The 120,642-nt window shown below is 39.5% G+C and overlaps 3 protein-coding genes across 8 annotated transcripts; 1 reads left to right on the top strand and 2 right to left on the bottom strand.

The window, feature by feature from the left end:
• Nucleotides 1-3,271: 3,271 nt before the first annotated feature.
• CMC4 (C-X9-C motif containing 4) lies at nt 3,272-13,524 on the bottom strand. Of its 2 annotated transcripts, none has more exons than XM_082864696.1 (3): nt 13,377-13,524; nt 6,004-6,071; nt 3,272-3,555 (listed from the first exon to the last, which is right to left on the bottom strand). In XM_082864696.1, the coding sequence occupies exons 2-3, from the start codon at nt 6,059-6,061 to the stop codon at nt 3,413-3,415; spliced, it is 201 nt and encodes a 66-aa protein (XP_082720822.1). In that variant the 5' UTR covers nt 6,062-6,071; nt 13,377-13,524; the 3' UTR covers nt 3,272-3,412. The 2 variants fall into 2 exon arrangements, with proteins under 2 accessions (XP_082720822.1, XP_082720821.1); XM_082864695.1 differs by having other exon boundaries at nt 13,127-13,524.
• Nucleotides 7,294-8,081, bottom strand: MTCP1 (mature T cell proliferation 1; the record flags this gene model as incomplete). Its single annotated transcript, XM_082864104.1, has 4 exons — nt 7,294-7,462; nt 7,554-7,605; nt 7,687-7,857; nt 7,977-8,081. 3 exons carry the CDS (start codon nt 8,079-8,081, stop codon nt 7,558-7,560), a joined length of 324 nt encoding a protein of 107 aa, XP_082720230.1. The 3' UTR covers nt 7,294-7,462; nt 7,554-7,557.
• A 324-nt stretch (nt 13,525-13,848) lies between the features above and the next one.
• On the top strand, nt 13,849-90,434 carry BRCC3 (BRCA1/BRCA2-containing complex subunit 3). Of its 5 annotated transcripts, none has more exons than XM_082864072.1 (12): nt 13,849-13,982; nt 14,666-14,682; nt 15,412-15,466; nt 21,346-21,465; nt 24,654-24,741; nt 29,175-29,263; nt 31,113-31,168; nt 63,626-63,700; nt 83,175-83,306; nt 83,805-83,848; nt 87,521-87,690; nt 88,790-90,434. In XM_082864072.1, the coding sequence occupies exons 1-11, from the start codon at nt 13,860-13,862 to the stop codon at nt 87,670-87,672; spliced, it is 951 nt and encodes a 316-aa protein (XP_082720198.1). In that variant the 5' UTR covers nt 13,849-13,859; the 3' UTR covers nt 87,673-87,690; nt 88,790-90,434. The 5 variants fall into 5 exon arrangements, with proteins under 5 accessions (XP_082720198.1, XP_082720199.1, XP_082720201.1 ...); XM_082864073.1 differs by having other exon boundaries at nt 88,794-90,434; XM_082864075.1 differs by lacking the exon at nt 63,626-63,700.
• The last annotated feature ends 30,208 nt before the right edge of the window (nt 90,435-120,642 follow it).

The raw sequence follows: 120,642 nt of genomic DNA on the forward strand, positions 1-120,642 counted from the left end.
GACATATGGATCAATGGAACAGAACAGAGACCCCATAAATGAACAAATATACCTACAGTCAATTAATCTTTGACGAAGGAGGCAAGAATATACAATGGGAAAAAGACAGTCTCTTCAGCAAGTGGTTTTGGGAAAGCTGGACAGCTGCATGTAAATGAATGAAGTTAGAACACACCTTCACACCACACACAAAAATAAACTCAAAATGGCTTAAAGACTTAAACATAAGACATGATACCATAAAACTCCTAGAAGAGATCATAGGCAAAACATTCTGACATAAATTGTACCAATGTTTTCTTAGGTTAGTCTCCCAAGGCAATAGAAATAAAAGCAAAAATAAACAAATGGGACCTAATCAAACTTATAAGCTTTTGTACAGCAAAGGAAACCATAAACAAAATGAAATACAACCTTTGGACTGAGAAAAATATTTGCAAATGATGCAACTGACAAGGGCTTAATTTCCAAAATATACAAACAGCTCATGCAACTCAATAACAAAAAAAACGAACCCAATCGAAAAATGGACAGAAGATCTAAATAGACATTTCTCCAAAGAAGACATAAATGGCCAATAGGCACATGAAAAGATGCTCAACACCGCTAATTATTAGAAAAATGCAAATCAAAACTACAATGAGGTACCAGCTCACACTGGTCAGAATGACCATCATTAAAAAGTCTACAAATAACAGGGAAATCCCCGGCGGTCCAGTGGTTAGGACTCCGAACTTTCACTGCCGAGGGCATAGATTTGATCCCTGGTTGGGGAACTAACACCCTGCAAGCCACAAAGTGCAGCCAAAAAAAAAAAAAAAAAGGCTACAAATAACAAATGCTGGAGAGGGTGTGGAGAAAAGGGAACCCTCCTACACTGTTGGTGGGAATGTAAATTGGTGCAGCCAGTATGGAGGTTCCTCAAAAAAACTAAAAGTAGAGCTACCATATGATCCAGCAATCCCACTCCTGGGCATATATCCGGAGAAAACTCTAATTCAAAAAGATACATGCACCCCTATGTTCCCAGCAGCACTGTTTACAATAGCCAAGACATGGAAGCAACCTAAATGTCCACTGACAGATGAATGGATAAAGAAGATGTGGTACATATATGTAACAGAATACTACTCAGCCATATAAAAGAAGGAAATTTTGTCATTTGCAGCAACATGGATGGACCTAGAGATTATCATACTAAGTGAAGTAAGTCAGAAAGAGAAAGACAAATACCATATGATATCACTTATATGTGGAATCTAAAATATGACACAAATGAACATATCTACGAAACAGAAACAGACTCACAGACATAGAGAACAGACTTGTGGTTGCCAAGGGGGAGAAGTGGGGGAAGGAAGGATTGGGAGTTTGGGATTAGTAGATGCAAACTATTATATATAGAATGGATAAACAACAAGGCCCTAATTACTGTATAGCACAGGGAACTATATTCAATAACCTGTGATAAACCATAATGAAAAGAATATGAAAAAGAATATATACATGTATAACTGAATCACTTTGCTGTACAGCAGTAATTAACATTGTAAATGAACTATACTCCAATAAAATTTTAAAAAATAAAAAATAAAAAACTGAGACCAGCCTTGAAAACTCCATGAACAGACAAAACCAGTTTAGTCACGCAAGCAAGGCTTAATTGAGCTTATTTTAGGAGACTAACCTGACCTGGGTCATTTCTCGCTTATGCTTCTGGAAAGCATAAGCTAAACTGCTTCCTAAGGCTGATATGACGTTAGCCACTGACCAATTCCCAACCATTTAAGAAAATTCTAATATTATAACCAATCACTGTGAAGAATAAGCAGTCACTGCCCTCATGCTGTGTAAGCTGCTTTATAACAGTCCCCCCCCCCACCGCCCTCATTCCACGTGTTGGTCTGAGTGCTCTGTGTTCACAAACTCTTTTTGGTGTGTGCACAATAAACTTTCACTAATTACTACTTTGATGATTCATTGGCTTTCTGTTATTTTTCTGTGATCGTTTGACAAGTCACAATTGATTAAATCACTGGCCGTTGGTGATTGAACTCCAATATTCTCCAGCCTCTCGCCCCTCTCCCCTCCCCTGGGGTCATGGTGGGGGTGGGAACTGAAAGTTCTAACCCTCTAACCCTGCAAGGCCGTTCCCCTGGCAACCAGCCCCCATCCTAAGGTTACCTAGGGACTTTCAAAAGTCTCATTAACATAACAGAAGCCACCTTTATTGCACTTATCACTTAGGAAATTCCAAGCGTTTTAGGACCACAGTGCCAGGAATGGAGACAAAAACCAAATATATATTTTGTTATAATGAAAGCAGCTCTTTTACCCCTTTCCTGTTTGCCCATTTCTGTTCCCCTGTAACCTTAAAAGAACCTAGTTATAGGAATGAGATCACCAGGCAGTTTAACCTAACTCTTGACTTATACTCTCCTGAATGCACACCATGCCTTGTCTAACCTGTTGATTCTTTTCCTAGATAGAAGTAGTTAGCTCTCTACCCCCAATAGCCCCCCTAAGCAATCCTGCACGCAGATCACATGGGCAAGAAAACATCTGAAGAAAGTCAGCCAGTCTGCATGCAAAGGAGAATGATGCAGAATCCAACCTCCTTCCTTGATTCACTGAGATTCTTACCCCCTTTTTCCCTTTAAAAACTGTCATGGTGGGGCTTCCCTGGTGGGGCAGTGGTTAAGAATCTGCCTGCCAATGCAGGGGACACAGGTTTGAGCCCTGGTCGGGGAAGATCCCACATGCCACGGAGCAACTAAGCCCATGTGCCACAACTGCTGAGCCTGTGCTATAGAGCCCGCAAGCCACAACTACTGAGCCCACATGCCGCAACTCCTGAGCCCCCGTGCCTAGAGCCCGTGCTCCGCAACAAGAGAAGCCACCGCAATGAGAAGCCCGCGCACCGCAACGAGGAGTAGCCCCTGCTTGCCACAACGCAGCCAAAAATAAATAAATTTTTTAATAAAACCAAAAAAACTGTCATGGCTGAGCAGAATCTTTGGGGTTGGTCTCTGGACACAAACCCACCTTCTCCCCAGAATGCCAGGTTTTCTGATTAAAGCACCTTTTCCACTGACACTTGCCTCTCCACTATTGGCTTTTGAGTGGCAAGCAGCCAAATCTGACTTCGGTAACAATAAGTCAACATATCACATATACCAAACCAAAAAGTTTCACTTAAAAGGTTTATTTTAGCAGCTCAGTTTTATCACATTCTACTTATTTGTTTAATATATTTATATTTGTTCTGCATAGATGGCATATTAACTTTTATAGTTGACTTTTTCATTTGATATTTGCTGCTACCTGGCCTGAAGAAAGAGTCAGGAGGATAGATAAAACCCGCGTGGTGGCAATGTGGGGCAGCAGTTTGCTTCTCAGCAGAACTTTACTGTCATGTGGGCTTCAGCGTCAGCTTCTCTTCCTCTTCTTTCTCAAATCCTGAACAGACGAGAGATCTTCCCTTGGGATATCGAGCACAACACTTACGCAGTTCTTGGATGACAGCCTGACACTTAGATTCCATGTAGTTGTTGGCTGAAAGACAGATAGACAGACCCTAGTCATGATCTCATAGGACTAGGGCACAGGGAGGTTTAGATCTGAGCTTCCCAGTCCTTTTCACTTTATTGTTATCTACAGACCTGGAGGAAAGAGGATGTACCCAAGTCCACTGAATTCTTTCTGATTTAGAGACCCATCAACAGGTTAATAAGGAAGTATGATGTACAAAGTGGTCGAAAGGTATTTTTACATATAATTTCCTTTTCTTTAACGCTGATTCCTTACACGCCTTTTTCCAGGGCAGTGGTTTTTAACCTTTTGTGTGTGTGTGTGTGTGTGTGTGTGTGTGTGTGTGTGTTTGGTCACTAACCCCTTTTGTTAATTTGGTGAATTAGAGAAATGTAGGAACCATGCACATTATTTTGCACTCAGTTTAAAGTGGTTGCTGGACCTTCCCTACCAAGTCTGTGCATTAGGGGTTGGCAAACTGCAGCCTCAGGGTTGAATTCCACTCTTTTTTTTACAGCTGAGCTAAGAATGGGTTTTGCAAAAGGTTGGAAACACACACACGTACACACCAAAGACCTCCTGACTTCCAAATCCTAAAATATTTCCTGTTTGGTCCTTTACATAAAACATTTGCAGATCCCTGCTATACATAGACCCTAAGTCAACGAGGACTTGACCTAAAGGTCCTAGGTCAACTGCAGGTGATGAGTCCCCCAGTACTAAAATGGGGTGCATGGGAGTTAGCCTGGGATAGGAAAGACAATTCTGATTAGAAAGAGAGTATGGTTGGGTGGCTAAGTCCAGGTTTGGACCCAGACCAAATGGGTTCAAACCATCACTGTGCCCCTTAATAGTTCTGTGACCCTAGACAAGTTACATAGCTTCTGTGTTGATTTCCCTATCTATAAAAATGGGTCACAGTAGTATCTACCTCATGGGTGAAAGGATTAAAGCTTAATATTATTTAAAGCCCTTACAACTGAGCTTGTCATCCAGGGAGTACTTAATGCTCACTCTTAGCCCTTCTAGCTCTCAATCCACCCACATTGTAGTGAGGGGGGTGTATCCAGTTCTAACTTGATTTGTGTTCTCCTTTAGCTGTATGTTGCTAATTCAAATCAGGTAAGAATCAGATAGAATCAGGTAAGAATTTATTTGGGAGAAGAAATTGGGAAGAACATTCTTTTCTTTTTGGCGGGGGTGCCACGCTTCGAGGCTTGCGGGATCTTAGTTCCCTGACCAGGGCTTGAACCCGGGCCCACGGCAGTGAAAGTGCTGAGTCCTAACCCCTGGACCTCCAGGGAATTCCCCTTCCTTTTTCTTAAATTTGGAGGAAGGGAAGAAAAGGATGAATAAAATGGCATTATTATTGTACATTAACATTTCAGATTAAAAGATTTTAAAAAGATTGCTTACACCATAAAATGAAAAGTCCAAGAATGAAAGTTAAAAGTCAAAGGAAATATACAAACAAGGGTTTTCTTTGGTGGTGAGTCTTTGGGTGAACTCTGAACATTTTTCCATCCTCCCTTTCTATATTTTCATGGGCATCCATCTCTATCAATTACTTTAGTAATGGGAAAAAATTATCCAAAAAGTCAGCTTTCAAATTCAGATAGCCCTGTAGCCTTTTCTGTTGGCTGATTTAAAAAAGTAAAATCCGGGCTTCCCTGGTGGCGCAGTGGTTGAGAGTCCGCCTGCCGAGGCAGGGGACACGGGTTCGTGCCCCGGTCCGGGAAGACCCCACATGCCGCAGAGCGGCTGGGCCCGTGAGCCATGGCCGCTGAGCCTGCGCGTCCGGAGCCTGTGCTCCGCAGCGGGAGAGGCCACAGCAGTGAGAGGCCCGCGTACCGCAAAAAAAAAAAAAAAAAAAAAGTAAAATCCCCTAGCATATGGTCAAATTTATCGGCTTATTTAAAACAAAATGGACAAATCACTTACATCAAATATGCTTTAGCTGATTTACTTTTGCCTTCAAGAGTTAGTTGCCTGACTTCCAAATGTATTTTCACCCCCATCCCTTCTAACCTGACTGCTTTTAAAAAGTGAGTTGTCAGCCACAGTGCAGTCTAACCAACCCACTTAAAACTAGTCTTTTTTAAAAAGGACTTTGCTCAGCCTAGTAATTCTCAACTCTGGCTGCACATTAAAATCACCTGGTTAGCTTTTTAGACTGATTCCTGCCCAGACCCCACCCCCAGAGTCTGATTTAACTGTGCTAGGCAAGTGTTTGAAGCCCTCCAGGTGATTCTAAATGTACAACCGGGATTGTAAACCCCAAGCTTAGGTCACACCACTTTTTATTTTCTGCCATCCTTGATGACACAGTGAGGAAAATCTTTAGGATAAGTTAATTACAGAAATATTACATTCTGAGAGGAGTTAATATAGTCTGCTGATAAAAAGAACAATTGTTCTCTGGTTAGTTCACAGATAAAGTTGAAAAATATAGAAAAGCATTTAACATACTACCTTGTAAACATTTCTGTATTTCACAGGCTTGTTTCTGGCACGGATCCTTCTGCGGCATATCCAGAAAACTAAAATAAGAAAAATGATTTTTATTTTGTCTTTTATACATAAAGACTTTAAAGCCCCTCGATGGAATTTTCTTCTGAGACAAGCAGTATGCTCTTACAATTGCTGGAAAACAGTTACACTAAAAAATATTCTTCCTGCTCATAGGATGAATTAACTGTATTTTTATAATATTCCATTTGGCTTGGAAGATATAAATAGCTTTACATAGGGAAAAAAACCCCTTGACTTCAACTCATCTTGACTATTGTAAACCAACGTTGGGCTAGAGGAGCCGGCGCTGCAGCCTGACAAGTCGGCCCACTGCCCGGCTCTGTCACTCAGAGAACCACTCTTGATAAATGATTTAACTCCTTGAGCCTTTTTCCTTATTACTTGTGTGTAAAATAGAGATCATACCTACCTGAAAGCATTGATGGAAGGATTAAACGTGATACAGTATATAAAGTGCATAGAACAGTGCCTGGAAGGCAGTAAGGACTCAACACGTGATAGCTATTATTCCCAAGATTTTTAAAAAAGTAAAACCCTTCTTTTAATGTATACAAACTGCCATGAGTATTTTAACTCAGGAAATAATCTTCATCAGGTAGTGAATCAGCAATATTTGGTGCTATTATTACTTCCTGAGAAAGGTGCTAGGTAAGCAGCTAAAACGTTTTTTGGAGTTCTTACAGAAACCAACTTATTTAAAATATTTGTAACCAGAGAATAAATTCAAGTGCCCACGATTCTGATCAGCAACTTCTAAAAATTTGAAGACACAATTTCAGAAAGGAAAAAGGCCCAGGAGCCTTTGTAGCTAATTTCATTAATGCAAATGATCTCCCCTGTTTTTTTTTTCCTCAGAGCCCCCTAAGTTCTTAGTAGATCCAAGTTAGGTCAGTACTGGGATGGGAAACACTGGAGCAAAACCTAGGATATTTACAGGATGGGAGAAGGAAAGGCAGGTGAATTGCTGCAGGGCAAATAAGCGACAAATAGATGTTGATGCTGCTAGGAGCTGCTCTCTTCTCTCTAAATCAGTACCAAGTCCTTGGTGATCAGGGCATCTGTTCTGTAGCAGGTGCTGACTTTTGTGGGATTCATCAGATCCCAGTTCCAGCTGATGATGTCCATTAACGGTTCTATGGCAATTTCCAAAGGAGTCAATTTCAAGTTACGTATCCTAACTAAGTGCTTTTGTTGACTTGCTTTCTGCCTGCATAACCCTTTCTCTGCAGTTCCACTTTCGGTGTTCTTCATGACCCTTCCTAAACTTCTGTGTTCTTGAGCAGTTTTTCAACCCACTCCCTCCCCACAGGCCCACAGGTGGGTGCACTGCAGTGGTGGATGACGTGATTGCCATATACTGAACAGAACAGAGGGGCATATCTTCCTAGAATCCCAGCACCTGGAAAAAAAAGATCATTAAAATCACCACAATCGAATAGGGTGAAAAAGAAGAAGGGGGGTGGGGACAGGGGAGAAAAAGAAATACATACCAGATTAATCATCAGGCAAAAGCTTAAGCAACAGCTCCTGTACTCCCCTGACCTGTCAGAAAAAGAAAAGTTTATAGAGTACTCTGTTATAAGAGTCCCAGTACAATGAAAAATTATTAAGCAACATGTGTACCATTAAATGATGCTGGATCTGCCACAAGCGAGAGTTGTTATCCATGTAGCGCTCCTCGGGGTAGAGTTGCCACATGAGAGGTAGCTGGGAGGTGAGAAGGTGACTTGGCCTGGCTGCGTCACCTAAAGGAACCTGAACTTGCTGAACTCGTGCCCTTAGGAAACTCGTCTCCTAATGGAAAGAAACGATCAAAAATAAAACCAAAGACTTCAGGATATTGAGACTGGTTAGAAACCAAGTTGCTTGAAAGCAAAAATCAAGAAAGAAATAAACAAAATGTAAACAGTTACCTCTTCCAGGACGGCCACCCACGTGCGCTGGTGTTCGTCGCGGTAGATACCCTCTTGGTGAACCCAGAGGTGATCGGGTGGAGCCCCCACATCCTCTCCTGCCATCCTGGGCTTTGGATTCCAATTCTAGCCCTGCTTTTCTCCACCTAAGCCTGCAGCACCCGCGCACAGGACACAGGTGTGACTTTTTGGGTTGGAATGAACTCACCAATGAGCAAGGTGACCTGGTACTAGCAACCACCAACTAGAAGCAAACCTCACCTATGTCTATCTGCACAGCCTAAACAGAACTGAGGATGTCTGAAGCTCCCTGGCAGACACTGAAGTGACACTCAGGCAGAACCCTGGGTGATGCTGCTGACTGCGAAGCACTCAAGAATTCTGCTAGGTGAGGGGTTCCGTGGAAATGTGGGCCTAGCGCTACAGGAAGCCGGGCAGTGGTCTCACAGTCTTTGCATTCAGCAAGCAGCATCTGACAAAATGCAGTGAGCAACGGAATATGCACAGGAGTGCGCATAAGGGCACACTTATTTGGGCAGGAAAGCAGTATAACAGACACATGCATGCCATATTCTCCAGGTAAAAGCCCCTTCCAAGCAGTTTCCATTTTAAAAGGTAAGACTGTGAAGGTCAAATCATGTAATGTGCATGGCTTTCTAAATTGAAATTAGAAGTTTGTTTTAAGGGCAAACGACCTATTTATCAGTTTGCTTAGAAAGGCTACTTATAATGGCTAGGCATTTCCAGAAGGGAGTTTTCATTTTAGGGAAAATACTTATGGTCGCATCGTTGCAACAGACCCTGGGGATCATGATGATTCAGAGCTGAGAGACAGCAAGTGATAGTCACCCATCTAGGTCCTTGTTTCACTTTAATAATGCTTCAGGATGTCACAGGAGCCCATTTTTCCATAGACGCGTGGGTTTAAATTCTGTTTTCCCAAGTCAGAAGGTCAGAAAAGCCCATCTGCCCTTTGGGAGGTGTAAAGGAAGCACACCTCTGGGCAAACTCTTTCCATAACGCAGACTCAGCTCCGACCCCATAAGGATCCTCTGCCCAGGTCTGGGTCTCATTCAGGGCCTCACAACAACTTGAGCTGCATTTTACAGGAATGAACCTTTTGGAGCCAGCTTACAGCGTCGCAGCGTGCTTTCACTGGGTGTCTATGTTGGACAGAGTGCAGACACGGCATTGGGGGATCTGCTCCGAAAAACAGAGGCCTCCTATTCCCGTTAGGCGGCCTTTAGGTAAGAGAGGGACTGCAGCACAACTTGGGAGGTTGTTAAACCCTCAAATGAGATTGTCAAGAGGAAACGAGATGCCAGAACACAGAATGGTGCCAGAAAGAAGAACTAATTGAGCTGAACCAAGCCTTCTTTTCAAGAACAACAATCTGAGTCTGATTTGTTGTTGTTGTTTTTCCTTAACATTGCTGGTTTACCTTCCCTAAAAGGTAAGTGGAAAACATCTTCTATAGACTTAGGAAATGGTCTGATTGTGGTGAATAATTGATGAGCAGCACACTTGCCTCGCCCATTGCACCCTGCGTGGACCTGACTCTGAGCCCATCGTAGCTTTTGTCTTACAGGGCGCTCTCATTTCAAACTCACGTAAGCGGAACACCTTCTCCTAAACCAAATCCTGATTCTCGCAGTGGCAACACAGCCTCTCCTGATCCTGCGGACTCAAAACTTGTGAGTTATCGTGGACTTCTTCCTCTTCTTCAGTTGGTGCATCCCACCTGTCACCATTTCCAGCAAGCACCACTACCACTGTACTTGAGACCAACTTTCCCCCAATACCAGGTTCATCATGTCTAGCGCCGTGTCCTTGCTCTCACTTTCCACTCACCTAATGTTCCTCCCCGGGCCTCTCTGCCTATCTCAGTACTATTACCACAGAGGGCAGGTGCCTGCCTTCTTGATGAAAACTTCCTGCCTCTTATGAATACTGTAGCATTTATGTCTAAACTAAAACTCAGATTTGGCCGCTAATTATAAATTGCTTCGCATTTTACTCTGCTTATTTCACAAGTCCTGTCCGCGCCCCCCCACCCCAGTACAGTGTTATAAGCACCTCAACAGAAGGAATAATACAGCACTGGACACCCTAAGCCTCAAATACTAGTCAAACAGTGTTCCTGTGAGTGGATGGATACGTATGCTGAGTAGAGAGGGGAGGCAAAGGCCACATGAGCATGGGTAGGGAGTGACCCTCTGGGTCTGTTATATAGCTATACATTATTTTGTTCAAAGCCATTTTTTTCCATTTAGCAGATACAATTGTTCTGCCTCTCTTTCTCCCCAAGATTTTGGAAAGGAGAGATAAAACAAAACCCAGTAAATACTAATGTCAAAATAAAATATACTAAAGTCTGAATTTTGAGTACAAAAGAAACACGTGCCCCCCCCCCAAAGTAGAAACCAAATGTTAAAGGTTTTAGGACCATCTCAACTTCACAGATAGGTCCTAGCAACAACTAACACGTTGACACATTGACATTTAAATCTGTTTTGAATGAAAAGCAAAATTTTACTGGTTACATCGACATTAAAAGGAAATAATTCCACTGGCATAGAGGGCAAACAAATTGGATGCTCTGAGTTAGTAAGAATCACTACAAAGAGGCCTATGAGTCACTACAAAATATTCTCAGAAGAAAGGCAGCGTGGTGTGCTGCTGTGACCTGAAGGACAACATGCTGGGCATCAGCAGGATGAACCTGGGACAAACGCCAGCACACAACCCTGGACTTGCATGCGCTACCAGAGACAGCGTGAAGGCCCAGCGAAAGGCAACTGCAGTGATCAAGGGACTGAGAAGCTGCCCTGTGAGCACGAATCAAGAGCCTCAGCAGAGAAAAGCCAAGGCTCAGTGAGAGGGATTAAGATCAAAGCCACAAAATCGCAGGTTGTATGAATGGAATACAGTTTCCCTAAAAGTGATCCTTGGAACACTTGCCCCTAACTTTTTCCTTGGTCAAATAAGTTTGGGAATCTTGTAGAATCATAAAGAACATAAGTACAGTAAAACCTCTGGCAAGTTATGCAGTAAAGAAACTTTATTTTAACATTCCCCAAATTTATTTGACTAGAGAACATTCTCCTCCATATGACAGTTGTGCACAAAATTCGGGACCCCTTGAACCAAGATGAATCTCTGAAAACCTCGAGATAAACTTAGGTACAATGTGCAATACAAAACACAGAACATAAACCTGTTCCACTCAACTCAAGTAATACTACCAGCTGCAAATTCAAATGGATTCAAAAAAGTGTTTATAGGGAATTCCCTGGTGGTCCAGTGGTTAAGACTCCGTGGTCCCAATGCAGGGGGCACAGGTTCGATCCCTGGTTGGGGAACTAAGATCCTGCATGCCGCACAGCGCGGCCAAAAAAAAGAGAAGTGTTTATATACCTTTATTACCCATGAATGCACTAAAAAAGATTGTCCCCGTGGGGGTTACCTTGATGCCACGGCCAGGGACCACACTGGCCTAGACAGAATATTTCTTAATAAGGCAGTTTGTGCACTATGTCTTAAGTAGGATAGACCACACAGAAGGGCTTGCTTAGGTAGGTAATGCAAGTAAAACCATTATTTTTCATTTACAGAATGAATCATTTTGTCTTTTAAAAGAAGTATAATTTGGTTTAATTTCCAGGTGTTTGAACAGTTTTTAAACATGAATCAGTTGAATACACTTACTTTATTTGAAGTCAATTAATAAACTCATCTACTTACAATGGGTGAAGTTACCAAGCCCTGGAGTCAGCCCGGCCTGTGTATGAATGCTGATTTTGCCACTTACTAGCTCTGTGACCTCGGATAAGTTACACTCTCTACACTCCAGTTTTCTACGATGTCAAATGAGAATTAAAGAACAAATTAATTGTAACTGTCAGCACTTACCTAGCACTTCCTACATGTTTATATATTGACTCTTTTAATCTTCACAGTCACCCATTAGATGGATACTATTATTACCCCCACTTAAAGATGAGGGAAGTAAGGCACAGAGAAGTTAGCTAACTTGCATGAGGTAACACAGCTAGGAAGTTGCAGAGGCTGATTCCAATTGGGGCAGTTTACACATACAAGGTATACAAATGCTTAGTAGAGTGTCTAGCACATGATAAGCTTGCCATAAATGTTAATAGTTTTTTTCTACTCCAATTAAACTTTAGAGCTGTAAAATGCAGCCATGAGCATTATAAAAGGTAGAGAATATCATTGTGGGATATGAGATTGACTAACACCAACCATAGACAAAAGGTGTTTTTCTTCTCGAAGCTGCCTAAAAGTGCTTATAAACGCAAGACGTCCCATCACAAAACATAAAAATAACAACAGCCATACTTGCACCATCAGCGCAGGGCATACTAGCCGCGAATAGCCATTGAAAACAATATATGCTGTAAAATTGAAGCTTAAGAGAAAAATTAGATGGGTCCAGTGTAATTGCACACATGAAATTTCGCCCCAGCTTCATCATTATCAAAATTAATCATGGAAGGATGTGCAATATGATTCTTAAACATTAGGTAAAAATGGAGGTTGCTGGCATGGATGTTCCAGATAGTTCCACTGGACGTGGGCCCTATTTGTGGGGAGATCGGGGTTGGAACTGACTTGGGAGAAAAGAGCAAAGCATCAACACCTCCTCCAGCAGCACCCTGGGCATGTTCCCTTTCCAGTACTGCCCTGTCCGCCTGTCTCCCAACTACACATGGAACAGAGAAGCAGATCAAACCCACAGAGGCACTGACTGGCTGTGGCGGCAGCACGGCATAGATTCTTCTTTGGTTCTGAATCGTTCCCAGAATCCGCGTGTAATTCCTAGCCTCGGGAGTGGGAGATGTGTACTGTCCCCTATTGCACGTTTATCACACCTCAAAAGAAAATTACTTTTACATATAACTTCACCAGGTCTGACATCACCGAGACAAGGCGAGCTGAGGAAACTTGTGCATATCTGCTGCGATCTGCGATACATCCGACCTCGAACAGAAACTTCAGTTCCCCTTTCCCCTTCCCTGTATCGAACAAATAAATACCTAAAGCCTTTGGAGAAAGTAGCAGCCGCCAAGCTTAGGAGTGATACTTTTTCAGACACAGTATAACACTGTTTCTGCCAAGAGGTTACTCACATGAATATAGTGTTTCTTGGGCTAATTATCCGCCTCGAGAGCAGCGAGGCTACAACTTCAGGTCACCCACCCCGGGCCACTCAAGCCGGGATCGGGACGTGAGCCCGGGGCGAGCCGAGGGGCATTCCGGGCCGAGGTCACCGAACCGAAGTTACGGGGCGCGGGCCGGCCACCGGAAGTGGTCCAGGGAAAGAGAGTGGTCCCAAATTCAGGGCCCCTAACTTGGAAACAAAACAAAATAAAAGAAAACCTTAACTCAGGACCGAATTTCAAAAGAGCGTCCCTTGGGCTCGAAAGGCCGGCGCGCGCGGCGATGCCGCCTGAGGGAGGTCCCCGGAGCGTGTAGGCCGCGCACGGCTCTTCTCGGCGGGCGGGCAAAATGGGCGCCGGCGCTCAGGAGGCGCCGGCCCAGCCGTCCGGGCGCTCCTCACAGACCACGTCCGCCCGCGGCCCGAGAGCGCCGCCTCCCTGCCGCCCCCCGCGCCCGGCCCGACGTCCAGACCGCGGCCGGCCACCGCCCTCTGCCCCGACGGCCACGCCTGCCCCAACCGGCGCGGGCGTTTCCCAGGTGCCGCCGGGCCGGCCCCGCCCCCGCGTCCCAAGCTCCGCCCCCGCGCGCCCGCCCGCCCCGCCCCGCGCCCCAGGCCCCGCCCCCACGGAACCCAAGCGCCGGAGCAGCCGGTTGGCCAGGCCCGAGTGGGCCCGAGGCGGACGTGAGCAGGGCCAGATCAAGATGGCGGTGCAGGTGGTGCAGGCGGTGCAGGCGGTTCATCTGGAGTCGGATGCTTTCCTAGTTTGTCTCAACCACGCTCTGAGCACAGAGAAGGAGGAGGTGATGGGGCTGTGCATAGGGGAGGTAAGTCATCCAGTAAGCCCGGCCGGAACCCTGCTGAGCAGTCCCACCGTGTCCCCTGGTTGGGTGTTGCCAGCGCCCAGGGCTGCGGAGGCCACAGGCACTCCTGACTCAGATCCTTGGACGTATCCTTTGGATGGTCCTGTCGCCTGGGCCCCGTTTCCTCGCGTCGCTTAGGGCTTCTTTACCCTTCCGCAAGCCACCAGCGATCCTCCTAAGCCTCGGGGAGTGGGGGGGAGGGATGGAAGGCTCACTTTTTCTTGTAGTCTGTGGCTTTTCTTTAGATCTGGAGTTATAACCCCATTGACCAAAACTGCAAGTCAGATCAGAAAGCCGATCTTTTATAATGAGGACATCAGTGTATCAGGAAGCAGCTGACCACGATTAGGGCCCCTAGCCTCGCCTCCGCTCTTCCCTCTAGGAATCATTTTGAGGGTTCGGTTCCAAATAACCCAAGACAGGTGAGGGTTTCCAAGAATCCCAAGTTTCCACTGCGTTAAATATTGCAGAGGGGTGAAAGAGGATGAGGAAATAGAGCTTACTTGTTGGCAATCCGAAGTAAGAATTCTCCAGTCTTTCATGCCGGTGTACAGGAACACATAACCTAATTTTCATATTATCTGCATCCATGTACATCTAATACACTTAATGTGATCAATAATGTTTTCTGCTCTTTCCCACTCTAGTTGAATGATGACCCAAGGTAAGACTATATTTCTTTACTCCTATCTTTTGATCTCTTTGTCATTGTTAACTCAGAATTATCACAACTTTCGCAATGTTTTGTACAGGTTGTATTTTAAGTTACCATTATGACTGTGGAGCTCCCTCAAGAACACAGTTTCAATTCCACCCCAACCCTGAAAGTTGCTTTCCACCTTACTTTCTAGTAGGAGGATTTTCAGTTGAGATATGTATGATCCTATGTGAAAAATATGTTTGGGGGAGCCAAGATCATAAGTGAACCTGGGAAAGCTCTCTGTGGCAGATGATGTGCATATGAGGAGACATTTCCCGCTATTAATCCATTTCTCTATCTAAATTGTCAATGGCTTTCTGCCTCCCCCTGGTGGACCCTACAGTGATCTCAGAGATCCACAGCGGCTTGAATGCTTGAGGCGGTGAAAGCTTTGGTCTACCTTTATTTAAACGTCAGAGCACAGCAGTTTCTCCTTGTCAAACTCACCTCCTTAATACCCAGGATTATAGGACTTTAGCTTTGCCCATGAAAACTATGCACTCACCACTTAAGCATATGTCTCAGAGTCCTTCTAACAGACATATGAGCACAGCTCTAGCCTCAGTTTACTTTCCCTCCTCTTCCTTTGTCTCTGCTGTTTCATTGCAAAAACTGCTATTCCTGTTACTTTGCTTTAATACCTTTTTATATTCCAAACCTCAGTTCCCTTTTTTTCTAATTTATCCCCAAAAGGAGTGACCCCAAATTTACATATACTGGAACTGATATGCGCACAGTTGCTGAAAAGGTACGTGTGCTATAGCTATAATTTTGCATGATGAAAACTTGCACTTGGGGAGGGATTTCTGTATTCTGTTTGATGATCTCAGCCAGGGTTAACCCAGTTCATGCAGACCCACGTTTGGCTGGGTGGGGTGTTCTGTCTAGGAAAAGCAGATGAAGAATCTACTCAGTAGGAATGGGACCTAATTTTCTATTCTTTCTAGCAAATTATTACTACTTGATCAGGATTGAGTAACCACTGTCAGCTCTCCTCCTTGCTGTCCTCTGCGGGATTTCTGGCCCTTCTCCCATCTTCCTTGAGACCTTGCTGGTTCACATCCTTGAGATCTGGTTCACATCATTGTTATCTTTTTATCCCAAGTCCCAATATCTACTCAGGCAACCCCTCTCTGCTTACAGGCAACCTGTCTGCACTCCCACCCTGCCTCTTCTTTCCTTTTTATTTCTTTAATATGTATTTATTTATTTGGCTGCACGGGTCTTAGTTGTGGCACGCATGATCTTCGTTGCTGCGTGTGGGATCTTTAGTTGCGGCATGTGGGACCTAGTTCCCTGACCAGGGATCGAACCCGGGCCCCCTGCATTGGGAGTGCGGAGTCTTAACCACTGGACCACCAGGGAAGTCCCCCTGCCCTGCCTTTTCTGGCATGCTCGAGCTTTTATGGTCGAGTATAATGCTTCTCAACCTAATTGTGGTGTAGGACCAGTTAATTTTTTCCCAACCTGTTGCAGACCAATGGTTTTGTAAAATACAATAAAAATAAATTATGTCCTCTTCTCCCACCAAGCAGACAATGGAGGTGATAAGAGCTATCAGGCAACAACTCCATCTAATTATTACCCCCATGTACAGTCTTCCCAAATCAAGGAAAGAAGTCCACTACCCATCCAGAGCTGCAGCTTCTTCAAAGACCTTGCTTATCAAATATCTTGTCTCTCTTCTGAGTCTTCAACCTATTCCTGTCATCTGGCTTTTTTCCCTTAGGATACAACTGTGCTTCAATTACTCTCATTTTCAGAAAGGAAAGACAAATAACTTCTCAATCCTGTATCTTCCTGTAGTTAAGTGCTCTTGTATCCTTCCTTTAATAGTCAGACCTCTTAAAAGAATAGGCTGCAATCATTCCTTATTTACCTTCTCCAGGGAAAGCAACCACCCTGTAGTTTGCAGTTCTACCTCTCCAGCCACCTCCTCATCGCTCCATCAGTGGATTATTCCTTGGTGCTTATCTTACTTAATCTTTGTCCTCAGAACTCTGAACTCTCACGGGGTGTTTTATTTGTTTTGTTTTTGCTGTGTCTAGCATTCCTCCCCTCTCTCTCTCATCCTTTATGGAATCTTCCTCCTCTGCCTATGCATCAAATATTGGGATTCTCCAAGTTTCTGCCTTCACCTCCTCCTCTTCCCAGAATGTCTTCCTGGCCAGCCTTACCTCCCCTATGGCTTTACCTGCAGCAGACATTGAGGTTAGACAGGTCTGTCTTCAAATACTTTCTCTGATACTTGTGTGACTTAGGACATGTTACTTAACATCTGTGAGCTTTGCTTTCTTTATCTGCAAAACAGGGATAATGACAGCCACCAGTTTCATAGAATTGTTGGGAGAGTTGGATCTGGGTAATGTGTGTAAAACACTCATCTGTAGAATGGGCATAACAATAGTACCAACCTCACTGGGTCATGGGGAGAGTTAATTAAATTAATACACGAAAAGCACTTTCCAAGTGCCTGACGCATGACATTGGCCATTCTGACTTGTTGTTAATGGCCAGTAGGTGATGGTTAGTATGAATTATCCCAAAGCTCCAGAACTTCATACTCCACTGCCTTCTGGACATCCACGTTTATCCAGACACAGGTATCTTAAACTAACGTGTTCAAGACTGAACCTTTCCTCTTCCTCAAAACCTCTCCTCCAGCATTCCTCCTGCCGTAGTAGTTCCCATACCTGGCTGCACCTTGGAATCACCCAGTAGTCTTTACAAAATCCTGATACTGACTCAGTTGGTCTTTGGTGAGACCTGTGTGGCAGGAGTTTACAAAGCTCCCCAGGTGATTCTAAAGTGCAGCCAAGTTTGGGAACCACTGCCTGCCATTCAGAACCATTAATGTAGATTGCTTTCCCATTTGTTTCCAATGCACCATCCCAACAATTGCTACCTTGGTTGAGGTCCTTATCACTTCCTTTATGGAATACTGCATCAGCCTCTCCACTGGTCTCCTTGCCGGGAGTCTGTCTCACCTCCAGTCTTTTCTTCTGACTGCTTAGGATGTGGCCTTTTGAGAACATAAGTCTGCTTGGCTAACTCCTTATTCCTTGCAGTTCAGCCCAGGTGCCGCCTGCCTCCTTGAAGGAACCTGTCCTGACCTGTAGGCTAGCTCCTTGAGCGTATCTATTGCAGTGCATATGTTGTCTTAGAGCTGTTTACCTGTCTGTCTTCCTGGATGTGACTACTGTATCCTGTTTATCTTTGTATACTCAGGCCCTCATGTAGTGCCTCACATACAGTACATACTTGATAAATACATGTTGTATGATTAACATACATTCCCTACAGGAGGAAATTAGTGTTACCTGCCTGTGATCCATGGAGGGCCATGCCAGGGGGCACAGGCTTTCTGTAAAGGGCAAGATGGTAAATGTTTAGCTTCACGGGCCATACAGTTTCTACTGCAGTTCCTCAGCTCTGCCAGTGTAGTGCAACAGCAGCTACTGGAACATAAATGAATGAACATGGCCAGATTTGACCTGAGGGAGGCCAAGCAGGCCATAGTTTGCTGACCTTTGATCTGTACCAAGGCAGAAGAGCCAAAGGAACTGGGCTTTAGTACCTTAATTCCAAGACTGGAAAAGCATAGGGACCAATCTAGCTCAGCTGTAATATCTTACTTCTAGTGTGACTATGACCATACCAGTCTGTTCCTCAAACCCTTCAGCTACCTGTGACTTTCAGGGACATCCATCAGTCCTTTGTGACTTTTATTTATGCTTGTTTCATTTTGTTTATGATCTGTTCCTGGGCTCGTCTCACCACCCTATCCTGAACTTCTTTTACGCATTCCTCTTAGGCACTGAAACTTTCTCTGAGAAAGAGAAAATTCATGCTGGGCATCAACGCCTACTAAAGTACATTCCCAGTCTTAATGATGTAATTTTATTTTTCAAGAGTCCATGTCCTCATCTTGAATTCTATGTCAATTTGTACCTGCAAATTTGATATTAAACTTCATGAGTTCAGCAACCATATCTTCTAGTTAATGCTGGTATGCCATATCTTTTTCCATCCTTTTATTTTTAGCCTTTCTGTGTACTAATATTTTCAAGTGTGTCTCTTATTAGCAGCATATAGTTTAAAAAATCCAATCTGATAACCTTTTTAATTGGGCTATTTAGTCCAATTACATTTAATGTAATTATATATGTATATACCCCCCACACATATACATATATATGTTATAGCTGTCATATTTTTGCTTTCTATTTGACCCACTTCTCTGTTTTGTTTTTTTCTCCTTTCTTGACTTCTTTTGGACTCATCAGTATATTTTATTATTCTCCTTTGATCCTCCATTAATCAGTTATAACATTCTTTACTCTCCTTTTAGTCGTTATCCTACATATTACAATATGCATTCTTAATTTGTTAGTCTAATACAGATTACTATTTTTACCATTTCACTGATAGTACTAGAACTTTAGAACATTTAAATTTCATTTGCATCCTCCCACCTTTTGGATTATTGTTTTCATGCATTTTAATTATTTGGATATTTTAAGCCCCACATGACATTGTTTTTTGGGGGTTTTTTTGGTTTTGTTTTCTTTTTTAAAGGGCAGAGTGACTTTTTATTTATTTATTTTTGGCTGCGTCAGGCCTTAGTTGTGGCACATGAGTTCTTCATTTCGGCATGCTGGCTGTCTAGTTGTGGTGCGCAGGGTCAGTAGTTGTGGTGCGCGGGCTTAGTTGCCCTGCGGCACGTGGGATCTTAGTTTCCCAACCAGAGGTCGAACCTGCTTCCCCTGCACTGGAAGGCAGATTCTTAACCACTGGACCACCAGGGAAGTCCCCCACATGACATTGTTATTACTGTTTTGTACAGTTAGCATTACATTTGTATTTACTCACATATTTTGCCCTTTACAGTGTTCTTCATTCCTTCTTTCATATCTGGGATTTTCCTTTCTCTGTTTAGTATTTTCTGTGCTGATAATGATCTCTCAATTTTTTGCATGTGAAAACGTCTTTATTTTACTTTCATTTTTGAGGGATGTGTTCTCATTCAAAGAACTCTTCATAGAGTTCTTGGTTGGCAGATCTTTTCTTTTTGCACTCTGACATGTCACCCATTCTCTTTATGCTTTGATTGTTTCTGTTCAAAAGTCAGCTCTTTGTCTTGTTGCTCCTTGGAAGGTCAAGTGTCTTTCTGTCTGCTTTTGATTTTCCTTATTGTATACTCTGTGCCTGCCAGACACGTGTGTGTATTATAAGAAAAGTTGTATGTGAGGGTAGAATGATTCATTCTTTATAGGATGAGCAAGGAATTTAAAGTCTATGAAAGAGTTCATGAGGTGAAAAAAGGCATGAAAGAGAACCACATTTGAAGCTCAGTAGCCACACGTGCCGCATGGCTGCTATGTTGCACAGTGTAGGTCTATAGGTTACTTCAAAATCTTGTCTCAGATTTCACCCTTGTCCGGGCAACGTCTGGCAATGCCATACCCACCTTTTCTCCTGAAACTCTTGAACGATTTCATTGTTCTGGTTTTGACTGCTGTCTTCCTTCCTGGCTCCTCTCATTGTACCCCATCCTATACCATGGGTATCCCCCTGGATTCACCCTGGACCTCTGCTCCCCCTCCCCACGCTATTCCTTGCCTTTATTTACATCCTCTCATCTCCGTTCAGCTCATCTGAAAACACACTCATCTTCCTTCCTTCTTGATCCTTTCTAAACTTAGATCTGCCTCCTCTGTTCTACCTAGTTTCAACCCTGAAACTTCAGAGTCCTCCTTGACAGCTTCCTGTCCTGTATCACCCATGGTCCATAAGCTACCAAATCTCGTGGATCCTTGCTTCTTAATGAATCTCAAGGCTGTTTCTTCCATCTCTGACGTACACTTAGTCCAGTGCTTCACAGTCAAGCTCTCTGAAATAGTGTCCTTCCTCCTAGGTCATCCTGCAGATCGTGGCTTGGCATTTGAGACCTTGCGTATTTTCACGCTAACCTTCTTTCTTAGCCTTGCTGTCTGCCGTTCCACCTCAAGTTCTGTACTACCTAAATGAGTTGGCCAGTTTGTCTCCCAAACATGTCATTCACATCTATTTGGCATCTACAGAAATTCTATCTATGTGTGCATGTGCGTGCACACACACACACACACACACACACACACACACACACACACACACACGACAATCAGGAAATAGATAACTCTCGTCTGCCTTTTCTGTAAAGATTTGTTTCCAATCTAAGAGACTCCTTTCCTCTGGGCTCCTGCAGCATTTATTTACTGCGTTATTTTAGTGTAGTTTCATGTATGATTCTTGCTGCGCAACCACATGTTAGCATTTTGAACACTTGGACTGTCAGCACTCTGACTTGTATTCCTGCACATAGTTGGAAATCAAATGATTGTTAGTTGATCATTGCAAAAGTCCTCCCTTGATCTAAACATTAGCCTTTATATTTTTGTTTTGAAATGTATATACTGAGGTTGGATGCCTTTTATTTGAAACGTTCTGTTATTCATGAGAAAAAATGCCTGTTTTCTAAGATGGAAACTTTAACCTGATAATGTAATACGATGCAGTCCCGTAATTGCAGGGAGAGATGTTATTCGAGAGAGACAGAAGTAAACGTTTCTGTGGATTTTCCTTTAGGTTGACACCGTCAGAATTGTTCACATTCATTCTGTCATCATCTTGCGGCGTTCTGATAAGAGGAAGGATCGAGTGGAAATTTCTCCAGAGCAGCTGTCTGCAGCCTCGACAGAGGCAGAGATATCCTTACTGGTCGATGAGAAGCTTTTATGTGCTTTGAGGCTTCCAGGTTTCTCTGTTTGCTGCTTAAGCAGATTTCACAGCTTTTCTTCCTAGTGATTCTTTCCCAGTTTTCATATTTACCCCTTAGATCCAATTGCTTGTTAATCAGCATTTCTCTCCATTTCTCTTTTTGAGTGGCTTTTATTGGAAGAACTGGACATTTCTAACATTTCTGCTCTTAAATGCCAAAAGATCCCAGGGTCCAATACTATGACAGTGAACTCTCTGGGAAGTCCCTGTCTCCTTCCTCTCCACTCCCCTCTGCCCCGTCTACCCCAACCCCCGCCCCCACAGTTTTTGTAATATCATTTAGCTTCTAGGCCTTTCACTATCTTGGTCTCTCTCCTTTGGAGATTCTCTTTTGAGGCTGCCTCTCAGAAAGAATGCAGTGCTGAGAACTGAATGCAATATTCCATGTTAAATGTAACCAAAGAGCGATCAGTTGGGACATTTGCTTCCTATGATCTGGACTCCATACCTCAACTGTAACAAATTAAACTTGCATCAGCGGTTTTAGTAATTTATCATTCTTTCAGATTAAGTTAATCTTGTAGTCAATTAAAAAGTAACTTTTAAAAGTAGAAAACATGCATGGTACAAACTTTAAAAGGTACAAAAAAGTATGCAAAGTAAGTATTTCTCTCTAGCCTCTGTGCCCCAATTCCCCCACCATCCTTCCCTGGACATAACCAGGGGTATCAGGTTTTCATGTGTCCTTATGGATGAATTCTGTGCATACGGAAACATATAAGAATATTTTCTTTTTTAAAAAGTATTTAATACATATGGTAGCTATGACATTACCTAACAGTGTATCTAGAGATTTGTCCACATTACTATATAGAGATGTCTCATTCTTATGACTACATAATACAGCCCTGGATGGCTGTGCTGTCCTCATGCAGATGTTTAGGTTATTTGCAGTCTTTTACTGACAGTGCTGCAGCAAATAACCTTGGACATTGCATTTCACAAATGTGTGCGTGTATCTGTAGAATCAATTCCTAGATGTGAAATTGCCGGGGCAAAGGTTATATGGACTTGCGCCTGTAGCAGTTTGACCAGTTTACCCTCTAGCCATGTGCAAGAGTATCTGTTTCCCCACACCCTTCCAAACATTGTATGTTATCAAAGTTTTGCTTTTGTGCTGCGAGGCCCTGGTAAATCAAAGTTTTTGGTTGTTGCCAACCTGATTGGCAAAAAATTGTATCTTGTTTCTTGCAATTTTAATTAGCATTTTTCTTGTGAGTAAATTTGATCAGCTTTTAATTTTTAGGAGTCATTTGTATTTTTCTCTGAATTATATGGTTATTTCCTTTGCCCGTTTTTCTATTGATTTGGAAATATTTTTCTTAATAATTTATAGTTTATGTTAAGAAAGCTAGCCTTTTGTGATAAGGATAGTGATTTTTGTCAGCTTTTTCACGGTATGTGTGTGTTTTTCCCGAATCAAATTGTTCTTGTTGCACTTTTATATAATCATATATATCAATCTCCTCTTATGATGTGTACCTTTTGCATCTTTTTTTAAACTCTTTAGTTTGAAATAATTATAGATTCATGGAAAGTTGCAAAAATAGTATGGGAAGGTCCCTGTACCTTTACGCAGTTTCCCCCAAAGGTTACATGTTGCATAACTTATGGTTCAATATGGAAACCAGGAAATTGACATTAATGTGTGTAGTTCTGTGCCATTTTGTCATATGTGTAGAGATGTATATATATAAAACCACCACAGCAGTCAAGGTGCAGAGCTGTTCCATTACCGTAAAGGTCTGCCTCAAGCTTCCCCCGGATAGCCACCCTCACCCCGCACACCTCAAACCATGGGAGCCGTGAATCTGCTCTCTGTCTCCTCACTATAGGTTGGATTTTCCCAATTCTCTGCACACCTGGTAATTTTAGATTGGATGCCAGGATTACGATTTTCCCCTGGGGGCTGGATATCTTTGTATTCCTAGACATATTTTTTTAGCTTTGTTCTGGATGCTGTTAGGTTACCGGGGACAGTGAGACCCTATTGTTACTTGTTTGAAGATTTGCTGCGTGGGACCGGAGGAGCTTTCAGTGTAGGAGTCATTTTTTCAGAGGCCTTCTGAGCCTCCTGCCCAAGGCCGCCTGAAATTGTTAGATTTGCATTCTGGCCAGTGGGGACAGCCCCCAGTCCCTGTCCTGCTTGAGTGCTGGGCAGAGTGACCTTCCATCCTTTCGGGTGGTCCTTTCCCTCGCCTTAGCTGAAGAAATGGGCTTAGGGAAGTTAAGTAACTTCTCTTGGCATTTGAAATTAAAAAAATATATATTTAAAAAGTTTTTGTTGTTGTTGGCTGTACCACGCAGCATATAGGGTCTTAGTTCCCCAACCAGGGATGGAACCTGTGCCTTCTGCTGTGGAAGTGTGGAGTCCTAACCACTGAACCGCCAGGGAAGTCCCTAAAAAGTATTCTTACACTTAGCTATACAGATAGGACTATTGGGTTTCAATGCAAGTAATTCACAGGAAAATGAACCAGCACTTTACAGTGAGTAGCAACAGAAGGGGACAGCTTCTTATCTCCAACCGAGTTCTTATCTCAAGTCAGAGCCTCAGACAGTTACGGTAAATTTTTATTTCCAGAACAAAGGAGAAAATGTTCTTTTGGGGGATATTTCTAGACAAATGGGGAGACTAAACTGGGGGTCTTTGTTCATTTGGTCTCTGAAACCACCCTACTTGCTATTGTTGACACTGGCAGCCTGCCAGAGAGAAATGAAATGAATTTTTAAAACTTTGTACTTTTTCAGGAATGAAGGTAGGTTGGGCTAGAGGACAGAAGATTACTCAAGTTAATAATGTGACATCCAAAGATTTAGAAGCTTCTTTTCAGATAGCACAGTGATAAGTATTTGAGTGATCAAATATTAGCTAAATTGGATTAAGAGCATATAACTATATACAATAATGGAAACCAAATGGATTCTATTTAAAAAAAAGAAATACTTTTGGCTTTAGAAGGGAAGTCTGGGAAATTCTGGGCATTGACCTTTTTTCATTCTTTTGTTGACATTAAATTGTGATAGGTTTATTTTAAACTTCAGGTTGCTTTCTGAGCCTTTATTAGCATCACAAATTGTGTTCCCACAAGTTGAAAATACCTTGACAGACACACAGGTTGGCTGAACTAACTGGTCGCCCCATGAGAGTTGTGGGCTGGTATCATTCCCATCCCCATATAACTGTTTGGCCTTCACATGTCGGTAAGTATTATGGGATTGCAATGTTTTTTGTTCTTAGAAATGAATATCATTTTTCCTTCTCCATTACATGGGCTGTGGTTATTTTAAATCAAAATTTAAGTATCCTTAAGCAAACGTCCTTATTTTTATTTTGCTGTTTTAAAAGTACTGATTTATGTCATATTGATTATTTTTAATAGAGATAAAATTTTAGCACTCCATTTTGACAGTATTCAGGAAATCAAGACTAAACCCTGACAATTGGCTGGTATCCAAAATAATGATAATAATAATAAATAAACTATAACTGAAAATTGCCGATTGTGACTATCACTGTCTAGTACACTACCATTTGGAAGAATCAAAGGTGTGAAGGGTGAAATTTATAAAACTGATGTTTACAATCTCTGTTTGACACATATATCATCCTAGCTCTTGGGGCTGTCAACCTACCTCCTCAGCCCTCTAATCAGTATAATGTAACAAGATTGTTTTTTCTCTCTCTCTTTTTTTGTTTTTTTTTGGCTGTGTTGGGTCTTCGTTGCTGCACGCGGGCTTTCTCTAGTTGCGGCGAGTGGGGGCTGCTCTTCATTGCAGTGCGCAGGCTTTTCATTGTGGTGGCTTCTCTCGTGGAGCACGGGCTCTAGGTGTGCGGGCTTCAGTAGTTGAGGCTTGTGGGCTCAGTACTTGTGGCTTATGGGCTCTAGAGCACAGGCTCAGTAGTTGTGGTGCACAGGCTTAGTTGCTCCACGGCATGTGGGATCTTCCCAGACAAAGGCTGGAACCCGTGTCCCCTGCAGTGGCAGGCAGATTCCTAACAATTGCGCCACCAGGGAAGCCCTGTTTTCTTTCTCTTTATCTTTACCCTTTTTCTCTAATCATGGTCACTTTTTGTCTCTATCTGACTCTTTTGAAAGAATTAGAATAACTTTACTTGCAGAAATGAATGTTTCCTCGTCTAACCCGTGACTTAGAGACCTTCCCCCTCATGGCAGTGAGGAGGAAACAGAGGCTCCCATGTGTTGAGTAAGTGGCAGTGCTGAGGTCTGAACCATATCTGTCTCCCAAGTCTGTAGCATTTGATACTGCAACCACTCTCTACTTCTTGAAACACTTCCCAAATAATCACGAGGAGTGTGTGGCTCCTAAGAAACTAAGCTGAGGTTCGAGCTGAAATACTTTGTGCAAAACCAGTCAGCTAATAAGTGGCAGAGTCAGTATCTCAGTGGAGGTTTCTGTGAATCAGGGGCCTTGGCATTCTCCAGCGTCTGCTTTGTCTGGTTAAGTGGGAATGCTATTTATGAAAACAGGAAATGGAGGAGGAAGCATAGGTTTGGTGGTGGGGAAAAAGATACATAGTTGAGTTATGTCATACCCATGCAACGAACTTACCCAAATTTTACCTATAGGACGTGGCTTGCAAAAGAAAAAGGGAAGCAATTTAAAAAGCACAGCCTATTTTGTAAATCGCATGTGACTTGGCACTGTTTTTCAGTTACTCTTACATTAACTTTCCTGTCTTTGTAAGTGCATAGTAAAAGGAGACATGCGCCTGTAGTTATGTTCCTAATTATAAGATCTGCTTGATCCTTTTATAAGAAGGGAAGCACTGCTACGGTGATGTCATGGTGTGTTAATTTATTACCAAAGTTGGTGGGTCAGATCAACCTCCCATGACAAATATAGGCTGTAGTTTTAATTAAGCAGTTTTCTATAACCAGTCATTTTTAAAAATTACATTTCCCCAAACATTCTCTTCTAGAAGTTACATGTCAGTACTCCTTAGAATCATTACAAACAAATTTTTTTTGATATTACAATACATTTCTATGCCCTTCTTTAGCAAACTGACATAGATGGAAGCTCTGTTAGGACCAGGGATAGAATAAGTGAAGGCTGAACCAAAATTTTATTGTTATGTGAGGGCTATCTCAGGGCTCATATTCTAAAAACACTTGTATGTATAGTCTCTCATTCTTTTAAAATCCTTTATTATGAACTGGGGTCTGTGGTTTCTGTTTCAGGAAAATTTTGAGTCAAGAGTAAATGAAAGAATATGGTGCTCAGACTGTTCTACTTTTACACCAGGAAACGGGAGGTGTGATTCTTTTGTCTCTTCAGACTGTCTGATGCTGAAAGAAAAATTGGCACAGTTGCAAGAAGGTCTCTTGGATGGTCCTCATTTAGACTAAAGTATATCTTTTGGATTTGGCATTTAGGAGGTAATTTGGAAGTAATTAAGTTACCTCAGGGAAAAATGTAAATCAGGGTAAGGGGCATAGGGTTTGTACTTTAAGTAACGTGATTAGGCCTCATGGAGAAGGTAACAGTTGAGCAAAAACCTGAAGGAAGTGAGAGTTGGCCGTGCAAATATCTTGCGGAAGAGCGTCCCAGGCAGAGAGGCATAGGCAGTGCAAAGGCCCTGAGGAGGAGCATGCCTGGAATATTTGAGGAAAAGCAGGAGAGCCAGTGTGGCTTTGGGAGTAGCAGATTTTGTGGAGGAAATCAAGTGTGTGCTTTTGGACATGTTGAGTTTCAAATGTCTGGTAGGCAAGTGATGCTCACCTAGCCTGGCTTTGGTCTGTGACCAATTCGATAAGGAGCCTACACCAAACATAAATCCTCTGTCGGGAGTCCCGTGGTGGCCTAGTGGTTAGGATTCTGGGCCTTCACTGCTGTGGCCCGGGTTCAATCCCTAGTCAGGGAACTGAGATCCTGCAAGCAGCTTGGCATGGCCAAAAAAAAAAAAAATCATCTATGTCAACTTAGCATATTGTTTAGTTCAGCTTACATTTTCCTTAAGACTTTGTCAATGAAGGAAGCAGAGCATTAATTTCCATTCCAGCTCAAGCTCTTGTCTCCTTGTGAACGGGTAACAAATAGTTCATGGACCTACTGCCCTGAGGAGCACAGTATTAAGACAACCAAGTCTCAGTGTCAGGTACACAATTGGATATATGATTCGGCAGTTTGGGTAGAAGGCTGGAACTAGAGTTTATTGAGTAGGAGTTGGGAGTGGCCAGTATAGAGATGAGATTTGAAGCCGTGGAACTAAATGAACTCCCCCAGGGAGTAAGTGTAGATGGAGAAGAGAAAGTGGCTGAAGACAGAGCCCTGGGCATGCCAATATTTCGAGGATGGAAAGATGGGAAGGATCCAGCAAGAGACTGGAAAAGAACAGCCAGGAAGTTAAGAGGACAGAGATGAGAAGAGTGGGAATGTGAGGCCAAGTGAAGATAGTGTTTCAAAGAGGGAGCAATCGGGTAAATTGAGAACCAAAAATGCATCATGGGTGATCTTGACAGAAGCACTTTGGGTGGCACAGTATGGATACTAATCCATTTCAGATTCAGCAGTTCATCAACAATGGTTGTGGATGGAACGAAATGTAATGAATTATTATGAAGTACCTCTGATGTGCTAGGCATTGTGCTAAAAACATCTGGCAACTTTTAAAATACAAAACCCTGAAAAAGTACGGATGATGTTTATCCTTATTTAACTGATGAGGAAATAGGCTTAGAGGTATTAAAAATTTTACCAAGGTCATATAGCAGGTACAGAGATCATTCAAACAGTGCTGTTCATTTTCACCAACTGTTTCAGCCAGTATTTTTCTCATACTCTTTGCTGGGTACTGCTGGGCCCTACTCTTTACTTAGGAATATATTGGGTAGAAGTCCCAATGCGAAGTATATTTAAGAACATATAGAACAAGCTAACTGGGCATAAGTCACCGGACCAAACCATGCTGTGCACTGTTTTGTTGTAATACCAGATCTTTTGTATCCATAAATAATGGTCTGAGTACTTCATATCTTTAAACTTTGCCTCTGTTCAGTTTTTGGTAATCTTTTAACTAATCCTTTCAAATGTTACTCGGTGTTTGTCTATGATTTCCTTTTCAAAAATTGTATAACCATTTAGTGAGATTTTGTTTCTGTTCCCTGGAATGTAGTATTTAATTCTATTGTAGTCACTTGTATACAATAGTTTCCTCTGTAATAGTTCTACACTGCCATCCTTTAGTATCAAGTCTAATGTATTCACTTCCCTAGAAGCTGTCCATCAAAAGGCTTATTCTAAGAAATCTTGCTGTCTCCTTCGAATGCCTTCCTCTCTTTTGGAGTCCTCCTGGAAGAAATTATCAGGCGTTTTGGGGATAATAGGCTTTCCATTTTTTTCTTTCTATGCTACATTTCATAGCAGGGCTAGTTGTGGGCTAGGCAGCCTAGAATTAGTAATAAATTTTATTATTTAATTGCCGACTCCTGTAGTATTTCACTAACCTAGTGAAATGTTTATACTTTGACAATAATATTGTCATTAGGATGTACCCCTGTTCTGCCTTTAGAATCTGAATCCCGCGAGGATTGTATGCTGCTGTTATCTTTATATTTTCATGTCTGGGAGATACAGTTTAACAGCAGATTTTTATTTTTGTTTATTTGCAGATGTTCGTACACAAGCCATGTACCAGATGATGGATCAAGGCTTTGTAGGACTTATATTTTCCTGTTTCATAGAAGATAAAAATACAAAGGTATTGTGTGTGTGTGTGTGTGTGTGTGTGTGTGTGTGTCTGTGTGTGTGTGTGTGTGCACATGCGCATGCGTGTGTGTATAAACACACAGACACAGAGAATAGAGAAAAATCTTTTTGCAATTTTAATAGGGTGGCCAGGGAAGGTTTCAATCAGGAGGGTCATTGAGTCAGGACCTGAAGAAAGTGAGGGAGCAAGTCTTGTGGATTTCTTGGGGGAAGAGCGTTCCAGGCAGAGGAAATAGCCAGTGAAAAGACCCTGAGGTGAGTGTGGCATGTTTAGGGGACATCGAGGAAGTCAGTGTGGCTGCAGCAGAGTGAGGCAGAACATGACTACATGTCCCAGCTTGCCTCTGTCAGTCCCAGTTCCACCCATTGTCCCAGTCTCCTATTCAGTTAGCACCTTTCCTTCTTGGAAGTGTCCTGGTAACATGGTAACCAGGACATGGTACCATGGTAACTCTTTGCATGGTAACTCATGTGGTCATCCTACAGTGAGGTCTGGAAGATAACTGGGGGTGGGGCTGGGGGGACAGGGAGGGAGGGGGTGCAGAGTCCATGGCGTCCGTGAAACCAGTTAGGAAGCAACTGTAGTAATCTAGGAAAGAGATGACGGATGTTTGACCACGGTGGTAGGAGTGGAGGCTAATAACAGTAACAAGTGCTACCATTTATCACGTATTGTATGGCACTTACTCTTTAGGTGTTTTACATAAATATACTCGAACCCTGACAACCACCTGTGAGGATTATTATTATCAATTTTTATGGATAAGCAAACCGAACCTCAGAGAAGTTAAGCAGCTCAATCAATGGCTAGTCTTGCTATTCTGTTTGAATTTTACGTTCAGATCAAGAGGTTTTACTATGTGTCACTTCAAACAAAAAGAAAATTTAACACTGCAAGTATGAATTTTGCCGATTTACCAAGTGTGTCCTCCTCTTGTTTAGTACATTAGTTATATTCTCAGAATCTATGTTAATAATGAATATTCTTCATAAAATCACTCTTTTCTGAAAACATTAAAGTTTACTATCTTGAACTTCATACTTCATTTGAAATGCTTCTGGCTTTGTCATCATAAATTTATTGTCATTATAAATAGTTGTTGCATGAGTTTGTCAGCTTCCAAAAAAGGAGTTTGAATGGTCTCATTCTTAGTTTCTTGGTTCTCATGTTTGTGAGCAATTCTCTGCTGTCACATGAGTGGATGTTTGATTGTGGCCATCTCATGTTGACTGAGTATTTTTTTTTTTTTTTGCGGTACGCGGGCCTCTCACTGTTGTGGCCTCTCCCGTTGCGGAGCACAGGCTCCAGACGCGCAGGCTCAGCGGCCATGGCTCACAGGCCCAGCCGCTCCACAGCATGTGGGATCCTCCTGGACCGGGGCACGAACCCGTGTCCTCTGCATCGGCAGGCGGACCCTCAACCACTGCGCCACCAGGGAAGCCCTCTATTTTTTTTTTTTTGCGGTACGCGGGCCTCTCACTGCTGTGGCCTCTCCCGTTGCGGAGCACAGGCTCTGGACGCGCAGGCCCAGCGGCCATGGCTCACGGGCCCAGCCGCTCTGTGGCATGTGGGATCTTCCCAGACCGGGTCATGAACCCGTGTCCCCTGCATCGGCAGGCGGACTCTCAACCACTGCGCCACCAGGGAAGCCCTTGACTGAGTATTTGCTCCTTCTTACAGAAACTGATTTATGCATAGTCCATCTTTGGAGTCTCTTCTAACCTTCCACTCCCAGAGGGGCCTTTGAGTTTTAGGTTAGAGTCCACTAAATTGCTGTACCTCTTTCAATATTAATCCTCTGTGTGACCTTTCTTTTTTTCTTTTTTCTTTCTTTTTTTAGACTGGACGGGTACTCTACACTTGCTTTCAGTCCATACAGGCCCAAAAGAGCTCAGAGTAAGTATGACAGAGATATATGTATGTATTGGTGGGTTAATCTCCATTCCAGGGAATTGATTGTTTTATTTCATTTTATTTTTCTCAGTAGTAAGACACTAAGAATTCTGTAGTCTTGCTTATACATGTGAACATCTCTGTGAGGAATTAGAATCTCTTTAGCATCTTGGATATCAGGGATCTAGAAAGCTAGGATCATATAAGCAAGGAGTCTGTTCATTGCAGTTACATCACCACAGCCCTGTCCCACATTTCCTTTCCTGCATTATTCTAAACTGAGTTGCACTGTTACTTTCCCTGTCTCTGATGGATTGTAAAACAAAGGCTGAGTGTGCAGAGTCTTATAGATTTGTATAAGCTCTTGTCTTTGTTGTGCCATAAACTTGATTTTAGAATTACAGTATCTCATTTAAATGTTTGCATAGCTTAGTTTCCTCATTTAAGTTCAATTCAACCTAAATTAGCAAATACAGTAACTACTATATGCCAGGCACCATGGTAGGCACCAAGGAGGCAGAGAGAAAGCCAAGTTCATTATCTAATTGGGAGACAGAAACAAAGAATGCCTTAAATTTTTTTCTTATAATATTTGTCAATTTATTATGATAGCATTGTTTGAAACAGCAAAGAATTGGGGAAAATAACAGATGTCTGTCAGTACAGAACTGATTAAATAAATTATGATACATCTAAATGATGGAATAATATTCAGCTATTAAAAATATGAGGGGAATTCTCTGGCGGTCCAGTGGTTAAGACTCTGTGCTTCCACTGCAACGGGCCCAGGTTCAATCCCTGGTCGGGGAACTAAGATCCCACATGCCGCATGGCGTGACCAAAAAAAATAAGGATGCTTAGTAGTGATACATAAATATCTCCAAGATACACTGTTAAGTAAAAAAGGCAAGGTACAAGAACAGTCTTTATAGAATGCTACCATTCATATAAGGATATGGAAGAGAAATCTACTCATGACATACCAGTGTACTTGCTTGGAAATACACAGAATATCTGGAAGGAAACATCAGTCACCTCAGCAGAGAGGAAGTAGGAAGGAGGTGTGGAGACTTAATTGTACCTTTACATAGCTTTGGAACGTTGAACCATACACAACTGTTAATTTTTAAATTTTTCATCAAAGTAATAGATGCACGTGCATAAAAATATCAGATGGCACAGAATTTATGAGAAATACGGTCACTCCTCAGGGGGAACCACTTCTTTCTCCCAATTTTGTTTTTAGTTCTTCTGTTGTTTACCTTGATATCTCTAAATAATATACTTTTGATACTCTTTCTTGATTTACTAATTTTAGATATTAATTATTCTTCTTATTATGTTATCTTGGTCTCACAAATGAGGATTTAGTTCACACCGCCCCATCTCCATTCTGCCCAATGTAGTTATATTACTACTTTTTGTTCTTCTGTTGTTACTTTTCTAATCTTACAGTTTGCCCCTTTATTTATTCTATCAACAACAGACAATAGACAACATCTCTTGGCTCCCTAGTGTTACTTGCAGTTTTACCATAAACCTTTATATTTTCACAGTTGCAAAAACCTGTGTTCTATGTTGTAATCACAGTTGTGTTTTCTGTGTTTTGTGTACTAGTTGATTCTAAGAATAGAAAACAAAATGTTTATATTGTTATGATTATATAAATATTATTCCATGTACAACCAAGCACTATAAAGTAGTATACTATTATTCCATTTCCTTTCCTGTATAGCTTTTTGCTTTTTCATGGGGTTTTGAATGGCTTTTTTCTCCCTTATTTCTCTGACTTTATCACCTCCCTGAGTTCCAGATTCCTAGGATCGCTCCCTAAAGCCTTCTATCTTCCTATGCTAATCAGGTCTCAGCTGATGTCTTGGGGCTTTCCTTCATTATTCTCCTGGGTTGGATCCATTGTTGTCTGGATTTCATGTCATTTTTCTTGGTTCACTCTGTCATTTTGCTGTTAAAGACCCTCTAGTAACTTCCTAAGAAAGGTGTGCATTTGAGCTAAACCTTCTGCATCTGTGCTTGCCTGAAAATGTTTTTATGCTTCATTAATAACCCTAATGGATAAAGAATTCTAAATTGACATTTTCCCCCTCAGAACATTAAAATTGAAAAAGTGACATCAAGAGAGAAAGTGGCAAAAGAGAGAGTGACATCAACAAAAATGGCAGAGTAGGAAACTTCAAAAGTCCTCCACAGGGCTTCCCTGGTGGTGCAGTGGTTGACAGTCCACCTGCCGATGCAGGGGACGCAGGTTCGTGCCCCGGTCCAGGAAGATCCCACATGCCGCGGAGCGGCTGGGCCCGTGAGCCATGGCCGCTGAGCCTGCGCGTCCGGAGCCTGTGCTCCGCAACGGGAGAGGCCGCAGCAGTGAGAGGCCTGCGTACCGCAAAAAAAAAAAGTCCACAAAAGCAGTGAATAATCTGGCAAAAACTGTCAGAATCAACTTTATTGGAACTCTAGAAACTAATCAATATTTTATAGCAACCTGGCAAATACTAAATCCAGAAAAAAACCACCAGAATCTAAGCATTTAAGTAAATCTCTGTCAAGTCACTAGATGGCTACTAAGGTAACAGGACAAAGATCTCAGTGGCCACATATAACAAAGAATATAGACTATAAAAAATTAGTTCAGGAAAGTCACTAAACACACAAACAAAATCAGATAAAACAAGCGGCAACAATAAACCCTGGGGAGGGGGTAGAATACGATTTCCATAGTTATAATATTCGAAATGTCCAGTTTTCAGCAACAACAGAAAAGGCATTCACAGAAACAAATTATGGGCTGAAAGCAGGAAAAATAAATTAATAAAAACATTCCTGGAGGAAGCCAAGATGTTGGGCTTACTAGACAAAGACTTTCAATCAACTATTTAAAATCTTTTCAAAAAGCTAAAGGAAATGATATACAAAGAACTAAAGAAAACCATGAGAATGATAGAGAATACCTAATAGAAAATATCAATAAAGAGAGAAATTATAAAAAGGAACCAAATAGGAATTCTAGAACTGAGAAGTACAATAAGGGAAGTGAAAAATTCACTAGGTAGGTTCAACAGCAGGTTTGAGAAGACGAAAGAAAGAATCACCAAACTTCAAGATAGGTGATTTGTATACATTTTCTGCCCCTTTCTCTATCTCATCCTCTACTGGGACTCCTATTATGAGTACACTTAGAGCATTTTAAGATGTCCCACAGGTCTCAGGCTCTTTATTTTTCTTCATTCTTTCTTTCTTTCTGCTCCTCAGACTGGGTAATGTCAATTCACCCAGTCTGAGGAGCTAATTTGAACTAAAGTGTTAATTGTAATTCCAGGGAAACCATTAAGAAAATAGAGATATATAGTAGAGAGAGAGAAAGGAAGGAAGCAGAACAGTGTACCAGAAAATGTCTTTCTAATACAAAAGGTGGTAAGGAAGAATTGAGGAACAAAAAATGATATAAGACATAACAATTATAAACATATATGCACCTAACAAAAGGACCCCAAAATATATCACACAAAAATTGACAGAACTGAAGGGAGAGGTAGGCAGTTCAACAGTACTAGTGGGAGACTTCAACACCCCACTTTCCTTAAAGGATAGAACAATTAGAAAAAAAATAATGAAACAGAAGACTTGAACAACACTATAAACAAACTATACCTAATAGACACATACAGAATTCTCCACCCAACAATAGCTGAATACACTTCTTTCCCAAGTGCACATAAAACATTCTCTAGGATAAACCACATATTAGTTCACAAAACAGGTCTCAATTTTTGAAGACTGGAATCATACAAAGCATCTTCTACAAAAATGGAATGGAATCTGAAATCAGTTACAGAAAGAAATCTGGAAAATTCACAAATATGTGGAAATTTAAAAACATGCTTTTAAACAGCCAGTGTTTAAGAGAAAGAAGAAATCACAAGATAAATTAGAAAATACTTTGAGACTAATGACAATGAAAACACAACATACCAAGATTTATGGGATGCAGCAAAAGCAGTGCTCAGAGGGGAATTTATAGCTATACATGCCTACTTTAAAAAAGAAATACCTCAAATCAGTATTTAAGGTATTTCTAACTCTACGCTTTAAGGAACTAGAAAAAGAAATGCAAACTAAATTCAAAGCAGTTAGAAGGAAGGAAATAATAGAGTGAAGACAAACAAAATAGGGAATACAGAAACAATAGAATCAAAGAAACCAAAAGTTAGTTCTTTGAAAAGATCAACAAAATTGACATGTCTAGCTAGACTGACAAAAAGATGAGAGAAGAACCAAATAACTAAAATCTGAATTAAAAGTAGGGACATTACTACCAACTTTACAGAAATAAAAATGATTATAAGGTAAAACCAAACAATTGTTAGATAACCTAAATGAAGTGGACAAATTCCTAGAAACACACAAATTGCCAAAACTGGCTCAAAAAGAAATAGAAAACCTGAACAGACCTATAAAAATTAAATAGATTGAATCAGTATGCAAAAACATCTCAACAAAGAAAACTCCAAGACCAGATGACTACACTGGTTAATTCTGCCACACATTTACAGAAGGATTAACACTAATCCTTCTCAAACTCTCCAAAAATAGAAGAGAATGGAGCACTTCTAACTCATCTTTGAGGCCAGTATTACCCTGATACCAAAGCCAGACAAAGATATCACCAAAAAAAAATATTACAAAGTGATATTCACTATGAATACAGATGCAAAAATCCTCAACAAAATCCTACCATACTGAATCCAATAGCACATTAAAAGGATTATACACTATGATCAAGTGGGATTTATCCCTGGCATAGAAGTGAGGTTCAACATAAGAAAATCAATTGATTAATATTCCACATTAATAGAATGAAGGAAAAAACCCACGACTGATGCACAAAAAGCAAAATTTCAACATCCTTCCATAATAAAAACACTCAGAAAACTAGGAATCTAGGGAACATTCCTCAACATTTTTGGGCTTTTATGAAAACCCACAGCTAACATTTTATGCAATGGTGAAAAGCTTTCTCCCATAAGATGAGGAACAAGACAAGGATGCCCACTTTCACCACTGTTATTCAATGTTACTGGTAGTTCTAGCCAAAACAATTAGGCAAAAAAAGAAATAAAAGGCATCCAAATTGGAAAGTAAGAAGTAAAACTATGTATTTGCAGATCATGTGTTCCTATATATAGACAATCTGAAAGAAAGCCCCCAAAGCTACTAGAGTTGATAAATGAGTTCAAGGTTGCAGTGTTCAAAATCAGTGCACAAAATCAGTGTGTATTTCTACACACCAGCAATGAACAATGTAAAAAATAAAACTAAAAAATCCAATTACGACAGCATACAAAATAATAAAATACCTAGGAAAAAATTTAACCAAGAATGGGAAAGACTTGTAAAGTTAAAACTGGAATACATTGGTGAAAGAAAAAACACCTAAATAAATCAAAAGATATCCCTTGCTCATGGATTGGAAGACCCAATATTGTTAAGATGACAGTACTTCCCAAAGATTCAATAAAATCTGTATTAAAATTCCAATGGCCCTTTTTACAAAAATGGAAAAGATGATCCTAAAATTCATAAGGAATTGCAAGGTGCCCTGAATAGTGAAAATAATATCGAGAAAGAAGAATAAAGTTGGAGGAATCACACTTCCAGATTTCAGAACTTACTACAAAGCTTCACTAACCAAAACTTTGTGGACCTGGCATAAGCAGAGACACAGAGACCAATGGAATAAAATTGAGAGTCCACAAATAAACCTGCATATCTGGCCAACTGATTTTCAACAAGGGTGCTGAGGTCATTCAATGAGGAAAGAAGAGTCTGTTCAACAAGTGGTGCTGGGACAACTGGTTATCCACGTACACTATATATAAAAATTAACTCAAAATAGATCAATGACCTAAATAGAAGGGCTAAAACTATAAAATGCTTATAAGAAAACATAGGGGTAAATCTTCATGATGTTGGATTTGGTAATGGAATCTTAGATATGACACCAAAAGCATGAATAACAAAAGAAAGCAGATAAATTGGATTTCATGAAAACTAAAATCTTTTGGGCTTCCCTGGGGGCTCAGTGGTTAAGAATCCACCTGCCAATGTGGGGACACAGGTTCAAGCACTGGTCCGGGAAGATCCCACATGCCGCAGGGCAACTAAGCCCATGAGCCACAACCACTGAGCCTGTGCTCTAGAGCCCGCGAGCCACAGCTCCTGAAGCCCATGCACCTAGAGCTCGTGCTCCACAACAAGAGAAGCCACCGCAATGAGAAGCCTGCACACCACAAGGAAGAGTAGCCCCCACTTGCTGCAGCTAGAGAAAGCCCGTGCGCAGCAACAAAGACCCAACACAGCCAAAAATAAATAAATAAATTTATTAAAAAAAAACCAGACACTAAAATCTTTTCTGCATCAAAAGACATTACCAAGAAAGTGCAAGGACAACCTACAGAATAGGAGAAAATATATGCAAATCTTAATATCTGAATGGGTCTAGTATCCAGAATATATAAGGATCTCTTGCAGCTCAGCAACTAAATGACAACTCAGTTTAAAAATGGGCACAGTACTTGAATAGACATTTCTCCAAAGAAGATGTACAAAAGGCCAACAAGCACACGAAAAGATGCTCAACATCATTAGTCATTTGGAAAATGCAAATCAAAACTGTTAACAAGATACCACCTTATATTCACTGAGCTGACCATAATTTTAAAAATGGAGAATAACAAGTGTTGACAAAGATGTGGAGAAATTGGAACCTACAGACATTGTTGGTGGGGAATGTAAAATGGTGTGACTGCTGTGGAAAACAGTTTTTTGGGGGGAGGTTTTTCATATGAGAATTCATATGACCTAGCAACTCTATTCCTAGGTATATACCAAAAAGAATTGAAAACAGGTACTCAAACACTTGTACATGAATATTCATAGCAGCACTGTTCACAGTAGCCAAGAGTTGGAAACAACCCAAATGTCCATCAACTGATGAATGGATAAATAAAATTTAGTATATCCATTGAATTGGAGTATCACTCATAAAAAAACGAATGAGGTACTGAAACATACTATGATGTGGAGGAATCTTGAAAACATTATGCTAAGTAAAAGAAGCCAAACAAAACAACAGGTCACATATTGTATGATTTCATTTATATGAAGTATCTAGACTAGAGACAGAAAGCAGATTGGTGGTTGGCATGGTTTGGCCAGAAATGGGGAGCAGGATGGGGAGCAGCTGCTTTAATTGATACGGGGTTTTACTTTGGGGTGATGAAAATGTTTTAGAACTAGATAGGGGTTGTGGTCCTACAACATTGTAAATGTACTGAATTCTACTGAATTGTTCCCTAGTTAAAATGGTTAATTTTATTTTATGTGAATTTCACCTCAATTTTTAAAAATGGGCAAAAGACTTGAGTAGACATTTCTCCAAGGAAGATATACAAATGGCCAATAAACACAAAAACAGCTGCCCAACATCAGTAGTCTTTAGGGAAATGCAAATAAAACCGTAATGAGATACTGTTTCTCACCAACTAGGATGGCTGTAATTTTTTTTTTAAAGGAAAATAACGTGTTGCTGAGGATGTGGAGAAAACGAACCTTGACCCATTGTAGGGGGAATCTAGAATGGTTCAGATGCTGTGAAAAAGTTTGGTGATTCCTCAGAAATGTATACATTGAATTACCATATGACCTAGCAATTCCACTCCTAGGTATGTAGCAGAGACAGTTGGAAACAGGTGTTCAAACAAAAACGTGTACTTGAATATTCATACCAGCATTGTCCATAAATAGACAAAGAGCAGAACTAACCCAAATGACCATCAGCTAATAAGTGAATAAACAAGATGTAGTGTATGTAGCCATACGATGGAATTTTCTGTCATAAAGGGAAATGAAGTACTGATAACTGCTGTAATCCTGAATACATGCTAAGTGAAAGAAGCCTGATGCAAAAGGCCACATGTGGTATGAAATGTCCAGGATAGACAAGTCTGTAGAGGCAAAAATTAGAGGAGAGAGGTAAACTGGGAGTATATTAGTTTGCTAAGGCTGCCATAAAAAATACCACCAAGTGGCTTAAACAACAGAAATTTATCTACTCACAGTTCTGGATGCAGTAAGTCTAAGATCAAGGTGCTGGCAGATTTGGTTTCTTCTGAGACCTCTTCCTGGCTTGCAGATGGCTGCCTTCTCACTGTGTCCTCACATGGACTTTCCTCTCTACATGTGCATCCCTGGGGTCATTTTGCATGTCCAAATTTCTCTTTCTTATAAGGGCACCAGTCGGATTGGATTTGCGTCCAACCTTAACAGCCTCATTTTACTTTAATCACCTCTTCAAAGGCCCTGTCTCCAAATACAGTCACATTCTGAGGTACTGGGGCTTAGGGTTTCAACATATGCATTTGGGGGGAGACACAATTCAGACCATAACAGGAAGCGACTGCTTAATAGGTATGGGCTTTCTTTTTGGGGTGATGAAAGTATTACAGTATTAGGTAACAGTAATGGTTGCACAACATTGTGAATGTACAAGTCCCTGAATCACACACTGTAAAATGGCTAAAGTGGTGAATTTTACGTTCTCTGAATTTTAGCTGAAAAAGAAGTCCTTAGAAGTAGAGCTTGGTGCTGAAAATTCCCCTCTCCCCACTTCTAACTTTGTGCTGGAAGTCTTAGTTCAATAAAGCAAGAAATAGAAGGCATATAGACTGGAAAAAAACTAATCCCCATTTGCATAAGACATGGTTATCTGCACAGAAAATCCCAAGGAATCTATAAAGAAATTCCTAGAACTAATAAGTGAGTTAAGTGATGTCACAGGATGCAATGTCAACACAAAAAAGCAATATTTCTTGCTTGTAGATTTTTTGATGATGGCCATTCTGACCCGTGTGAGATGATACCTGATTGTAGTTTTGATTTGCATTTCTCTAATGATAGTGATGTTGAGCATCCTTTCATGTGTTTGTTGGCAGTCTGTATATCTTCTTTGGAGAAATGTCTATTTAGGTCTTCTGCTCATTTTTGGATTGGGTTGTTTGTTTTTTTGATATTGAGCTGCATGAGCTGCTTGTAAATTTTGGAGATTAATCCTTTGTCAGTTGCTTCGCTTGCAAATATTTTCTCCCATTCTAAGTGTTGTCCTTTGGTCTTGTTTATGGTTTCCTTTGCTGTGCAAAAGCTTCGAAGTTTCATTAGGTCCCATTTGTTTATTTTTGTTTTTATTTCCATTTCTCTAGGAGGTGGGTCAAAAAGGATCTTGCTGAGATTTATGTCATAGAGTGTTCTGCCTATGTTTTTTCCTCTAAGAGTTTTATAGTGTCTAGCCGTACATTTAGGTCTTTAATCCATTTTGAGTTTATTTTTGTGTATGGTGTTAGGGAGTGTTCTAATTTCATTCTTTTACATGTAGCTGTCCAGTTTTCCCAGCACCACTTATGGAAGAGGCTGTCTTTTCTCCATTGTATATTCTTGCCTCCTTTATCAAAGATAAGGTGACCATATGTGTGTGGGTTTATCTCTGGGCTTTCTATCCTGTTCCATTGATCTATATTTCTGTTTTTGTGCCAGTACCATACTGTCTTGATGGAGAACAGTATGGAGGTTCCTTAAAAAACTGAAAATAGAACTACCATATGATCCAGCAATCCTATTAGTGGGCATATACCCCAAGAAAACCATAATTCAAAAAGAGTCATGTACCACAATGTTCATTGTAGGACTATTTACAATAGCCAGGACATGGAAGCAACCTAAGTGGCCATTGACAGATGAATGGATAAAAAAGATGTGGCACATATATACAATGAAATATTACTCAGCCATAAAAGAAACCAAACTGAGTTATTTGTAGCGAAGTGGATGGACCTAGAGTCTGTTATACAGAGTGAAGTAAGTCAGAAAGAGAAAACCAAATACCGTATGCTAACACATATATATGGAATCTAAAAAAAAAAAAGGTTCTGAAGAACCTAGGGGCAGGACAGGAATAAAGATGCAGATGTAGAGAATGGACTTGAGGACATGGGGAGGGGGAAGGGCAAGCTGGGACGAAGGGAGAGAGTAGTATGGACATATGTACACTACTAAATGTAAAATAGATAGCTAGTGGGAAGCAGCCGCATAGCACAGGGAGATCAGCTTGGTCCTTTGTGACCACGTAGAGGGGTGGGATAGGGAGGGTGGGAGGGAAACGCAACAGGGAGGGGATATGGGGATATATGTATAAATAAAGCTGATTCACTTTGTTATACAGCAGAAACTAACACAACATTGTAAAGCAATTATACTCCAATAAAGATGTTTTTTTTAAAAAAGCAATATTTCTAAATGCCAGCAATAGAAAGTTGGAAACAACATTTTAACACAGTACTACAAAAAGTGAAACAGGTGTAAATTTATCAAAATCTATCAAATCTATATGCTGAAAACCACAGAACATTGATGAAAGAAATCAAAGAAAACCTAATTAAATGGGAAGACATGCCATGTTTATGGATTGGAAGACTCAACATAGTAAAAATTTCAGTTCTCCTCAAATTAATCTATGGGTTTAGAGCAATAGCAATCAAAATTTCAGCAAGACTTTTTTTGTAGATACAGACAAACTGATTCTAAAATTTATATGAAAAGGCAAAGGAACTTGAATACCTTAAACAATTTTGAAAAGGAAGAATAAAATTTGGAGGAATAGTCTAACAGTTAGACTACCATATACAAAATAAACATCATTCTAAAGCTCATACCAAAAAAAACATTAAAAGGGATCATAGGTCCAAATAGAAATAAGAGTGTGAAAAGTCTTAGAGGAAAAGGTAGAAAATCTGTATGATATTGGGCTTGCCAACCAGTTCTTATTCTTGGAACCAAAAGCATTTTTCCAGTAACTTATTTACAACACAGAAATAGAGTCACAGACATAGAAAACAAACTTATGGTTACCGGTGGGGAAAGGGGGATGGGAGGGATAAATTGGGAGATTGGGATTGACATATACAGACTAATATATATATATGAAAAAATAGATAACTAATAAGGACCTACTGTATAGCACAGGGACTTCTACTCAATAGTCTGTAATGACCTATATGGGAAAAGAATCTAAAAAAGAATGGATATATGTATGTGTATAATTGACTCACTTTATTGTACAGCAGAAACTAATACAACATTGTAAATCAACTATACTCCAATACAAATTTTAAAAAGCATTTTCCATAAAAGACATTTGATAACAAGACTTCATCAAAATTAAACAATTTACTGAGTGAAAGAAACTTAAGAAAATGAAAAGACTAGCTACAGTGTGAGTGAAAATATTTCAAATCAAATGTCTGAAAATAGACTTGTATCTATAATATACAAACAACTCTCAAAACTCAACAATAAAAAAAGTATACAACCCAATTAAAAATGGGCAAAAGACATGAGCATATGCTTCACCAACAAGTATGTAAGAATGGCAAATAGATTTTTAATTAGGGGAAGATGGCAGAAGAGTAAGACGCGGGCATCACCTTCCTCCCCACAGATACATCAGAAATACATCTACACGTGGAACTGCTCCTAGAGAACACCCACTGATCACTGGAAGAAGACCTCAGACCTCCCAAAAGCCGTGTGGATGAAAGGCTCTTGGTGCTGCAGCCAGGAGTCAGTGCTGTGCCTCTGAGGTGGGAGAGCCAACTTCAGGACACTGGTCCACAAGAGACCTCCCAGCTCCACGTAATATCAAATGGCGAAAATCTCCCAGAGATCTCCATCTCAACACCAGCAAACAGCTTCACTCAACGACCAGCAAGCTACAGTGCTGGACACCCTATGCCAAACAACTAGCAAGACAGGAACACAACCCCATCCATTAGCAGAGAGGCTGCCTAAAATAATAATAAGGCCACAGACACCCCAGAACACACCACCAGACGTGGACCTGCCCACCAGAAAAACAAGATCCAGCCTCATCCACCAGAACACAGGCACTAGTCCCCTCCACCAGGAAGCCTACACAACCCACTAAACCAACCGTAGCCACTGGGAACAGACACCAAAAACAACGGGAACTACGAACCTGCAGCCTGCATAAAAGAGACCCCAAACACAGTAAGATAAGCAAAATGAGAAGACAGAAAAACACACAGCAGATGAAGGAGCAAGGTAAAAACCCACCAGACCTAACAAATGAAGAGAAAATAGGCAGTCTACCTGAAAAAGAATTCAGAATAATGATAGTAAAGATGATCCAAAATCTTGGAAATAGAATAGAGAAAATGCAAGAAACATTTAACAAGGACCTAGAAGAACTAAAGATGAAACAAGCAACGATGAACAACACAATAAATGAAATAAAAAATACTCTAGAAGGGCTCAATAGCAGAATAACTGAGGCAGAAGAACGGGTAAGTGACCTGGAAGATAAAATAGTGGAAATAACTACTGCAGAGCAGAATAAAGAAAAAAGAATGAAAAGAACTGAGGACAGTCTCAGAGACCTCTGGGACAACATTAAACGCACCAACATTCAAATTATAGGGGTTCCAGAAGAAGAATAGAAAAAGAAAGGGACTGAGAAAATATTTGAAGAGATTATAGTTGAAAACTTCCCTAATATGGGAAAGGAAACAGTTAATCAAGTCCAGGAAGCACAGAGAGCCCCATAGAGGATAAATCCAAGGAGTAACACGCCAAGACACATATTAATCAAACTGTCAAAAATTAAATACAAAGAAAAGATATTAAAAGCAGCAAGGAAAAAACAACAAATACCACACAAGGGAATCCCCATAAGGTTAACAGCTGATCTTTGAGCAGAAACTCTGCAAGCCAGAAGGGAGTGGCAGGACGTATTTAACGTGATGAAAGAGAAAAACTTAAAACCAAGATTACTCTACCCAGCAAGGATCTCATTCAGATTTGATGGAGAAATTAAAACCCTTACAGACAAGCAAAAGCTGAGAGAGTTCAGCACCACCAAACCAGCTTTACAACAAATGCTAAAGGAACTTCTCTAGGCAAGAAACACAAGAGAAGGAAAAGACCTGTAATAACGAACCCAAAACAATTTAGAAAATGGGAATAGGAACGTACATATCAATAATTACCTGAAATGTAAATGGATTAAATGCTCCCACCAAAAGACACAGACTGGCTGAATGGATACAAAAACAAGACCCATACATATGCTGTCTACAAGAGACCCACTTCAGACCTAGAGACACATACAGACTGAAAGTGAGGGGGTGGAAAAATATTCCATGCAAATGGAAATCGAAAGAAAGCTGGAGTAGCAATTCTCATATCAGACAAAATAGACTTTAAAATAAAGACTATTAGAAGAGACAAAGAAGGACACTACGTAATGATGAAGGGATCGATCCAAGAAGAAGATATAACAGTTGTAAATATGCACCCAACATAGGAGCACCTCAATACATAAGGCAAATACTAACAGCTATAAAAGGGGAGATCAACAGTAACACATTCATAGTAGGGGATTTTAACACCCCACTTTCACCAATGGAGAGATTATCCAAAATGAAAATAAATAAGGAAACACAAGCTTTAAATGATACACTAAACACGATAGACTTAGTTGATATTTATAGGACATTCCATCCAAAAACAACAGAATACACATTTTTCTCAAGTGCTCATGGAACATTCTGCAGGATAGATATCTTGGGTCACAAATCAAGCCTTGGTAAATTTAAGAAAATTGAAATTGTATCAAGTATCTTTTCCAACCACAACACTATGAGACTAGATATCAATTACAGGAAAAGATCTGTAAACAATACAAACACATGGAGGCTAAACAATACACTACTTAATAACGAAGTGATCACTGAAGAAATCAAAGAGGAAATCAAAAAATACCTAGAAACAAATGACAATGGAGACACGACAACCCAAAACCTATGGGATGCAGCAAAAGCAGTTCTAAGAGGGAAGTGTATAGCAATACAATCCTACCTTAAGAAACAGGAAACATCTCAAATAAACAACCGAACCTTGCACCTAAAGCAATTAGAGAAAGAAGAATAAGAAAACCCCCAAAGTTAGCAGAAGGAAAGAAATCATAAAGATCAGATCAGAAATAAATGAAAAAGAAATGAAGGAAACGATACCAAAGATCAAGAAAACTAAAAGCTGGTTCTTTTTTTTTTTTTTTGCGGTATGCGAGCCTCTCACTGTTGTGTCCTCTCCTGCCGTGGAGCACAGGCTCTGGACGCTCAGGCTCAGCGGCCATGGCTCACGGGCCCAGCTGCTCCGCAGCATGCGGGATCTTTCCGAACCGGGGCACGAATCCGTGTTCCCTGCATCGGCAGGTGGACTCTCAACCACTGCGCCCCCAGGGAAGCCCAAAGCTGGTTCTTTGAGAAGATAAACAAAATTAATAAACCATTAGCCTACTCATCAAGAAAAAAAGGCAGAAAAATCAATAGAATTAGAAATGAAAAAGGAGAAGTAACAACTGACACTGCAGAAATACAAAAGATCATGAGAGATTACTACAAGCAACTCTATGCCAATAAAATGGACAACATAGAAGAAATGGACAAATTCATAGAAATGCACAAGCTGCCAAGACTGAATCAGGAAGAAATAGAAAATATGAACAGACCAATCACAAGCACTGAAATTGAAACTGTGATTAAAAATCTTCCTACCAAAAAAAAGCCCAGGAACAGATGGCTTCACAGGTGAATTCTATCAAACATTTAGAGAAGAGCTAACACCTATCCTTCTCAAACTCTTCCAAAATATAGCAGGGGGAGGAACACTCCCAAACTCATTCTACGAGGCTACCATCACCCTGATACCAAAACCAGACAAAGATGTCACAAAGAAAGAAAACTTCAGGCCAATATCACTGATGAACATAGATGCAAAAATCCTCAACAAAATACTAGCAAACAGAATCCAACAGCACATTAAAAGGATCATACACCATGATCAAGTGGGGTTTGTTCCAGGAATACAAGGATTCTTCAATATACGCAAATCAATCAACGTGATACACCATATTAACAAACTGAAGGAGAAAAACCATATGATCATCTCAACAGATGCAGAGAAAGCTTTCGACAAAATTCAACACCCATTTATGATAAAAACCCTTCAGAAAGTAGGCATAGAGGGAACTTTCCTCAACATAATAAAGACCGTATATGACAAACCCACAGCCAACATCGTCCTCAGTGGTGAAAAACTGAAAGCATTTCCACTAAGATCAGGAACAAGACAAGGTTGCCCACTCTCACCACTCTTATTCAACATAGTTTTGGAAGTTTTAGCCACAGCAATCAGAGAAGAAAAGGAAATAAAAGGAATCCAAGTCAGAAAAGAAGAAGTAAAATTGTCAGTGTTTGCAGATGACATGATCCTATACATAGAGAATCCTAAAGATGCTACCAGAAAACTACTAGAGCTAATCAATGAATTTGGTAAAGTAGCAGGATACAAAATTAATGCACAGAAATCTCTGGCATTCCTATACACTGATGATGAAAAATCTGAAAGTGAAATTAAGAAAACACTCCCATTTACCATTGCAACATAAAGAATAAAATATCTAGGAATAAACCTACCTAAGGAGACAAAACACCTGTATGCAGAACATTATAAGACACTGATGAAAGAAATTAAGGATTATACAAATAGATGGAGAGATATACAATGTTCTTGGATTGGAAGAATCAACATTGCGGAAATGACTCTACTACCCAAAGCAATCTACAGATTCAATGCAATCCCTATCAAACTACCACTGGCATTTTTCACAGAACTAGAACAAAAAATTTCACAATTTGTATGGAAACACAGAAGACCCCGAATAGCCAAAGCGATCTTGAGAACAAAAAACAGAGCTGGAAGAATCAGGCTCGCTGACTTCAGACTATACTACAAAGCTACAGTAATCAAGACCGTATGGTACTGGCACAAAAACAGAAAGATAGATCAATTGAACAGGATAGAAAACCCAGAGATAAACCCACGCACATATGGTCACCTTATCTTTGATAACGGAGGCAAGAATATACAGTGGAGGAAAGACTGCCTCTTCAATAAGTGGTGCTGGAAAACCTGGCCAGGTACATGTAAAAGTATGAGATTAGAACACTCCCTAACACCATACACAAAAATAAGCTCAAAATGGATTAAAGACCTAAATGTAAGGCCAGAAACTATCAAACTCTTAGAGGAAAATCTAGGCAGAACACTCTATGACATAAATCACAGCAAGATCCTTTTTGACCTACCTCCTAGAGAAATGGAAATAAAAACAAAAATAAATAAATGGGACCTAATGAAACTTAAAAGCTTTTGCACAGCAAAGGAAACCATAAACAAGACCAAAGACAACCCTCAGAATGGGAGAAAATATTTGCAAGTGGAGCAACTGACAAAGGATTAATCTCCAAAATTCACAAGCAGCTCATGCAGCTCAATATCAAAACAACCAACAACCCAATCCAAAAACTGGGCAGAACACCTAAATAGACATTTCTCCAAAGAAGATATACAGATTGCCAACAAACATGAAAGAATGCTCAACATCATTAATCATTAGAGAAATGCAAATCAAAACTACAATGAGATGTCATCTCACAGTGGTTAGAATGGCCATCATCAATAAATCTAGAAACAATAAATGCTGGAGAGGGTGTGGAGAAAAGGGAACCCTCTTGCACTGTTGGTTTGAATGTAAATTGATACATCCAATATGGAGAACAGTATGGAGGTTCCTTAAAAAACTAAAAATAGAACTACCATATGACCCAGCAATCCCACTACTGGCCATATACCCTGAGAAAACCATAATTGAAAAAGAGTCATGTACCAAAATGTTCATTGCAGCTCTATTTACAATAGCCAGGAGATGGAACCAACCTAAGTGTCCATCATTGGATGAATGGATAAAGAAGATGTGGCACATATATACAATGGAATATTACTCAGCCATAAAAAGAAATGAAATTGAGTTATTTGTAGTGAGGTGGATGGACGTAGAGTCTGTCATACAGAGTGAAGTAAGTCAGAAAGAGGAAGACAAATACTGTATGCTAACACATATATATGGAATCTAAGAAAAAAAACTCACGAAGAACCTCGGAGTAAGACGGGAATGAAGATGCAGATCTTCTAGAGAATGGACTTGAGGATGTGGGGAGCGGGAAGTGTAGGCTGTTACAAAGTGAGAGAGTGGCATGGACATATATACACTAAGAAACATAGAATAGATAGCTAGTGGGAAGCAGCCGCATAGCACAGGGAGATCAGCTCGGTGCTTTGTGACTACCTAGTGGGGTGGGATAGGGAGGGCGGGAGGGAGGGAGGTGCAAGAGGGAAGAGATATGGGAACATATGTATATGTATAACTGATTCACTTTGTTATAAAGCAGAAACTAACACACCATTGTAAAGCAATTATACTCCAATAAAGATGTTAAAAAAAAGAATTTACTTAGACACATTCACAAAATTGTGTATACTGGGGTACTAATAGTTAAATTGATATAATAGCTTAAATTGGAAACAAGCTAAATTGTAGTGGCTACATAAATTATGGAATATCCATATAATGGAATATTAAGTAGTCAGTATTTTTACATTGATAAGTGCTCCCGATCTATTGTTAAGTTTTTAGAAAGCAGATTATAGAATAACATTAAAATAAATAAATATTTGTGTAAAGAAAAGAGAGCTTATATTGGCGTATAAAAATCTGGAAAAATAAGTGAGATGAGATTATGGGGGATTTTCACTTCACTGTATTATTTGTTACTTTTTCAATACTCGTGAATTCAGGAGAATCTATATCTCCTTAATATAATAAAAATAATTGTATATGAGGTAACAAAGAAAATAAATATCTTAAAATTTTTAAAATGAAATATGCATTAAGGCAAAGATTGTAATTCCAAATTAGTTAAGAACCTGTATTATGTCATGGATACTACATATTTTTTACCTTTATGGAGTAAGGGCAAAATGGTGAGTGGAATTAAACAGCAGACTGGAACTAATAGACAGCAATTACTATTATCTTTGATTTTCTGCATTTTCTGTAAGTATTATCTGCTTGGCAAAATTTACTTCTGTAGGATTTAAGGTCTCTAGCTCTTCTTTATCAGACTACTTCCTTGCACCTATTTTTTAAAAATAAATATGTATTTACTTATTTAAAAAAAAAGAATGGAAAATAAGCCCATAAAAAGATGCTGAATATCACTAGCTAATAGGGAAGTGAAAATTGAAACTGCAGTGAGATACCCCTACAGACCTATTAGAGTCACTAAAATAAAGCATACTAACAGTACCAAATGCTGACAGGGATGAAGACTGGAACTCTCATGATGCTGGTGGAAATGCACAATGGTACAGTCACTTTAGAAAACTATTTGACAGTTTTGTATAAAGTTAAACATACACTTAATATGTGATCCAGCAGTCTTACTCCAAAGAGAATTGAACACTAATTTCACACTAACCCTGTTTGTATATGTTTATACAGACACACACACACACACACACACACACACACACACACACACACACACACACACACAGAATTGCCACAAAGTGGAAACAACCCAGATTCCTTCAATAAGTGAATTGATTACCAAACTCTAAGACAGCCATACATTGGAGAACTACTCAGCAATAAAAAGGAATGAACTTTTGATTTCAGAGTCTGAGTGAAAGAAGTCAGTCTCAGAAGGCTATATGCTGTATGACTGCTTTTATATGATAGTCTCAGAAAGACAAAATTATAGGAATAGAGATCAGGTCAGTGGTTGCTAGGGCTTATGGATTAGGGGAAGGGTGTGAGTATAAAGGGACAGCATGAGGGAGTTTTTTAGGGTGGGTGATGGAAAATTATGTATCCTCATTAAAGTAGTTACAGGAATCTGTACATGTAAAATTCATTGAACTGTACTCCATAAGTCAGTTTGTATGACAAAAGTAAAAAAAAATTAAGTTATAAGTCATTAGTACATGACCTCTGTAACAAATAATTTGAGAATCTAAAGGAAATGGTTGATTTCTTAGGAAGATATGTCAGAATTAAGAATAGAAAACTTATTCAGTGCAGTTATCAAAGCAGAGACTGAAAACGGTGATTAAGGATCTATGATTTTAAAAGATAGCGAGTTTACATGGCTTTACAGCTGAATTCTAACCTTTGAAGGATGGGTGGCTCTAATTCAATTTATACATTTTTCCAGACTATACAAAAAGGTTATAAGCTCCTCAATTTTTTAAATAGCTAAAATAATTTTAACACCAAAACCTGGATAGAGATAGCAAAGAATAAGAAAACTATTGACCAATCTCAGCTATAGATACAAAAATTTGAAATATCAACAAATCAAATATAACTGTATTAGGGGATAATATACAATGAACAAATTCAGTTTAATCCAGAAATATAAAGTTCATTCAGCTTCAGGAAGTTTAAATGTAATTCAGAATGTAATATAATTCTTTACATCAACCAGTTGAAGGAGAAAAACCTGGGAAGACATCTGATAAAAGTCATGCTAGTGGAAACTGTCAGGTACTTGGTGTGCATCCTCTCATTTAATTTTCCTAACAACCCTTTTACTAATGTGGAAACTGGAGCTCAGAGGTTAAGAGGCTTGCTTGAAGTCACAGAGTTGGTGTAGAGGGCCATTTTCAATGTCAAACATTAATTTTTATCAATCTGACAGACGAACAACAGTATGCCAGCCAGTAAAGTGGTTTTAGTGAGGGTGCCCATCTCCTCATGTCTGTCAGTCCTGAATTGCCCATTCATATTCTTTGCTTTATTTTCTGTAGAGTTATTTGTCTTTTTTTCCTGCTGATTTGCATAATTTCTTTGTATGTTCTGGAAATTTCATCTTTTGTCTGGTATGTTGCAAATATTTAGTCCCAGGCTGACTTAGTTTATTGTGTCATATGTCAGACAAAAGCTTTAAAGCAATATATCAATGTTATCTTTCATTTTATGCCTTTGCCTTTCTTCTTTCAAAGACCTTTCATTTCCTCAAGACCATAAATAATAGTTTTATGTACTTTCTTCTTTTATAATTTTGGTTTTTGCATTTAGAAACTTAGGTCATCTGGAACTTATGGTGTTAACTCCTTGCAGTTGGAGTTTAACTTCATTTTATCCCAACTGGACCACTAGTTGTCCCTGCACCCCTTTTTGAGCAGTTGCCTGCACACCCATTGGTTTGAAAGGCCACTTTGATCATATATTAAGTTTCTTTATATATACATGAGCCCATTTCTGTTTTCTCCTTCATTCCCTTGATCTGTTTTTTCCTTTGCTAATACCATACTTTAGTTACTAGGGCTTTTTAGCATAGAAACAGAAAGGCAGTGTATACAGAGCCTGAGAGCATGGGGCTTTGAGCCAGGTAGCCTGGTTTGAGTCCTGAGACTACCTTTAACTAGGTATGTGACTTTGGGCAAATAACTCAAGCTCTCTCTACGTCAGTTTCCTTATGTGTAAAATGGAGATATTAATTCACTGCTCATCTCTTAGAGTTATTGTGAGGATAAGATGAATTAATGGAAATAAAGCACTTAGGATAATGTATGGCAAAGGGGAAGACTCAGTAAATGCAACCTATTCCAGAATTTGGACTTGGTAGGGCACTTACTCCCCACACAGGCCATTCTACTTCCTCAAAAGTATCTCGTAGTCAGCAATTATATATTAGGATTGCTTTGAATTTATAGACTAATTTAGGGAGGAACTTACACCTGTACAGCATTGGGTCTTTCCATCCATGAACTTGGTGTATGTCCCTCCCTACATTCATGTCGTTTTATCTTTTTCAGAAATATATTGACATTTTCTTCACAGTAAAAACTGGCATATTGCCACATCCACTCTGCTCAATCAGCAGGTTCAGCTAGATGGTTCACACTCACAAAACCCAAAAAGGCCATCCTGGCACCCATAAGTATTCAACTTTGCAGACTGCAGAACAAGAAACCCAGCCTGCCAGAAGGCTGACATCAGCAAGCATTCTCAGCTGTCTAGGGCTCGTCTCTGCCCCCATTAACAGCTCAGGTGTGAAGAAATGAGAGCATATGGGGGGGGATGGGGGAGAACAGGAGCCACTATGGCTTAGAAGCCCCATGTCCCAAATTAGGGACCACTCTGTCTTTGTTCCCTGTGTGTAGCCTCGGTCCCAGCCAGGGTCAGGGCCCAGGAACGATAGGCCCACTGCACTCAGGGACCCTGAGCTGTGACTCCCAGCAGGTGTTGATGTGCAGTCCCAGCCCTCCCAGACCAGGCTCAGGGTACCTCCTGGGACATTGTTTCGGAAGCAGGCCCGCCCATCCCACAGGTGACCATCCACCTTCATCAGGTTTCCAGGGCAACCAAACTAGAAAGTGAATCCAAGGTCAGTGCCTCACCTCGAGGGAGAAAGGGTTTTGGTAATCCTACTTTCAGAGGTACTATTTCCAGAAGGAGGACAGAATACATGGCAGCAAAACCAACAGATATTTACCATAGTATTTCTCATTAGATTCATAGTTTCTTCTGTTCATAGTGCTGAACACTCTAAATAGTAATAGTAGAGTCAGTGGGTTATGTTGCTTTTTCTAGGTAGATGATCATATCATCTGCAAATGACAGGTTTGACTCTTTCCAATATTTGTGTGTGTGTGTGTGTATCCTTTTTTTCAGGAGCATTCTTATTTCATTGGTATGGACCTATAAAAGTTGAATAGCAGAGTTGGGTGGCAAATACCGTTCTTTCTGACTCTAATGGGAATACTTCTGTCCATCATTAAGTATGAGTTTGTTATGATTTTGTGGTAGACACCCTCTATTCCTTTATTAAGTTAAGGAAGTTTCTTTCTAATTCTAGTTTACTGAGAGTTTTTAATCATGAGTGTCTCAAGTTTTATCAAATGCCTGTTTGTCATTTTCTGAGATGATAATGTGGTTGTTTCATTGTTTTAAAAGTTTCCAACATTGAAAGCTTTTAAAACAGTGAACTGATGTTTCATTCCTCGGATAAACCCTACTTTGCCATGATGTATTATTCTTCTTTTAATACAAAGTAGATTCTAGTTGCTAAAATTTGGCCTAAGATTGTTACATCTATGTTCATAAGTGAGATTAGTCTAAAGTGTTCTTCTTGTCTTGGGCTCCTCTTGTCTAGTTTTGGTATCAGGATTATTTTATTAAGTTATAAAATGAGTTGGATTTTTTTCTCTTTTTTGGAAAGAAAATATAGCATAATAATTAAGAACATGGCTCTGTAGCCAGATGCTTTGGTTGGAATCCTGATTTGCCACTATCTTGATGTCTAGCACTATCAGTTACTTTCACCTATTTTTGAACCATATATAAATGGAGCCATATAGTATGTACTCTTTTGGGTCTAGTTTCTTTCAATCAGTATTATGTTTGTGAGGTTCATCTGTGTGGTTACATGAAGCAATAGTTTAGAAATTCTCATTGCTGTATAGTATTCCATTGTCTGAATATACCACAGTTTGTTTATTCATTCTACTATTAAGAGATAATTTCAGTTTTTAAAAGGCTTTTACAAATTGTGCTGCTATGAATATTCTTGTTGTTGTGAACATATGTACATTTGTTGGATACATACCTGGGGGTGGAATACGTATGTATATATGTTCAGCTTTAATAGATAATGCCAACAATTTTCCTAAAGTGTCTTTACTGCCTCTCACTCCACATCCTTGCCAATACTTAATAATGTCTGCCTTGTTCATTTTTGCCATTCTGGTAAGTGTGTAGTAGTATTGCATTGTGACTTTAATTTCCATTTTGTTGACCACTAATAAAGTTGAAAACCTTTTCATATTTTTTTTTTAGTTCTAGCATGTTATTATTATATGAATAGCATCCGTATTATACATGGATATAGTCCGTGGATTAAACCCTATGTTCATAGCCCCAAAATTAAAGTCAAATAATCAGGATGTTTTTATTTAGGTCCATAACATGTGCATAACAATTTATTAGGTTGTATTAGTTAAAATTACACTTGGTTGAGAACCAAGCAAAAACTCTAAAAATAATGCCTTCAGCAAAGTTAAAGTTTAATTCTCCATCATGGAAAAATAGTAAATGGGTAGACAGTAAATGGCTGTTATTAGGGAAATAGGTATCTTATATCTTATTGCTCCATTTACAGGGTCTCCAAATAGTCCAAGATGGATGTTAAAATTTCAGACATACAATGATATTCTAAACAGAAAATGGAAGGAAGTTAAAAAAACCCAAAACCTTCCTTTTAAGGAATCTCCCTGGTTGTACATATAACCTTTTCATAAATGTCTTATTGGCTAGCAATTATATGGTAACAACTAGCTGCAAGAGATACTAAGAAATATTTTAGCTTACAGGCAACCTACCAGCTAAAAATTAGCTTCTGTTTACTAAGAAAGATACTTAAAGGATATTGAGAGCAGCATCTTTCATACAGGAAGTGGTAGAGAGAACTCAAAGAAGTAAAAGCCGCAGTCCCTATTCATAAGAGAATTTCAAATGTATTGAGTAGTAAAGACTGTAATGTAAGATTCAGCCAGAAAGTACAAAGAATAAACATTGTGATAGGAAATTTAAGGGACCTAGGAACTCATGAAAGGGGCAACCTGGACAGAAACAAAATATAACATAGGCACAGAATAAACATTAATTGAATGAACGAATAGGTAATTGAAAGAGTAAATGAGCATTTGGCTAATTTTTTTTTCAGTTGAGAACAACTGAAAATCACACAATACTGTGAGGGAGATACTTTAACATTTAATTGCTTATAATGACGGGTTATACTTTGGGGGATTAGTGCAATAACATATATAATCAATTATACACCTTGTATTAATAAACATTCTTTTTGAAGTTTGTACTCCTGTCTTTTTCAAAAGGGATAAAAGTAGAATGTTTCCAGTATCTTACGGATGTTGCGAGGCATTAGATAATTAAAAAATATTCCAATTGCGCAAAATCCCCCCTTCCCTAAATGCAACAACATTTCCAAAGCTTATAGGTATTGTGTATTTACAGATAAGGCCAACCTCCCACCATGCAGAAAGATAATAATGAAAAATAACTTTAAAAACAACACCCATTCATCTTTGTGATATATCCAGGAGGGAAGTAACTACTGGCATAAACTATAAATTATATGAAGGGCGACATATGCAAGATGGACTAGGAGGAAAAGTCCAGGACCACATGGCTGCATGGATGAATTCTATCACTCAGAGAAAAATTAATACCAATCCTTCTTAGGCGCTTCCAAAACACAGAAGAGGGAGCACTTCCAAACTCATTTTATGAGGCCAGCATCACTCTGATATGAAAGCCTGACAAGGATACCACAAGAAAAGAGTACTACAGGCCAATATCCCTAATGAACAGAAATGCAAAAATCTTTAATAAAATACTAGCAAACTGAATTCAACAGCACATTGAAAGGGTTATACACCATGAACAACTGGGATTTATCCCTGGGATATAAGGATATTTCAACATATGCAAATCAATCAATATGATACACCACATTAATAGAATGAAAGATAAAAACCACATGATCATCTCAATTGATGCAGAGAAAGCACTGTAAAAACTCTCAACAAAACAGGTATAGGAGGAACTTACCTCAATGCAATAAAGGCCATATATGAAAAGTCCACAGCTAACTTCATAATCAGTGGGGGGAGAAATGAAAGCTTTCCCTCCAAGATCCAGTACAAGGCAAAGATACCCACTCTTTCTACTTCTATTCAACATAATACTGCAAATCTTAGCCAGAGCAGTTAGTCAAGGAAAATAAATAAAAGGCATCCAAATCAGAAGTAAGATTTATCTCTGCTTGCAGATGACATGATAATATGTGCAGATAACCCTAAAGACTCAACAAAAAAGCTGTTAGAACTAATAAATTTGGTAAAGTTGAAGAATACAAAATCAACGTACAAAAATTAGTCTTGTTTCTATACACAAACAATGAACTATCCAAAAAGGAAATTAAGAAAGCAATCCTGTTCACAATAGCAACAAAAATAATAAAATGCTTATGAGTAAAGTCAAAGACATATATACCCACTGAAAATTATAAAAACATTCATGAATGAAATTAAAGAGGACACAGATAAATGGAAAGACATCTTGTGTTCATGGATTAAAAGAATTAATATTGTGAAAATGTTGTTAAAGTGATCTAAAGAGTCAATGCATTCCCTATCAAAATGTCAATGGCATTATTTTTTTACAGAAATAAGAAAAACTCCTAAAATTCATATGGGATCACAAAAGACCCCAAATAGCCAAAGCAATCCTGAGGAAGAAGAATGAAGATGGAGGCATCACATTTCCTGATTTCAAATGATATTACAAAGCTACAGTATTCAAAACATCATGGTATTGGCACAAGAAACAGACACATAGATCAATGGAACAGAATAGAGAACCCAGAAATGAACCCATACACCCATGGTCAGCTGATCTTTAACAAGAGTGCCAAGAATACACAATAAAACCAAGAAATGATTTTGGGGGGACTTTGTATCCACTTCAAGAAAAATGAAATTGGACCTTTTACTCACACCATATACAAAAAGTCAACTCAAAATGGATTAAAGACTTAAATGTAAGATCTAAACCCATAAAACTCCTAGAAGACAACATAGGGAAAAAGCTTTTTGGCACTGGTTTTGGCAATGAATTTTTATTTGATATGGCAAGAAAAGCAAACATAGACAAGTAGGATTGCATCAAACTAAAAAGCTCTGGGACTTCCCTCATGGCACAGTGGTTAAGAATCCGCCTGCCAATGCAGGAGACACGGGTTCAAGCCCTGGTCTGGGAAGATCCCACATGCCGCGGAGCAACTAGGCCCATGCACCACAACTACTGAGCCTGTGCTCTGGAGCCCATGTGCCACAACTACTGAAGCCCGCGCACCTAGAGCCTGTGCTCTGCAACAAGAGAAGCCACTGCAATGAGAAGCCCATGCACTGCAACGAAGAGTAGCCCCTGCTCACTGCAACTAGAGAAAGCCTGCACACAGCAAGGAAGACCCAACGCAGCCAAAAATAAATAAAAAGCTTCTGCACAGCGAAGGAAACATCAACAGAGTAAACAGGCAGCCTATGGAATGGGAGAAAATATTTGCAAACCGTGTATCTGATAAGGAGTGAATATCTAAAATATACAAGGAACTCAGTAACAAAAAACCCAAATAACTCTATTAAGAAGTGGGCAAAGGACCTGAATAGACATTTCTCAAAAAAAAACCCACATACAAATGGCCAACAGGTATATGAAAAGGTACTCAACATCATCAGTTATCAGGGATGTGTGCAAACACACACAAACAAACACACAGTGGAATATTCAGCCCCCAAAAGAAGGAAATCCTACCATTTGCGACAACATGGGTTAACCTGGAGTGAAATAAGCCAGTCACAGAAGGATAAATACTGCATGATTCCACTTATATGAGGAATCTAAAATAATCAAACACATAGAACCAGAAAGTAGAATGGTGGTTGCCAGGGGCTGAGGGGAGGGAGAAATGGGGAGATGATGGTTAAAGTTTCAGTTATTCAGGATGAGTAAGTTCTAGACATCTAATATACAACAGTGTGACTGTAGTTAACAATACTGTATTGTGTACTTGAAATTTGCTAAGAGGGTAAATTTTAAGTGTTCTCACCACCATGCCCCTCCCCACCAAAAATGGTAACTGTGTGAGGGGATGGATATATTAGTTTGATTGTGGTGATTATTTCACAATATATATCAAAACATTAAGTAGTACACCTTAATTATATACAATTTTCATTTGTCAATTATACCTCAGTAAATCTGAAAAAAAATTACATGCAAGATGAGAGCTCAAACATAAATAAAAGGTAACAGAAGCAGAATTAGGATGTGAAAGCCTCTTTGTTTTTTCAGTCTCCATTCTTTCAGGAAGAGAAAAAAACAGTAGCTGTTTCACTAGATGAAAAGCAAATACGGGAACTGCAAAAGTGGGATACTGCATCTCGTGTTCTCATTTTTGAAAGTGTCTACAACTGCTTATTAATTCCTCTAGGTAACTATCTGTTCTTGTTGATGATATTATTCATTATGGATGATTGGTGATTACTGTTAATTGAAGTACAGAGCACTGCTTTTCTCTGAACTCCAGAATGCTGTAGGGGAAACATTTTAAGTATGAAGAACAAATTTATTTTTGTAACATGGTGAAGATTAGAGACCTGAAAAATCTATTTTTAGCTGGAAACTTATTCTCCGTGTTCTACAAGTTTTAGACTGTGTTTCTCATTGCATTCTCAATAAATGGTGCTGATCTTGTAAAGGAAAAATGCTATCAGAATGCAAGAAAAGAGAATAATTGAATTCTCAGTCATTACAGCCTAAAGTACTTTAAAAGGTCATTGAGTGTCCTTCAGAAACTTGAGTCTGTAGAAATAAAGGGGCTCATCCAAGACCACGTGGCTGGGCAAGAGCAAGGCCAGTGCTCATTCTGTGTCCCCTTTTAAGAATGTCAAATCCCGAATCTATTTAACTTAAGAAGTCATGGACAAGATTACCAAAGTCCTCACTAGAAGCACTGTTTGAATTCCTGAGCCTTATCCTTGTTTTATCTGCACTCTGCTTTTGAATTTTTGCTTCTGCCTTTATTGGGTTACATAGGATCTAGAACCTACATATAAATCAGGCATAGGGCTGACATCACCACAATCAAGGTAATAGACATATCCAACACCTCCAAAGTTTCCTTGTGTTGTCTTTGTTTTGTTTCATATAATTTTGTTTTTGTGGTAAGAAGACAATGTGAGATCTACCCTCAGCAAATTTTGAAATGCACAATACTGTATGCCCATTGAATAACTACTCCTCTTTCCCCTACCCACATCCACTGGCAACCACTATCGTATGGTCTGCTTCTTTGAGTTTGACTATTTTAGATTCATCATATAAGTAGCATCATGTGTATATGTCAATCCCAATCTCCCAATTTATCCCTCCCCCCTTTCCCCCCTGGTAACCATAAGTTTGTTTCCTACATCTGTGACTCTATTTCTGTTTAGGAGTTCCCTATGTATTTTGGATATTAACTCTATTAGATATATGGTTTGCAAATATTTGATACCAGTTCTTAATTTTAATATGTATAATTTTTTCCCATTTTGGAGCTCTTTGTGTTCTGTTTAAGAAAATTTTTCCTACCTGAAGCTCATTCAGACGTTCTACTTTTTACCTAAAAGTTTCATTATTTTACCTTTCACATTTATATCTATAATACACCTGGATTTGATTTTTGTGTATGGTCTGAAGCAGGGGGTCAAGATTCATTTTCTTTTTCACATGGATGTCCATTGAGTCAGAATCGTTAATAGAAAAGACCATTTTTTGTCATCAATCAGGCATTTGTTTATGTGTTGATGTTTCTGGATTCTTTACTTGGTCTATCCTTGGTTTGTTGTCTATCCTTGTACCAGTACTACACTGTCTTGATATTGTAGCTTTACAACAGGTCTTGACATGTGGTAATATTGGGTTGGCCAAAACGTTCATTCGGTTTTTTTCCATAAGATGGCTCTAGTAGCGTTTAGTTGTCTTTAACTTCATTCGAAACAATTTTGTTAGATTGCATTGTGACAGCTGTCATATCAGCATGCATTAAAAAAATTTATCAAAATTGGTGATTTTTTGTGTAGCCATTTTAATATTGAAGATGGAAGAAAGAAGCAATATTTTCAGCATATTATGCTTTACTATTTCGAGAAAGGTAAAAACGCAATTGAAATGCAAAAAAAGATTTGTGCAGTGTATGGAGAAGGTGCTGTGACTGATCGAATGTGTCAAAAGTGGTTTGCGAAGTTTCCTGCTGGAGATTTCTCACTGGATGATGCTCCACGGTCGGGTAGACCAGTTGAAGTTGGTAGCGATCAAATCGAGACATTAACTGAGAACAGTCAATGTTACACCCATGCAGTAGACAGCCAACATACTCAAAATGTCCAAATCAAGTGTTGAAAATCATTTGCACCAGTTTGGTCATGTGAATCGCTTTGATGTTTGGGTTCCACATAAGTTAAGCAGAAAAAACCTTGACCATATTTCCACATGCGATTCTCTACTGAAACGTAATGAAAACGTTCTGTTTTTAAAACAAATTGTGATGGGTGATGAAAAGTGGATACTGTACAATAATGTGGAATGGAAAAGATCATGGGGCAAGCGAAATGAACCACCATCAACCACACCAAAGGCCGGTCTTCATCCAAAGAAGGTGATGTTGTGTATATGGTGGGATTGGAAGGGAGTCCTCTATTATGAGCTCCTTCTAGAAAACAAAACGATTAATTCCAACAAGTACTGCTCCCAATTAGACCACTGAAAGCAGCACTCGAGGAAAAGTGTCCAGAATTATTAAACAGAAAATGCATAATCTTCCATCAGGGTAATGCAAGACCACATGTTTCTCTGATGACCAGGCAAAAACTATTACAGCTTGGCTGGGAAGTTCTGATTCATCTGCCGTATTCACCAGACATTGCACCTTTGGATTTCCATTTGTTTCAGTCTTTACAAAAATTCTCTTAATGGAAAAAATTTCAGTTCCCTGGAAGACTGTAAAAGGCACCTGGAACAGTTCTTTGCTCAAAAAGATAAAAAGTTTTGGGAAGATGGAGTTATGAAGTTGCCTGAAAAATGGCAGAAGTTAGTGGAACAAAATGGTGAACACGTTGTTCAATAAAGTTCTTGGTGAAAATGAAAAATGTGTCTTTTATTTTTAACTTTAAAAATGGAAGGAACTTTTTGGCCAACCCAATACATGAGTCCTCCAGCTGTGTAATTCTCAAATGTTGCCTTAGCTATTCTTAGCCCTTTGCATTTCTACATAAATTGCAGAATTTGTCTTCTCAGTATCCACAGGAAAAAGACCTGCTGGGGTTTTGATTTGGATTGCTTTCAGTCTATAGCTCAATTCAGGGAAAAATGACATTTTTTAAGTGAGGTCTTCCACTCCATGAGCATGTTATATCCCTCCTTTTGTGTGGGTCTTTAATTTCTCTCAGTAATATGTTATAATTTTCAGTATAGAGGCCTTGTACCTCTTGTTGGATTTTTTCCTAGTTATTTCATCTTTATTTTAAAAATACTGTAAAGCTATTATAAATGGACTAATTTTTTAAAGTTCATTTCCTATTTTTTGCTAGTATATATGAATTAAATGGATTTGTTTATGTTGGTCTTATGCCCAGTGACCTTGCTAATTTACTTATTAATTCTAATAGTATGTGGGTTTTTATAATCTTCTACAAACACAGTCAGGTCATTTTTGAATAATCACAATTTTATTTCTTCCTTTTTAATCTGCATGCCTTTTCTTTTATTGCCTTACTAAATTTGCTAGGACTTTCAGGGATGATATTAGGCATCCTTTTTTATTCCCAAGTTCAGAGAGACAGTTTTTAATAATTCACCAATAAGTGATGTTTATTGTAGATTTTTGACAGATATTCTTTATCTGTTTAAGAAAATTCCTCTCTTAGCTATATTTTAGCTATGTTTTATTTTATTATTGTACTAGTTGTATGCTCTGGGACAGGCTATAGCAGACTGGAGTTTCTCTTCCTTAACCATCTTGGCCTCATGCCTTCTGAGGGTGTAGATCCTTCCTCAGTATTTAAATCTCTTCTTTGGTTTCTGTTTTTTTTCAGGTTTTCTACTTCTCCTTGAGTCAATTATGGTAATTTATATTTCCTAGAAAATTGTCGGTTTCATCTAAGTTTTCCATTTTTTTTTTGACTTGAGGAAATATGTAGTTTTATTTTTTAAATGTTTTATTTTCTTTGTAGCATTTATCACTAATGTAATTTAATTTTTCATTCATTATTTATGGTCTCTCCACTATATTGTTGTCTCTATGACTGTGGGGACTGTGTCATGGCCTGCCACATAGTAGCCATTCAGTAAATATTTCTTGAGTGGATGATTGTGTGATCTCTCTTTAAGTATGTCCCCTTTTCCATTGCTAATGCTGTTTACTTGTTTTTTCTCTTTTTTCTTGATTCTCTTTCCAGAGGCTTATCTATTTTGTTGGTCTTTTCAAAGGACCCACTTTAGGTTCTCTTGATCAACTCAATTTCTTTGCTTTCTTTTTTAAAAATAGTCTGCTTTTCCCTTTATTAATTTCTTCATTGTATTTTCTGTATGTTTTATTATTGCTGCATTGTTCTTCTTATTGTTATCCTTATTCTAAATTCTTGAGATGAAAACTAATTTACTTTCTGTCTCCCTTGCTTTCTAACAAATACATTTAAGCCCATATATTTTCTTCCTCACTTTGGCTCCATTACATAGGTTTTGTTGTATAGTAGTTCCAGTGGTTTTTTTTAAGTTCTAACTCATTTGTGTTTTCTGTTTTTATTTTCTCTTCAACTCAAGAGTTATTTAGAAATGCATTTAAAACGTCCAGGTGTGTAGATCTGGGCCAGGTTGGGGGGGATATTTTTTGCTATTATGTTCATTTTTAACACTACATTATGGTAATTGTGGCCTGTGTGATATCAGCTTTATGGAAATTTTTTGATACTTCCTCTGTTACCTAGAACGGGGATCCACAAACTACAGCTTGTAGGCTACATGGGCCTGGTGCCTATTTTGGAAATCAAGTTTTATTGGAACACAGCCACACCCATTTGTTTACATACTACCTATGACTGCTTTCCAGCTACAACTGCAAAGCTGAGTGGCTGTAATAGAGACTCTGTGGCCCATACAGCTTAAAACATATACTGTTTGGCCTTTCCATTAAAAAGGTTGCTGACCCCTGTCTTCAAACATGGTCAATTTTTGTAACTTTTTCATATGAATTGAAAAATATGTATATTGTCTCTTGAGTAAAAGTCCCTTATAGCCTTGTTAGAATAAGCTTGTTAAGTTGTGATATACTGATCCTTATATCCTTCCTCATTGAGAGAGATATGTATAAACCTCCCATCATAACTAAATTTGTCTATTTCCTACATTTTAGTCAGGGTTAGCCTTATATATTTTGAAGCTGTATTGTTAGTGCATAAAGAATGTATAAAGGTCCATAACTTTTATATTGTCCTGGTATATTTTTCCTTCATAAAATATGAAGTAGCCCTCTTTGTCCCATTTATTTATGCATATATTTATACATGCCTTGAATTCTTTCTTTGTAAAGCATGTTACTATTCCTGTTTGGATTAGGTTCAACTACATATATTAGGAAAAAATAATAAATAAAATTAGTTTAAAGAAGAAAGATTTTTTCTTGGGTAGAAGAAGTCTGGAGATAGGTATTCAAGGGCTCTGCGATACTATCAGGGACCCAGGCTCCTATCTTCTGCTTCACCATCTCGGTGTATGGTTTCCATCCTAAGGTCCCCTCATGGTCCACGAGACTTCTGGAGCTCCAGCCAGCACATCTCCATTGAGGGCCAGAAGGAAGAGGAAAGGTAGGAGGGCAAAAATGGGCTGGTCCCAGCTCTGCCAATTTCTAATAAGTGACCTTCCCAGAAAGCCCCAGAAAACAATTCAATTTTCATCTCATTGGCAGAATTTAGTCAAGTGGCCACACCTAAGCTTCCAGGGAGGCCTGTCAGATAGCTCTGTCTGCTAAAAATTGGCATTGTTACCAAGGACATTTGGATTAGGACAGCTAGCAACTTCTGCCACTCCCTGTTTGTTGCATGTTGTAGTTCTTGTTAATATCATTTTCCTGTTATAACTTTCTCCATCCCTTTATTCTCAACCTTCCTCAGTTATTTTGTTTCAGGTATGTCTCTTTTAAATAGAATATAGCAAGATCTTGAGTTACTTGGTTTTAAACAATCAGAACATCTGTCTATTAATAGGTGAGTGTAATGCATTCATTTTATTATCATTGCTGGTATATGTGGCAGTATTCCTGCCATTATTTTTTTCTGCTTTCTTTGTGCCATACTTTCTGTTTAATTCTTTTTACCTCTCCTTCCATTTGTTACTCTGATTGAGTTTTCCATTACCTGTTTTTTCAATTTCAGACATTGTCCTTACTGTTTTGATTCTTTTAGATAATACTCTTAATGTTTTACAACATTGTTTTGAAATAATTTCAGATTTACAGAAAAGTTGCAAGAATAGTACAAAGGATTCCTGTGTACCCTTCACCCAGATCCCCCAAATGTCAGAATTTTATCATATTTCTGAATAATTTTTCCTGAACCATTTGAGGATAAGTTACACAAATGATGTCCCTTCAGTGGATATTTCCTAAAGAACAAGGACATTCTCTTACATGCCAATAATAAAATAATATCAGGAAATTAAAATTCGTATAATACTGTATCTGATCCATAGATGGTATTCTAATTTCATCAGTTTTCCTAATAACATCCCTTACCGTATGAAAAAACAAAACAAAAAAACCCTTATCCTGGTCCAGGATGCAGACCAGGTTCACACATTGCACATAATTGTCATGACTTTTTAGTCTCCTTTGATTGGAAACAGTTCCTGTGTCTTTTGTGACCTTAATATTTTTGAAGACTGCAGGCCAGTTATTTTGGAAAAATGTCCCTCGTTTTGGATTTGTTTATGTTTTATCATAATTATATGGAGATTATATACTTTGGCAATAACACCACAAAAGTGATGTTGTGTTCTTCTCAGTGATTTGTTTTAGGAGGCACATGATATCAATTTGTCCCTTCATATGTGATTGCAACTTTGACCATGCCCTTAAGGAAGTGTCTATGAGGTTTTCCACTATAAATTTTTCCCTTTGAAATTAGTAAGTATCTTCTGGGGAGTTTTAGCATTCATCAATGATCCTTTCCTAATTATTTATTATTAAGATGGTTATCAAAGGCAATGGTCTAATTCCATCATTCCATCTACATTTACTAGTTAGCATTCTATTCCAGGGAAGGGCTTTTCCTTCTTCCCATTTGTTTATTTTTTCATTCATTTATTTATATTAGTGTGGACACCTGGATTCTTATTTTGCCCATATGTTCTAACCCATTATTGTCATTAGCTACTTTGAGACACATAGTAGGCACACACAGTGGAAGCCCCTCCCATGTTCTATTGACATGTTCCCATCATTTTTTGAGTACTACCTGATTTTCTGGCACAAGAATATGTTTCAGCTTCATCTCCTCCTTTCCTGCATTCAGCCCTGGATTCAGCATTTCTTCAAGGATCCCTGGTTCCCTTACTTTTTTAAACAGTTCTATTGAGGTATAATTGACATACAATAAACTACATGTTTAAAGTATACAATTTGATAAGTTTTGACAAATACACACCTATGTACACCATCACCACAATCAAGATAATGAACATATCCTTCACCCCTCAAGTTTTCTTTGTGCCCCTTTGTAATTCCTCCCCCTTGCCACTTCATATCCCTTCCTTAACCCCAGGAAACCCTGACCTGCTGTCAATATAGATTACTCTGCATTTTCTAGAAATATATATGTATATATACACACATATATATATATATAGAATATGTACTCTTTGTTACCATTCAAACAACAGAATTATTTTGAGATTCATCCAAATTATAGCATGTATCATTATTTTTATTACAGAGTAGTATTAAATGATATAATTATTATCACAATTTTTTTATCCATTCACCTGTTGATAGACATTTGAGTTACTTGCAGTTTTTGTCTACTACAAATAAAGCTGCTTTGAACATTTGTGTACAAGTCTTTGTATTGGATATATGCTCTCTCTTCCCTTGGAGAAATACCTAGGAGCAGACTGGCTGAATCATATGGTAGGTGTATATTTAAATTTTAAGAAATTACCAGGGGCTGTTTTCCAAAACAGCCTGCTGGGATTTTTTATTGGGATTATATTGACTCTATTGATCATTTTGGGGAGAATTGACATCTTAAAAATACTGAGTCTTCCAGTCCATGAACATGGTATATCTCTCCATTTATTTAGGTCTTTAATTCTCTCAACAATTTTTTGTAGTTTTCAGTATACGGGTCTTGCATATCTTTTGTCAGACTTATCCCTACACATTTCATATGTTTATCCTACTGTTCTATTGTTTTAATTTCATTTTCCTACTGTTCATTGCTGCTATATAAAAATACATTTGATTTTTATATATTGAGTTTGTATCCTACAACTTTGATAGATTCACTTGTTAATTTTAGTAGCTTTTTGAAGAGTCCATTGGATTACCTACATAGGTCATCATCTGTAAATAGAGGCAGTTTTACTTCTTTCTTTCCAATCTGGATGCTTATGTTTATTTTTGTCACCTTACCACATTCATTGGAACCTCTAATAAGCTGTTGAATACAGTTTAATGACAGTGAGAGCAGTCACGGTAGGCTTGTTCTTGATCTTTGGAGATATCATTCAATTTTTCACCATTAAGTATGATGTTACCTGAAGGTTTTTCATAGGTTCTCTCATCAGTTTGAGGAAGTTTCCTTCTATTCCTAGTTTGCTGAGAGTTTTCTATTTCATCAATCATAGATGTTGTATTTTATCAAATGCTTATTCTATAAAAATCTCTTTAGCTGATCATATAGTTTTTTTTTCTTTTTCAGTCTGTTAATATTGATGAATTACACTGATTTTTTGATTGCTAAACCAACCTTGCATTCCTGGAATAAACCCCATGAATAATGATGAATTATCCATTTTATGTATTGCTGGATTTGATTTGCTAAAAATTTATTAAGAATTTTTGCATCTGTATACACAAGGGATATTAGTTTGTGGTTTTCAATTTTGGAAAGTCTTTCTATGGCTTTGGTGTCAGAGAAATGCAGGCTTCGGAAAATGAGTTAGATAGTATAGCCTTCTTTTCAATTTAATGGGAGAGTTTGGGTAGAATTGATATTCTTTCTTCCTTAAGTATTTGGTAGAATTCACCATTCAAGCTTTCTGGGCCTGGAGGCTTCTTTGTGGGAACCTTTTTATTTATTTAATAGATATAGGGCTATTCATGTTATCTATTTCTTCTTGAGTGAGCTTTGGTAATTTGTGTCTTTTAAGGTACTTATTCATTTTATCTAAGTAGTTGAATATACTGGCATAAAGTTGTTCATAATATTTTATCCTTTATTATATGTAAAATCTATAGTAATGTCATCTCTGACTCCTATGTTGGTAATTTGCATCTTCTTTCTCATTTCTATATTGGTAATTTGTGTCTCTTCTGATAAGTCTGGCTAGAGGTGTAACAGTTTTACTGCATATCTCAAAGAATCATCTTTGGTTTCACTCATTTTCTCTCTTTTTCCATTTATGTCAACTCTGATCTGTGTTATTTCCTTCCTTTTGCTTACTTTGAACTTCCTTCAGTCTTCTTTTTCTAGTTTTTTAAAAGGTGGATGGAAGCTGAGATCCATTATTTGAGGCCTATCTTTTCATATAAATGTTGAGCGCTATAAATTTCCTTCTCTACGTACTGTTTTAGTTGTATCCCACAAATTTTGGTATGCTTTCATTTTTATTAAGTTCAAAATACTTTCTGATTTTTCTTTTGACTTCTTCATTGATCCACAAGTATTTAAAAGTATGTTATTTAGTTTCTAAATACTTGGGGTTTTCATGATATTTTTCTGTTATTGATGTTTAATTTAATTCCATTGTGGTCAGAAAAAATACTTTTTGTGACTTGAATCCTACTAAAATTATTTAAAACGTTTTGTTTAATTATATTTTGTTTATTTAATTTTTATATAAATTTCTTTACTTATTTTTGGCCACACTGGGTCTTCCTTGCTGCACACAGGCTTTCTCTAGTTGCAGTGAGTGGGGGCTACTCTTTGTTGCGGTGCGTGGGCTTCTCATTGCGGTGGCCTCTGTTGTTGCAGAGCATGGGCTCTAGGCATGCGGGCTTCAGTAGTTGTGGCACGTGGGCTCAGTAGTTGCAGCTCACGGGCTCTAGAGCACAGGCTCAGTAGTTGTGGCACCTGGGCTTAGTTGCTCTGCAGCATGTGGGGTCTTCCCGGACCAGGGCTCGAACCCGTGTCCCCTGCATTGGCAGGCGGGTTCTTAACCACTGTGCCACCAGGGAAGTCCTAATTTTTAAAATTGAAGTATAATTGACCTACAATACTATGTTAGTTCCAGGTGCACAACACAGTGATTCAATAATTCTATACCTTACAAAACAATCACCACGGTAAGTCAAATTACCATCTGTCACCATACAAAGTTATTATAATATTATTGATTGTGTTCCCCATGCCATACATTGAGAATGTTTTATGACCCAGAATGTGGTCTATATAGGTAACTTTTCTGTGTACACCTGAAAAGGATATGTATTTTGCTGTTGGGTAGAGTATGCTTAGAAATATCAATTAGGTTAAGTTTTTTTTAAGTTAATCAAAATCTCTTTATTGTTTCTCATTTAGAGATATAAAGGGCAAAACCAATAAAAATAAAGACATTTACTCAACTTAACAGCTGGTATGCAGTCTGAGATTGTATAGCACTAATTACTCAGAAGGCTGCCTAAGATAGTAATTGCCCTTTTCTCTTCAATACTGATTTTTTTCCCTTCCAATTCATCCCTTAAATATTTCCAGTACAGATTTTTCCCTCCCCAGCTCATTCTTTAAATATAATTTACTCTGTGGTAACAAGAAGACTTAGCAGACTGGAATACACATTTTGTGAAAAATAAAGGAAGAGAAAAGCTTTGCCCTTAAGACATTTTTGTTGTTGTTGTTAAAATACAACACATACACAGGTGACAGAATGCCAGCAAATATACAGGTGCAAATGTGAACATTGTGCTCATTTCTTAGGCACAAGGAAAAAGAAAAGAGTGGAAATTTTATTTTAAACCAAGCTAGAATGTTTCTTTTTTTAATCTCATGCTTTATATTTTTGTTTGTTTTTACTAATAATTTTTCTATAAGAATGAGTTTTTAAAACTTCATGTATACAACAAACCTAGGTACAACAATACCTATGTAGTATTCTTGCCAGACCTGGGTGTAATAATAAAATATTCAAATCCAAAATGTGGCACATTCTACAAGATGACTGGCCTGAACCTTGAAAAAAATCAATGACTAGGAATAAGGAGACTCATATAAATCAAGATGTTTTATAATGTAGTTCAAGTCTTTACTTTTACTGGCATTTGTGTGCACTGTTCTATCAGTTTTTGAAGGAAGGGTATTGACATCTCTATAATTGTAGATTTGTCTATTTTCCTCATGATTCTATCAGTTTTTTATTTATAGCTTCTGAAGCTCTGTTATTGTGTGCCTACATGTTTAGGACTGTTATGTATTTTTTATGGTTTTTTTTTTTTTTTTTTTTTGCGGTACGCGGGCCTCTCACTGTCGTGGCCTCTCCCGTTGCGGAGCACAGGCTCCAGACACGCAGGCTCAGCGGCCATGGCTCACGGGCCCAGCCGCTCCGTGGCATGTGGGATCTTCCCAGACCAGGGCACAAACCCTGGTGTCCCCTGCATCGGCAGGCGGACTCTCAACCACTGCGCCACCAGGGAAGCCCTATGTATTTTTTATGAATTAACCTTTTTATCATTAGGAAATTATCTTCATCTCTGTTAATATTCTTCTCTCTGAAATTAACTTTGATATTAGTATAACCACACTTACTCTCTTTTGAGTTTTGTTAGCATGTTGTATCTTTTAACTTATTTGTGTCTTTAAATGTAAAGTGTGATTTTTGTAGTTAGCATATAGTTGGGTCTAGGAATTATCCAATCTGACAATCTCTGCCATTTAATTGACATATTTGGATCCTTTACATTTAATGTGATTATTAATGAGGTTAGGTTTAAAATCTACCATCTTGCTTCTATTGTCTATTCGTTTTCTATATTTGTCTCATCTAATTTCTGTTCACTTTTTCCTCTTTCTTATGCCTTCTTTTGGATTGAGTGATTTTTATGATTTAATTTTACCTCCTTTGTAGGTTTATTAGTGATAATCTTTTGTTATATTACTTTAGTAGGGTTTCTCAACATTGTCACTATTGACATCATAGGCCAGACAACTGTAGTAGCAAGGAGAAGTCCTGTGCATTGTAGGATATTAAGCAGCATCTGTGGCCTCCACCCACTAGATGCCAGTAGCGCTTCCTTAGTTGTGACAGTCAAAAATGTCTCCAGACAGTGCCAAATGTTCCCTGAAGGGTGTAATCACAGCTGGTTGAAAAGCACTGGTGTGTGTGTGTGTGTGTGTATATATATATATGTATTTTTTTACTTATCACAGTTTGCCTTGAAGTAATATTATACTAGTTCACATGCAGTATTAAGAACCTTGCACCACAGTACTTCCATTTCTCTCCTCCTGGTTTTTGTGCTAATACTGTCATACATTTTACTTGTATGTATGCTATAAACCCATAGTATGTTGTTATTAGTTTTACTTTAAATAGTTGATTATCTTTCCAAGCAACTTAAATTAAGGAAAAAATGTCTGTATTTACCGTTTCCAGTGCTCTTCATTTCTTTGTTTCCATCTGGCATCATTTTCTTTCTTCTTGAAGAATGTCATTTAATATTTCTGATAATGCAAGTCTTCTGGCAATATATTCTTTCAACTTTTATATGTCTGAAAAACGTCTTTACTTCAACTCCAGTTTTAAAACATGTTTTCGATGGGTAAAGAACTGTAGGTTGACTTTTTTTTTCTTTCAGAACTATAAAGATTTCTCCACTGTCCAACAAGAAAGTGACTATCATCTTTACCTTTTTCCTGTCTACTTAATTTGTCTTCTTTTCCTGATTTCTTTTTTTAATTGGGGTATAGTTGTTTTACAATGTTGTGTTAGTTTCTACTGTACAATGGAGTTCCCTGTGCTATACAGCAGATTCTCATCTATTTTATACATATTAGTGTATATATGTTAATCCCAATCTCCCAATTCATCCCACACCCCCCTTTCCCCCTTTGGTGTCCATACTTTTGTTTTCTATATCTGTGTCTCTGTTTCTGCCTTGGAAACCGGTTCATCAGTACTATTTTTCTAGATTCCACAAATATTCATTAATATACAATATTTGTTCTCTCTTTCTGATTTCACTCTGTATGACAGTCTCCAGGTCCATCCACGTCCCTACAAGTGACCCAATTTCTTTCCTTTTTATGGCTGAGTAATATTCCATTGTATATATGTACCACCACATCTTCTTTATCCATTCGTCTGTGGATGGACATTTAGGTTGCTTCCATGACCTGGCTATTGTAAACAGTGCTGCAATGAACATTGGGGTGCATGTGTCTTTTTGAATTATGGTTTTCTCTGGGTATATACCCAGTAGTGGGATTGCTGGGTTGTAGGGTAGTTCTATTTTTAGTTTTTTAAGGAAGCTCCATACTGTTCTCCATAGTGGCTGTATCAATTTACATTCCCACCAACAGTGCAAGAAGGTTCCCTTTTCTCCACACCCTCTCCAGCATTTATTGTTTGTAGATTTTTTGATGATGCCCATTCTAACTGGTGTGAGGTGATACCTCATTGTAGTTTTGATTTGCATTTCTTTAATAATTCCTGATTTCTTTTAAGATTCTCTTTATCACTGGTTTAAAACTATTTGATTATAGTGTACCATGGTGTAATTGTTTTCATGTGTCCTGTGCTTGGGTTTCATTGAGCTTCTTAGACCTGTGGATTTACATTTTTCATCAAATTTAGGAAAATTTCATCAAAAATTTAGAAAAATTTAGAAAAATCTAAGCCATTATTTCTACAACATGTTTTCTGTTCTACTCCTCTTCTTTGGATAGTCCAATTACACATATATTTGGCTACTTGATATTGTCTCATGGTTCGTTGCTTTTAATCATTTTTTTGATAGAAAATAAATCTGTGATTTATTTTGTAGAGTCTCAACTGCTATGTCTTCAAGTTCACTGATCTTTTTTCTGTAATGTTTAATTTTCTGTTAACCCTATCCAGTGTACTTTTTATCTCATGTTTTGTAATTTTCATTTCCAGAAGTCTGACTTGGGTCTTTATTTCTTTCTGTCTCTACTTAACATGTTAATCTTTGCTCTAGCTTCTTGAAAATATAGAATAGTTATAATATCTGTTTTAATGTATGTGTCTGCTAATTACTGTTGCTAGATATGCATCATTTCTGGGTCAATTTCATTTGATTTTCTCTCCTCATTATGGGTTGGATTTTTCTGCTGCTTTGCGTGCCTGGCAACTTTTGATTGAATGCAGACATTTTGAATTTTACCTTATTGGGTGTTAGATATATTTATATTCCTAAAAATATTCTTGAGCTTTGCTTTGAGATACTGTTAATAGAAATAGTTTGATCCTTTTGGGTCTTGCTTTTAAGCTTTATTAGGCAAAAACAATGCAGTCTTTAACGTAAGGTTCATTTTCTCTAGTCCTGAGGCTAGACCCTTTTTAGTACTCTGTTGTCTTCTGAATTATGAGATTTCCCATTAAGGCTTTTGGGGACAGGCAGTATTACTGGCCCTGGATATACTTTGAGGATAGTTCCCTTTAATCCTTCTGGGTTATTGTTCCCCTGGCCTTATGTAGTTTCCTCACATATGTGCCCTGATCACTACTCAACTGAACACTTGAAGGTGACCCTCTAAAGATCTCTGGAATTCTCTGCTGCTTTCTCCTCCACAGTCCTTTTCCCTGCAAATTCAAGCCTCCTTGGCTCTCCCAGAGCCTCAGCTCTCTCTTCTCAACTCAAGGAGACTTTCAAGCTCTAGATGGGCTTCCCCTTCCTTTGCTGCAGCCTGGAAACTTTCTTCATGTAGTAAGCTGAGACTCATCTTGCTTCTCATCTCCCAGGTTTCACTGTCCTTCACTGCCTGTTTTCCAAGGTCTTGTGAGTCATTGTTTCACTTTTTTATTCTTCTTTTTACACTTTTTTAGTTGTTTCGAGAAGGGGGTAAGTCTGGTCCCCATCCCTCCATCTTAGCCTGTACTGTGGTTCTTTTAAGTTAACAATGCTATTTAGAAACCAAGGTCTGGGTGCTAGGTATACTCATTACTCTTAGAGTGTCATTGCTTCTAGACTCTCTCAGTAGATAGAGCTAGGAAGAAGTATGTATGTGTGCATATTCATGTACACACACACACACACACACACACACACACCCCATGAGTTCAAACCAATAACTCCAATCCTTTCCCACATCTTAGGGTTCATTCTAGTATTCTCCCTTCCCATACTTACAACTCTCTTCTCTGACCTAGAGAAACTGTTCCATAATATGTTAACTTATTGCTCAATCCTAGAATATATGGAAAGTAGTTTCAGAATTGCTAACCTATACAAACTGCTGTGGACTCGATGTCTGTGGCCCCCCACCTACCCCAAAATTCATATGTTGTATAGAAGCCCTAATCCCTAATGGGATGGTATTTGGAGGTGGAGCATTTGGAAGATAATTAGATCATGAGGGTGGAGCCCTCGTGAATGGGATTACTGCCCTTTTAAGAAGAGACACAAGAGAGGATCACTCTCTCCACCATGTGTGGACACAGCAAGAAGGTATCTGCAAACCAGAAGGAGTGCCTTTACCAAAAACCAAATCAGCTGGCACCTTGATCTTGCACTTCCTAGCCTCCAGGACTATGAGAAATAAGATCCTGTTGTTGAAGCCACCCAGTCTCTGGTATTTTTGTTGTAGCAGCCTGAACTGAGTACTAACCTACTAACTGAAGATCGAAATTTGTTTGAAGTTCTTTATGTCTTCTTCCCGAGAGTACATACTCAGATGTGTTCAAAAGTTACTTGAGTTTTGTCTTTTTGCCCTCCACCGCTTCCCTGTGGTTATTATTATTCTTTTGAAAGAGAGGGCTTTTTCCTGGTTATTTTCCATTTTAGAATTTTTTTAACCCATACATTTTTTCCCCTTTGGGGTATGTGAAATATCAACATGGTTCTAAAAGTCAAAAGTCAGAACTATATAGTTTAGAGTTTATTTTGTGTATCATGAGATGTGGATCTGATTTTATGTCTTTCTAAATGGCTACCCACCTGTCCCAAAACCACTTACTAAAAAGCTATTCTTTACCCCAGTTATTTTAGATGCTTCCTTTTACACATTCAATAATTCCCTATTTGTTTAGATCAATTTCTAGACTTTCTATTCTGTCTGGCTGTCTATTTGTGTACCGGCACATAATTATTGTATGTTTTACTGTCTGCTACAGCCAGTCCTCATTAAGTTTTCGTTCTCTGTGTTTCCCTATTCTTACATGTTTAGTTTTCCATGTGAACTTTACTGTCAACTTGGCTAGCTCCAGCAAAAACTTTTTGGTATTGTTATTGTGATTGTGTTAAATTTATAAATTAATTTATAATTAATCTTTATGATGTTTGCATCATCCCTTTTAAGAACACTGGATGTCTTTCCATTTGCTGTAGTCTACTTTTGTGTCTTTCAAGAAAGTGCTAAGTTTTTCTCATATAGATTTTGTGCATGTTTTGTTTAGGTTTATTCCTATTTTACCTTCCTTTTTTAAAATTCAAAATCACTTCATTTCTTAAAATTCTGTACAAATGGGAAGAGAATAATGTGATTGGTCCTTTAACATCATATTCACAATGAGAGAATTTTATAAATTTGAATAAAAATTATCTTGCAGAAAGCAGAGCAAGCTCATTATCAAATCATTTATATAACTAATACAATGTTTGAATCAACTGAATGTTTACAATAGCCATCTTTTTATGACATAATTTCTCTAAAACCTATCTCACAATTTTGAAAGAATAAGCCATATAAATGAGTGTCACAGGAAAGTAAACAAACTAGCTTGTTAGAGCTAGCAGAGTTCTCACCTTCTCCCCCTTGAAAGTCTGTGACTTAGGGAGTAATGGAACTACAAGTCTCTTTGATGTTTCACATGTAGCCAGAAAGCACTTTGCTAATCAGAAGCTTTCTTTTACTGTTAGAAAACTCATGTACCTGACCTTATTTTTTCTTTCCAAAGAATGGCTAATAAGCTTTACTTCTGCAACTCTAGGGAATATTTTGTCACCAAAAGTTAGGGAAGGTTTGACCTGAGTAGATTGGAAGATGTGGAGGAAGAAACGTGAGTTAGACCATTCATTCTCAAACTTGGCTGAATATTGGAAACACTTAAGCAGTTTAAAAACTATACCTAGCCAATCTGAAAAGGCTATCTAGTGTATGATTCCAACAAAATGACATGCTGTAAAAGGAAAGACAGTAAAAGGATCAGTGGTTCCCGGGGGTTTGACAGGAGGGAGGGATGAATAGGCAGAGCTTAGAGAATTTTTAGGGCAGTGAAATTATTCTGTGTGGGTCCCTCCTCCAGAGATGGTGATTTTTATAATGGGGTAAAGGATGAGGCCTGAGTGTCAGGACTTACAAAAGAGAGATCTTTAATGTTCTCACCACAAAAAAAGAAGTGGAAATTATGTGACCTGATGGAGGCTTAGCTATTACTATGGTAGCAATCATTTTGCTATATGTAAGTATCAAATCAACACGTTGTACACCTTAAACTTACACAATTTATATGTCAATTATATCTCAAAAAAGCTGGAAAAAAGAATAGGGGAAAATAAATTTAAAAGTTAATTACACAACTAATTCGTTGCAGCTGTGATAAGTGCTGTAAGGTAATCAGGGAAGTCTTTGCTGAAGAAAGCATTCTTAAGCTGGCTTCTGAGGGGTGAGTAGAAATTAGTCAAGTAAAAATAGGGGGAAACCTCAGGCAGAGGAAACAGCATGTTGGAAGGCCTGACAGGGACGGAGGTTGTGTGTTCTAACACAGTGGTTCTCAAACTTTGCTGCACCTGGGATTCTTTGTTTGCATTTTGAATGGTTTTTTTTTTCCATTGTGACTCTTTTTATTGTTTGTATATTTGAAGGCTATTATATCTGTATTAACGTTTTTACCTTCCAGAACGATTTTATTCCTTGCATTAATTTTACCTTTGATTCTCTAGTGCTTTCCAGATAAATATTATGTCTTATCCATAAATAGAAATAGTTTTACTTCTCCAGTTCCTGTGCCTCTAATTGATTTCTTATGTGTAAGTGCATGGCCTAGTATCTCCTTTATATTTAAATAACAGTGGAAAATAGTAGGCAGTCTTAACTTTGTTTCTGATCCTTGTGAAATTCCTGTAGCATTTCACTATTAAGGTTGTATTCAGGACTAAGGTATACATACTTTTTCCTATTAAGAAAATATCCATAAATCCATAATTACCTCTTTTGTTCTGTGTTTAATCAGGAATGACTGTTGAATTTTGTTAATTTTTCAGGACCTATGAACATAATTTTTTCTTTAGATCTATTAATATGATGTATTATATTAATAGATTTCCAACTATTGAACCAAGCTTGCCTTCCTGGAAAAACATCCTACTGGGTTTTCTTAATATGATGTTGGGCTATTTTTGCTAATATTTTATTTAGTACTTTGGCATCAACAGTCATAAGTGATAACTTTTTGGAATTTTTTGGTATTGTTTTTATCAGGTTTAGGTTTCCATATTATACTTGATTCATAAGAGTTGTTTGAAGTTTTCTTTCATTTTCTAGGCTCTGGTACAATGTATGTAACATTGGGGACAATGTATTCTTTGACAATTCCTCTATGAAAGCAATAGGGCCTTTTATTTGGGGGGCAGGGGATAGTTCCTTGATGTACTCCTCTGGTTCTTTTATGGTAATTGATCTATTTATGCTTTTTTTCCTAATGAGGTCAATTTTGGTAAACTGTATTTTCTTAAGAAATTATCCATTTTGTCTCGTTTTCAAATTTATTTGCATAGAGATCTATCTGCCAGAGAGTCTCTTATGGTATTTTAAATCTCTTCTATTTCCACAGTTATCTCCCCCTAGTCATTTCGTATTTTGTATATTTGTGCTTTGTCCCTTTCCCGCCTTGATTATGTTAGCTAGTAGTGTATTTTGTTAATTTCCCCCAAGACAATCATTTTTATTAATTTGATTGTTTTTTCCTGCTCCCACTCTCATTAATTTTTATTTTATCTTTCATTATTTCCTTCCTTATGTTTTATTTTGGTTATTTTCTTGTGCTTTATCTTAGCATTTGGGGTTTGGAATTTATTTAATATATTTTTTGTCTTTCATTTTTATTGATATAAGTGCTTAAGGCTATGAATTTCTGCTGATCTCTGCTTTATATTTCATAGATGCTAGGATAGTAGCAGTCTTTTCACTTTCATTATTTTTTAAAAAGTCGTTTAATTTTGGTTTCCATTTTACCCATCCATTGTGTTCCTGTCTTCCTTCCCTTCTATCTGGTATCTATGCTGTAGCTTTTCCAAAATGGTCCTGCTCCATAACATCCTCATAAAAGAAACAGAAAACAAACCTGAAGCCCTTCATAGCTGGCCTGTTTCTCCAGCCATTGCCTGGCTAACACTCGTTTTTGAAGACTAAGCTCAACTTTAGGAATTCTTCTCTGATACCCCTCAACCTCCAATACCAACCCAGTTAGTACTCCTTCTGAGAACTAAATAGAATCCTATATTTCCTTTGTCATAATACTTGTAACAGTATATTTTAATATTTTGTCTCTCTATTAACATTGTAAGATTCTTGAAACAAATGCTTCCCTTTTATCACTGTATCCCTGGTGCTCAATAAATAATTGTTGAATATTCCTTCAGCTATAAACTTCAAAACTAGTATTCTGACCTGTGAGTTCTTGCAAACTCTAGAGCTTCTTCATTACCTTAGTTTGGTTTGTTGATTTTAGCTTTTCAGTTGAAGTATAACACACATACAGAAGAGCACACTAATTATGTGTCCAGCTCAATCAGCTTTCATAAACATACCCACACAACCTCAACACAGATCACCACCTCCATGAATTTTCACAAAGTGAAATGTGTCTATGAAACTGCAACACATATCAAGAAATGAAACTTACTATCCTTCCAGAAGCCCCCATTGTGGCTTCTCCCAATTGATTATGGTATAGCATCCAGAATATGTAAAGAACTCTTATGCTAAACAATAAAAAGACAAGCAACTCAATTTAAAAATGGGCATTCAACATGGAACTGGAAGCAATTAGGCAAGAAAAAGAAATAAAAAGCATCCAAATTGGAAAGGAGGAAGTAAAATTATCTCTGTTTACAGATGACATAATCTTATACATAGAAAGCCCCAAAGAGTCCACTAAAAAAACTACTGGAACGAATGAATTCAGCAAAGTTGCAGGATACTAAATCAGTGCCAAAAAATCAGTTGTGTTTGTACACACTAACAATGAACAATCCAAAAAGGAAATTAAGAGGACAATCCATTTACAATAGCATAAATATGAATAAAATACTTAGGAATAAACCTAGCCAAAAAGTGAAAGGCTTGTACAGTGAAAACTGCAAAGTGCTGCTGAAAGAAATAAAAGAAGACACAAATAAATAGACATTCCATGTACATGGACTGAATAACTTAATATTGTTAAGATGTCAATACTACTCAAAGCGATTTACAGAATTAATGCAGTCCATATCAAAATCCCAACAGCGTTGTGTTTTGTTTGTCTACAGAAATAGAAAAATCTATCCTAAAATTCATGTGGAATCTCAAGGGACCCTGAATAGCCAAAACAATTTTGAAAAAGAAGAACAAAATTGGAAGTCTCACACTTCCTCATTTCAAAGCTTACTAAAAAGCCACAGTAATCAAAACAGTGTGGTACTAGCATAAAAACGGATATTAGGGCTTCCCTGGTGGCGCAGTGGTTGAGAGTCCGCCTGCCGATGCAGGGGACGCGGGTTCGTGCCCCGGTCAGGGAGGATCCCACGTGCCGCGGAGCGGCTGGGCCCGTGAGCCACGGCCGCTGAGCCTGCGTGTCCGGAGCCTGTGCTCTGCAACGGGAGAGGCCACAGCAGTGAGAGGCCCACATAACGCAAACAAACAAACAAACAAACAAACAAAACGGATATTAAAACCAGTGGAGCAGAATGAGTCCCATATTAAACTCTGACGTATGTAGTCAAATGATCTTTGACCAAGGTTCCAAAACAATTGATGGGGAAAGAACATTCTCTTCAATAAATGATGCTGGGAAAACTGGATAGTCACATGCAAAAGAATAAAGTTGGGCCCTTACCTTACACAATATACAAAAACTAACTCAAAGTGGAATAAAAACCTAAATGTAAGACCTAAAACTATAAAAGTCACAGAAGAAAATGGAAAAGCTCATGAGATCGAATTTGGCAATGACTTCTCGGATATTACACCAAAAGCACAGGCAACAAAAGCAAAAATAGACAAATGCACTACATTAAACTTAAAAACTTTTTGATCATCAAAGGAAATAATTAACAGAGTGAAAAGGCAGCCTACATCATGGGAGAAAATATTTGCCCATTATATATTTGATAAGGGGTTAATAGCCAGAATATAAAGAGAATTCCTACAACTCAACAACAAAATAACCCAATTTAAAAATGGGCAAAGGACTTTAGCAGACATTTCTCCAAAGAAGATACACAAATGGCCAGCAAACATGAGAAGATGCTCAACATCACTAATCATTAAAAATATGCAAATCAAAACCACAGTGAGATATCAATTCACACCCACTAGGATGGCCATTATCAAAAACACAGAAAAGAACAAATGTTTGGTAAGCATGTGAAGAAGTTGGAAACCTTGTGCCCTGGGAATGTAAAATGGTGTAGTCTGTATGGAAAACAATATGGAGGTTCCTCAGAAAATTAAAACTAAAATTACCATATGATCCAGCAATCTCTATGTATATCCAACAGAATTGAGATCAGGATCTCAAAGAGATTTGCACACCCATGTTTATTACAGCATTATTCACAATAGCCAAGATGTGGAAACAACCTAAATGTACTTCATTTTGGGGGGAGCTATTTTGAGTGGCATTTTTAAAAAGCTTTCATTTACAAATGTTCATTGCTGGAATATAGAAACAGAACTGATTTGTGTGTCTGTGTTAATCTTGTACTTTATGACCTTGCTAACCTCATATAGACAATCATGTTGTGTGCAAATAGAAGGAACACATACAGGATTTGTATGTTGAATAATTCAGAACTCATGAATAAAATCAAAGATCTAAATAAATGGAGAGGGGCTTCCCTGGTGGCGCAGTGGTTAAGAATCCGCCTGCCAGTGCAGGGGACATGGGTTTGAGCCCTGGTCCAGGAAGATCCCTCATGCCACAGAGCAACTAAACCCGTGCGCCACAACTACTGAGCCTGCACTCTAGAGCCCGTGAGCCACAACTACTGAAGCCCGCACGCCTAGAGCCTGTGCTCCGCAACAAGAGAAGCCACTGCAATGAGAAGCCCGCGCACGGCAGCAAAGCATAGCCCCTGCTTGTCACAACTAGAGAAAGGCCACACGCAGCAATGAAGGGCCGGTGCACCCAAAAATGTAAAATAAAATAAATAAGAAATAAAAAATAAGTAAATAAATGGAGAGACATGTCATGTTCATGGATTAGGTCAGAGTAGCAAATATGTCAACTCTCCCCAAATCTATAGATTTAATAGCAATCAAATTCCCAGCAGAATTTTTTGAGGGACTAGATTCTAAAATTTTATGAAAGGGCAAAAGAACCTTAATAGCCAAAAAGATCTGGGGAGGGCTTCCCTGGTGGTGCAGTGGTTGAGAGTCCGCCTGCTGATGCAGGAGACACGGGTTCGTGCCCCGGTACGGGAGGATCCCACATGCCGTGGAGCGGCTGGGCCCGTGAGCCATGGCCACTGAGCCTGCGCGTCCGGAGCCTGTGCTCCGCAATGGGAGAGGCCACAACAGTGAGAGGCCCGCGTACCGCAAAAAAAAAAAAAAAAAAAAAAAAGATCTGGAGAAACAAGAATAAATTGGGAGGAATCACATTACCAGATACTGAGTTGCTATTAAGCTATAATGATCAAGACAGGTGGTACTGGTGAAAGGATCAGAGTTCAATAGAACAGAAGAAAGATTACAGAAATATACCCTCTTTTATAAAGACACTTTTATAAAGATCCCATTCATGAGGGCTCCAACCTCATTACTTGATCACCTCGCAAATACACAGATGGAGACAGAGATAGGAGTTACGCTGCCACAAGCAAAGAATCTCCGCAAGCCACGAGAATCTGCAAGTGGCAAGGCACGATTTCCCCTCTAGAGCTTTCAGATGTGGGGCCCTGATGACACCTGCAACCTTGCTGAATTTATTAGTTCTAATCGGTTTTGGGGGGGTTGGAGGAGTATTTTGGGTTTTCTATCTATAAGATTAAGTCATCTGCAAACAGATAATTTTACTTCATCCTTTCCAATTTAGATACCTTTGTTTTACTTGCCTAATTTCTTTGGCCAGGACTTCTAATATTATTTTGAATAGAAGTGGTGAGGGGGCCAGACGCATTCTGCTGGGTGGGAAAGAGAGAGGAGGGAGCTAGATCTTATGCTGATATACCACCATGTGCCAATGAGGTCACACAGTGCCAGGGACCCTCAACCTGGTTGCTCCACTGAGCCCACTGTTAGGTGGATTTGGGGTGAGAAGTATTTAGAGGTAGATTGGTTGACCTCACTCTAGCATGAAAATGGAAGTATTTGTAAATTACTTACCTATTTCCCTCCAGGGGAGAAAATGGGAAGTGAGGGCCACTGGTGAACAGTGAGTTAGAACAAGTGAGTATTTATGTGAGTAATCCCTTCCACATAATGAATCTGATGGAGTCACTGAAGAGTCTACATTTCCTCTTCCCCAGGCTTTGTGATTAATGTGTTCAACCTCACTGGCAACTTTTTGACTGAAAACAGTATTAATTAGCTATTTCCCTTGTCTGGGGAATGAGCATAAGGACCTTGCACCCCCAAGGCTTCTGTTAAGTTTACAAAGTGGCCTCAGATTTTCTATGAGAATATTGGCTCTGCAAATGTATGTACTTCCAATTTGCTCCCCACATGAGCTCAGTTTGAACTCTGTCCCCTTTGGAATTGAGTTACTAAATAAGTAACCGGAATATTTAATCTTTGAAGCATACTGTGTCCCCAAATTTCTATTAAAACTATAGAAAACTTCTGATTATGACAAGTCAGTATTAAAAACTTACCAACTTCTTGGTATATATCCAAAGGAAATGAAATCAGTGTCTCAAAATGATATCTGTGCTCCCATGTTCATCACATTCCTTGTTATTCACAAGGAATGAAAACCTAAATGTCTGTCCGTGGATAAATGGATAAAGAAAATGTGGTATGTGTATACGTATGTATATATACATACCATTTGCAAAAACATGGATCAACCTGGACATTATGCTGAGTGAAATAAGTCCGAGAAAGACAAATAATGCAATGTGTGCTCTCACTTATATGTGGAATCTAAGAGTCAAACTAATAGACCCAGAGAGTAGAATGGTGGTGCTGTGGCACGGGGGGTAGAGGGGAGAATGAGGAAGTATTGGTCTAAGGCAGTGGTCCCCAAGCTTTTTGGCACCAGGAACCGGTTTCATGGAAGACAGTTTTTCCACAGGTGTGGACGGAGGGGGGATGGTTCAGGCGGGAATGTGAGCATTGGGGAGCAACGGGGAGTGGCAGATGAAGCTTCCTTCGCTCGTCCACCACTCACCTCCTCCTCCACAGATCGGTACTGGTCCGCGGCCTGGGGGTTGGGGACCCCTGGTCTAAGGGTACAAAGTTTTAGGATAAATGAGTTCTGGCGATTTGATGTACGACTTGGTGATTTTGTACTTGAAATTTGTTAAAAAGGTAGATCTTAAATGTTAAATCGCCACAAAAAATGGTAATTATGTGAGGTGATGGATATGTTAATTAGCTTGAGTGTGGTGATCATTTCTGAATGTGTATATATATCGTAATATCAATTTGTGCACCTTAAATATATACGTATAATTCCTATTTGTCAATTATACCTCAGTAAAGCTGGAAACAAACAAACAAAAACTGACCTGAACTGACTGTCTTACAGGTATGAGAGAATTGAAATTCCAATTCATATTGTACCTCATGTAACCATTGGGAAAGTGTGCCTTGAGTCAGCAGTTGAGCTGCCCAAGATCCTGTGCCAAGAGGAGCAGGATGCGTATAGGAGGATCCACAGGTAGAGAGCCTCGCTGCTCCTCTTCCCAATTCTCGGGCCTGGTCCCTGTTCTCCTCTCCTGTCCTTTCGTCTTTAGCAGCTCAAGCTGTGAGCCCCCTTTCCTTTCAGCTCTCTGTGAGAAAGCCATCACATGTCTCACCCTGTATGATAACAATCTCTTTAACACTTGTTTCTCTCCTGGTGCACTTTGGATGCTTCTGGGGCAAAGACACTTTTTTTAGTTGTTAAAAATAACATCTTAGTAGCCCTGTTGCCAAGTACTGTGTACTATAGGAAGGCTTCAGCGAGAGACAATAATTTCAAAATTATTTCTTTGAATTATCTCAACGTTCTGAATAAAATTATATCCCCCCAAATCATGAAAAATGGAACAATAATGGGAAGTTCAATGATACATATTTATCTAATCTGGTTGGCAGAGGTCTGTAGCAGACCACTGCCAAACGGATTAGATGAACTGCTGCTTTGCTACTAACCTAAACTATTTTATCCCTTTAGCCTTACACATCTGGACTCAGTAACCAAGATCCATAATGGCTCAGGTAAGATTGTTTTTCTCGAGTACAGGCAGTAAAATACTCACATGACAGAAGCAAATTTAGTTGAAGTGACTGAAGTGATGAGTACAAATTACCCATGAGTTTTCTTTCCCAAGAGCTTTGCCATTCACTAATCCTGCTCCCAACTTTTCTATTGAATCCTGTGGACCACTGAATACTATACGTGACTGGACACGTTTAACACCAGTTCTCAGGGAGACAGGGAGGGCCCCGATTTGTCTGCAAGTTTCCATAGTGTAACACGCCTACTGTGGCTGATTTCAAACAACTAACATGGCCGTAACCAGTTTGCAAACTTCCTGAAATTTCAACAGTTGGCTCTTGTGAGCCGGTTTCCAGCATATCAGTACCAGCCTATTGTAGGGGGAGTTGAAAGAGATGGCTAGACAGACAGACAGACATAAAAGGGAGCGCATGAGGGAGATCTTTTCATGTAAATAAATATATAAGGAATTCCTATACAAGGCCAAGGATTTCTGCTCAATACAATATACACACTAAATCACTTTTCCCAACATACACACCTACCCATCCACACCTTCTGACTAACCCTGACTCCCAGGCCATTCTGGCAAAGTCACTAGGAAGGAAGAAGAGGAGGCTTCCAAGTATTATAGGCAAGTACTTTGAGAGAAAAAGACAGAGCTGGCTTGGTTTATCTGTCCCATCATTTTTATCTGGAGGTAAAACATGGCAAAGAGTTAATAATATAAGGTAATATATGATATGTAGCCATACTCTAAAGCCACAGCAATTAAAAAATATATATTGATTATTCAAACATGGACAGATAAATCAGTAGAACTGAATACAGCCCATGTATACATATTTAAGAATTTATATCTAAGAAAGATGTTACTTCAAATCAATTTTAAAAAGGATGGATTGTTCACTAAATAGTGTTGGGACAGTTCATTTGTTTCTTAGTTTATACTTCTATTTCCATATGGGAAAAAAATAAATTCCTACTTAATGCCCTACACAAAAAATAAATTCCAGATATATTTAAACTTCTACTATTAAATATAGTACAACCACTTTGGAAAGAGATTGGCAATTACAACTACCAAATGTCCCACCAGTTCCTCTCCTAGGCATATACCCCAAAGAGTTGAAAACAGGTGTTCAAACAAAAACTTGTATAGGAATGTTTGTAGCAGCATTATTCACAATAGCCAGAAAGTGGGAACACCCAATTGTCTGTCAGTGGGTGAATGGATAAACAAAGTGTGATCCATCCATACAACAAGGTATTGCTCAGCAATGGAAAGAACACACTACTGATACATGAACAACCTGGATGAATCTCATTATGCCAACTGAAAGAGGCATCACACAAAGTGCTACATACTCTATAGTGCCATTTATATGGAATTTAAGAATAGGCTAAACTAACCTATGGTGACAGCAAATGGGTCAGTAGCTGCTGTGGCCCAAGGTGAAGGGGCACCGGCTGCAGAGGGAACCCAGAAGGGCCTCTGGGCTGATGGAAATGGCCTGTATCTTGACTGGAGGGTGGTTAAAAGGGGTATGCATTTGTCAAAACTCACTGAACTGTACCCTTAAAGTGGGGTCATTTATTGTCTGTAAATTATACCTCAATAAAGCTCATTAAAAGTTAAAAAAAATACAGGAGGAAAATATAAGGAAGTCATAAAAGACTGACTAAGAATTAAAGACTTTTATAGAGCCCTACAGAAAAATCAAATTGTTCATAATAATATATAAAAGAAGTATGGATTAAGATAAAGTCATCAGGTTTTCTCCTTTTCTTTCAACAAATATTAAATTGACAGAGAATTAGATGAGGATGTGAGGGAAGTGAACACTCCCATATACTGTTCCTGGAGGTATAATTTTTAAATATATGTGAACTTGAATCTAGCAATTCCACTTCGAAAAATGTATCCTTCAAACATTTGTAGGAAAAGTGTGCAAACATAAAGGGATATTAATCGCAGTCTTTATAATAGCAAAGGCCCATCAACAGAAGACTTACTAAATTGGTGCATCCATTCTGACGAATGCTGTACAGCCGTTAAGAGGAAAGGTAGAGCTTTATCAACACAGGAAGGTGTCTATGGCTTATTGTTATGTGAGGTAAAAGTAACGTCCAAAATCATACAGTTTTTTTAACTTTATTTAAAAAAAATTGGCTTCCCTGGTGGCGCAGTGGTTGAGAATCTGCCTGCCAGTGTAGCGGACACGGGTTCGACCCCTGGTCTGGGAGGATCCCACATGCCGCGGAGCAACTGGGCCCGTGAGCCACAACTACTGAGCCTGCGCGTCTGGAGCCCGTGCTCCGCAACAAGAGAGGCCGCGACAGTGAGAGGCCCGCGCACCGCGATGAAGAGCGGCCCCCGCTCGCCGCAACTAGAGAAAGCCCACGCACAGAAACGAAGACCCAACACAGCCAAAAATAAATAAATAAATTTATTTAAAAATTACATATATATATATAGCACTCTGAGGTCGATAATAACAAAAACAAAACCCCCAGATTCCAAGGCCTGTCTTAAGAGAGTTTGTAATTCAGTGATGTGAAAGTGGGGCCCCCAAATCTGTTTTTCAAAAAAAAAAAAATTTTAACATCTTTATTGGAGTGTAACTGCTTTACAAATGTTGTGTTAGTTTCTGCTTTATAACAAAGTGAATCAGCTATACATATACATATGTTCCCATATCTCCTCCCTCTTGAGTCTCCCTCCCACCCTCCCCATCCCACCCCTCTAGGTGGTCACAAAGCACCAAGCTGATCTCCCTGTGCTATGTGGCTGCTTCCCACTAGCTATCTGTTTTACATTTGGTAGTGTATATATGTCCATGCCACTCTCTCTTCGTCCCAGCTTACCCTTCCGCCTCCCCGTGTCCTCAAGTCCACTCTCTACACCTGTGTCTTTATTCCTGTCCTGCCCCTAGGTTCATCAGAACCATTTTTATTCAAAAGTATATATACATATGCACACAGGTTCACACACATATACATATATCTTGGAAGGTATACTCCACAATTTTACAGTGGTCATTTTAATAAGTCATGTATCATAAGAGAGAAAAAGATATTTCCATTAGGCAGAATTTGTTTTAAAAAGAGGGCCACAGAATCTCCGTCTTACCGTGAAGCTGAACATTCCTAGGAAGACGTGAAAGGTGATCACTCCCTTCATCTCTCTGCTTTTTCCTCATTTTAAAAGAGAAGCTTTCAGGTGAGTTGCATTAATGGATTCTTCAATGTATGTAACACTTGGTAAGCAACTTTCTTTCTGAACTCGTGAAAAATTAAGTTGCAGAAGACAGAGTTCTAGCTCACTGGGAAGCTATGTTCATTCACAGTGAGAAGGTCTGAGAGCTGGGGAAAGAGACTCTTCTGTAGCTCTTACCCTTTTGCTATGGAAGTAAAAAGCTGGATCTCTTTCTGCTCTCTGCATAGCAAGGCTTCCGTCTGCCTTATGGATCCAGGGATGTTCAGGATGGCCTCCGAATAGGTATCCTCTTTGCTCAGCTCTCCTGCCTTTCTCCTGGCTGCCCATACAAAGTTGTCTGCCAGTTCTACTTCTGCACTTTTTCTGTGTCCTCCTCCTTCCCCCTCTTTCTGTAATCATTGTTGGGCGCTACTGGTGGTGGATTGTTATCTCTGTGTTTTTCCTATTGAAGTGTTTACCAAGAACCTGTGCAGTCAGATGTCGGCAGTCAGCGGGCCTCTACTGCAGTGGCTGGAGGACAGACTGGAGCAAAACCAACAGCATTTGCAGGAGTTGCAACAAGAAAAGGAAGAGCTTATGCAAGAACTTTCTTCTTTAGAATAAAGCAGGAGACAAAATGGGGTAAAAAACTTTTGTTTTCCAATTTATGTATTAAACATGGTCTGAAAATTCATATACAGGAGATGTGTAGGCAGACGATGGAGCAGATCCTTTTATATCCCCATGGGTGCATTTTATGCATACGATAAACAAACATAAGATGTCTTCCTAAAAGTTTCATTAGGGCCTAATGAACCCTCCTACCTGGAACCGGCCTACAAAGAGCATATACAGGGTGATTTAAGTAGAATATGAAAGTTTTTTTTTAAAGGCTATGCAAGTTACATTGGCAAGGATATCCTGTAATAAAATGTCTGGGGAGCATATTTCAAGTGTTTATTTTTTCTCTAGAATAAGCTAAAGGAATAAGAGTATTTCATGTTCAGTTTTGTAGTTATGATGCTGATGTTGGACAAATAAATAAGTACACAAGGGTTAGTGGGATGAAGTGAAGGTGACTCATCAGCACCCCACCTCTATTCTTTACCCCCATTGAGAGGCATATGTCTTATGTCTTCCTTCTTGATCTCTAAAATAGGTATTCTGAGATACCTAGCAAAGGTTGAATCTATGTGGGTGCTCTTTGTAACCAAAAACATGAGTTCTAGCATATTTGGCTCTGAAGCAAATTCCTACTGAGCAGATCCTATTTCCCTAAGAATTTCCAGTATAATATAAATGTGTTTTTCCAGAAACATTCAGGACTTAGGATGTAACAAAAATAATGCTTTAAAAAGTTCTGTTGCAAGCTTCTTACCATGTGTAACCACAAATGCTAAGTGTGTCTTCAGAAAAGAGCTAAGCCTACTGCAGACCAGAAATTAAAGTGGGAATTGGAGGAGTTAGAAAGAAAGAAAACAAAGAAAGCCCCAATCCCAACAACAGTGACAAAGGGTTGTTTTTGTTTTTTCTTCTTGTTTCTCCCTAAATTATTGTTTTTCAAATTTCAAAGTACAGTCCAGAACTACATGCACCATAATCATTTGGAGGCCAAACTTCAACTCTGGGAGTGGAACCCAGAAATGTTCATGAACTCCCCTAGGGCATATGTAGTGTAAATGTTGTATTTTCCCTAATTTCCCACAGCCACAGTTCTTCTCTATTCTTTTCTTTCCTGTAGGAAGGATGAAAATATCCAGGTGTAAAATTAATTAAGCCAAATCAATTTTGAAGAAGAAAAATTTGGAAGACTCACATTACCTGACTTCAAGACTTACTATAAACCTACAGTAATCAAGACAGTGTGGTATATGCGCAACTGATTTTGACAAAGGTACAAAAGCAATTCAATGGAGGAAGGATAGTCTTTTCAACAAATGATGCTGGTGCAGTTGGCAAAGAAAATGAATTTTGACCTAAACTGCATACATTATACAAAAATTAATCGAAAATGTATCATGAACTTAGATGTAAGATGTAAAACTTTCAGGAAAAAAAATCATAGAAAGATCTTTAGGATCGTGGGCTAGGCAACAGGTTCTTCTTGGCCTTCATCCCAGAAGCACAATCGTGAAAGGAAAAAGTTGATACTGTATATTGGACTTCATCAAAATGAAAAACTTTTGCTCTGTCAAAAATTTAAGAGGAGGAAATTATTGAGAGAAATTACTTGCAAACCATTTATCTAGAATAAAGTCGAGTAAAAAACAATCCAATTAGAAAATGAGCAGAAGACATGAATAGACATAGCACTAAAGAGGGTGTATCGAAGGCAAGCAAGCACAGGAAAAGATGTTGAACTTCATTAGTCATCAGGGAATGCAAATTAAAACCACAGTGAATTATAACTACATACTTACCAGAATGGCTAAAGAAAAAACAGTGAAAATACCAGATGCTGTTGAGCATACAAACCGGATCTCTCATACATTGTTGAACAGAATGTATAATGTAAGCCACTCTGAAAAAAAGAGTTTAAAAATTTCTAATAGAGTTAAACATACATGTACTTTATTACCCAGCAATTGTTGTCCTGGACATTTATCCCAAAGAAATGAAACCTATTTTGGCACAGAAACTTCTATACAGACATTCTTGGCAGTATCATTTGTAATAGCCCCAAACTGGAAACAACCCAGATGACCTGCAGTTGAGTGTGTGGTTAAACCACACCATGCAATACTACTCTGCAATGAAAAGGAACAGACTGTTGATACACACGACTTGGATGGACCTCAAGGGTATAATGATGAATGAAAAACAGCCAGTCTTAAAAGCTCACATACTGTATGACTGCATTTGTATGAATTCTTGAAATGACAAAATTATAGAAGTGAAGAACAGATTAATGGTTGACAGGGATAGGGACTGGAGGGGGTATGGGATATGGGTGACTATAAAGGGATAACACAATGAATTGCTTTGTGCTGATGGAACAGTTCTGTATCTTGATTGTGGTGTTTATTACATGAATCTATATCTGTGCTAAAACTACATAGGCCTACACACACCCACAAATGAATGCATGTAAAATTTGGTGAAACCAAATAAGGTCTATAGTCTAGTTAGCAGTATTCTACCATTGTCAATATGTTGGTTTTGAAGATGTACAATAGTTATGTGTAAGATCTTACCACTGGAGGAAACTGGGTGAAGGGCACATGGGACTCCCTGTACTATTTTTGCAACTTCCTGTTAATCTATAATTATTGCAAAATAAAAAGTTGTAAGTATTAAATAAGGAACTAGGAGGTATGGTACGTATTTTGTGTAATAAGAAAAGAGTGATAAAATCTGAGGGGGAATAAAATGATTTGAATATTTTTACAGACAAACCTTCTGCACATGTCCCTTCTAAGCTATTTACATTGACAGAGTTATGGCAATTTGAAATTCTTTTTCTAACCTGATAATTCGAGTTGTAATCTGTAAAATAGGATTCGGGGAGAGGAGGCAGGTACATGGAAGTGTCAAAGTACCTGGTGGCTGAGGAAGCAGGGCTGGGATTACTGCATGAGTGCCTTGGTGGGGGATATCTAGTGGAAACTGTTGTGCAGCCAGCAATCAGGTACATTAAACAAGTAAGTCAACTGATGGAGCAAATAAGTAAATGTATTGAGGAAAGTGGAAGCTAGGTTTGTCAGTGTCAGAGAAATTACTTATAAACATGAAAAGGGGAGGAGCTTCAAGATGGCAGAAGAGTAAGATGTGGAGATCACCTTCCTCCCCACAAATACGTCAGAAATACAGCTAAATGTGGAACAACCCCTACAGAGCATCTACTAAATGCTGGCAGAAGAACTCAGACCTCCCAAAAGGCAAGAATCTCCCCACGTAGCTGGGTAGGGCAAAAGAGAAAAGGAAAAACAGAGACAAAAGAATAGGGACGGGACCTGCACCTCTGGGAGGGAGCTGTGAAGGAGGAAAAGTTCCCACACACTAGGAAGCCCCTTCGTGGGCGGAGACTGCGGGTGGCGGAAGGGGGGAGCTTCGAAGCCGCGGAGGAGAGCGCAGCCACAGGGGTGCGGAGGGCAAAGCGGGGAGATTCCCGCACAGAGGATCGGTGCCGACCGGCACTCACCAGCCCGAGAGGCTTGTCTGCTCACCCGCCGGGGTGGGGCGGGGCTGGGAGCTGAGGCTCGGGTTTTGGAGGTCGGATCCCAGGGAGAGGACTGGGGTTGGCTGCATGAACACAACCTGAAGGGGATCGTGTGCCACAGGGGCCGGGAGGCAGTCCGGGAAAAAGTCTGGAACTGCCGAAGAGGCCATTGTTTCGGGGTGTGGGAGGAGAGGGGATTCAGAACACCGCCTAAATGAGCCCAAGATGGGCGCGAGCCACGGCGATCAGCACAGACCCCAGAGACGAGCACGAGACGCTAAGGCTGCTGCTGCTGCCACCAAGAAGCCTGTGTGCGAGCACAGGTCACTCTCCACACCTCCCGTCCTGGGAGCATGTGCAGCCCGCCACTGCCAGGGTCCCGGGATCCAGGGACAACTTCCCCGAGAGAACGCACGGCGCGCCTCAGGCTGGTGCAACATCACGCCGGCCTCTGCCGCCGCAGGCTCGCCCCGCACTCCGTGCCCCTCCCTCCTCCCCGGCCTGAGGGAGCCGGAGACCCCGAATCAGTGGCTTCTGTAACCCCGTCCTGTCTGAGCGGGAACAGATGCCCTCATGCGACCTACACGCAGAGGCGGGGCCAAATCCAAAGCTGAGCCCCGGGAGCTGTGAGAACAAAGAAGAGAAAGGGAAATCTCTCCCAGCAGCCTCAGGGGCAGCGGATTAAAGCTCCACAACCAACTTGATGCACCTGCATCTGTGGAATACCTGAATAGACAGCGAATCATCCCACATTGAGGAGGTGGACTTTGAGAGCAAGATTTATTATTTTTTCCCCTTTTTCACTTTTTGTGAGTGTGTATGTGTATGCTTCTGTGTGTGATTTTGTCTGTATAGCTTTGCTTTTAGCTTAGCTTTTACCATTTGTCCTAGGTTTCTGCCTGTCCATTTGTTTTGTTTTGGTTTTTAAGTATAGTGTTTAGTGCTTGTTATCATTGGTAATTTATTTTTTGGTTTGGTTGCTGTCTTCTTTTTTTTCTTTCTATTACTTTTTGAATTTTTATTTTCTTTTTTGGCGGTACATGGGCCTCTGACTGTTGTGGCCTCTCCCATTGCAGAGCACAGGCTCCGGACGCGCAGGCTCAGTGGCCATGGCTCACGGGCCCAGCCGCTCCGTGGCATGTGGGCTCTTTCCGGACCAGGGCATGAACCCGTGTCCCCTGCATCGGCAGGCGGACTCTCAACCACTGCGCCACCAGGGAAGCCTACTTTTTGAAGTTTTTAAAATTTTTTTTTTGAATTTTATTTTTTTTACAGCAGGTTCTTATTAGTCATCAGTTTTATACACATCAGTGTATACATGTCAATCCCAATCGCCTAATTCATCACACCACCATCCCCACCCCACCCCCCGCGGCTTTCCCCCTTGGTGTCCATACGTTTGTTCTCTACATCTGTGTCTGGATTTCTGCCCTGCAAACCAGTTCATCTGTACCATTTTTCTAGGTTCCACATATATGCGTTAATATACGATATTTGTTTTTCTCTTTCTGACTTCCTTCACTCTGTATGACAGTCTCTAGATCCATCCACGTCTCTACAAATGACCCATTTTCGTTCCTTTTTATGGCCGAGTAATACTCCATTGTATATATGTACCACATCTTCTTTATCCATTCATCTGTTGATGGGCATTTAGGTTGCTTCCATGACCTGGCTATTGTAAACAGTGCTGCAATGAACACTGGGGTGCATGTGTCTTTTTGAATTATGGTTTTCTCTGGGTATATGCCCAGTAGTGGGATTGCTGGGTCATGTGGTAGTTCTATTTTTAGTTTTTTAAGGAAGCTCCATACTGTTCTCCATAATGGCTGTATCAATTTACATTCCCACCAACTGTGCAAGAGGGTTCCCTTTTCTCCACACCCTCTCCAGCATTTGTTGTTTGTAGATTTTCTGATGATGCCCATTCTAACCGGTGTGAGGTGATGCCTCATTGTAGTTTTGATTTGCATTTCTCTAATAATTAGTGATGCTGAGCAGCTTTTCATGTGCTTCCTGGCCATCTGTATGTCTTCTTTGGAGAAATGTCTATTTAGGTCGTCTGCCCATTTTTGGATTGGGTTGTTTGTTTTTTTAATATTGAGCTGCATGAGCTGTTTATATATTTTGGAGATTAATCCTTTGTCAGTTGCTTCATTTACAAATATTTTCTCCCATTCTGAGGGTTGTCTTTTCGTCTTGTTTACGGTTTCCTTTGCTCTGCAAAGCTTTTAAATTTCATTAGGTCCAATTTGTTTGTTTTTGTTTTTATTTCCGTTACTCTAGGAGGTGGATCAAAAAATATCTTGCTGGGCTTCCCTGATGGCGCAGTGGTTGAGAGTCTGCCTGCCGATACAGGGGATACAGGTTCGTGCCCCGGTCCGGGAAGATCCCGCATGCCGCAGAGCGGCTGGGCCCATGAGCCATGGCTGCTGAGCCTGCGCGTCCGGAGCCTGTGCTCCGCAACAGGAGAGGCCACAACAGTGAGAGGCCTGCGTACTGCAAAAAAAAAAAAAAAATCTTGCTGTGATTTATGTCAGTGTTCTTCCTATGTTTTCCTCTAAGAGATTTATAGTGCCTGGTCTTACATTTAGATCTCTAATCCATTTTGAGTTTATTTTTGTCTATGGTGTTAGGGAGTGTTCTAATTTCATTTCTTTACATGTAGCTGTCCAGTTTTCCCAGCACCACTTATTGAAAAGACTGTCTTTTCTCCATTGTATATCCTTGCCTCCTTTATCCTAGATTAGTGGACCATAGGTGCATGGGTTTATCTCTGGGCTTTCTATCCTGTTCCATTGATCTATATTTCTGTGTTTGTGCCAGTACCATATTGTCTCAATTACTGTAGCTTTGTAGTATAGTCTTAAGTCAGGGAGTCTGATTCCTCCAGCTCTGTTTTTCTTCCCTTAAGACTGCTTTGGCAATTCGGGGTCTTTTGTGCTTCCATACATATTTTAAGATTTTTTGTTCTAGCTCTGTAAAAAATGACATTGGTAATTTGAGAGAGATTGCATGAATCTGTAGATTGCTTTGAGTAGTACAGTCACTTTCACAATACTGATTCTTCCAATCCAAGAACATGGTATATCTCTCCATCTGTTGGTATCATCTTTAATTTCTTTCATCAGTGTCTGATAGTTTTCTGCATACAGGTCTTTTATCTCCCTAGGTGTGTTTATTCCTAGGTATTTTATTCTTTTTGTTGTAATGGTAAATGGGAGTGTTTCCTTAATTTCTCTTTCAGATTTTTCATCATTAGTGTATAGGAATGCAAGAGATTTCTGTGCATTGATTTTGTATCCTGCTACTTTACCAAATTCATTGATTAGCTCTAGTAGTTTTCTGGTGGCATCTTTAGGATTCGCTATGTATAGTATCATGTCAGCTTCAAACACTGATACTTTTACTTCTTCTTTTCCGATTTGTATTCCTTTCTTTTCCTTCCCTGATTGCCGTGGCTAGGACTTCCAAAACTATGTTCAATAATAGTGGTGAGAGTGGACATCCTTGTCTTGTTCCTGATCTTGGAGGAAATGCTTTCAGTTTTTCACCATTGAGAATGATGTTTGCTGTGGGTTTGTCGTATATGGCCTTTATTATGTTGAAGTAGGTTCCCTCTGTGCCCACTTTCTGGAGAGTTTTTATCATAAATGGGTGTTGAATTTTGTCAAAAGCTTTTTCTGCATCTCTTGAGATGATCATATGGTTTTTATTCTAAAATTTATTAATATGGTGTATCACATTGATTGATTTGCCTATATTGAAGAATCCTTGCATCCCTGGGATAAATCCCACTTGATCATGGTGTATGATCCTTTTGATGTGTTGTTGGATTCTGTTTGCTTGTATTTGTTGAGGATTTTTGCATCTACATTCACCAGTTATATTGGACCGTAATTTTCTTTTTTTGTAGTATCTTTGTCTGGTTTTGGTATCAGGGTGATGGTGGCCTCATAGAATGAGTTTGGGAGTGTTCCTTCCTCTGCAATTTTTGGAAGAGTTTGAGAAGGATGGGTATTAGATCTTCTCTAAATGTTTGATAGAATTCACCTGTGAAGCCATCTGGTCCTGGACTTTTGTTTGTTGGAAGATTTTTAATCACAGTTTCAATTTCATTACTTGTGATTGGTCTGTTCATATTTTCTATTTCTTCCTGGTTCAGTCTTGGAAGGTTTTACCCTTCTAAGAATGTCCATTTCTTCCAGGTTGTCCATTTTATTGGCATAGAGTTGCTTGTAGTAGTCTCTTAGGATGCTTTGTATTTCTGCGGTGTCCGTTGTAACTTGTCCTTTTCTCATTTCTAATTTTATTGATTTGAGTCCTCTCCCTCTTTTTCTTAATGAGTCTGGCTAATGGTTTATCAATTTTGCTTATCTCCTCAAAGAACCAGCTTTTAGTTTTATTGATCTTTGCTACTGTTTTCTTTGTTTCTATTTCATTTATTTCTGCTCTGATCTTCATGATTTCTTTCCTTCTGCTAACTTTGGGTTTTGTTTGTTCTTCTTTCTTTAGTTCTTTTAGGTGTAACGTTAGATTGTTTATTTGAGATTTTTCTTGTTTCTTGAGGTAGGCTTGTAGAGCTATAAACTTCCCTCTTAGAACTGCTTTTGCTGCATCCCATAGGTTTTGGATCATTGTGTTTTCATTGTCATTTGTCTCTAGGTATTTTTTGATTTCTTCTTTGATTTCTTCAGTGGTCTCTTGGTTGTTTAGTAACGTATTGTTTAGCCTCCATGTGCTTGGGTTTTTTATGTTTTTCCCCTTTAATTGATTTCTAATCTCATAGCGTTGTGGTCAGAAAAGATGCTTGATATGATTTCAACTTTCTTAAATTTACTGAGGCTTGATTTGTGACGCAAGATGTGATCTATCCTGGAGAATGGTCCATGAGCACTTGAGAAGAAAGTGTAATCTGCTGTTTTGGGATGGAATGTCCTATAAATATCAATCAAATCTATCTGGTCTATCATGTCATTTAAAGCTTCTGTTTCCTTATTAATTTTCTGTTTGAATGCTCTGTCCATTGGTGTAAGTGAGGTGTTAAAGTCCCCCACTATTATTGTGTTACTGTCGATTTCCTCTTCTATAGCTGTTAGCAGTTGCCTTATGTACTGAGGTGCTCCTATGTTGGGTGCATATATATTTATAATTGTTATAGCTTCCTCTTGGATTGATCCCTTGATTATTACGTAGTGTCCTTCCTTGTCTCTTGTAACATTCTTTATTTTAAAGTCTATTTTATCTGATATGTGTATAGCTACTCCAGCTTTCTTTTGATTTCCATTTGCATGGAATATCTTTTTCCATCCCCTCACTTTCAGTCTGTATTTGTCCCTAGGTCTGAAGTGGGTTTCTTGTAGACAGCATATATATGGGCCTTGTTTTTATATCCATTCAGCAAGCCTGTGTCTTTTGGTTGGAGATTTTAATCCATTCATGTTTAAGGTAATTATCGATATGTAAGTTCCGATTACCATTTTCTTAACGTTATGGGTTTGTTTTTGTAGGTCCTTTTCTTCTCCTTTGTTTACCACTTAGAGAAGTTCCTTTAGCATTTGTTGTAGAGCTGGTTTGGTGGTGCTGAATTCTCTTAGCTTTTGCTTGTTTGTAAAGCTTTTGATTTCTCCGTCAAATCTGAATGAGATCCTTGCTGTGTAGAGTAATCTTGGTTGTAGGTTCTTCCCTTTCATCACTTTAAGTATATCATGCCACTGCCTTCTGGCTTGTAGAGTTTCTGCTGAGAAATCAGCTGTTAACCTTATGGGAGTTCCCTTGTATGTTAGTTGTCACTTTTCCCTTGCTGCTTTCAATAATTTTTCTTTGTCTTTAATTTTTGCCAATTTGATTACTATGTGTCTTGGCGTGTTTCTCCTTGGGCTTATCCTGTATGGACTCTCTGCGCTTCCTGGACTTGTGTGGGTATTTCCTTTCCCATGTTAGGGAAGTTTTCAACTATAATCTCTTCAAATATTTTCTCGGGTTCTTTCTCTCTCTATTCTCCTTCTGGGACCCCTATAATGCGAATGTTGTTGTGTTTAATGTTGTCCCAGAGGTCTCTTAGGCTGTATTCATTTCTTTTCCTTCTTTTTTCTTTATTCTGTTCCACAGCAGTGAATTCCACCGTTCTGTCTTCCAGGTCACTTATCCATTCTTCTGCCTCAGTTATTCTGCTATTGATTCCTTCTAGTATAGTTTTCCTTTCAGTTATTATATTGTTCATCTCTGTTTGTTTGTTCTTTAATTCTTCTAGATCTTTGTTAAACATTTCTTTCATCTTCTCAATGTTTGCCTCCATTCTCTTTCCGAGGTCCTGGATCATCTTCACTATCATTATTCTGAATTCTTTTACTGGAAGATTGCCTATCTCCATTTCATTCAGTTGTTTTTCTGTGGTTTTATCTTGTTCCTTCATCTGGTACATAGCCCTCTGCCATTTCATCTTGTCTCTTTTTCTGTGAATGTGGTTTTTGTTCTCCAGGCTGCAGGATTATAGTTCTTCTTGCTTCTGCTGTGTGCCCTGTGGCGGATGAGGCTATCTAAGAGCCTTGTGGAAGTTTCCTGATGGGAGGGACTTGTGGTGGGTAGAGCCGGCTGTTGCTCTGGTGGGCAGAGCTCAGTAAAACCTTCATCTGCTTCTCTGCTGATGGGTGGGGCTGTGTTCCCTCCCTGTCGGTTGTTTGGCCTGAGGCGACCCGAGACTGGAGCCTACCTGGGCTCTTTGGTGGGGCTAATGGTGGACGCTGGGAGGGCTCATGCCAAGGAGTACCTCCCAGAACTTCTGCTGCCAGTGTCCTTATCCCTTGGCGAGCCACAGCTGCCCCCCGCCTCTGCAGGAGACCCTCCAACACTAGCAGGTAGGTCTGATCAGTCTCCTATGGGATCACTGCTCCTTCCCCTGTGTCCCAATGCACACACTACTTTGTGTGTGCCCTCCAGGAGTGGATCTCTGTTTCCCCCAGTACTGCCAAAGTCCTGCAATCAAATCCCGCTAGCCTTCAATGTCTGATTATCTAGGAATTCCTCCTCCCATTGCCAGACCCCCAGGTTGGGATGCCTGACGTGAGGCTCAGAACCTTCACTCCAGTGGGTGGACGTCTGTGGTATAAGTGTTCTCCAGTTTGTGAGTCACCCACTCAGCAGTTATGTGATTTGATTTTATTATGATAGCGCCCCTCCTACCATCTCATTGTGGCTTCTCCTTTATCTTTGCATGTGGAGTATCTTTCTGGGTGAGCTTGGTGTCTTCCTGTTGATGACAGTTCAGCAGTTAGTTGTGATTCTGGTGTTCTCAAAAGAGGGAGTGAGACAATGAAAGAAAACTACAGGCCAATATTACTGATGAACATAGATGCAAATATCCTCAACAAAATACTAGCAAACAGAATCCAACAGCACATTAAAAGGATCATACACCATGATCAAGTGGGGTTTATTCCAGGAATGCAAGGATTCTTCAATATATGCAAATCAATCAATGTGATACACCATATTAACAAATTGAAGGAGAAAAACCGTATGATCATCTCAGTAGATGCAGAGAAAGCTTTTGACAAAATTCAACACCCATTTATGATAAAAGCCCTGCAGAAAGTAGGCATGGAGGGAACTTTCCTCAACATAATAAAGACCATATATGACAAACCCACAGCCAACATCATCCTCAATGGTGAAAAACTGAAACCATTTCCACTAAGATCAGGAACAAGACAAGGTTGCCCACTCTCACCACTATTATTCAACATAGTTTTGGAAGTCTTAGCCACAGCAATCAGAGAAGAAAAAGAAATAAAAGGAATCCAAATCGGAAAAGAAGTAAAGCTGTCACTGTTTGCAGATGACATGATACTATACATAGAGAATCCTAAAGATGCTACCAGAAAACTACTAGAGTGAATCGATGAATTTGGTAGAGTAGCAGGATACAAAATTAATGCACAGAAATCTCTGGCATTCCTATACGCTAATGATGAAAAATCTGGAAGTGAAATTAAGATTACACTCCCATTTACCATTGCAACAACAACAACAAAATATCTAGGAAGAAGCCTACCTAAGGAGACAAAAGACCTGTATGCAGAAAATTATAAGACACTGATGAAAGACATTAAAGATGATACAAATAGATGGAGAGAAATACCATGTTCTTCGATTGCAAGAATCAACATTGTGAAAATGATTCTATTACCCAAAGCAATCTACAGATTCAATGCAATCCCTATCAAACTACCACTGGCATTTTTCACAGAACTAGAACAAAAAATTTCACAATTTGTATTGAAACACAAAAGACCCCGAATAGCCAAAGCAATCTTGAGAAAGAAAAACAGAGCTGGAGGAATTAGGCTCCCTGACTTCAGACTATACTACAAAGCTACAGTATCAAGACTGTATGGTACTGGCACAAAAACAGAAAGATAGATCAATGCAACAGGATAGAAAGCCCAGAGATAAACCCATGCACATATGGTCACCTTATCTTTGATAAAGGAGTTGGGAATACTTGAAATTTGCTAAAATAATAGATCTCAAGTATTCTAACCACAGAAAATATTTTAAGTATGGAGGTGATGGATGTGTTGACTGTGGTGATCATTTCACAATGTATACATACATTAAATCCTCATCTTGTACACCTTAAAAGAAAACATCATGTTGGGACTTCTCTGGTGGCGCAGTGGTTAAGAATGCACCTGCTAATGCAGGGGACACGGGCTCGAGCCCTGGTCCAGGAAGATCCCACATGCCGTGGAGCAACTAAGCCCGTGTGCCACAACTACTGAAGCCTGAGTGCCCTAGAGCCCGCTTGCTGCAACTACTGAGTCCGCATACTGCAACTACTGAAGCCCACGTGCCTAGAGCCTGTGCTCCGCAACAAAAGAAACCACTGCAATGAAAAGCCAGCACACCGCAATGAAGAGTAGCCCCCACTCACCACAACTAGAGAAAGCCCACGTGCAGCAATGAAGACGCAACGCAGCCAAAAATAAATAAAATTTTAAAATAATAATAATAAATAAAAACGTGTCTTTAAAAAAAAGAAAACATCATGTTGTACAACCTAAATATATACAATTTTTATTTGTTAATCATATCTCAGTAAAGCTGAAGAAAAAGATAAACTCAATTAAAAAATTAGCAAAGGATCAGAATAGACATTTCTCCAAAGGAGATACACAAATTGCCAATAAGCACATGAAAAAATTCTTCTAAGTCATTAGTCATCAGGGAAATGTAAATGAAAACCACAAAGAGATACCACTTCCAACCCACTCAGATGGCTATAATCAAACAAATGGAAAACAAATATTGGCAAGGATGTGTAGAAATGGATACCCTCATACACTGCTGGTGGGGTTGTAAAATGGTTCAGCCACTATGGAAAATAGTTTAGTAGTTCCTTACAAAGTTCAACACAGAATTTCCATATGAACATGCAATTCCACGCTTAGGTATGTACCTAAAAGAAGTGAAAACAGGTATTGAAAGTAATACTTGCATGTGAAGCAGTATTCACAATAGTTCAAAAAGGGAAACAGCCCACGTGTTCATGAATGAACAAATAAACTGTAGTATATCCACACAATGGAATATTATTTGGCCATAAAAAGAAATGAAGTACTGATTCATGCTACAACATGAATGAAGCTGTCATATATTATGCTAAGTGAAGGAGCCCAGTCCCCAAAGTCCACATATTGACTGAGTCCTTTTATATGAAATGTTCAGAATAGGAAAATCTTCAGAGACATAAAGTAGAATAGTAATTGACTAGGGATGGGAGGTTTAGGTGGAAATGAAGAGTGATGGCTAATGAGTGTGGGGTTTCTTTTTAAGGTGGTGAAAATGTTGTAAATTGATCTTGGTGCTGGTCATACAACTCTGAATATACTAAAAACTACCAACTTGTAGACTAAATGGGTGAATGGAATGATATGTGAATTAAATACCAACAAAGCTACTTGAGAAAACATGCTCTGAAAGGACAGAAGTGATATCAAAGTAATGTATGTGCCTTTCTAAACCAACTTCAACGTTCTTTAAAGTAATACATAAACATACAGCACTCAGTGAATTAAGAATATTTGACATCTATACAAAATTACACAGGAAGAAGCAGAAAAATGTTACTGATACCAAAGAGAAAAATAAGTCAATAGAAACAGAGCCAGAAGGAATTGGTTGATAAGCATATATTCTTGATAGTTATTATGATATCCTCAAGGGTTTAAAGGAAAATGTGAACATAATGAGGAGAGCATTGAAAGATAAAAAGAGTCAAATGGAAATTCTAGAGATGAAAAATACCTTACTGAAAATGCAAACTGTCCTAAATGGGATTAAGAGAAGATAATCTGCAAAAGAAAAGATCAGTGAACTTGACGACATAGCAAAAGAAAGTCTGCAACGTAAAGTACAGGGGGGGAAAAGGCTGTTAAAAATGCAAATGGGGCTTCCCTGGTGGCGCAGTGGTTGAGAGTCCGCCTGCCGATGCAGGGGACACGGGTTCATGCCCCGGTCCGGGAAGATCCCACATGCCGTGGAGCGGCTGGGCCCGTGAGCCATGGCCACTGAGCCGGCGCATCCGGAGCCTGTGCTCCTCAATGGAAGAGGCCACAACAGTGAGAGGCCCACGTACCGCAAAAAAAAAAAAAAAAAGAAAAAGAAAAAAATGCAAATGAACAGAGTCTCAGTCACTGGTGATACAATATCAATAACAGTAATACACATGTAATGGAACACTGCATTGAACAGTAGAAAAATACGTGGTTTTCAAGGGTACACAGAAGATTTACCTTTTAGAGCATATATTCTGTTCTATAAAATAAATCTCAACAAAATTTAAAAGATTTAAATAATAAGAAACATGTTCTTTGACAACAACAAAAGCAGTACTTAACTCTAAAATCCTATATTATAAAAGAAGAATCTTAAATTAAGTTAAGCTAATGTCCTTAAGAAACCAGAAAGTGAAGAGCAAAATAAACTGCAAGCAAGTAGAAGCAATGGAATAATATAGATAGATACGAGCAGAAATCAGTGACATAGAAAAGAGAATATAGAGAAAATCAGTGAAAGCAAAAGGTGGTTCTTTGAGAGGATCAATAAAATTGATAACTGTCTAGCCAGATATACCAAGAAAAAAAAAGAGAGAGAGAGAGAGAAGACATACATTAACAGTACCAGGAAAGAGAGAAGTAACGTCACTGCAGATTCCAGGGATAAAAGGAATAGTATGAACAAGTCTATGGACTTCGGTATGTGATGCTGGGTGAAGGGTTGCAGGACATGGACTCGGGCAGCATACAGTTCCCATCACACGTGACGGAAGCCTCCCTAACGAGGCCACGTCAAGGATTTCCAAAGCACTATCACAGGACCGCTTGACTTCCCAAGACCTGAAGATCTCGAGATCTTTCACCTGGAGTCCCCAACATGTCCCTCTTTCTCATGATATTCATTCAATAGTGGTTATTTTCTTACTGAGCGTCTACCATGCCAAGGGTCTGCGTTAGCGCCCCGCCCCCCAGATGCTCCGTCCCACGTGGGATCCTGTCCCCTGAACCCGCTTCTCCGGCCCCGGCGCCTTGTGACGTCACGTCTCACCTCATAATTATGCAGGCGTGCCTCAGGCGGCACGAGGACAGAGTTGCCTGGCGACCACCACCTGCGGGGCCAGGCCTTTCTTCCGTTACGCCACGCACCCATTTCGTCGTCCGCCGTGCTGGTCCCGGATCAGTCCGCCGGTCCAGAAGAGGAGGGGCCAGCCTTCGTGGCCATTACCCTCGTAGCCGGCGGCTGGCGACGCACGCATGGGGTCGTCCGCATCCAAGGCTGCCCTCAGAGCGACCACCGACGAGCCCTCCGAGCCCGGGCCGAAACACCTGGCAGGTGAGTAGGCCCCGCTACGGCGCCGTCTCCGCACCTCTAACGGCTGCGGCTTGCGGCCTCCCAGCCCCTCCCCCACGCCCCTCCCCCACCACGACCCCCGCAGTGCACTTCGGGGGTGGGGTGGGGTGGCGGGGGGCCTTTGATTGAGTCTGGAACACAACCACTGGCCTCTTTAACTCCAAGCATGTAACTCTTTACCAGTTCCTCATGTACCTTAGCACGGCATTAAATATCATGTAACATGTCAGTACAAATTGTAGTACTCGTAATGAAGAAAATGGTTTGGGTATCCCCTTGTCACGCCTCTGAGATTTGATTGCATCTGTATTTAAGTTAAAGTTACCAAGTTTGGTTTTGAACGTTATTTCTCAGTCTGTATTTTAATGCTCGTCACTGTCTCTAATTTAGCTCTAATCCAGTACATAAATGGAACAAATAGGAGTGTGGAACATCTGGCTGATATTCTTTATGAGAAAACTGGGAGCAGCAGCTGGGTGGTGGTGTTCAAAGCCCTGATTACTGTGCATCACCTTACGGTGCATGGAAATGAGGTGAGCATGGCATCTATTCAAAGGCTAGTCATTTCCTTACTTTTATGACAAAGGACTTTCAGTACACAGTTGCTGAATATGCTTAGTTTGTCAAGGGCTTACTACATTTGTTTTAAATGGAGAAAACTGATGCTCTCTTTTATTTTAAAGATGGTTATCGGTTTTTATCCTGCCTCTTTTGCTTTCATTAGTGACAAGTGGGGGAAGTACGTAGCGGTAGATATTAAAAAACAAATTTTTCCATTCTTACTTATGAATATATCTTTGCAATCAGTATTTAAAGTATATTATTTTAACCACTGGATAATAAAGTGGTTAATAGAGTGGCTATTTCTCTCAATTCTTTAGATGATTTAGACCAAAAAAAGAGAAAACCCTCAAAAAGGTATTGCTGCATAACTGCTTTACTTTACCAGGTAAAGTAAAGCAGAGTTATTACAGCATCACCTCAAGAGCTCTCCCCACACACACTTTTTGTGTTTTACAGAACAACTGAAATGTTCTACAACATTAAATTACTTATTATTTTCTACTTTAAATTAACTTTTGTCTCAGTAACCTTTGCATTGAAAAAATAAGATTTAGAAATTGATTGCGGTTTGAAACTTATTAAGAAGCAACAGTAATTACACAGTATGGTATTGGTAAAAATAAACATATATATATAAAGGGAATGTAATAGATCAGAAGTAGAACTGTACTTATATGGGAGCTTGCTGGCACTAAAAACGTGGGGGAAAGTATGCAATTTAAAATAAAGCCTTTTGGTACAAATAACATCCCTATGGAAAAAATAGAATGAGATCTTTATATTACTCCATATAAAAATAAATTCCACATGAATGAAATATCTATAAATGCAAAAATCTAAATTTAAAATTGAAGAAAATGTAGGAGAATATGCTTATGACATTTTATTTTTTAAAGAAGATGTTGGGAGTAGGAGTTTATTAATTAATTTTATTATTTATTTTTGCTGTGTTGGGTCTTCGTTTCTCTGCGAGGGCTTTCTCTAGTTGTGGCAAGCGGGGACCACTCTTCATCGCAGTGCGTGGGCCTCTCACTATCGCGGCCTCTTGTTGCAGAGCACGGGCTCCAGACGCACAGGCTCAGTAGTTGTGGCTCATGGGCCTAGTTGCTCTGCAGCATGTGGGATCCTCCCAGACCAGGGCTCGAACCTGTGTCCCCTGCATTAGCAGGCAGATTCTCAACCACTGCGCCACCAGGGAAGCCCTGCTTATGACATTTGAGTAGGGAAGACACCATAAAGTTGCAATAAGATGTTTGCAGCACATATACTACAGACAAAAGATTGATATTCGGACTACATTATCAGTAAGAAAAAAGCAGTACACTGGAATAATGAGCAAAAGAAATGAACAGACAGTACATAGAAAAGGAAACCAGAGTGGCTGATAACCATCTGAAAACATACTCAGATAAGCACAATTTAAAATGTGTGACAGGACTCCCCTGGTGGCACAGTGGTTAAGAATCCGCCTGCCAATGCAGGGGACACGGGCTCGAGCCCTGGTCTGGGAAGATCCCACATGCCACGGAGCAAATAAGCCCGTGTGCCACACACTCTAGAGTCTGTGCGCCACAACTACTGAGCCCATGCACCACAACTGCTGAAGCTCGCGTGCCTAGAGCCCGTGCTCCACAGCAAGAGAAGCCACTGCAATGAGAAGCCCGCGCGCTGCAACAAAGAGTATCCCCTGCTCGCCACGACTAGAGAAAGCCTGCGCATAGCAACGGAGACCCAACACAGCCAAAATAAAATAAAATAAAATAAATAAGTTTATAAAATAAATAAAATGTGTGACAGTATCAAGAGCTGGGACCCTGAGGAAATGGGAACTCACATACCCTGTGGATGCCATCCATACATTTCCATATCAGGAATGAGAGAAGTAACATCACAACAGATTCCACAGATATTAAGAGGATGATAAAGGAATACTATGAACAACTCTGTGGACTTCTGTGTCTGATGCTGAGTGAAGGGTTGGAGAGGAGTGCCTTGAGACATGTTTAATAAAATTGAAAATGCCCAGTGACCCAGCATACACTTCTCATAGCATGTTTATAATAATTAAAAGTTGGAAATCACCTGAATTTCCATCAGTGGGCAACAGATAACTAAAATGAAGTGTGTTTATACAATGAAATACTAATAGGATGTATACCAACAAGGCTAGATCTCAAAAACAATGCTAGTAGAGTCCAATATCATTTATATAAATTTTTAAAATTCACAGTTAATATTTGTCCACAGAACAAATATATATGAAGCTGTAAAGAAAATAGGCTGTAAAGGTAATACATTAAAATTATGATAATGGTTAATTCCAGGTAGGAGAAGGAAATTGAACTTGGGGATGGGGCAAAGGGCACTTTTAACTTTACCTGTAAGACTTTATTCCTCTTATTTTAAAAATAAACTTGAAGTAGATATGTCCAAAAGTTAGCAGTTGTCATTTATGGGTAGTGGGGTACACAGATGTACCAGATTATTGTTTTTATTTTTCTATTAATTATTAAATAATTTAACATCAATTATTAAAATAATTCTATAATTACAGTTGACCCTTGAACATCATGGGTTTGAACTGCACGGGTCACTTGTATGTGGCTTTTTTCCATAGTAAATACTATAGTACTACAGTATCTGTGGTTGGTTGAATCATGGACGTGGAATCATGGTTACAGAGGTACAGCATCTACAGAGAGCTGACTATAAATTATATGTGGATTTTCAACTGCATGGTGGGTTGGCGCCCCTAACCCCCGAGTTGTTCAAGGGTCAACTGTATTTCAAATTCCTCAAAATTCAAAAAGGGAGAAATGGCTAGATAGAAAGTCATGGGCGAAAAGTGTGTATTCACATTAGCTTTCATGTTTAACCCCTCATTTATTTAGTGGGTATATAAGCAGACTAGGCAGCATTGCATATCCTTAAGTTGGCTAGCCCAGGCTGTGATGGTGCTCGCCTTAATCAATGCTCCTGAAATAGATGGAAGCTGTATGATAGAATTATGTTAAGTATGCATTCACAATGACAAAATCATGAGTGAACTCTCTTTGTGGACAGAAACTAATTTTAGAATTTGGCACATTTGTTTCGTAGCGATTTATCCAACATCTTGCATCTAGAAACTCTTTGTTCATTTTATACAACTTCCTGGATAAAAGTGTCACAGAAGGTAAGATGATTCTTTGATGGAAATATTTCTTTGTGGCAAGGAGGGAAATGTTCTGAAAACCATCCGTGGTTAAAGAAAAATCGTTCTGAATTATGAATGATGTGATGTGTACATTTTATGATGGAAAATAATTTCTAAATTCATTCATACAACACATATTTGAGTAGTTACTGAGAATAACACAATATGCAAGCCTTTACTCAGTGAGGCTTTCCTGGGTCAGTCTCCTTTCTCTGCCTGAGTTTTATTCTTTCCACTTCTCAGCACCTAACCATCTCTGTGTTTTCCTTTTCTTTTGTTTGTCTATCAATCACCATTGAGAGTGTAAGATCTATGAAGGCATGGATTTTTGTCTGTTTTGTTCACTACTGAACCTCCAGCATCTAGGACAGTGCCCAGGTCATAGGAAGCACTGAACAATTGTTGAATGAAAAAATAAATTGAATAAATGAATCGAGGCATGTTTGGAGGTTGACTAGTGAGGAGCTGAGTTTCTATCATGGCCTGTCTCTCTCCATTTTGTCTATTAAGTAGGGTCAAGGTCATTTGTTGAGTGGAAGGAGGGTGGGGGAGGGATGGTACCAATGGGATAGGGAGTGTCAGGAAAATGCTAAGAATTTACAGTAGTTTCCTTGGAAATGTGAAAGGAACTAATAAAGTTCAGTTATTTCCCCTGTTCAATAATGTCCCCATCAATACTACATCATGAGGTGATATCAAGACTTTGAGGAAATAAAAAATAATCTTTAACAGAAAGTTTGAGGAATGTTGTACCAGATGATTAATAAGCCATTCTAGTCTTTGTGCTTCAAAGATATTGTTGAGTTATATGGGTGAATGTAAAATGGTAACTCTTTGCATTTATTCACATATATGGTAAATGGTTAACATTGGTGAAACTGGAAATAATAAAAATATTTCATTTTTAGGCTATACTATGTCATCCTTCATCAGACGATATAGCAGGTACTTGAATGAAAAGTCACTCGCATACAGACTGATTGCCTGTGACATCAGCAAAGCCAAGAGAGGGTAGGTAAATATCATTGGTTTGTAAGCAAGAAGTACTGAAATACATATGTGCTCTGATATGTAGTTTGTCAAAAACACAGCTTTATTTCAAGATGCCAATGTCACAGTGCTTCTCAAACTCAATTATTATTACTGCTGCTATGAGTTTCTTTTATGTTTCACAGGACGAACGGTGTGATGAGAACTATGAACAGTAGAGAGCTGCTGAACACTCTTCCAGTTATTCAGACTCAGTTCACTGCTCTGCTTAATGTTAATGTAAGAGCTTTATAAATCCCTTTGAAAAATATTGGTAAACAGCATTGTTTACCTGTAGGTGGGAGAGGGAAGTTTTTAAAATTGTGGTGGTAATTGATTACTCTTTTATTTAATTTCCAGGGAAATCCTGACGAAATAACTAATGGTATAATATATGCTGCTTTCATGCTCCTCTTTAAGGATGCTCTTCGCCTCTTTGCAGCCTATAATGAGGGGATCCTTAATCTGCTAGGTAAGCTAAAGAATAGGCATTACTTTTAAAAAATAAACTGGTAAAAATAATTTATTTGTAAAAATCTTTTATCTCTACATTTAGACTCATATGTGTTTTAGCTTCAAAATAGAAGATCCTTGCAGGGTCATACGTATTTTTAAATAATGAGACATCATATTCCTTTTTTTCTTAAAAATAATTGGCTAATCAGCCACAGAAGTTTTCAGTTTGTATATAAGTGCTAACTGATATTTCTGGGAAACTTATCAGGAAATCAACATGGGTTGCCATATTTATACGTTACACACTAAGTTCCACTCCACCAAGGTCAGATAATACAGTTCTGACTTTCCTAAGATATAGCCTATAATATAAGTAATTGCTTTGATCATATACAAGCATATGTTTCTTAGGCTTTTCAGGAAATTTCAGTCATCATTTAGCCCTAATGAGTGATTCATTTCATAGGAAGGGTTCTCCAAACTTCGTTGATGAGAATTTGAGGTATTTCTTATACTGAAGAAGTGCCTAATACATTTGTAGAGTTATAAAGGGTAGAAAACACAGCCCCTTCCGTCAGAGACCGTCAGAGCTTGATGTTAATCAAAAAGATTCCAGACTAGAAGTTGTAGAAATTAAACTATCTAAATTATATGTGTACACTATTAAATGCCATACATATTACCAACACCACTGTTCAGCATGCAGTAGTTCCTCTATAAAAATCTGTTGATTATACTTATATGAGCAGTGTTGTTGCTTCTTAAAGCAGAAAATAACTGGATTAAAACTGTAGTTGTTTTCAACAAGTTAAAATCATATCCATAATCAACTTAACACAGAATCATCAGAATGGAGTGAAACTTGGAATTGCTACGATATTAGCTCCTTTGTTGTAATTTATTTTTCTATTTTTAGGCAAGTATTTTTACATGAGGAAGAACCAATGCAAGGAAAGTTTGGATATTTACATCAACTTCCTTGGAAGAATGACCAAATTTGTACAGTTCCTGAAAGTTGCAGAGGTACAGAAATCTATTTGTATACGACGCTTTTGTGCTGTTTTCTGTATTAGTTTAGTATCCTGTATAACTATACATCTACCCACCACCATGCCACACAAACACACAGAAATTGGTAGTTTAAACTATTTTGTAAACAGTACAGCTAGAAGCTAGAATTAGGTACTTCAAATGTACCTTCCAATGCGCTTGTGGTCAAAAACAATCTTACAAGGATTTCGGTTTGTGGCCATGAGGATAACTGATACCAAGCTTACCCTCCCACCAGAAACAACTCTAAAACCAGGCCAAAAGATATATGACATGAGTCTTTTAAGGCACCGGATAATAGGTAGAACAGGTCTGTGTTCAGTGAGAGAAGGAAATATATGAGGCGAGCTGCATGTTTGCCCTAATAGCTGATTCTGACTACTTGAAAAATTAGAACACATTTGTATGATATCCAAAATGCAGATTAGCTCTTCCCAAAACAGCAAAGGTTCAACATCTGGTGAGTCCTTTCTTTTTTAATTTTATCCTAAGAACAAATATAAGTTTATGCTTAAGTGTGCAAGGTATACGTTAGCCTGATGTTTTTCTTGATCAGGGTGTGTACCAGCCCAGCAAGGCATTCATGCTCTTGGAGTATTTTCTCTTTAGTGTACAAATTGGTCTCACACTTACTTCTCTTTGTTAACACTCCTGGCTGTAATGTTTTCTTTTTTCCCCTTTTTTTGTGATTTCAGCAAGTTGGAATTGACCAGAATGACATTCCATATATTAATCAGGTCAGTATATCTCTCATCTGTGTTTAAGTGACTTTTTTATTTAATTAATTAATTTATTTTTGGCTGCGTTGGGTCTCCGTCGCTGTGCACGGGCTTTCTCTAGTTGCGGCGAGCAGGGGCTACTCGACGTTGTGGTGTGTGGGCTTCTCATCGCGGTGGCTTCTCTTGTTGTGGAGCACAGGCTCTAATGTGTGGGCTTCAGTAGTTATGGTGCACGGGCTAAATAGTTGTGGCTCACGGGCTCTAGAGCACAGGCTCAGTAGTTGTGGTGCACAGGCTTAGTTGCTCTGCGGCATGTGGGATCTTCCTGGACCAGAGCTCGAACCTGTGTCCCCTGCATTGGCAGGCAGATTCTTAACCACTGTGCCACCAGGGAAGTCCCTAAGTGACTTTCTGTTTTTATGTTGTGTTTATTATATTAATCATCATCTGAGACTCAATCATTTTCCATATACTTACATACGTATTTTCATTTTCCCAAGAGTAACATTTATATTTATACTTATATATACATAGGCTTGTGTCTTCTGAACAGGTCTGTGAGCTGTAGGTCTCGTAAAAGAGGGCATTCCCCTCTGAGAGCTAAGTGGCGACTCATAGTCTAACAACTCCAGCATGCTTTTTATTTTTATCTTTTATTTTTTAAAAAATATTTTTATTGGAGTATAATTGCTTTACAATGGTGTGTTAGTTTCTGCTTTATAACAAAGTGAATCAGTTATACATATACATATATCCCCATATCTCTTTCTTCTCGCGTCTCCCTCCCTCCCACCCTCCCTATCCCACCCTTCTAGCTGGTCACAAAGCACCGAGCTGATCTCCCTATGCTATGCGGCTGCTTCCGGCTGCTTCCCACTAGCTATCTGTTTTACGCTTGGTAGTGTATATATGTCCATGCCACTCTCTCACTTTGTCCCAGCTTACCCTTCCCACTCCCCGTGTCCTCAAGTCCATTCTCTAGTAGGTCTGCATCGTATTCCCGTCTTGCCCCTCGGTTCTTCATGACCTTTCTTTTATTTTTTTTAGATTCTATATATATGTGTTAGCATACGGTATTTGTTTTTCTCTTTCTGACTTACTTCACTCTGGGTCCATCCACCTCACTACAAATAACTCAATTTCATTTCTTTTTATGGCTGAGTAATATTCCATTGTATCTATGTGCCACATCTTCTTTACCATTCATCTGTTGATGGGCACTTAGGTTGCTTCCATGTCCTAGCTATTGTGAATAGAGCTGCAATGAACATTGTGGTACATGACTCTTTTTGAATTATGGTTTTCTCAGGGTATATGCCCAGTAGTGGGATTGCTGGGTCGTATGGTAGTTCTATTTTTAGTTTTTTTTTTTTTTTGTGGTACGCGGGCCTCTCACTGTTGTGGCCTCTCCCGTTGCGGAGCACAGGCTCCGGACGCGCAGGCTCAGCGGCCATGGCTCACGGGCCCAGCCGCTCTGCAGCATGTGGGATCTTCCCGGACCGGGGCACGAACCCGTGTCCCCTGCATCGGCAGGCGGACTCTCAACCACTGCGCCACCAGGGAAGCCCTATTTTTAGTTTTTTAAGGAACGTCCATACTGTTCTCCATACTGGCTGTATCAATTTACATTCCCACCAACAGTGTATGAGGGTTCCCTTTTCTCCACACCCTCTCCAACATTTATTGTTTCTAGATTTTTTGATGATGGCCATTCTGACCAGTGTGAGATGATATTGCATTGTAGTTTTGATTTGCATTTCTCTAATGATTAATGATGTTGAGCATTCTTTCATGTGTTTGTTGGCAATCTGTATATCTTCTTTGGAGAAATGTGTATTTAGGTCTTCTGCCCATTTTTGGATTGGGTTGTTTGTTTCTTTTGATATTGAGCTGTATGAGCTACTTGTAAACTTTGGAGATTAATCCTTTGTCAGTTGCTTCATTTGCAAATATTTTCTCCCATTCTGAGGGTTGTCTTTTCGTCATGTTTATGGTTTCCTTTGCTGTGCAAAAGCTTTTAAGTTTCATTAGGTCCCATTTGTTTATTTTTGTTTTTATTTCCATTTCTCTAGAAGGTTGGTCAAAAAGGATCTTGCTGTGATTTATGTCACAGAGTGTTCTGCCTATGTTTTCCTCTAAGAGTTTGATAGTGTCTGGCCTTACATTTAGGTCTTTAATCCATTTTGAGTTTATTTTTGTGCATGGTGTTAGGGAGTGCTCTAATTTCATTCTTTTACATGTAGCTGTCCAGTTTTCCCAGCACCACTTATTGAAGAGGCTGTCTTTTCTCCATTGTATCTTCTTGCCTCCTTTATCAAAGATAAGGTGATGATATGCCAGCATGCCTTTTAAATGGACAGAACTGATTGGTGGAAACAGCAGACTATTGGGAATAATGAACTTAGGCTTGAGGCCACCTTGCCTACCTTTCAGGTGTGTAATCTCAAGCAACTCATTTCCATTCTCCATCCCTCGTCTATGCAAATGCAGAGTGGGTGTGATAATATTGTCTACGTCAAGGCAGAGTTGTGGGAATCAAATGAACTTAGGCTTTTTCTTTCCCCAGTGGGTGTGATGTGAGGCAGAGGTGGCCATGCAGCAGGTGAGGATTAAGCGAGGGTCTGGCAGCCTGCACTCCATCCCAGGTGTATCATAGGGCTTGAGCAGCAGGGGTTGCTGGCCCAGCCTGGACCTGCTCTGGGCCCAAACTAATATGGCAGGCCACTTTAGATCACTTGGAATATGGGCCAAAGCAGTCTTCCTTGGTATCCAGAACCCAAAGAGATCTACCAATAGTCGTGTTTCCTTTTTTGGGATGAGATGTGCAAGGTGCAACCGTTTGTCTTCTGTTTTCAGTGGGATTTTCTGGTAGATCCCTGGCCACTGAAACCCTAAAAATTTTACTGTTACAGAAGGCTCCTGAATGTTTGTAGGGTTTACCTCCTATCCTCTGGAGTGTATATAACTTTCCAAGGTCTCCACTGTACTGGCACCTCCCTGTTCATCTGATCCATTTAGCATGAAGATCATGAACAGAAGTGGATCAATGCAATTTATGAGGGGTGACCAGATGGTCTAGACTTCTTCTGACCATATTCTGACATATGGGTTGAGAGAGTTAACACAGCCTGGGTCAGAGTATAAATGTATAGCATTGCCCATTCCACGTGCCTACAAACTCTTACTGATCCACACTTTAGATGGCAATGGAAAGCAGAACATTCACCAGACTGTTAGCCACATACCATGTTCCTGAGACTACATTAACCCACCTCTACCAGAGAAACTATAGTGGCTGCAGTTGGGTTACTACTTGATTGATTGTGCTGTAGTATGTCACTCTCCAGGGCCTGACTGGTTTGGGGGCCATACTGGTGAATTATATGGAGATAGGGTGGGGACCATCACCCCTGCATCCTTTTTATCTTTAAGATTGGCACTGATTGCTGCCATCTTCCTAGGAGGTGATCTTGTTTATTTTTACTGTTTTGACTGGATGGTAGGAAGGTGGGTGGAGTAGAGGTCTCCATATCGTCTCCAACAGGGGAGACTCAGGACGTTCACAGCCATCCCCCTGGATCTCCCCATCCCATGAGTCAGGGCTTTTACTCTTTCCCAGTGCCTGACTGTGGTGTGGCAGACCTGCCTTGGTTGGGACTGGAGGAATGGTGAGTAGTCAGGTGGGCGTGGGGAGAAGTCCGTAAAGAGAGAGAGGGTGATGCTGTGGGGGGAGGAAATTGAGAGGATTTGGGATCCAGAACACAGTGCATCCAGCAGTGGCCTCAGATGAGAGGGTAGAGGAGGTTGGGAGGAGAAGGTAGTTGCAGCTGCAAATAAATCTTGGGTTTGGTGGCAGAGAAGGAGAGAGTTTCTGTCTGATGTCTTGTCAAAAATCTTTCAAGGACTACATCTTTATTCCCATCTTGCCCCTAGGTTCTTCATGACCATTTTTTTTAAGATTCCATATATATGTGTTAGCATATGGTATTTGTCTTTCTCTTTCTGACTTACTTCACTCTGTATGACAGACTCTAGGTTCATCCACCTCATGACAAATAACTCAGTTTCGTCCCTTTTTATGGCTGAGTAATATTCCATTGTATATATGTGCCACATCTTTTTTTTTTTTTCCACATCTTCTTTATCCATTCATCCGTTGATGGACACTTTAGGTTGCTTCCATGTCCTGGCTATTGTAAATAGTGCTGCAGTAAACACTGTGGTACATGAGTCTTTTTGAATTATGGTTTTCTCAGGGTATATGCCCAGTAGTGGGATTGCTGGGTCGTATGGTAGTTCTATTTTTAGTTTTTTAAGGAACGTCCATACTGTTCTCCATACTGGCTGTATCAATTTACATTCCCACCAACAGTGCAAGAGGGTTCCCTTTTCTCCACACCCTCTCCAGCATTTATTGTTTGTATATTTTTTGGTGATGGCCATTCTGACTGGTGTGAGATGATATCTCATTGTAGTTTTGATTTGCATTTCTCTAATGATTAATGATGTTGAGCATTCTTTCATGTTTGTTGGCAATCTGTATATCTTCTTTGGAGAATGTCTGTTTAGGTCTTCTGCCCATTTTTGGATTGGGGTGTTTGTTTTTTTAATGTTGAGCTGCATGAGCCACTTGTAAATTGCAGACCTACTAATGGCTGTAGACGGCTAGTGGTGGTAGTGCTGAGACCAATCAAACTTGGGAGGAATTACTCAGCCATAAAAAGAAACGAAATTGAGCTATTTGTAATGAGGTGGATAGACCTAGAGTCTGTCATACAGAGTGAAGTAAGTCAGAAAGAGAAAGACAAATACCGTATGCTAACACATATATATGGAACTTAAGAAAAAAAATGTCATGAAGAACCTAGGGGTAAGACAGGAATAAAGACACAGACCTACTAGAGAATGGACTTGAGGATATGGGGAGGGGGAAGGGTAAGCTTAGGCAAAGTGAGAGCGAGGCATGGACATATATACACTACCAAACGTAAAATAGATAGCTAGTGGGAAGCAGCTGCATAGCACAGGGAGATCAGCTCAGTGCTTTGTTACCACCTAGAGGGGTGTGATAGGGAGGGTGGGAGGGAGGGAGACGCAAGAGGGAAGAGAAATGGGGATATATGTATATGTATAACTGATTCACTTTGTTATAAAGCAGAAACTAACACACCATTGTAAAGCAATTATACTCCAATAAAGATGTTTAAAAAATATATTTCAAGGAAAGAAATGTGTCCTCACAAGCATTCTTTCACATACAGATAGGTATGAAAGGGACCTGTTTTGTGCACAGACATTGAACCCCACAGAGTGGTCCACAACAGGAACCATTGTTGGATGAAATAACACACAGCTTCCTGAATGAGAATTCAGATAACCAGGCCGAGAGAAAATGAGACTATCTGGATTAGTAGGGGAGAAGATGGAATTTCATTGCTCAAAGGCACTGTCATTGGTGGATTTCAATCAACATTCATTCACAGACACAGGCCTGACCCCTACCAGGAAGAAGGAGCTATAATGAATGAGGTACACTCCTAGCCCCTGAGTTCTAGCAAAAGAGACCTCACTTCCTTGAGGTGGTGAAGCTGGGAAGGGTTCCTGTGCTGAGAACCACAGCTTGGCTGTCATGGGGGCCCAGAGGAGCATCAGTTGACCTGGGCTTGGCATCTTGGCCTTGGCCTCCTTCAGTGCTCAGCACCTGTGGCCGGAGCTCTAGGGGACATCTGACTGTCGCTTGGCCAGTTTCTCTCGTGCTTGCAACAATCTTCATGTGAAGCAAGAGCTGCTAAACTGTTAGGTGCCGGCTCACCATTTTCAGGCTCGGCCAAACCCTTGTGTCTTCTGAAGGGGCGTCTCCCTCCTTTCCTGGCCTTGTCCTTCCTCCCTGGTTTCAACACTGTCTAGGGCTCACAGGGCTTCCTTCTGCAAGTGGCTGTCTGGCGTGTCTGCCTGTGTCTATGCCTCTTCTTTCCACCGTCGCCTGCCGTTCGTGTTGAGCGCGACTCCCAGAAACTCGCATAGCAGCGTCTGCTCTGTCTGCCATTCGATGCACTTTTAGTTTTCACCAGAGCCGTTCAAACCTACGTCTCTGGGCCACAACCCTCATCAGAGCTCCAGGGGCACAAACTCGGGGACCTACCAGATGGTTCCACCCTGCTGGGTACCAGCTTCGCCTTAGCATAGCCGCAGTTTTGGTGGGCGGAGGGCCACTGTGTGCCTCACGAAAGAGCTCTGACAGCCTCACGCCTACCCTTTCGCTGGGAAGCACCGTTTGGGGGCCTTTTAAGTTTTCGGTCGTTCTGAGCGGGGTTCTGCTAATCACGGGTGACAGCATTGCCACAGATTTATAGCTGTCGGTGAATTATCTGAAAGCAAATGGGATGAAAAAGAATGTTGCCAACCAACATTGTGCAAGTAGTGACAACTTCTATTTATTTATTATTTTGTTATATATTTATTGAGTGACTGAATGAATGAACGAAAAATGCTCTGTGTGTTTGCCCTGGTGATGCTGGGAGTCCCCTGATCATCTTGGGGTCCCTCCACCCCTCTTTCCCGTCTAGTATGTTTGAACCTTTGAAGCTCACTCTGGACTCCAGACTTCCTGGTCTCCCTGCTGCTGAGGGGCCTGTGAGCTCTGGCAAGGAACAGATTCTCCAATTCCTCTGTGTTCAGGGTGCCCACATGGTCAAGAGGCGTCCCTAGGGAGATCTTCTCCTGGTCCTCATATGTGGTCCAGCAGGAAATCCCTCTGAGCAGATTTCTGCTTGGATGCCTCAGCCCGGCAGCCCATCTACACTGAGTGGTATCCAGGCTCCTCTGAGTGTGTATACCTCTTGTGCCATTATTGTCTTTCATAGCACTCCCTTTTCCTCTCAGAATGGTCCCTCAGCCCTGTCCACACCTCTGTGAACAGTTCCTTCATTAAACCCTTCTCCAGCTGCTAGCTCAGCAGCATCTGTGTCCGTCTTTGCCACCACACCATCATCCTAGCTTCAACTCGGATCCTTTCGCTTCCCCATATATCTGCCCCCTGCTGTTTCTTTTACGCAATGCAACCAGAATGCTGATCTGAGAACTGCCAAAATACAGCTCACTCATCACTTCAAAGTCATCCGGTATTCTCAAGTTAAAGTCCAAACTCCACAACATTGTGTTGATTTTAAGGTCTTGCATCGTCGAATCCCTCCCAGCTTCATCTCCTCCACGCTCCCCTTAGCAACATGGTTCACCTTTACTCGTGGCCTGTGCCATATGCCCTCCTGCCATGCTCATTCCTCTCCTAGTATCCTACTTTTCTCCTGGATATCCTTCAGCTCTCAGCTCAGTTGTTACTTTGTTCAGGAGTGCTTACTTCTCTGACATCCCTGACTTGGTCACATTCACTTACTTAAACACTACCTATCATGCACCTCTCTTTCACAGTACTTTTCACAACTTTCATTTTACATTTATTTGTTTGATTATTTGATACCTCTCCTCTGCCAGACCTGTAGACTGGAGCCACAAGCAAAAACAAACAACCTAGTTGCAGGCTTCATGACCTGGGAAGCTCCAGTCTACAGTGAACAAAACAGACAAAATCTCTGTCTTCGTGGAGTTTTATATTTTATTGCAAGGAGACGGATAATAAACATACACGGAAAGAAACCTATAATCTCAGGGAAGATAATTGCCATGAAGAAAAAGAAAACTTAGTGAGGGTAAAGAGACTATTGGTAGGTACTATTTTATCTAGGATAGCCAAGGAAATCCCAGTTGAGGAGGTGACATTTCAGGAGAGATCAGAGACCGTGAGTGAGATTCTCTCTCCCTCTTCCCCAGTAGGCTTAATGTTTTACTTAAATTTATTCAGTAATCTGGTGACTCATGAAGGAACCATAAGTAATGAATGATTTTAAGCCCAATGTCTTCTCCAAAGGAAATACATATTTTAGCAGCCCATTGATCATTTTAAGATGCTCTTTTATTGTTTTTTTAAAAATGTATGTAAAAGTAGTTTGAAAATGTGATTTGATACCAAGATGCTACTTTTAATAATGAATTTACTTCTAGCAATTATTTAGCTTTAATCATTTGCTATACAGGTGTCTTAATATTTTTCAAAATCTTTTTATGATATAGGAGAGTATGAATTTGCTAAGAACTATCTATCATCAAAAAACAACTTTTTTCCTAATAACTTTATTTTTAGGTACCCTGCAGTTTACTTGAAGCACTAAAACAGCATTTAGCTTCTTTGGAAGAGAAAATTGACGTTTTACCCCCTTATAGGTAAGTTGATAAATGTCTTAATATAGGTTAATTCTGTTTTCATCTAAATAATTTCTCTCATTTTAGCAACATCACAGTGACTGAATAAATTACAGGCTTTGAATATGGTGGAATGCTATACAACCATTTTTTGGTTTTTTTGTTTTGTTTTTGCGGTACGCGGGCCTGTCACTGCTATGGCCTCTCCCACTGCGGAGCACAGGCTCCGGACGCGCAGGCTCAGCGGCCATGGCCCACGGGCCCAGCCGCTCCGCGGCATGTGGGATCTTCCCAGACCGGGGCACGAACCCGCGTCCCCTGCATCGGCAGGCGGACTCTCAACCACTGCGCCACCAGGGAAGCCTATACAGCCATTTTAAATGATAATATGGGATAGAGTATTTCAGTCTTTTGTGGGATTCCATACGCTTCACAGCATGGTCTGCTTCCCAAAGGAACATCTTTTGTTATACTGAGTGATTCTCAAAGTCAGAAGTTGGCACTTGAATAACCCCTCTTTGAAGAATTTGATTTCTTCCCTTAGGGACTCCCCTAGTGAGAATAACTGTTGTGCATAGTAACATTCAAGATGAATGTGTGTGTATGCATACATATACACATACCCACATACACATACTCCTCTATATGTGCACACATACACAAATTGACTAATATAAACTTTGAGGTATATCACTTCAAAAATGTTCACATTAGCTATTTCTGAGTGGAAAAATTATGGTTGATTTCAGTTTTCTGTTTGTACTTTTCAGTATTGTGAAAATTTCTATAAGGGTCATGTATATTCGTTCACTCCACTTTTTACGGTTATGTTGATTGTAATTGATTTATATTATCAATCTCTACTAGCCAAGTCTGTTAACTATTTCTTTTTTTAAATAAATTTATTTATTTTATTTATTTTTGGCTGTGTTGGGCCTTTGATGCGGTGCACGGGCTTCTCATTGTGGTGGCTTCTCTTGTTGGGCTGTATGGGCTCTAGGTGCGTGGGCTTCAGTAGTTGTGGCACACGGGCTCAGTAGTTGTGGCACATGGGCTTCAGTAGTTGTGGCACACGGGCTCCAGAGCGCGGGCTCAGTAGCTGTGGCGCACGGACTTAGTTGCTCTGCAGCATGTGGGATCTTCCCGGACCAGGGCTTGAACCCGTGTCCCCTGCATTGGCAGGCGGATTCTTAACCACTGTACCACCAGGGAAGCCCTGTTGACTATTTCTTAATTATCTCTTTATCATAGATGGATGTGTAGTTAGTATATAGTTGGATGGATAGATTGATAGGTGGATGGATAGATGAGTGAATGAAAGAAATGCAGGCTCAGCTGGGTAGGATATATGTGACTCTATTCATCTTTCTTGTGATCTCTTCAGTGTGCAGCATGCATTGATTCCCTCCATCCCAAATTGTCCAGTTGTGAAAGCTTCAGCAAGCAGAGCTTGGCTTGAAGCTAATATAACACTATTGTATGTGATAATTGAGGGCAGGATTAGAACCTTTAATTCTTACATTTCCTAACCACCTACTATGTCTGCTGCCTCTTCCTAAAGCAGTCTTTGACCCAGCAACTTCATTTCTAGGAATTTATCCCGTATATATATTCATAGTTGTGAAATGACATATTGAACATTACAACATTGTAATAACAAAATGACTCTTCGTAAGAGTCTTGTTTTTTTTTTTTGTGGTACGCGGGCCTCCCACCGCCGTGGCCTCTCCCGTTGCGGAGCACAGGCTCCGGACGCGCAGGCTCAGCGGCCATGGCTCACGGGCCCAGCCGCTCTGCAGCATGTGGGATCTTCCCGGACCAGGGCACGAACCCGCGTCCCCTGCATCGGCAGGCGGACTCTCAACCACTGCGCCACCAGGGAAGCCCAAGAGTCTTGTTTTAATGTACCAGAATGGAATGGTCTCCAACGTGTATTGTTAGATAGAAAATGAGCAAGGTGGGAAACAGTGCATAGTATGCTACCACTTTTTCTTTTTCAAAACAAAAAGAAAGAATATATATGTTTATTTCATTTCTTAAAGAATACTTCTGGAAGGATATCTGAGAAATGAATAAAATGTGCAAATAATTACTACTTAAAAGATAAATTTTACAAAAAAAATAAGACATACATAAATCCGGAGTGATGTCTGTGTACAGACCTTGTCGTGCTTACCAGGGAAGTCCTTGGTAAGCTCCTAAGGTTAGTTTGCCTCTTAGTCAGGAAATTTGAAAGCTGGTTGATGACACATTGG

This window comes from Leucopleurus acutus, assembly GCF_964270905.1.
Source record: "Leucopleurus acutus genome assembly, chromosome: X".
NCBI classification, from domain to species: Eukaryota; Metazoa; Chordata; class Mammalia; order Artiodactyla; family Delphinidae; genus Leucopleurus; species Leucopleurus acutus.

Excerpts from the sequence above, each read along its gene's own strand:
- CMC4 (XM_082864696.1), bottom strand. The coding sequence starts at position 6,061 with ATGCCGCAGAAGGATCCGTGCCAGAAACAAGCCTGTGAAATACAGAAA. Across the intron at positions 3,556-6,003 it reads AATACAGAAATGTTTACAAG|CCAACAACTACATGGAATCT; the intron begins GTAGTATGTTAA and ends TCTGTCTTTCAG.
- BRCC3 (XM_082864072.1), top strand. The coding sequence starts at position 13,860 with ATGGCGGTGCAGGTGGTGCAGGCGGTGCAGGCGGTTCATCTGGAGTCG. Across the intron at positions 21,466-24,653 it reads CAGCCTCGACAGAGGCAGAG|AGGTTGGCTGAACTAACTGG; the intron begins ATATCCTTACTG and ends TGACAGACACAC. Across the intron at positions 63,701-83,174 it reads GGCCAGAAGGAAGAGGAAAG|GTATGAGAGAATTGAAATTC; the intron begins GTAGGAGGGCAA and ends ACTGTCTTACAG.